Source organism: Cyprinodon tularosa, unplaced genomic scaffold (genome assembly GCF_016077235.1).
Source record: "Cyprinodon tularosa strain WSP-4 unplaced genomic scaffold, ASM1607723v1 ctg71, whole genome shotgun sequence".
NCBI lineage: Eukaryota > Metazoa > Chordata > Actinopteri > Cyprinodontiformes > Cyprinodontidae > Cyprinodon > Cyprinodon tularosa.
Window position 1 is genome coordinate 4,588,455 of NW_024039463.1, and position 130,708 is coordinate 4,719,162.

The window sequence follows — 130,708 nt, forward strand, 5'->3', positions numbered from 1 at the left end:
TACATTTATTGTTTAAAAACTAAAAGGTGAGTTTATCATTTTCTATTCTTTGCTGTTTACCATGCTACTCCACCTTGATGCAACTCACACATGAAGTCTGAGGTTGAATAAAACGCAAATAAGCAGAGGTTTGATATAGTGCCTTCATATGTACAAATTAAATATTCACAGAAACTTGACAGGGTAAATCTACTTTTTAACAAAATTAGTTAAGGTGGTCTCTTTTTCATGTGCAGTGAAAAAAAGTAATAAATTGGAACGTTCACCCATTATTTGTTGCAATCATTGAAACTAATGACCTAGAAAAATATTATTACATAGAGATGAGCCACAGAAAAGTTCCTTGTGCTGCAAGGAAACCTTTCTTTACCATCAACTTAGTTGACTTTAACATTTAAATGTCTACCAGTGTGCTCCATGCTAGATGTTGCCCTGTTATGATACAGTCAATGCAAATGGCTGAATTACCGTATCCACTCACCAGATTATAAAATTCTGCAGAGGCTTAAGGGATTAATTTAATTCAACCATGTTGAACCAAGGAAGCATCTTAAAAATGCCAGACAACCCTGGCCAGTAGAATATTTATGTGCTGGTCGTAAAGTTATGAGCATCTAATGAGTATCCTTGACCATCTACTGTACCAAAATACATTGCTTTCTTATGGTGGGAAATCCATATACATTTATTTTTCTATTTCATTCAATTTAAGTCATTAATAGAAAACGTTTTTAGTTTTGTATGTTATATTTTTCTCATTTGTATTTTATCCATTGGTTTAACCCCAGCGTAATCTTATAGAGATGCTACAAGGTGCTATTCTTTCTTTGTTACTCATTTATCTTTATGTTTATCTATATTGGCGTACTCTTTCTTTCCTTCCCCTCTTATCTGTCCAAAACATGTGCTGGATGGTTTGTGTGTTTAGTTACTGAACATTAAGGTTATATCACATTTAAAATTATTAATTATTCAGAAGTAAAACTAAAAATATGCATATTCTTGTGTTTCATAAATATAAAAATCCCTGACTGCATTTTTTAATTTTAGATTATCAGAATATAGAGGATGAATTTTAATGGAAGATGTTCTTTCATTTTCAGACAGAGTTATTTAAGTTTTCCTTTATTATTGTTATTTTCAATTTGTTTTACTGTTCTAGCCATATTGGATATTTTTAGAAAATTGAGCTTCAAAATCTAGACAAAAAGATAAAGTGATTGTATTTTACTGAAAATTTAAGCACATAAATGTTACCTGATTGTAGATATTATGCTCAGAACCTTAGGACCCACCAGACTGCTTTATTCATGAGTCGGGCCTATCTCAGTTGTGACTACAAATTTTGCAATAATGGTGGAAGCTGCTACAGAGGTGTGAACGGTGCAACTCAATGTTTTATTTATTCTCCACACCATAATGGATTTTCTGGCTGAGTGTCAGAATCCTAATCTGTAACTGGGATGGCCGTGCACGCCCACATCATGTTTTCATTTATGCCCCTGGTGAGCAGGGCAGGCCTTTGCAAACTCATTTCAAATGGGGAGCACTTCTCTATTTGCACAGAAACCATGTTTCCATCACTCAGTTCAATAAAAATGTTAGACTGCTGTGACATTTAAGATACATTGTTTCTTTCCATTCTTTGACTTTTTCTAAGCAAGAAAAAAGGTTTTTTTGGTAATATGTGTTTTAATACCTTAAAGTTGTTTTTGGATTATATTTTTAAAGAATTTCATGTTCAATTCTCCCCATTTCCACAGCGTCCAGACTGTCTGAGCCTGCGTTTTCTACCCCATCCTCCTGCTCCCACATCTCACTGCACAGGACTGACTCCAGGTTTCTCTGTCATGCTCTTTTTGGACCAGTTCAATCAGGTTCCCCCCATAGATACCTCCAGAAAGACAGCCAGGATCATGTTTCCCAGATTCAGAGCTCTGTGTTTCCTCTGAGTAAAGATGGGCAGGGCATGGCTGGGGTCCCAGTTTCATGGCAAGCAGCCTGAGTCTGGAGAAGCGGCATGTCTTCCTCTCGCTCTCAGAGAGCTCTGTTTGTTGCTTGCTTTCACCGTCTGTTACGTCGCAGAGCGCCATGCCCACACAATCTTTTTCAGACATTTTTCTAGACTGACCAACGCTGGACAAGAGTCCCCCAAGCCCTCCACACCTCAAAGGGGAGACATGTCGTCTGTCTCTCCTCACGTAGCGCTAAGAAGGCCTCATGTCTCCTGAGGGATTCCTGCTCTTCCTTTGCTGATTGATCTGCTCACCCCTTGCATTCATTTATCTACCTACCTATCTATCCTTCTCTCCGGACTGCATGCTCGGTCGTTTGTCTTTCCTACTCACTCACTAAGGATGTCTCAATTGCTTTTTCCATAAGATCAATAAGTACTTTAATGCTAAAACATGATGTTGCATTGAATAAGCTTTAATATAAACCTCTCAAATGATGCACATCCTGCCCTCAGTTTGCATTTAGTCCAAATGAGTTGGATTCTCATTCTGTCATGTAAGCTGCCTGCTTAGTTTTTACAGGTTTCTTCCAAATCGTTCTTAGATCTGCTTTTTCCACTGCAACCAACCCCCACGCATCGATCGTTTCAGTGCACTAATTGTTCTGCTTGGCCTTGGATGTCTCTGTGAACCACCACCAGCTTTTGACAGCTCCGTCAGATGCCTTTTTATCAGTTAAAAAAAATGAAGAAACGAATGAAAAAGAACATGCTTTTTAACTTCTTTGTTTGATTTAACATCATGATCTAGCTTTTTGATGCTTCTGAGAGGTCTTGAATCTGTTCACCAGCACGACTGTGTTGATGTATATGCATGCAGGGACTGTTTACACATGCATTCATTAATATATGATTAATATGTATGTGTGCGTGTGCATAGGCATGTGGGCAAAAGTACAAGTTGTTACATCCTGCTCTTTCACCATCTGTGCCCAGGCAGGAACCAAGCTACTAATATAATCCCCTTTGCCTTACAGTCACAACCCTCTGGTTGGCTTTATTTAATCAGGTTTTCTAAAATGTTAATGTGCCCTTATTTAAAGTGCTATGCATAAGCCTTTCTATCTATTTTTTAAACAATTTCCATTTTATAGGCACAGAACTAAAAATATTCTAATGGGAGTTTATGCATTAGACCACTACAAAGGAAGGTGAAGTGATTTTCAAATATATACATATAAATTTGTAATGACACGTGAAAAGGGTAGGTTGCATATGCTTTAAGCCATGAATCAATATTTGGGAGAACTAGATATAGATGCAATTACAGCTGTCACTATAGGGTTAGTGAGATTAGATCTTTGAATATGGTGTTAGCACTGATTTGAAGACTTTCTATCATGCAGGTCTGGTCTCATCTAAACCATTCTGCTGTAGGACTCATCTTTATGGAAGTTGTTTTCTCCCTTTAAAAAATGTGTTTATGTATTTTCCTATATTCAGTTACATTCATCTGCCTATCTCTTTTGACTCATTTCCTGCTCCCTTCTGAAGAAAGCCTTCCCACAGCATGATGCCACTACCATGTATAGCCATCAATAGGAATAGAATAGCTTTAGGATGATGTGATGTGATCATCCACACACATTTGAAGGGAGATTAATTTTTTTATGCTCATTTCATCTGAGTAAAGAACTGTTTTCCAGTAATTTGTTGTGTCCCGTAAATATGTTATAATCTGTATTCAAGATTTTACTTATTTCTTGGACTTTTTGCAAACTTTACTGTAAAGTGCTTTACTTGTGCTGCCTGTCAGTTTAATGTTTTATTTCCACTTCCAAATAGAAAATGCATTAAATCTACACAATAGGTTAAGTGCTTTAAGTAGAACTGCTTTTTTACTCAGCTTAAAACTATACATTGGTTTGACCGTCTGAAGGTGATTTGCATAATTTAATTGTATTAAATTGTATGAGAGTAAAGGTGGGCAAATGCAAATAAATTGAATGGCACCAATGTACAAGTTTGCTTCCACTTCAAACTTATGCTGCATTTAATTTAGCTTGTATAGTTTAATGTTTTGTTTAGTTAGATTTTATACTTAGCTAAGTGGATATGTCTAGTTTCAAGAAGCAGCTCCCATGGTACAAGTTTAAAAGGATGTTTTTTCAGACAGTTAAGCTGTTCGGACAGAAAACCTTTACCAGAGAATTTCAGATAATCAAAAAGTCAGATCAGATCAGTTACACTTTGCGTGTACAAAAGTAAAACCTTTCTTCCTGTTTCAGAAAAAAATCTTAAGCTTATAGGTTGAGCTACACATCTGTTTGTCTTTCATTGTAATTCCAGATGCACTCTTACACATAATGGGTATTCATGATTAAAATCTCAGGTGCGACGATGATTGTCAGGCATAATGGTGCTCAATTGGCAATCAATAAGGAGCTTAGAGGCCAGTGGTTCTGATGACCTTTGTTTGCTCTCAGAGGAGCCTCAGCCAATGACATTTTGAGTTCAAAGGTCCCCATAGATATGAGCTCATCTGACAGAGTGTAAATGACACTCTTGGTAATCTGCATGTGTTTGTTGAATAGCCCTAGGCTGCCAATTGCACCAAAATCCTGATAATGCATAAACCTACCCCAACTATTTTCTCAGAAGATATAAAAACGTACAATTAACTCAACCAATGAAATATCTCCAATAATAATATCAACTTTACCAGACTTATTATCCTGGACCTTTTTACATTTTTCTCAAATTAAATAATATATTTTACCAACTGGTAGAGATTTGGCTGCATGGAACAAACAAGGACTCTATAACAACAAAGATCTAAATGTACCCGATCTAATGTCAGATTAAGGAGATATAAATATTCTATTTTCTGTAGAGTTCAATGGAAGTTCTTTCCATAGATGCCGCAATTTGCAAGCAGTGTGAAAATATTTCACTTAGAGTTGATTTTAAACTTTCAATGGTTAATTTTGAATCCCCTAATGTCGTTGAGTCCCCTCATTTATCAGAACTTTTTAGCGTTTGTGTGAGTGGCAGGTTCTTTAGGTTATCCTGTCAGCTTTTATTCAAAGTTTCAGATGAGGTAGCATCCATTCTTTGCTTGTCCGTTCCATCACTGAATCAGGCCTTTTTACATACAAACTGAGGAAGATTTGTTTAGAGAGGCTTCTAAGGGTCGTTTGTAACTAAATTATTTTGTTTTCTATTGTTTGTTGTGTTTTTTAACAATTTTATTCTATGCTCTTTTATCCTTGCTTCAATGTTTTAGAACATGTTATGAATCATTCATTCATCCATCCATTAATTCATTCATGAATGGATGTTTGACTGTTCTTTTTTTTATTTTAATAAGACGCATGTATGGCACTACATGATGGAGAATTTTTTAACACTGTTGACTTCAACAAGGAGTTTCTGGGTTCGATTGCCAGTCCAGGGTCTTTCAGTATGCCGTTTCCATGTTCTCCCTGGTCTGTTTTTTCTCTGCAGGTACTCTGGCTTCCTCCCACAGTGCAAGACCATGACAGTTAGTAGGTTAATTAGCTTCCCTAAATTGTCCTTAATTGTTGAGTGCCTCTGTTTTGCCCTGCGACAGACTGGTTACCTATCCAGGATACACCCTGCTACACCCAGAGGCCCAGAGGCACCGGCACACAACGACCATGAAGGAATAAGCAGTAGAAGACAAATAAATGGTAAATGTCAAGCTAACAGTTAGAATTATGACGTCTTGTAGAACAGTTTAGTTTTGGATCAATCAATTTAAGCTGTTATTGTGGCAATCATTTTATTTACTTTAAATTCTGAACAAGATGAAGCTCAGCACCCACTTCTTAAAAGTCTAGAATATCCCTTTAATCACCATTGTGAATCATTTGATATTTAACAGGACAATAATGTGGAATGCCTATAAACCACGAAGTCGAAATGTAAATTAGTGAAACAAAATTATGCATCACCCACCCCTGTATATGTTTATATATATATATATATATATATATATATGTATATATATATATATATATATGTATATATATATATGTATATATATATATGTATATATATATATGTATATATATATATGTATATATATATATATGTATATATATATATATGTATATATATATATGTATATATATATGTATATATATATATATATGTATATATATATGTATATATATACATATACATATATATATATATACATATATATATATATATATGTATATATATATATATGTATATGTATATATATACGTATACATATATATATATATATACATATATATATATATATATATATGTATATATATATGTATATATATATGTATATATATATGTATATATATGTATATGTATATATGTATATATATATATATATATATATATATATATATATATATATATATATATATATATATACATATATATAATATGAAGCTATATACTATATATTGTATAGTATATAGTATATTGTATTTTTTGATTGTATATAGCTATAGATTCTGTATTCTACATATATACAGTATATATCTAATTTGTCTGCACCATCAACACAACTCAAATTCCTTGTAAGTGCAAACCTTCTTGGCAATAAACTTGATTTTTATTCTGATATCACAATCTGTCATAGGGTTAACCTAAAGTACAAAATAAAAGCCCTCAGGTTCCAGTTTGAAACATTTAGAGGAGCATCATCGATTTGTATTTATTTGGCTGAAACTGGGTGAAAGAAAAAAAAAATAGAAAAAAAATATATATATATTTAAAAATATGTTTATTATTTTGTAGTAAAACCCCTGACAATTGGGGTGTGGTTGTGGGGAGTGAAAGACTGAAGTGGACAACCAATATATAGAAGCCTTAGTCTTTGTCTTCGACCTCACTGCTTTGCACGCCAGCTGGTTGGCCTTTGCTGCATCCCTGCTCCTCCCTTTTTACTTATAGTAAAAGGTTACATTAACCCTTTTTTTTTTATTTTTTTTTTACATAAAATAATCAAACATGATGCCTGTTTTCCAATTTATTTATGTTTGCTCCATTTTAAATTGGACACATTTAAAGTAAATATGTATGTAGATTTTTTTTATCTCTGCATGTATCACTGCAAAGTAGGGCCAGAAAATAAGGAGGTATCTGCAAATGTAGACATAAATAATTCAGTCATTTAGTAGAGTGTGTAGACCAGCTTGATAAACTCTAATTAGCTAAAACATCTGCCTGCCTGGGGCACATAATGACCCCTATAGTCCCCCTTTGCCCAACCTTTCTGATACTGCCTCCTTTCCTCACCTTCAGGTATCCTCTTTCCATCCCTGCTGTATAAAGCAAGGTTTAAATTTTTTCTCTGTGTGTGTATGAACACCCTGGAGTACACTCCATCTGCTATCCTCCCTCAGGGCAGCAGCCAGAAGCTGGGCAAAATCTCACCCCAGCCATGCAACAACAGAAATGCCTGCTAGGATCAACCTCGCAGTGCCAACTGTTGATCATCACTCTCTTATCTCTTACCATTCACCCCAGGTAAAGTAGTGCAAGTAGAGGTTCACAGAAAAAAAAGTGAACTCAAAGTATGTATTGATGTTACAGAAGGATCCTGAATCTAACCATGTCTGTTTCTACAGTAATCCTCTCCTGTGTTTGCAGCAGGTCTCCATGGCTATTTCCAGGGCCGGCGATTGCTATAGGCGAGCTAGGCAATTGCCTAGGGCGACAAATGTGTTGGGGGCGCCCTCTATACTTGGCGTCGCCCTTAGGCTTACTTCCCATTAATCATAGAATTAGAAAAAAAAGCGAATTAAACCGGTTATGAAGCGTCCGTCAGTTTGACTTAACCTTACGTATATATAAATAGCAAAATATGACCAAATAAATATACCACCGTTTTTTTTTATTTATTTTTTCACATTTAAGAGAAAATCGGAAAAGATTCTGATCACTTTTCAAGCGCCCTCCAACCCGGAAGTCGTGACGTCAATCACTGCAGCATGTACACCAATATTTTGGAATGAAATTGTAAGCAAACAGATATTAAAAGTAAAACTAGTGAAGTCTGGCAGTTAACTTAGCTCGCGACTCGAGGATGGCTGAACGGAAAAGACTCCTCCTCCTCCTCCTGCTGCTGCCGCCGCAGTCGGGCCCATCTTAATCATCCACTCAGAGTACCACTGGTAAGCGCACACAGACTTTGTAGCTTGTCCGGTCAGTTAAAAATATTAATTGTGAAATCCGTGTTGTAATCGGAAGCATACAAGCTATTTAGCTTGAAAAGTAAATTCGTTTCAGACGTGCTGCGTGATGATGTGTTCAGATTAGCTCAGTAAAACGACAATTAGGTTATCATGATGCCTTCAAGTGTAACGTAAAGAAAACGGGAAATTTTGTTTTTGGCGAGAAACATGAGTAATACAGTTGTATATTGCTCTATATATAATTAAACTACTGATGCCAACATTTATTAAAAATTACATTTAATTTAAAATACAATTATTTATTTGTTAAATATTTTCCTAATCACTAAAAACATGATGAAAAGTGACAGTAGACAATACATTAACCAACAATTGTGAAAATATATTCTAGTTAGTTTTATGTCATTTCGAAGTGGCCTATTACATTAGCCATGTTTATTGAAGGCTAGAAACGTTTTTGTTATGCTCACTTGTTAAGCAATAGAAGCAATACCAGTTCTGTTAAAAAAATTTTGTTGCATCGTCTTTCCACCAAATAACAGAAAAGTATCGATAGTGGTATTGATAAAGACTCGGATCGATAAGGAGTATCGATAAAGGTATCGATATCAATAAATATTAACGATCCCCATCCCTAATGTTGACATCATTTTTTTCTCAGTATATATGCAGCAGAATTATGTGCTATATTATTAGCTTGAGAATGGGTAGAAGATACTAATATAAATAAAATATTTTGTAGTGATTATCTGCATTGAGTATTCAAAAGGGATGTACAAATAATCATCAAAATATATGAAGTTATGGCTGTTCATCATAGAATATGTGAACAAAAAAAAAACAACAACTTCAAACTTTTAATTTTGTAATGGTATTCATAAAAGCACTTTTGTTTGTAGAGGGTTAATCCTTTCTTTAATCACTAATCAATGTCAGAAATCAGGGTAAATATAGCTGATATATTTTATTTAGAGGAAAATTTTGTTTATCTCATTTCTATTTATGTTCAAATGATTTAATTGAACTGGAACAGAAATTTTAATTTAATGTTTATCAATTACTTTTTTATGTAGTCCTTGGTTGAAGAATTTCTTAAATTTATTATTTTTTATTGTTATTTGGTAATTTCTGAAATTGATGTATTTAATATTTCTTTAATGTGTGTTAAATTTGTTAATTGTCTGAAATAAATTCATTCAATGATTCAATCCAGTTTTTTAGTTATACTTTACAGTGTCCTTACAGATGGTTAAAAGTGTTTTTGCACAGTCCTAACTTTGAGTGTGTAATAAATTATTTAAAATAATAAAAAAGAAAAGGTACTGAAACCTATTCTGGTATTTGTCTATGCATCACTCCATGCTAAGTTTCTGAATGCTTAATGCAAAACTCAATCTTGCCTAGGGCAACCAAAGGGCTAGAACCGGCCCTGGCTATTTCCCCTAGAGAGGTTGACAAACCAGAGCCAGAGCTGCGGTTTATTAGATACAACATGAGGATTTAACATGCAGGAAGACAAGTGACATACAGCAAATGGTTAAAGACCATTATTTACAAAAAATATATATTTTTTTTTAGAAACGATCAGTGCTGTTGTTTAAATGCTAAAAATCATGAAAGGTCGGGGACCAGTAATTGGTGATAGACCGGTAATTGGTTACTTTAGTCACTCATCCACTGCTACCTGCAGAGCTTTTATATAAAATATCTAAAATCTGTATAAAGAGCTGTTATATAATTTTTTCTTTTTTGGTGTAGGCCACAACTAAAAGTTGTGAGTTCATTGGCTGCCGGTGTGTCTGACATTAGCAGTTCAATCAGTCATTTTTAAAAACTTACATCTGAAGTGTCATTAGTTTGTGTTTGATTTTTGTTTCTGAAGCAAAACCCTCTTTCTAAACACACTCACACACATACTCATTCTGCCGTCAAGATGAAGACCATGTGTTGACTCCCATTGACTTCCATTGATTTTCAGTCATTTTCAACCCTTTCTATGCCCTAACCCTAAACTAACCCCAAACCTAACCATTACAAATGCATAACTCACCCTAACCCTAACCAATTGATACCTTAGCCCTAAACCTAACCATTAAGAAAATAGCATGTGAGGACCGGCAAAATGTCCTCACTTTGCAACAACTGCTCCTCAATTTGATGGTGAAATTGGAAAAAAATGGCTCACTCTGAGGGCTAGACAGGTACACACACACACACAAACATATATGTATTTTTCAGTGCATTTAAGTTCTTGTGGTAAGGCATCATGATGGGAACTCCACAATGTTTTACATTGGTGAGGTACTTTTTCCTGCATTCACACAAAGCTCTACTTTGTTATCTGTAACCCATAGAGCTCAGCCTTTTGAACAACACCTTTTTCAACTATTAGTATTAAAATTTGAGTATTATACTGATGCACTGCCTTATTACGATTTCAGCAGTCCTAGTTGACTTTGTACTAAAATAACGTGTATTAAAAAGATCAACCTAAAGATCTGTGCTGCATTACAAAATGCTAGACAAGATAGGACTAACAAGATCATTATAATTATTATTGCATGCTATTGTTGTTGTACAATTTCAATGCTGTAGTACTTGTTGTATGTACTTGTACTTGAAACTTGAAAAGACCAGCTTCCTCAGGAAAATGAATCTCCATTGGTACATGTTGACATTAAATCTGTGGGGGTTTTATTACATGTTTAGCTCTTAACTAAGTTAATCAGCAGGGATATAGTTAAAATAATAAGAAGCACATTTTATTTACACACATTTCTGAAAACAAATGAAATTCTTTTTTAAAATTGTATATATACTTGTAATTCTGCTATACATTTTGGATCTATTTGATGTATTTCTTTAACTGAATTGGTGTGTGGCTCAGTCTTATTTCAGCTCAGTTACTAAAGAAATATGAGTGTTCCACTTGCCTTGAGAGGGTACTAAACACATTTTATGGCTTTCTAATAATTGCCTTCTCAAAATTGTTATCATAATGTAGCCCCCTTTTATGGGGTTGAGAAAATCCCATTTACAAGCTCTCAGGAGCACAGTTGCAGTCTTGGATGTGATGGGTTTCACCACCTGAGTGCCCTGCCTGGTGCTCTGCTGCTGCATGACTTCTCTATGAGCCCTAATTCACTATTATGTTGCACCCATTTGATTACAGCGCATCCTTGGATCCTCTGTTTGTTTCTTGATTGTTGTTGTTTTTTTTTGTTTATGTCTTTTTTTTGGGGGGGCTACCCCTTATCTGTGTTACGTTCATATTCTATGAGTGTATTCCCCTGATTGAGCAGAGAATCAGTAAAATGTGCTCAAGGTCAGACTGTAGATCTGTGTTAAAGGGAAGTACATACATAATGTATACAAAGTACCATCTTTTTTGCTAATTAGCTCTAACGAGAAAGGATGCCCCCTGATTTCCTCTGACTTTACTCTCATTTGCATGAATATAATAGGGCACTAGAGAGTGTAAAGCCCAACGTCTGTCCTCCCCTAGGAGGGAGGAGGAGAGGTGTTACTGGGATCTTTGTGCTCAAGTGATAATTATTGAAGAGCTGTTATTCTGACTCACTGACCATAGTGTGGACAGCTTATATTGGAAAAAGTATTTTGAATGAACTTGAAAAGAAATGGTCAAAATATCTAGATTTTGTACAAATGTAAGATATTGTTACAGCTTGATAAATGGGGAAGGATGCCTGTTTAAAACATACAATTGTACAAGATTAATAGTATGGCAGATAGGAGGTTTGAATAAAATATAGTTGATATTTTTTTATACTTAAGCAAAGTGGGTTTTAAACATATTACCTCAGAAATGTAATTAATTAAATAAAGGGTTTGAAGCTCGTGCTCATTTAAGGGAGTGTAGCATTATACCTGGGTGTGGTGATACATTATTAACTAAGACAAGGAGGAGGGGCTTTAAGTACCAAATGAATCTGTTTTTGTAATTCCTGTTGGATAGCAAAATGAATGGTTACCATCAGTGGTGCAGTAAAGTGCCATGCATTCATTTAAACAAGTGTTATTTCTGCACTGGAGCAATACAGCTTTGGCAACACAGGCCAGCCTGGTGGGTGTTGAAGCGGCATAATTATCTCTGAATCCTGTGATTGCAATGATTGCTAAAACAGCTGAGTGGTCCCGGATCACAGCAGGTGAAGTTGTCAGATTGCCAGCTGGTGGGCTTGTGTCACTGGATGTGAATGCACACGAGCGCACCAGTGCATATAATCATTTATCATTTATGATGATGGTGATGGTGCCTCACTGGTGGTTACTTGTGCAAATGGAAATAGGTGGAATAAAAGGACACTAGATTGGTGTTGCTGCATAGACTTCCATCTATAATGCCTTATCCAACAAATTTGATCATAAATCAACCAGAAAGTTTAGGTTTTGTTTTGGGATCTTCACCAGAAGCAGTGTAGTGCAACGAAAGTGATACATGACAACCAAATTCTAAAAAGGGTCTTGTGTTCATGCAGTAAGTCACCTGAACAAGGGTCAGTAGAGACAATAATAATAATAAAATAGGTGGTCTGTGTGTCTGATAATTCACACTGTGCATCACTCTGAAAACATGGTGACCAAGAAAAAATGGTGACAGTATCATTGTTTTCTTTTGCAAGCACCTGCAAGCTGGGTCAGTGTTGATGGTAAGATTGATGGAACTAAAACCAGGGCAGTCCTAGCAGAGAACCTGCTAGAAACTACAACAGATTTAAGACTGGGATGAAGGTTGTCGTTATAGCATAAAAAAAAACCCACCCCAAACATACTGACAGGGGAACACTGAAATAGTTAAAATTTGTGTGTTTGAACGATCCTCACTAAAGGCTAAAATCTAATGAAAAATTTGCCTTCCAGCGAAACTTGCAAAGGGGAGGCACATAAAATAATCCCACACTCTTTTAGATTTCTTTGGTAAAGAACCATATGTTATTAACCCTTGACTTCACAAGTATGTACTACTTTGTTTTGGTTAATGTCAAACACCCCGTTATAATGTCGCTTTAATGTGTGGGTATGTATAGTTGTGCACAACATTTTTTTTTTTTTTTTTTTTACACCTATAAGTAGAGTCACTTTTCATTTCTGCTTGATAATCTTCAAACAGATTGGCAATGACTGATATAATGTTTTGAAGATAAAATCAACTCAGGCAAATGTTTGTATTCTATACCCTTTGAAAACCTGTATCCTTTCTTCCAAGCAACTCTGACAGGCTCTAAATGCACTAACAGCACACATCTGTAATGTTTTAAAGGCGTGAAAATGTGCAGAAGGAATACTAATGTGGATGGAATTTATCAGTCTGACATTAGAAGCAAATAAATGCTCTGCTCATTTCCACAGCCACAGAGGGAACTTTGAACAGGCAGGATCTTCAGTGGCATTAGAGAGACATTACTGTGACAGATGTTTGCCCAGAGATATGGCTTTTACTGAAGTTCTAGACTGTGAAAGGATATTGCAAGTAGTTATTGTTCTTTCCAAAATCCCTGTGTCATTTTTTGCCCACCAATAAAGGAATTTTGTGAGTTTTATATATATATATATATATATATATATATATATATATATATATATATATATATATATATATATATATATATATATATATATATATATATAATTTTTTTTTTTTTTTTTACACACACATATATATGTGTGTGTATATCTAAATATACACATATAACTGCTATCTATCTATCTATCTATCTATCTATCTATCTATCTATACATACATACATATGTAAACATATGTATACATAGTGTATATATATATATAGAAAGAGACAAAAACCCTGAATATATTTGGGTTTATTTTTTTCCTCAAAACAAACACATCTAAACAGAGTTTTCATTCCAGTCAGATAGAGTTCGCAAGATATTCCTCTTTCTCATACTTGTAAAGACGCAGTTTGACATGTTCAACACTCAGTCAGCTGACTAATGAGGTGGATTTAGTGCAGGGCAGAGGGTTGTGCTCGACGTCTTTGTTCAACAGGCATGCAGCTCCACTCCTTCCTGGCTCATCCCAGGGGAGGTCTTGCAGACTGCCTAATTGAATCAAGTACACATGGTGCCTCCCTCTTTCCCGATCGTCCCCTCCCCACTCCTCTTGGATGGGGAGGAGTGCTTCAGCTTTGAAGCTTTTGTTCTCCTCAGCACCATGGACAGTTCCTGGGGGGCTATACTTCTGAAACTGGTTGCCTGCTGCTGGAAAAGCAGATGATCACTGCAACATCTACAGGTGCTGGTCATAAAATTAGAATATCATGAAAAAGTAGATTGATTTCAGTAATTCCATTTAAAAAGTGAAACTTGTATATTATATTCATACATTACATACAAACTCATATATTTCAGATGTTTATTTTGTTTAATTTTGATGATTACAAATGACAACAAATGAAAATCTCAAATTCATCATATCAGAAAATTAGAATATTGTGAAAAGGTTCAAAATTGATGGCCCCTGGTGCCACACTCTAATCAGCTAATTAACTCAAACCACCTGCAAAAGCCTTTAAATGGTCTTTCAGTCTAGTTCTATAGGCTACACAATCATGGGGAAGACTGCTGACTTGACAGTTGTCCAAAAGACGACCATCGACACCTTGCACAAGGAGGGCAAGACACAAAAGGTCATCGCTAAAGAGGCTGGCTGTTCACAGAGCTCAGTGTCCAAGCACATTAATAGAGAGGCGAAGGGAAGGAAAAGATGTGGTCGAAAAAAGTGTACAAGCAAGAGAGATAACCGCACCCTGGAGAGGATTGTGAAACAAAACCCCTTCAAAAATGTGGGGGAGATTCACAAAGAGTGGACTGCAGCTGGAGTGAGTGCTTCAAGAACCACCACACACAGACGTATGAAAGACATGGGTTTCTGCTGTCGCATTCCTTGTGTCAAGCCACTCTTGAACCACAGACAGCGTCAGAAGCGTCTAAAGAGAAACAGGACTGGACTGCTGGTGAGTGGTCCAAAGTCATGTTCTCTGATGAAAGTAAATTTAGCATTTCCTTTGGAAATCAAGGTCCCAGAGTCTGGAGGAAAAGAAGAGAGGCACTTCATCCACGTTGCTTGAAGTCCAGTGTAAAGTTTCCACAGTCAGTGATGGTTTGGGGTGCCATGTCATCTGCTGGTGTTGGTCCATTGTGTTTTCTGAGGTCCAGGGTCAACGCAGCCACATACCAGGAAGTTTTAGAGCACTTCATGCTTCCTGCAGCTGACCAACTTTTTGGAGATGCAGATTTCATTTTCCAACAGGACTTGGCACCTGCACACAGTGCCAAAGCTACCAGTACCTGGTTGAAGGACCATGATATCCCTGTTCTTAATTGGCCAGCAAACTCTCCTGACCTTAACCCCATAGAAAATCTATGGGGTATTGTGAAGAAGAAGATGCAATACACCAGACCCAACAATTCAGAAGAGCTAAAAGCCACTATTAGAGCAACCTGGGCTATCATAACACCTGAGCAGTGCCACAGACTGATCGACTCCATGCCACGCCGCATTGCTGCAGTAATACAGGCCAAAGGAGGCCCAACTAAATACTGAGTGCTGTACATGCTCATACTTTTCATGTTCATACTTTTCAGTTGGCCAACATTTCTATAAATCCTTTGTTTTTATTGGTCTTCAGTAATATTCTAATTTTCTGATATGATGAATTTGAGATTTTCATTTGTTGTCATTTGTAATCATCAAAATTAAACAAAATAAACATCTGAAATATATGAGTTTGTATGTAATGTATGAATATAATATACAAGTTTCACTTTTTAAATGGAATTACTGAAATCAATCTACTTTTTCATGATATTCTAATTTTATGACCAGCACCTGTAAGCAGCTATCTTTGCACTCCAGTGGCAAAACAAGGCATATAAATAGAGAAGAACATTAATCAACTGTTTAGTTGTGGTTAGACAAACCTACTTTCATGTTAAATCTTGTAATTATATTTCCTTAGAGTACCAACTAAACACTATTGCTTACATCTCAGAGGCAGTTGGCTAAGACATACAAACATAACAATACTTAAGGGAGAAAAAAAATATATGTGACTGTGTAACATCTTGTTTGTCCTGTGGCTGCATCCCTCCTTCCTCAAACAGGCACATCATAGTTCGGCGCCATCATAATCAGAGTTATGCTTCCAGGAAAAGTCAGCTCATTAGTTGGCCTCCAGATCGAGGTAATGGAGGACAATTTGTAAGCCAACCTTTTAAATTGAAAGAAATGGACCAGAGTCGGCCATGTTTCCTTCTCTGGAAAGCATGCTGCCTCCTCATGTTAGCCCAGCTGATTTCAATAAATGTCATGTAAAATATATCAACATATATATAATGTTGAAGCTGAACTTTCAAACCCGAAACTGACTACATATCCAAGTCGTGGGAAATCCAAAAGCAGGATAGTGTAATATACAGTTTCAGAACTGTTCAGTGTGGATTATATTACAGTAATAAACATCTGATAAAAAATGACAGTAAATGGGATAGATACACTATTTTACATATCTCTAGCATACTTGAATTAACTTTGTCATAGTGATATGTAAAATTCTCTCTTCTTTTTTGTAGCTTTTTTCATAAACCAAAAATGCATTTTTATGATATTTGATTCTGATACCACTACATAACAATAACCCCTCAAACCCCCACAGTGGGCTGTTCTCTCTTCTGCCCTCTGGGAAGAGGCTTCACAGCATTTGATGCAGTCCAGCAGATTCTGCAACAGATTCTTCCCCACTGACATCAGACAGCTGATCCGTTGAGAAACTCTAAATCATGTCACAGACTCTCTATTACACTGATAACGCCAAACCAAAATATTGCATATTTGCACCATATATATTGAATGCTCTGAACTTCCATATCAATACGTTTTTGCACCATGTTTTTTCTCCCACACTGTTTACATTTGATCATTGCTGCACTTTATGGAATGGAAAAAGCTGAAAGCTGTACAAAACGAAATTTCGTTTTGTATACACTCTGTGTATACAAAATGACAATAAAAGTTGTCTAAGTCTATGTATTCTAGTGTTGCTAATTGTTTTCAAGAATCACTACATCACTGCGCAGAACTTACTTAGAATCTACCTAATTTGCTTTCAGTACCAAAACAGCTGCTCTGTAAATGCTCCAAATATTAAAGAACATCAGGCAAGGAGAGTTTATTTTATTACACAGTTCATTACAAGGACAATTCAATGTAATTTACATGAATTGAACAATGAAATTGAAGAAAAATAAGAGCGCTATATATACTGTATATCTTCTGCGTTGTCTATTTTTGCTGTTGTTATTTTCTCTCCCTTCTGCTCTCTTTCCTGTCTCTCTCCCCTCTTTCTCTCTCACCCCCCTGTTCATTGCATCCATTGCAAAGAATTTTACTCCCAAATAATGTTTAATAAAGTTTAATATACAAGTTTTAAGCAGAACCTTATGGCAACATTTATAATTGTCTGCTTCTGAAAGCAAAGCTGTTGGGCTATCAGCTATCTGGGACATACATTTCTAAAGTATATTTGCAAAACAGAACCAAAAAAACAAAGTAGAAATAGCAAAATAAAAGCAAATAAAGATAAAAACATGATAAAGATAGGTAGCAAAGAAAAAAATCAGCTGGACCACAACCTTAAAATAATGTTACCTCAGTTAACAGTTTAACTTCAACAGTCAAAGGCAGTTCTAAACAAATGGCTTTTCACCTTTGACTTAAAGCTACAGTGTGTAATAATTACAGGGATATACAGTCAGAAATGTAATATATTATACATGGCTATGTTATCTATCATCATCTACGAGCTCAGCCTCTTAACCTTAATATTTGCGTTGCCTTAGAATTCGTTATTTATAATTACATAGGAGCGGGTCTCGCAGCCATGGAGGCAGACATCTTTGCGCTACGGCAGCGCAGAGCCACCAAACTAGCGATTGCGAGATCGCCCATTACGCTCAAAAGTAACTACGGCAAGTTGAGAGAGATGAACTGAGACGGTACTGAAATCTATACCCTACACAGACTAATGAAATACTATCTGTAAAATTATCTATGTAAACAAACCTCATCACTTGAGAAGGTAGGTGATGCGGACGTCGTGGAAGATATTTTGTTCCGTAACGCTCGCCGTACTGTTGGGGGGGAGAAGCGGTGGGGGGGAGATGTTCATGTTGCTGCGGTCTGCAGTCTGGACGTTAGATGTCGCTGAAAATTACACACTGTAGCTTTAAAAGAACTCAAGCTTTCAGCACTTTTACAATCTTCTGGGAGTTTGTTCCAGATAAGTGGAGCATAGGAACTAAATGCTGCTGCTCCATGTTTGGTTCTAGTTCTGGGTGTACAGAGTAGGCTGGAACTAGAAGACCTGAGTGGTCTGGGATAATGATACACTGACAACAGATCTGTTATGTATTTAGGTACTGATTCTTTTAAGTGATTCGTAGACTAAGAGAACGATTTTCAAATCTATTCTCAGAGCTACAATGGAGCATGTTTCAGGTCTTTAGAACTGGGCTGATGCGCTCTAGTTTCTTAGCTCTAGTGTGAACACCGACAGCAACACCTTGGGTCAAATGCAACAGTGTCTTCATAGGTTTGCTGTTTTAGGCAAACCTATGAGGCAAACATTATTGCAGTAATTAATTGTACTAAAGTTAAATGCATGAATAAGTTTTTCTATATCCTGCTTGGACATTAGAACTTTAATCCTGGAAATGTTTTTCAGGTGATAAAAGGCTGACCTTGCAACCACTTTTATGTGCCTAATTAGTGGTTTCTAGCTGTAGTACGTGAAGCTGTGAACTCTGGATCTTTCCTCCTTTGGTGTGAAGATTATTACCACAGTTTTGTTTTTATTCAGTTAGAGAAAACTTTGGTGCATCCACATATTGATCTATTCTAAGCATCTAGCACACGCTCTGATGTTAAAGCGCCTTGAGATGACATGTGTTGTGAATTGGTGCTATATAAATAAACTGAATTGATAGCCACCTGGTGACATGTTAAAGCTGTGAGTCTTCTACATAGCTATCATAACTGATGTTGTCTGCTATAGTCTGAGCTAAGGGAGCATGTAGAAATTAAACAAAACGGACCACAGAATGGAGCCTTGAGGAACCACACATGTTAATTTCCTGGTTTCTGATTTAAAGTTCCACTGACACATAGAGGTCCCTGTCGTTCAGGTAGGATTTAAACCAGTCCAGTTCAGTACCAGAAAGGCCGACCCAGTTTTCCAGACACTCTAATAAAATTAAGTGATCAGCAGTATCAAAAGCTGCACTGAGGTCCAATAATACTAGCAATGCGGTTCTATCACACTCTGAATGTATAAGGATGTCATTGAACACCTTAAAGCTACAGTGTGTAATAATTACAGGGACATACAATCAGAAATGTAATATATTATACATAACTATGTTATTTATCATCATCTACGAGCTCAGCCTCTTAACCTTAATATTTGCGTTGCCTTAGAATTTGTTATTTATAATTACATAGGAGCGGGTCTCGCAGCCATGGAGGCAGACATCTTTGCGCTACGACAGCGCAGAGCCAACAAACTAGTGATTGCGAGATCGCCAAAACGTCACAACGATGTAGAAAAAATAACGGGTATATGTATTATCTTAAGTCTACATGAAATCTATACCCTACACAGACTAATGAAATACTCTCTGTAAAATTATCTATGTAAACAAACCTCATCACTTGAGAAGGTAGGTGATGCGGACGTCGTGGAAGACATTTTGTCCCGTAACGCTCGCCGTACTGTTGGGGGGGAGAAGCGGTGGGGGGGGGGGGGGGGGGGGGTGTTCATTTTGCTGCAGTCTGCAGTCTGACCGCTAGATGTCGCTGAAAATTACACACTGTAGCTTTAATCAGAGCAGTCTCGGTATTGTTACTGGATTTGACGTTGAAGCTGCTTTACCTTATAGATTTCATAGTGAAGTTGGAGTCCCTTCTTTTGCCACTTTCGTTTGGCTTTTTGGCACTCCCTCTCTTTCATTTCTCACTGCTCTATCTCCAGGATAGGTCCTGGCTCTAGCCTTTTGCTAGTTTTCCTGGCATAGGCTTGGTCATATTAGATGGAGAGGTTCTGTGAACAGTACTTTTGACAGTACAAATTCTGAAATTATATCAGGCCTTTGACCACGAAATTCTTAATCAATTTGTTTTTGAAGATGAACCCCACCTGGACCTCAAGTCTTTTGAAGTGTATAAATGTTTTATTTTAGAACTGTCTATCTTTACCTCCAACCATCCAACAGTCTAATCTCTTTTCCTGTCACTGTTGAAAGAGTGCTTTCATGTAGCATTCTACTTGACACCAGGACACCCTAGGCCAGGGGTGTCAAACTGGTTCCAGAAAGGGCCGTGTGGCTGCAGGTTTTCTTTCCACCAAGCAATAGCACACCAGACTCCAGTCATCTCATCAAGGGAGTCCAATGTGAACGTGATGACTTGATGATATGAATGGAGTCTGGTGTGCTATTGTTTGGTGGAAAGAAAACCTGCAGCCACACGGCCCTTTCTGGAACCAGTTTGACAGCTGTGCCCTAGGCTGAAGGTCAATGATCGACTTTGAAGTTGTATCTTCTGATTTTGGACACATTTTTTGGACACTAGGGAGAAGTGAGGGGCAGAGCTTTCTGCCAATTGCCACATGGCAATGACTTGGAATCGCTTAAAGAGGAAGAAGCTAGAAGAAGTAATGAATTTTTGCTGGGAATAGCACTTGTCCAAGAGTGCTACCTCTCAGGCAGTCTGGGAGGAGTTTGGTTTGGCCATATAGAAAGACAGTTAGTTGGCTCTAAAGCAAACTGTCCTCTACTTTGAGAGGAGGAAGCAGTGCGTCGCTAGCACTGTATACAGTGGGAGTTGGGAGCTTGTGACCTTGACTCAAGACATTGTCACACAATAGAAGGAATAGTTTGAGGATCTCCTTAATCCAGCTGTCAATGTCTCCTGGCGGAAGCAGAACCTGGGTGCTCCAGTTGGATCTGTCCATTACCTAGACTAAAGTCATTAAGATGACAAAACATTCCATGGTGGTAGAGCTTTTGGGGTGGATGAAATATGTTCTGCATATCTCTGGTTTTTGGATGTTGTTGGGCAGCTGTGATTGGCATGCCTCTTTAGAATCACAAGACAAATAGGAAAAAGGCCCCTGGACTGTCTGGGTGGTGTGTTTCAAGCACTGGGGGGTCACACTTCTAAGCCTTCCTGGGAGAGCCTAAGCCAGGGGGCTGGATAGGAGAGTTTGACTGATTGTTGAACCTTAGCTTCAGGACAAACATAAGGGTTTTTATCTCAACTATAGAACACCTGATATAATCAACCGTGTCCCTCTTGGTGCCCTGTGGGGGTGCTCCGAGGGTATGAGATCAGGGGCCCTTCACTAGGTCCATGTGGTATCTGTATAAGCAGAGCAAGAGTCTTTTCTACATTCCTGATATTAAGTGTGACTGGCAGAGCTGCCCTTTATCACCGGTCCTCTTCTCAGCCCTAATGGGCAGGATTTCTAGGATTTACAGCTCATGGCTTTCAAGCGACTGAAGTGAGTTTTCCTCACCGAATGACCGGGCACTTCCTCCGAGATTGAGGAGCCCAGACATCTGGGAAAGGATTGGAGTAGAGCCACTTCTCTTCCACATTGAGAGGAGTCAGCTGGGATGGCTTGGAAATCTTTTCCAGATGCCCTCTGGAAACCTCCCTGAGGAGGTGTTCCAGACACGTCCCACCTGGACGAAGGCCAGGGATTGGTCTTCAACACATTGGATGGGCTAAAGCTCTAAGCCTGCTCCAGAACACTTTGAGTTTCCCCCAGATAAGCTGAAGAAGGTGTTTCAGGTTGAGTAAAGTGGTTGCTTCTGCTAAGACAACTGAGTCCCAGGATGTGTAAAGCTAATACAGATGTATTCCAAAACAAATCGGTGCTGTGATTGCAACCAAGAGAGTCCTAAAAAGTATCACAGGACCAGTGTTTGTTGCAATTACCAAAAAGGTCCTAAAGTATTCTCTTAGAAAATATAATAATTCTGTATATAATTTTTCCCAATTTGTTTGTATAGACTTTTGAAAACGATCTGTTATTTGCCTTAAACATAACAAACACATGATGTTTAAAGGGAATGGTTATTTTTTTAAGGCCACGTGATATTCTTTAGGTCCTTCACTAATTTTAAAGCCCTGCCAGCAATCCAATACTACAACAGACTACTGAGATAATAAAGAGGCTAGAATGTTATTTCAGGGAACATCTGGATTAGTCCAAGCATCGTATATCATCTGCTAATGAAATTATAGAAAGCAATCTGGAGACTACAACCAAGCACAGTGCTCATGTTTATGAGCCACAGGAACAGCAATGCTTTTAATCTCAGAAGAGGCTGTGTCTGCTGTGGAGTCAGTCTGTATTAGTATTTCATCTGGAGCATAGCATGGTAACACAACTGAAGCAAACTTATATAACATTGCCCTTCCTCCACCAGGTTTAAAAGTGTTATATCTGTTTTGATATCAGGCTAGTGATATGTCTAATTGCAGCGCTGCTGCACAGGCTTTAATAGCGTTAAACAATATAATTGTCTTTCAGCTGTTATACAATCTCAAGCTGATTGCTCCATCTTCTCAAAGAGCAGCACCACGCCCATCTCGGCTTTGCACATGTCTGAATGCATGGGTCTTAATGCTTTGCATGATAAAGCAGCTGCCAAAAGATGACCAGCGCTGTTCATGAAACACTGTGATTAGCCAAGTAACTACTGTTGCAAATCATGATATTTACTGTCATTATACACATTCCATATTGCTGGTAGAGTTATAACAGCTTTTTAACTGTATATTGATTGAAAATCTGCATGTGGTTTCATGGGTCTTTTGACTGAAGGTGATCAATAGCCACTCTCGTTTCAAATTTCAAATTCACCAAGCTTCCATATGCTATTGATTTGTGCAGTGAGTGCTCTGAAACACATTTGATCACTTCTTTTCCCCATCAGATTGAATCAACAGAACCTTGATGTACAGTCAGATTTATCTTACAGGGCTCTAAGTTTTCTAAAAAAGGATCAAGAGTTTATTTAAATTATTCAAACATGAAGGGTTTCTCCCAACACTAACATCACTTTATGTATTTATTTCATCATTAATTGTTTTATTTTGCCTTTATTTTGCTGAATGTGCCACAACAACTCTGAAATGATGTTGTTCCAAATATCTGTAGGATGAAGCATCTGTATTTTATTTGTTTTTTCTTTTTCAGTATCGGGTTGTGAGATTCCCTACAGGCAGGACCCTGGGTTCAGAGACAGAGTAATTTATGCAGTCCCGCTTCAGCAAAGCTGCAGCGTCCAGTAATTTCCAACCGCTCTGCTGCCGGGAACTGTTGCTGTTTGAGTGTTGCAGACAGAAGGATGTGTTGAACTGGTCCTGAATATTAATAGCTCTAACAACACTTTCCATACGTTGAAGCTGTGTGGTTAAGGCTCGGTTCTGAATGAATCCCAATATAGGGATGGACCACATTGTAAGTTCTTATCACACATAGTGGTAAGCATTAGTAAACAGGAAATCTAATAGGACCACAGTGACATCTAGTGGCTTTTGGCCAGTGCTTTGTGGTGAGTGTTGGTCAAGTTCTGTGATTCCTGAAATTCCTAAACTTGAATGCTTTTCCTTTATTAAAAAAAAACTAAATTTTCCTTGACTGAAATAATCATTTATTGTTTGACCTTTCTTAATTGAAGTTTAGACTTTACCATCAGGCTGTTAGGTTTGCAATCATTGTGTTTTGTCTGCAGCAAAAAGCAGCATAAGTCATTTTCTTCTTTTTTTTTCATAAGACAGACAAAATGAGGACATAATGATATCAGCAGGGCCAACAGATGCCGGAAAAAGTAGTCTGTATAATTCTCTAAATGAAATCCAGCAGAAACCGATGTGATGATGGCCTTGAATTACACGAGGGAAGATAGAGTGACTGAGGCGAGTGTTGAAGGCAGATCATGAATGTGGGCGGTTCGGTCTGACTCTTAACACAAGAGCTGAGTGCTTAAAAAGACCTTGAACACTGAGAGTCACTGCAGCCAAGGTTCTTTTATAGGTCTGGTTTAAGCCCATTTTAGCTGTGAGCATTTTAAATCACCTTTCTTAGTAACAGAATATTCCTATTCAGTTTGATGCTACTCAAATGCTTCACCAGATATTAGAGTGCATAAACTCAAATCCAGTGTTAATACAATAAAAGATTATTCTCACCAGTCGTATTTCTTGCTAATTCCCCCATTGTTTACACCTTTTTCCTGTAGTCCTCAGATAAGGGAGGAGAAGAAATTAGGAAGGCTATTCCCCCTCCATTTTCTGTTTTAGGCTGAGCTAGGCTTCTCTATTTGAAGTGCCTGTATCTCCCTACCACAGCTGTGTGGAGCAGATTTAGAGCTGTTCTCATATTCCCACCTCAGCTAAAACGTGTAACCTCACGTTTTGCCTGTGAATACAGATTTACTTTTCCAATGAAGCTGTTCCAGACAGGTTCAGCTATTGTCTGAGCTGCCCTGTATCAGCTCAGCTCCAGTCAACGCTCCATTATGAGTACATCCAAGCAGCGCTGCCTTTCATAGCCTTTCTAAACACCCCAACCCATAGTCATTAAGGCTCAAAGCAATGTCCCACACAAAAAGGGTTGTAAGGTTAATGTCTCTATACTGTCACTTTATCTGATGTTATAAATGTAAATTAGCTTCTTACAGCCGTTGCTTTTACCCTCCTTGTTCAGTAAAGGCTCATGTAAGACTTTAACCCTATGATGGACCCCTGACTAATTGTATAATTTCCTCTCTTTTGATAAATGCTCTTTTAGACAGTAGCATTAAGACACTGGCTAAAGAATGGACATCGACCTATGCTTCAAATGCTGTCCTTCTTTCCAATAATGCACAGCTTGGATATATATATAATTCAGAGAGCCATGGAAAAAAATTAACCTTTTAGATATAGCCACATTGGTCGTTTTTATTTAATTTAGTTTGATTTGTTTTATGTGAATGACCAACATAGTCATATTCATTTAAAATGAATTAGAAAAGCTGGGTCGAGCTAAATGCAGGAGACCTGAAAATGGAAATAGAAAGAAATTGAGACTGAGATAGAGGTTTACCTTAAAAGAAAGCAGAGATAAAATTGAATGACCTTGATCAAGCATGTGTTAGAGTGATCCAGGCTTAATCAGTTGTGTATTTTACTCAGATTATTTAAATGCCAATGGCATTTGTCTCGTCTGATTTTACAAAAAGTATCAAAAACTCATCCTGTACGCATGGTAGTGGCAATCATGTGTGGGTTTGTTAGATAAAAATGCAATAAAAACAAGAGTTTATGATTGGAAAGAGTTAAAAGGTATAAGCATTTTTAATAATTGCGGATGGGATATACAAGTGTGTCTCAACCAATATTCAGAATTCAGTAAATGAAACATGATACATAAGGTTTTAGTTTGTTCATGATTTTAGTTCTTCTAATGATGATCTTCCTTTTACAGCAAACTGAAACCATCCATCTTCTTCTACTTATCCATCAGGGTCAGGGTGGGGATGGTGCCCATCTCCAGCACTTTATGGGAAAAAGGTGGTGTACACCCTGGAGGTTGCCGGTCTATCCCAGGGCAACACAGAGAAATACAGAGAAGTAGAACCATTCAAAAGCACATTCACACCTAAGAGATGCAAAACAGTGATGTTTTTTGGTAGGAAGCCAGGGTACCCAGAGAGAATCCACATGTGCATGGGGAGAACATGCAAACTCCCTGCAGAAATATCCTATGTCAGGAATTAAACCCCATGCCTTCTTGCTACAAGGAACTAGTACTAGAAACTGTGCCATTGTGCAACCAGAAAACTGAAAAGTGATATTTAATATGAAATTATAAACTCAACCATTGAAAAATTGATTTTATTCAGAAATATAGACTTAATACAGCGTATGTCTAATATCTACTGAAAGGTTTTTAAAAGGCCCTTTTATTTTGGACAAACAAGCCTTGTTGGAACACATATTTCCATTTATTGAACTGGTTTCATTTATTATTAAGATCCATTAACCCATTTTTTGTTAAGAATTTCTCTGTCTGACAGTATACTTGTCTTCATTGTGTTGACAAATATCCAAATATTTCTGTCTCAAAGAATCTTCCATGTCATCTGGTTTGGCCGATTTAACCATCTGATCACACTGGTTTGCACGGCCTAACCCTAAGAGGTATTGTGTGGGGTGTTGCCGGCATTGCATCACTTGGCATCTTTGCATTTAAATTCAATCCCAGTGACAGAGCTGCCAAAAGGTGAATGATGGATCACCCTATAAGTTAACCTGCTTCTCTCTCAATCTTCATGCCCTTTTCACAGCATAGGACAGGATGTGGCTTGACTATAATTTAAAACAAAGATACTCAGGTCATTTAGATTATATGTTCTGGTTAAGCATTTTGCTAGATGCCCTTTTTGTCATATTCACTGTAAAATCTTACATAAAGAATTTTTTAATGATACTAATTGAAATCATAGTCATTGTTACTCGTGTTTGGATCTTTTTTGGATGCAGGAACCGTTCAAATTTTCATGTTTCACTAAAGTGTCAAACATGAAGCTGGCTTCGGTAAATGTCACACGCCGTGTAAGTCATTAGCTGTATAGTGCTGCCAGAGCTGAGCTGAAGAGAGGGGTCAAAGAGGCTAAAGCAGACCACAGACAACGGCTGGAGTCCCAACTGTCCAGTAACAATACCCGTAAGGTGTGGCAGGGCATCCAGGAGATCACCAACTTCAGGGGCAGCGTCGTTCAAACTGAACAACAGGGCGCACAGCTGTCAGAGGAGCTAAACAGCTTCTTTGCTCGGTTTGGAGAATCCCAGCGGCCCTCCCCTGTCCCTGCCCTGTCCCCTCCCCCACCCAGCGCTGACACCCCCCCACTCACTGTCCAGGAGCACAACGTCAGGAAGGTGCTACTGGCAGTGAACCCCAGGAAGGCCGCAGGCCCAGACGAAGTCCCTGGCAAGGTGCTAAAGGCATGCGCGGGCGAGCTCGCCCCCACTTTCACCAGGCTCTTCAACCTGTCCTTGGCCCAAGCCACCGTTCCGTCCCGCCTGAAAACCTCCACCATCATCCCAGTGCCGAAGAAGTCTGCCATCACCAGCCTGAATGATTACCGCCCAGTGGCCCTCACTCCGGTAATCATGAAGTGCTTTGAGAAGCTGGTTCTTCAGCACATCAAGGACTGTCTCCCCCCACACCTGGATCCCCAACAGTTTGCATACCGGGCCAACCGATCCACAGAGGACGCCGTTGCCGTGGCTCTCCACTCTGCTGTGAACCACCTGGAGCAGCAGCAGAGCTACGTCCGGATGCTCTTTGTGGATTACAGCTCGGCCTTTAACACCATCCTCCCGGACAGACTCATCATCAAACTGGGCTCCCTTGGACTCCCCCCTCTCACATGTGCCTGGATTAACAACTTCCTGACCGACCGACCCCAGGCTGTGAGAGTTGGCCCCCACCTCTCCTCCACCCGCACGCTGAGCATCGGCTCCCCACAGGGCTGTGTGCTGAGCCCCCTCCTCTTCTGCCTCTACACCCACGATTGCAGACCGATCCACAACCACAACCAGATCATCAAGTACGCCGACGATACCGCTGTGGTCGGTCTCATCTCCAGGGGCGACGAGGCCGCCTACAGAGAGGAGGTCCTGAAGCTGGCTGATTGGTGCTCAGAGAACAATCTGACTCTGAACACCAAGAAAACCAACGAGCTCATCATAGACTTCAGGAGGCACAGCCCTGAGCCAGCTCCCCTCTTCATCAACGGCGAGCAGGTGGAGAGGGTTCACAGCGTCAAATACCTCGGCGTCCACATCTCTGACCGCATCACCTGGTCAGAGAACATCACCACCATCATCAAGAAGGCCCGGCAAAGGTTACACTTCCTGAGAATCCTCAGAAGGTATAACCTCAACTCTGATCTGTTGCTGGCCTTCTACCGCTCCTCCATCGAGAGCTTGCTGACCTACTGCATCATAATATGGTTCGGCAGCTCCACCGCTGCCGACAGGGAGAGGCTGCAGAGGGTGATAAAGGCGGCGCAGAGGATTATCGGTCGCCCTCTCCCCTCCCTGGCAGACATTTACTCCACCCGGTGCCTCAGCAGAGCCAGGGCCATCTCCAAGGACAGCTCCCACCCTGGCTCCACCCTGTTTGACCTGTTGCCCTCTGGAAGGCGCTACAGGCAAATGAGGATCAGGACAAACAGACTCAAGAACAGTTTCTTCCCCCGAGCCATTGCCGCCCTCAACTCCGACCTGCACTGACGGACACTTTTCACCTGGTTTGCATTATTCCCCAAGCCATTGCCCCCCCTCAACTCCGACCTGCACTGTCGGTCACTTTACACCTGTTTTGCACTATCCCCCCCCCCACAATCTGTGCCAGTACTGTTTTACATTTCCTTTTCACTGTTTACATTTCCTTTTCACTGTTTACATTTCCTTTTAATATATTTATATATATTTTTTGTAACTGTTTACATTTCCTTTCCTTTTAATATATCTATATATTTTTTATATATTTTTATTTTATTTTTATTTCACGGTAGCTGTTATGGAAGTCCCAAATCTCATTGTATTTGTCACAGAATATAATGACAATAAAGGCTTTTTGACTTTTGACTTTGACTAGCTGTGGTTGTATAGCATTTTGGAAAGGTCATGTTGAGCCAGCTGGGAAAAGCAGTCACTCACACTTGCTGTGCCATTGCTGACAGCGGTTGGGGTGTGAGCCTGAAGTCTGCAAGGTTCGAGGACCTGAATGGATTGTCTCCTTTTCCCCAAAGTCTTTGAAAAAGTTGCTTGACATGTCATCAATGAGGATGTGTAAGGCCAAGGTAGTAATTCATCGAAAAGGAAACGTTTTGTTTTTAAGACAAACAAAACAAACTTCTTAATTGCCAATGGAAATTAGAATATTTTCTTTTGAAAGAAAGTTTGAGCTGTGTTTTTTTCCACAAACTAACATAACCAACGGATAATGTAATATTTATTGTCCCTTTTTTTTTTTTACTGAATTCACCAAGGACACACCAGTATGCTTAGAGGCAACCTTTCATGCATATGACCTGTTTGTTTATGTCGCACTGCACTTTCAAAGCAACCTTACATAATTGACAGATGTTGATTTATAGTTAATCCCTAGCTTTGCTCTCACTGTGAACACTGGAAGGCATAATGGTGGCTGTCAGCTTCACGTGTCCTTGAGCCAAAGCCTTGCTTCGTCCTTGACATATACCTCTACCCATCGCTCGCTGTCGCTGATGTAGCAGTAATCATCATCTCTGAACAGTCAGTTAACTGAGCCTTAATAAAGTTAAGTGAGTTTGTTATAAAGTCCACTATTTAGTCCCCGCTCTATATAGTGATTGAGGGATTTAGGGGTTAGGGTGGACATTCGGGCACAGTAAGCTTGTATGAGCTATGAGAACAGAGCGTGCACCAGGAGAAATTGGGTCGTACATGCTCTAGCATGCTTTTAATATGCCTTCCCTCTCGGGAGAAGATACAGGGTTGTGCATGTGCTTTTTTTTTTTTTAAGCGGAGACGGTGGGTCTTTTAAAACATTTGTGAAAATCCTCCACAATACCATTAAGGCAGCTATTTTGTTTTCTGTCTTTTATTACTGGATGAACTGAACAATCCAGGTGTGTCTGGTCATGGTTACTGAGTCATTCACACCTGGTTTAATCAGTTTAGCCAGTAGAAAAAGACAGAAAAAAATAAAGAACCGACTGTACTTAAGTTCAGGAACTAGTACATTTGTGCATAGAGCTAATTACACATGGGTCCAAATATGCAGTTATCTCTGGGGAGCTTTGCAAATTAATTTTTCTTGGAGCCACATTTGGCATGGCTGATTTAAACTCTGTCAGTTAATTCAGATTTACAGTTACTTTTTTATTGCAAAGAAAGAAAATAGTGGGATAAATACATATTGATTACTTAATAAAGAATCCTAAGACAGTCAAAGAAATAAAGAACTGGCATTCTGTTTAATAGAAGAAATATATCGAAGGGAAGTTTGGTTCTACAGAAAAGTCATGCTTGTAGTCATTTTCTTTAGGGTAAATGACGAAGCTCTCTTGAAGAAAATAGGCCCATTACTCTAAACAGAGGTAGGGAATTTCAGGGTTCAATATAAAGTAGGGCATCTCAGTTTTTTCTTCACTGTTTCAGCCAATGTCAGGTGCTTTACACCTTTTTCCTCTGTGTCCATTAGCACAGCTAAATTATTTCTGCTTGGCTCGTCATGTGCTGGTGGTGGCAATGGACAGTGCTGGAGCTTGGCAGCTTTGAGAAGTAAATGAGGCCAAAAAAGAAATCAAAGTTTAGTTCAGATGAATGGCTGACAGGAAAGAAAACTAAAACAAGGCACTCAGGAAAGGTGGAGGTGAAGGAGGGAGAGAGCTCCTGGGAATTGTCTTACTCTGGCAGGCTAATTGAAGTGACGTGTAGCAGCAGACTGAGCTGTCCCTCCAACAGTTAACCCATTTGCTACAGTTTGCAGGTTGTGTGTTGCATCCTGATGACGTGACTGAAGAGCCACACTGTGCCTCTGAGACCCCTGTACATGTGAATCACACATCCAAGCCCTTTCTCTACAGTGCTTGAATCTCCAAATCTCCAGAGATATTTTCTGCAAAGGTCCATCTGACAATCAGCATTTGCAGCTGAACACAAGTTATGAATAAACCGTAGTTTGCACAGAGGATTGAATGAATTTGTTGAGCAGTCTCATGCATGACAATGTGATACTAGACTCTGGTGAGAGTGTTTTCACGTGTATGTGTTTCCCTCGTTGGATTATAAGGGATTATGTATTCTAGTAGAGCACATAGCTGAAAGCGTTCTATGAATTATTTATCATGAATTAAGTCATTAGAGTAAAAGGAAATTAAGTGGTATAATTTTAACTTGAATTCATGATTACTATTTGGTGTTTTGTTTCCAATCTCTTTGTTTAAAATAGTTACTTATGCTTTCACCTAAATTTGCATCATTTGCACTGTATGATATTGTTTTTATATGGGAGAGGAACAAATAAAAAATAAACAAAATCTATTTAGGCAATTTTAAACTAGTATATCTTTTTTACTTGTTACTTTTTTCACCTATAATATTTATTTTCACAGTTTAACACCATATAGTGAGAAATGAAAAAAGATTAGAGGAAAAATCAACCTAAAAAATTGTTAGAAATTGTTATACAGACCTAAAAAACAAATAAACACAAAGCTATTATAAATAGGGATTAAAAATATTTGCTTTTGTGGTTAATTTGTCTTTGTTTCATTCACGTTCCCCCTTATTTAAAGCTTTTATCATCAAAAACATAATAATCATCCATTCTGCAGTGCTTGGTATGGGTTATGCTAAATAACAGGTCATACCTCAATGCAGGAAAGCCTCTGTTTTGTAGCCCAGCCCAGTGGAAGCATCAGGCACCAGCTAACGGGACAATAAACCCCAGAGGAACCAAGTATATCCAGGCCAATGTGACACAGTGAAATGCATCTATTATACACTATAACTGAATCCATTTCTGTTGAAAACTTACTCATGCATCCACTATATTTATTGCTGCTGATGACCTTTTTCAAAAAGTGATCACCATTTATTAAAAGCAAGGTGAATGGAGATGACTGATATTCTATCTGTTCAATCAATCAAGGAGGTACTTCCCATGTCAGGTTGAGTTAGTGAGCTCTAACAGGGAAGGTGGATGGTGATAATATTACTGAAGGCTGCTTCTTGGAACGAGAGTGTTTATGCAGATAATGGCATTTTTTCCTTCCACTCTGTTTTAGATATTAATATAAATTTCCATATATAACAGTAGAGTAGCTCACACTTTAAAGTATCGTTTTACTGAAAGAACAAAAATAAAGCACTGCAAAATGCAATAATGATGAGGCTTATTGATCCAGTTTTGTTTTTTGTTTTATGTGAAGATTTTTTTTACTACGCTACCATTTCTGCATGTATGACAGAAAGGGAGCCTAAACATCTTTAAATCATACAAATGGTGGGCAATCCTGAGTTCCCACTAGTATACACTGAGAGTCCCATTCTTATTTGTAACACATAAAAGGACCTTCCAGCTGTCCTTGCCATCTCGCCCGTGGGAGCCCCCCAGTAGAGACACGTTCTCATCTATAGTCATGATTGTCACCCTGTCGCTGCCCTTTCAATTAGATGCTCAATTTCATCTCTGTGTCCCACAGGAGTCACAACAACACCATTTCAGATTGGAATCTCCTCATTGTCACCCCGCTCAAACAGAGAGGTGTTCCCTGTTCTAGCATCTATTATCCAGACGTTTTCAGCATGATAGAGAAACATGTGATAGAGCAGGAGACAATGATAAGATTGATATTGCCAGGAAACATATCTGCTGGGTTGTGTAGAAAAATGATGGATTGAAAGCTTTTACAGCACTGGTTAGATTCTGAACATTTTAGTCTTCCAGCATTCCTGATTCCTGACTGCCAGATTCTGCCCTCTGATTCTCTGAACCTGACCCCAGATTCAGGTCTGAACTCTCACTGGATTTATGATCACCTGGTTCTGATCCTGGATCTGTTCTCGGACCCAGGACTCTGATTGCTGATGAAGGTTCTCAGTCATCCAGGTCATAGTCATTCCGTAAGAATTAAAAAATATCCACTGGACTTGGTTTCCAAGGTTTGAAGACGTTTCGCCACCTCTCCAAGAAGCTTTCTCAATTCAAAAGTCTGTATCCGCAGTGAGTTTGAGTCTTCTATATAAGTCTATATAAGACTCAAACTCACTGCAGATCTAGACTTTTGAATTGAGAAAGCTTCCTGGAGAGGTGGCGAAACGTCTTCAAACCTTGGAAACCAAGTCCAGTGGATATTTTTTAATTTTTACAGCAGGACTCTGATTATTCCTCCTGATCACCCTGCCTGTCTCTGCCATCATGGTTCTGACCCAGTGCCTGTCATTTTACTTTTTATTACCTGCCAATCCTCTGAGTAAACTCCTCCGAACTGCTCCAATTGGATCACATTGTGCTTTACCAGTGACGTAACCTGTAGCCATTACTTCAAGTGTTTCTATGCCAGACATTGGATATTCATCCTCGGCCTGCAGTAGACTACACTGCAATAAACTGTTTTACGTTATCTGACCTTGTCTGGCTGAATTCTGGATCCTCTGTTTCTGTTCTTTACAGATGGTGTTATCTACACAGAAGTTTATGTCATCAGTCACACATAATCACAGGTGTCAAGTAACGAGGTACAAATACTTCGTTACTGTACTTAAGTACACTTTTTAGGTATCTATACTTTACTCCATTACTTATTTTTCCGCCTACTTTTGACTTCTACTCATTACATTTTCACACAAGTATCTTTACTTTCTATTCCTTACATTTTTTAAACAAACGTTACTCGTTACTCTTGGCTTCGGTTTAATGCAGAGGTCACGGATTAGCGGACTGCGATGTTATGAACAACATTAAATCCAAAGATTTTGTCCGAGGTAAAGCTGATTTATTTGTTGTAGTCTCTTGTTATTCACACACAACAATAAACAGTGATTAGCCGACATGGGTTTTAAAACTGCAAAGCTTTGTCTTCAGCTGAAAATCAAACGCGCATCTACACAGACCAGTGTGATGCATTCGCGAGCGTCATGAAGCAATGTTGCATTCAGGAGCATAGGACATTTCATACTCACAAGGAAAGAGACATAAAAGGAACAGAACATAACTCATACAATAATGTATTTATTCAGAAACAGTGTGGGCTTTCTGCTCTATACTGTAATTGTATTTCTGTTATTTTTTGATTATGCACATCTGCTAGCTTTTTATTCTAAAAAATATATAATATTACAGCAGCAAATTATCAAAGTTTTTTAAAAGCCTGTTTAAAAGCTCCAAATGAGGCTTCAGATCGTACAGCAACAATTGCGCTGTCATTGTTTTACAGGGCAGAATTTGCATTTGCTGAATCTTGTGTTTTAACTAGTGATGGATACACAGGAATACAGTCACACAAGTGTCAACTCCTCTCAGATAGCACGGGATGCACTATTTGGCAATTTCTATTTTAATTTTTTTAACATGAATGCATAAATACGTAATTTTATTTCAGTGTTAAATTCTGTTTCAAGTAACAGATCATTAAAAATGTCTCCTGACATTTACTGGTTGATTTTCTTTATTCAGACCCCACTGATTTTTTATTAGTTACCCCTGGTTTAATGTTTATAAATATATATTTCATGCCATGGATGAGTCATATAATGCAAACACTCATTGGTTAGCTAAAGGAAATCATCAGAAGCAAGCAGGTGTTCTTCAAACTGCAAACGTGAATTGTCTATGCCATGCTACAATGTCTGATTCAGAAAAACATGCGTAAATGTCTGAAAGGTCGGAGACAGGCGAGAGCGTATCTAGATATGGAGTCGGAGACCAACAAAACCTCCCTCATCCTTGGCCCTATCTCAAACAATTTTTTGAAATAGTCGAAAAATTGAGCTTTCAATTCATATGGTGGCATCTGGCCTTTTTCTTAAAGGTAACTTTATACTTTTATACTTTAAGTAGTTTTTGTCGCACATACTTTTTCACTTTTACTTGAGTAAAGAGGTCAACTTGATACTTCAACTTTTACCAGAGTGTTTTTATACTGCAGTATCTATACTTCTACTTAAGTAACAAATGTGTGTACTTTTGACACCCCTGCCTATTTGTGAGATAATGTTTTTTTGAGTGTGCTTTTCCTCTGCCTAAATAGAGGTGATTGTTTAGAAGTCTTGTACCAGTCTGTATGCTGGAGTTAAGTTATGGAGTTAAGATTGGGGAAGACAGAAAGCAGTTGCCTCCCTACTATAGAGAAGAGTAAAGGGAGGGTCATGAGAGATTAAATTCAGTTTATTTATATAGCGCCAATTCACAACACATGTAATTTCAAGGCCCTTTACAATTCACCAATGATTCACAGTTTTCTTTCTAAGGCTAACCAGTTGATAGCATTGACTCATTGACTCGAATGCAATCCCTCACACTAAGCATGCTTGTAGCAACAGTGGAGAGGAAAACTCCCCTTTAACAGGAAGAAACCTCCAGCAGAACCAGGCTCTGTGTGAGCGGCCAGAATGAGATCAAATGCCTCCTTCATGCCGTGAACGGCAGACCTGTTCTGAGTGTTTATCTGGCTAAAATGTATGCCCTTGATGAATTGAAGTGTTTTTTCTTGGGAATAATCAAATGTTGAAGAGTCAGAAAACTCTTTATACCGGGGTGGGTTGGTTCTCCTGGGGGGAGTGTGAGTGTGTGATTTTGTAAGGTATAAATATATGTACTGAGCTTGCCGCAGTCAGAGAGCTCTATCTCTCCGTCTGAGGACATTAGATATATTTAAACTTATTTCTTGCAAGAAATGCCTCAGCTTCCTAACTTCACAGCGCAAAAGTAATGGAGCCTTTTGCACATCTTTGAACTCAACAGCCTGGCTGTGCTGCAGGTGGTGGAGGTTGGATGTGTTACTTTGAGTCCAGAGAGTTTTCAGACAATCTTAGCATTTGGTGTTCTGTTGCTCAACATCCATGGTGTAAATTAGGTTTCACCAAACTGAGCGTGCAGTGAGAACAATGTGCATCATTTAAACTTGCACACCCTCACTCAGAAGCGGTATGCCGTGCGTTCCACTCTGAAAACACGTAATATGTAGCCAACATTTGGAAGAAGAATGTTTTCAAGATGACTTGAATAATAGTGTGTTGTTACACACCGATACCGCACCGTGATGTCACAAACCAGTAGGTGGCAGTAGTGTTCTTTGACAAACATGATTGCCTCCAGTAAAGCACATTCAAATGAAAATTACTCTTAATTAAAAACACTTATCATTTATTGAACAGTATATAAGAATTTAATATTTAAAGTACTTTCAGAAGTTTTATTATGACTATGACCGGAATTTTTTCATAACACAAAACATAAGGGGATGGGTTAAAAGCAGAGAGTGAATTTCCCCATGGTGGGACCCTAAAGGGATTTAAATTTTATTTTACATAACCATTTATAATTGATCGCTAACCAAACCTGGATATTGTATTGTGCTAAAATTAAACATGTAGAAATATAATATTCTCATAGTGACTAAAAAAAAAAAGCAATTGAAACAATAATGTGTAATTTTGAGCCCCAACATAGAGGGCACTTTGGTCTACGATTTGGCTCAGGAGAGGGCAAATTAGCACACATTTTGGCTTCATAGAGGGCACTGTAGTGAACATTTTGTCTGGATTTTGGTTTAGGAGAAAAACTGCAAGTGCCAGAATATAAAACCAAAAATAATACAAGTAAGTTAAAGAAAATGTTTGTTAATGTAGGTATTGATAAACTTTTTCACCAAAGTTCAGAAGAGTTAGTTACTCTTCGATTTAGTAGAGTAACAATGATCAAAACTCCATCTTTCCATTAAAAAAGTACATTGTTCTGGTTTTTTCAAACTTGTGTAGTTTTACCACTTAATCATTATTCGTTATATACTGACAGCTTTGCAGAATCGATCACGTGTTGCATACTGGTTAAATCCCAAGCCCCCATATCACAATATTGTATTGTGACCTTTGTTGACTCCCAAAGGGCACTATTGCACATGTTTTAGCTCCAAAGGGTGAGATCATTTTAGCATTCATTTTGGCTCCAGAGAGGGTGCTTTAACATTCATTTCTGCTCTCAATAGGCGCCCTAACACACACTTTGACTCTAAAGAAGGGACTAGCATGTGTTTTAGCTCCCAAGGGGTAGGGCTGTGGGAAAAAATGTTTGGGCGATATTTTGTTATTTAGTTCTGCCCGATATAATATCGATCTTTCAGCTCCTAGTATTGTTTTTTTTAAAACAAGAAATGTTTTACCTAAAACAAAGAGGGAAAATGGACAAACTCTGCACTGCCACTCTGGCAGGTAGTGCTGCGGAGCTTTTTTGCTTTGCAGCGCAGCATCATTTCAGTAGTTCAGGCAGTCCAACTTTAAAACGTTGACTGACCCAAATCCCAACTAACATGAATACCAAAAAAAGTAAATAATCAATGTCTTCTGATGAACACATACAGCGCTCACTTTTTATCTATTAATTTAATTTTGAGAACAGAGAAAAATATCACAACATATAGAGATACTGCAATGTCGTGATAATATCTTATCTTGACCCAAGTATCGTGACACATATCGTATCACAACACCCATGCCAATACTTACCCCTACCAAGGGGGCACATTAGCACGTGTCTTCCCTACAAAGATGGCACTATAGCACAGGTTTTTTTTCCCCCTAGAGGGCGCTGTAGCTGACATTGTTTAACAATTTGCTCACATTTTTGGGATTCTATGTTTATTCCAACAAAGGTTTAAACTGCTCCTTGAAACAGATCCCAGGTTTAGCTTATCTGAAAGCAGCTAGCAGTGTTGCATGGTCCCTAAACAAAACTTGGCAGAACTTAATAAGATGTAAATGTTTTTGCTTTGTCTATTTTTCTATCTAGCTAGCTGATAGCTGAGGTGTGTTCACATAACCCTCTCCTTTTATCTGGGCTTGGGACCAGCACCAGGAGCACATAGTACTGTGATCCTCATGGCAGGATTGTTATGTGTGTGTGTGTGTGTGTGTGTGTGTGTGTGTGTGTGTGTGTGTGTGTGTGTGTGTGTGTGTGTGTGTGTGTGTGTGTGTGTGTGTGTGTGTGTGTGTGTGTGTGTGTGTAAGGTGTGTGTGAGGTGTGTGTGGGTGTTTTGTAGGTGTGTCTGTTCAAATGTGTTGATATTTGTTTGGTTTTTTTGTGCTTTTTTGAAAGAATTTTTATGTTTTTTTTTATCATTTTTTTGTTTGTATTATTCTGCAATGTTTACAGAAAAAGTGAAAAGAGTGGTGGTAAAGTTAGAAAAGGTGGGATAATCCCAGAGATGGGTGTCAAAACAAAGAGCGAGTTGGAGCTTGGAGAAACCGATGGTTTGGTTGGAGGAGGTTTCATGAGGTTTCACCGTTGCTTTTTAGAGCGTTTAAAGAGATTTTTCATTTTTCTCCCAAACGTTTTCTTATCAGGTTTTCCTTGTAAGTTGTTGATCTTTTCTTGCTGATTTTTCAGTTCATCCTCTTTGCTCTCTGTTGACATATTCTCCTCCTGTAACTCTTTCAGAGCGTTTCTGGCTGCTAAAATGGCCTCCTGAAGGCAGGTCTTCTCTGATTGCCACTCCTGCCTTTCATTGAGTAGACCATCTTTCATAGCTGCTTTCTCATTCCTGAGAGTTTCCTGCTGCTCCAGGAGTCTGAGTCTTTCCTGGTCCCAGAGGTTTTTTTGTTTCTCCATATCTTGCTCCATTTCTACTAAAGCAGACTTTAATTTAAAGCTTTCCCGGATTTTCTCGACTACGGATGTCATTGTTTCGATGTGATTAGCCTTCTCAGCACGCAGAGTCATTTGTAGTTCAGTGGCTTTTTTAGCAGCATCTTCATGGCATTGCTTCATTTTCTGCTGTGTCAAATGGAGCGCGGCTTTCTCCACTTCTGCCTCAGCTTTCTGTAACTCCAGCTGCTTTTTTAGCTGCTCCACCTCATCTCTTTGGTGTTGGCTGGTCATGAGATGGGATTTTTCCAGCTCCCACTGTTGTTTCTGGTTTGCTAAAGCTGTCTCTGTTTGGATGAGAGCAGCTTGAAGGGTGGATATTTCCTCTGTTTGCTTGGCTAAGCAGTCCTCTGCCTCTTTTGCTCTATTTTTCACTTCAGCCAGGTTTTTCTCCAGCTCTTCTGCCTTTTTGACGGCAACTTGATGGTCTTTCTTCCTCTTGATCAGCTCGTTGTACAGCGCAGAAACCTCGACCCCATGTGTAACTTTCTGCGACTCCAGCTGAGCTTTCAGCTTTTCTACCTCGGCTGCATCTTGTTTGTTGGTGAGAAGACGGCGTTTTTCCCGCTCCCACTGCTGCTTTTGTTCATCAAAATCTTTCTCCGTTTGGAGCAGAGTAGCTTGTAACACAGACATTTCTTCCATCTGCTTGGCCAAACAGATCTCATTCTCTCCTGCTTTTTTCTTCTCTGAGATCAGATTAACTTTCAGCTGGTCGGCCCGTCTGATTGCATCCCGTTGGCCTTTGCCTGTCCTGATCTGTTTATCATGTAGAAGAGCAAGTTCGCTCTCATGCTCCATTTGCAGATTCTCTATTATCTGCTTCAACTTAATCACTTCATCTGTTGAATCTTTTTGCTCCGGTAAAACATCACCTTCACTAGATCTTAAACAGACCTCAGTTTCCTGCAGCTTTTTCCTTGCAGCTTTTAACTCAGACTCAAGCTGCTGGGCTCTATCCTTTTCTTGCTGATTCAGTGTTTGCATTTTATAAAGCTCATTACCAAGATACTTTGTGTGTCCTGACAAGCTGGCATTTTGTTGTTGGAGTCCTGAGATCACTGTATCTTTAAAGCTTAAGGACTTTTCAGCGTCTTGCAGCTTTTTCCTTTCAGCGGTTAACTCATTCTGAAGCTGCATCGCTCTCTCTTTGATTTGTTGGTTCTCTGTCTGTAATTTATGACAGTTGTTACCAAGATACCCTATGTTTGATGATAGCTTGGCATTATGGCTTTGAAGTCCTGAGATGATATTGTCTTTGGAGCCTAAGATAGCATGAAACTCCAACTCTGGTAAGGTAGAAAGTGGTGTGGTGCTTGTATCAGCAGCCGGTGTCCTAACCACGTCTTTTACAGTAGCGTTTGGCATTATCTGACCAAATCCAGGTAAACCTTTCACACCAGCTAATTGCACCATTGAGTTTGATTGACCAGATATGGCAACATTGGCGGAGGAGTTTGTAAATTTCAGGGTTTTTTGCAGATTCCTGAGTTGGTTCAAGGGTGAACTTCCATTGGTAGATTCCATTCTTCTAAAATTTGCTTGTTAGTTTTAAAAACAAAGCTTTCTCTGATGATAGGACTGATTTTTCTTCACACTAAAACTCACAAAAGAGTAAATCACTTAAGAGCTGTGGAGGCCTGGAAGGGTTCACACAGAATGGAATGGAACATGGAATTTCTAAATATCCAACCCACTATGATGTCACGGAACTCTTGGCCACACCCTCTCAGACAGGGGAGTTCTTAGTGTGGGCGGAGCCTTTTGAAGCCATTGGAAGTAATCAGGCTGTTGATGCAGATAGATCTTAAAGAAATGTAACAATGAATTAATAAATATTGATTTATTCATGTAATGTTTTTTTGTTTTGTGTTCTGAATCAGGCGCTATTTGTTAAGATTATTTGTTAATTCAATATAAACACAATAACCTCAGGGGTCTGGTATACAATGATGCTTTCCTCCCTGCTCCCTCCTTACATCCTCACAAATGCATCAGCACACAAGTCAGGTCTTGGTGTTGGTGATGGTGGGCCTTGTGGGAAAGAAGGAAGCAGTATCCAGTTTTAATACACTTTAGACACAGACATTTGAATCCATTAACACACATTACCCCAGAAACACAGATGCAAACCCCAGGAAGGGGTTGCTGTGGAAGTTAACCAGAAGATTATGAATATATTAAATAGCTAGAACTGAAAGTTACAGTTAATTATTAGGTCATTCAAATCAAGGGTAAAACCAATTGATTATTAGTTTCATGATTATACCTGTAACTTGCTTACTCAGCGGTTCTTAGTCTTTACATAAAGGCTGGAGTCCTGGATTGAATTGAATTAATTTAGAAGCCCATCAGATACCGTTCACCGCATGTTAAGAAAAGGGAACGCATTCTGAAGGGGTTTATAGGCCCATCAGATAGCGTTCCCCCCATGTTAAGAAGAGGGAACGCTATCTGAAGGGGTTCATAGGCCCATCAGATATCGTTCTCCCCATGTAAAGCAGGGGGAATGCTATCTGACAGGGTTTATAGGCCCATCAGATATCGTTCCCCCCATGTAAAGCAGGGGGAACGCTATCTGACAGGGTTTAGTAGTAGCCCATCAGATAGCGTTCCCCCGATGTCATTTAGGTTGAGTTGAAATAAATGCAAAACTCTCTGCAGGTCCTTGTCTTTGTCATCCACTCTATTCAGCTGGCTTTTGAAACACACGGTGCAAAGGTGGGGGCCGGGTGGTTAGGGCTACGGGGGCGAGAAATGCAAAAATAACGCAATAGTTACTTTTACTAGCAACTAGTTACTTTTATTTTGGAGTAACTCAGCTAGTAACTCAGTTACTTTTTGGGAGAAGTAACTAGTAACTATATCTAATTACTTTTTCAGTAACGTGCCAAACACTGTGAGCCACAAGTAGAATGGTTTGCAAGGTTTGAATCCAGCTTCTTTTACTGTAAAACTAACATAGCATTTTTTTTTTTTTTTATTACTGTTGCATCAAGATCTGAACCTGTCGTCAGCCATTAGCTTGTGACCTTTAAGTTAAGTGCATCTGGGTTAAACAGAAGTTCAATCTGAAAAACTCAAAAGAATTTTATTGATACAATTACTTTAGTCTTTGGCACTAAGACCTTGACAGGAAACATTAGCACAGAATTTTGCTTTGATATGCATAAACAGGAGTAAAGAATAGGGATGTTTTCCCCCCAGGTGGAAACTAGTGGTGGAGTGGAGATGGATGAAATTGCTCAGTCCATGAGTGCTGTATGGAGAGATCCAGAGGACTGCGTCAGCTGAAACTAGTGCTTGACTAGGGGACCTGGAAGATGGAAGTCCAGCTTGAATAATACAGGCTGCAAGCACCTGTGCATGATGAGCAAGCATGAAGCAACATTGGAGAGGAAAGACTCCCCTTTGGGATGAAACCTCTGGCAGAACCAGGAGGTCTTCTGCGGGACTGGTTGAGATGAGACGGGGAACGCAGTAAGAGTCCGGGAAGAATGACACTCTGATGAAGCTTAGCTACGATGGTGGAGAAGGGGATGGAGTTGGGTTGAATGTCCTCTCCATGTCACTGACACAGCGCACCCCATTCTGTAGCTTCAAAACAACCTTGCAGGGCTTCCTCAGCTTCCTGTGACCATCTTCTAACAGTTCTTTTAAAAGCAGGTTTTCTCTTATAAAGTGGCTTATACTCTTAGCAGAGAAAAACAAGACTGTGATTTTCCAAGAGAAGATGCAGGAGTTCTTGACATTTGGATAAAACAAGTCCAAATTTTTTTTTCTATCTGGTAGAACAGCGGACCAACTACTGGAACATTGGCAGTGTAGCAGAGATTAAAATGATTCGGCTGTTGTCTGTAGCTTAGCAGCAAAGCTACTGATTAACTCACATGCAGTATCAGCAATGACAGAAGGTGGAATGTAAACAGTTACCAGCAGAAAATTGGTAAACCCTGGAAAATTATAATCCAACTGCCAACTGTTCAGTATCTTGGTTGCAGTGACATATCTTAACATTAACATGTCCTGGATGACACCATCTGTTGTTCACAAGCACCGCCAACCAACATATTCTCATTATCAGTTCATATGAAATCGTACGAAAAGTTATGCACATTATTTCGTACGTTTTGGACGTTTTCCCTCGAAAATACAGATCAGTGCGCATGCACAGCCAGACAGACGAAAAAAGCAGATCCGCGGACGGACGTAAAACTGGGAAAAACAGTTCAATAATCACTTCTTCAGGTCTCTAACTAGGTTGCTTGCTGTTTTGTATCTTAGGGTTAGGGTCAGGGTTAGGGTTAATTGTATGTTAAATTCTATGTTAAGATGCGCATGCGCAAGGATATCTTGTCTCGAGGCAAGACGTAAAAATATGACGAAATGCGACGAAAAAAACGTCTAAAACGTACGAAATTACGGTGCATAACTTTTCGTACGATTTCATACGAACTAATAATGAGAATACGCTGCGCCAACCCACCTCCTTTGTATTTTCCAGTCTTTTTTAAATCTGTCTGCTCATAAGTTCAGAAAGCCTGGCAGAGAGAGACGCTAGAGTCTGAGATATGAATCTACAGCCATGTTTCAGTAAAACACATAATGCTGTATTGCCGATATTCTGGCAGGTTTCTTCTTGGGCTTGGAGTTCTTCTAACTTGTTTCCTTAAAATCTCACATTGCCAATGTGGAAGAGATGGCTTAAATTTCTTCTTCCTCTCTGGTACTTGCAGAAGTATTTGATGTATTATTTTAGCTTTAGAGATGTTAATTAGCTGCTCCAGGGTATAAAAAATACAGCTTTCTATGGTTGCTGTGGTTACCCATCATAACAAGTTTCCAAAAAGTAAAAAATATTAGTCAAAATACCTCTGGTTTTACAACATTCAACAATAGAAGCAAACACCATGAGAAAAAAGAAACCCTGATTCAAAAACAGAGAAACTAAAGTTTTCATAAAATAGAATATCAGAGTCAAGCTAGCAAAGCTACTCCAAAGTGCAGCCACCTTAAGCAGCGCAATTCTACAATGTCAGTTGAAATAAACAATTAAATTTCTGATTAAAACAACCACTTTCGGTAAGGTTTAAACTTCTTAGTTTTACGTACGTCCTACTTGAGAGTAATTATATCTAAGCTTAGACAAATTTACATTAAATATCATTACTGCTTAAGGTTTTCAGTTACAGAGACAGTGGCTCAGACTGGAATTTTGCTACTGCATTGGTTTTCTTAGTGCATTGCCAGAGTAGTCCAATAAAGGATGGGGTTGAGAGACATCCAGTGGGGAATGCAAAGCATTACCTCTAACCAGTTTCCTGCTCAAAGCGGTGTCATACAGGCACATGGGCTGCTGTTAGAAAGTACCACCCATTGTTAACTAGATTTTATTAGGAATGGCGACAAGAGGAAAGTATGTGTGTTTGTGCATCAATATGCAGTGGTGGATATATGAGAAATTTGAGGCCCAAGGCAAAAGCAGGCATGGGGCCCTCTAAAAAGAGAAGGTATCAGAATTCTGCCAAAAATCTACTCTTTAAATCTACTAGCAGTTTTATTTACACATGTCTGAAGACTACAATAAATGCAGATTTTAACTGTTCTAGGAGTGCACATTTAACACTATGAGGCCAAGCATGTATCACAACCATGAATGCATGCTCATTTTTTGCACTTGTAGTTACGGTAGCTTTTTATGTACCTATAGATTCTCTCTAACTCATGTGTAGACCTGTTTTTGTGGGCTGATGTAAACTTTTGTCACATTAAAGGAGTTACCTACTCTTGTATGTGATTGGCTACATTTCAGAAAATCCTGCCTCCTGTGGCTGTACTCTTCATCCTGCTGGCAAAGCAACTTCAGCCTAACTGCTTCTCATCAAGAGTTGAAAGTTGGTCAGCAAAGTCATCATTAAAAATAGGGTAGTCTGGATGAATACTCGATTCAGACTGACTGTAGGTTCTCCATTGAAAGTGTTATAGGACACCTGAAAAGTTTCAGTCAAACAGACCGGCAGAAACGGGAAAGCAGTTTAAGCTGGTTACCTTGACAATAGGCCACAAAACAAGGTGCTGGATTTCATGAAAAGTAGCCAATCACAGGCATGTTGCTTTGTCCAGTGGGCAACGCCTTAAAAGTGACAAAAATTGATGGGTTGAAGCAGAAAGAGATCCACATGCATGCAGAGAAGGGACAAGCTCTCATGTGTGATATATTGGGGCTCCATGGCACTCTATTCGCGCATGTAACACTTTAAGGATGCGCGTGAGGACTGTTTTATGAGCATCTGTATGAAGTAAAGCTAATAATAGCTCATCTATGCCTTCTTCCTTTCTTCTTTTTCTATTCCTGTATTTTTCTTAGTCTTTGTATTTCTTCCCCTTTTGTCCTTGACTTTTTTCCCAGCCTGTCCCTTTCCCTTGTTGTCTTTATCTCAATGTTTTCTCTTCTGTCTAATAACTATAATTAACCATACAACTGTAAGGAGTTACCTGGGGCCCCAAGTTCCTAATAGGCTGCCTAGTTTTGCCTAATGGTAACTCTGCACCTGTTTATATATATATATATATATATATATATATATATATATATATATATATATATATATATATATATATATATATATATATATATAATAATTCTGTAAGTTACAATTAAACTACATTTTTCAATGGCGGCCTGTGTTACGTCATGTCATGTTTCATGGGTCAGTGGTGGCTCAGGAGGTCAGGGTGTGTCCGTAACAGGTAAGTTGCTTGTGTGAGCCCCTGTTCTTTCTGTCTCTTGCTCCTGTCCTTGGACAACATAATTAACTTGCCTTGCCAGCTGACAGGAGCAAACAGGGACCAGTGTCGCTATGGAACGTGTTCTGGCCTCTGTACTCTGGACATAATGCTACAATTATACCCTTATGACGAAATATGATTGCACAGAAACCCTGATTGGTCCCAATTTCATCAGAGCATATTGGCTATGCTCTGATGAATGAACAAATGTCCAGAAAAAAATAATTCAAAATTCCTTCTGAATTCTCTGGATTAAAACAAGTATCTCCTTGTTATAAATAATAATAAAAAAAAAAAATCCAACAATTAAGATGGTACACAGAAGATAAACACACAACTGGTGATGCTTTTTTTCATCATGACTCTTTTCCCCTCGCCAAGGCTGAAGAAAAACCAAGAAAAAGTACAAAAAGTTTATACGTTGGGCTGAAGATTATGACTCAGCAATTTCAATCTTAACCACATACTAAGATGTCAAAGATTTGAGAATATTTCACTGGCAAAAAAGTTCATAGTTGAAAGCATCACATTGAGTGTTTGGAAATCCTTGTGAGTGTCTGGCTGTTCTCAAACAAACTGTGCTGTTTCGTGATAAGGCAGCTCCTTTAGGCCATGGACCCTGATAAACTCTTTAGGCATAACAATTCTTATCTTCTGAAGGCCAGTTTGTGTCCCTCAGTGAAAAGATGCTCCTGAAGGTCTCCATAGTGGCATTAAAAATAAGAGACTGCATTTAAACCCCATTTGACAGGGAATGCCTTCAAGTTTAAGCTCAGTTGATTAAACTTTTGATCATTCAGAGAACTGACATTTTAATCCCTCTAAATTCAAATGCAAGTGATAAAAATATATATTTTTTAAAAGTGCAAATGATGGCTTCAGAATGAGGGACTCCAATTGGATAAAAAAACATATTACTAACAAGAGCAGAGTAAATAAATTCATCAGTCATTTGGCAAAAACACAAAAATTACAGTGAACATAAAAAGATCAAAATCTCCAGTCACTTTCTGATACTGAATTAGATAAAACTTCATGCAAACGACTGCTTTTAAAAATGTTTCAATAATAATTTATACAGTTGTGATGTCACAATTTGAGGTTTGCAGCATGACAATGTCGGGAGGTATTTAAAAAGTTTTTCTTCTTTTCCTATTAAAGAGTAACTGGTAACAGAGAGCCTGCAGCTTTCATGACTGATGCATGTTATTAATAGATCAACCCGACCAATATTTTAAAAAGGCTTCCATGTGTTCTATATAAGCAATGAATCAAGATCAGTGTGGGAAACCAAAATGAAGTATGGTATAATAAAAATAAAAAATCTTTCAAACATCTTATATTATAAAAGCACATTTATAATGGAAATGTGATGGAAATGGTTCATGCACTTGCACCATAACAAACTACTATCCTTTTATTTGATATAATAATGCAAAACAATAAGCTAATTTAAAGTGGAAGAGAGATAACATGGTTTTAAAAAGTTTTTCAAAAAGCTAAAAGGTGTGACGATGCCTCCAAACAATTTATACGTAACCAGTACATGAGCTTATATTACAGATGTTATAGTGTTTAAAAAAAACAAAAACGTATCCGTGTTTGTGTTTTATTCTTCATTGGCTTTTAAAGATACACATAATAGTAATAGATGACTGAGAAAGACTTCAGTATTTGCTATTAGATTAACATTCCATTGTTAAATCAAATGACTCACTAAGCTACAGTATGTACAGAAATTATGGTTACTGAATTTCTGAGGTAACATGTTTTAGCTTTTTTTTAACAAAGAACTTAATGTTTATATTGCAGTACTTTTAGAAAAGAGCACATGCACCTGAAATGTCCTAAATTCTGTCACTGACTGACATGCAGAGGTTTCAGAGTTAATATTATAGGTTTATCTGGCAAGAGAATCAACTCAAACGTACTCTGCACTTCCACATTGCGCTGCTTCTCAATTCGGAAGTTTTCCAGCATCTGCAAGTGAGAAAGACAAAACAAAGCACCTCATTAAACCTGTGTTGCACAATGTATCAAATCTATTTTGTTGTTATTTTTTTGCTTAATGCCTCACATGGATAAGGAAGATCTGCATCTCTGTCTCAGCTATCCTGCGTCCCAGACACTGACGAGGGCCGAAACCAAATCCCAGGCTTTTAAAGTACTGCGTCTCCGTCCTCAGCCAGCGGGACGGCTGGTACTGCTCCGGACGGAAGAAAACCTTGGGGTCTCGGCCCATTGCATAAAGTCCTAACTGGACCAAAGTCTAAACACAACAACTCATTAATAAAACTGAACTGGTGCAATGAAAATTCTGAGATACTATGAGTGTATAAGAGCCTCTTACCCCAGCTGGGATGTGGTAGTTTTGAATAATAATGTCTTCAGCGATATATCTTTGCAAGCTCACTGCAACTGGATGCAACCTGAAAATTTATTGTAAAATCCTTGTTGACAGAGGATCATTATATTTTTTGTTGATTCAAAAATAAAGGTTGAAACATTTCAGTGTTTTGGTTCTATGGTTAAAAATAAAGTCATTTTATGTTAAATGCTGATACAGTAAAACAAAAGAAAAGCTTCCCATTTTTAAAACAGTATTTGTTTTGCAAAAGGGTTAAAATAAAGTGGAAAACCTTGACTTTTTAGTAATTTTACCTCAGTGTTTCTTTAAGAGCACCTTTGACCAAAGGAATCCTCTTCAGCATGTCCAACATGTCCCCCTGGCTCTCAGCCCGAGCTGCAGCAACCTCTGCCCTCAGCTCCTCCTGGAGATTCGGGTGTCTGGCTAATTCATACAGCGTCCACAGGAGCGTTATAGAAGTCTGAAAACAATTAAAAAAAATCTTTAATTGTGAGAAGAGAACCAGAAAGATATTCTCTGACTTATTTTTTCTTCTTACAGTGTCTACTCCTCCGGCCATTAGCTCTGTCACACTGGCCTTAATGTCTTCAATGGACAGTTTGTCCAACAGGAGCAAGCTGGCTAAGACTCCTGGGTATTCCTTGGATTCACCCGTTTCCTGACGTAGCTGCCTGTAGATGTTCTGGATGCAGCGATCAGCTGATGTGTCAAAATTACATAAATATATATAAGACGTTACAAAAAAAAGCTTCAAATGAAATTTCTTTGGAAATGATAATATGTCACCTTGGTTAAATATCCCATCCCAGGCCTCCACATGGTCACGCCACACCTTTGCTCCGATGTTCCTCAGCAGAGCAGGAGGTATGTACAGCATGGGAGAAGTGGTCTTGAACATGAGTGTGATGCAGTCTATAAAGCGCTGAGCTTCGGGGTCGATGTAATCCAGCATCAGGCCCAGACGCTCTCCGTACAGAACAGAGCTTACCGCTGTGAAAGACGGGATAGTGAGCATGAAATGAAAACATTCTGATGGAAAACAATCACCAAATTAAGAAGTCTTACACTCCAGAGCGTATTTAAAAAGTTCCTGAGACAGGTCGGTGGTCCATTTGTTCTGCCCGCTTCGATGGATTTTTTTGTGAACTCTGGCCACAAAATCCTGGCCCACCTCATCCAGCAGTGGGACAAAGTTTTCCAGCATCTTCAGGGAAATCACCTCCTTGTTAAGAATAACACGGTTGGATCTCCAGTCTTCTCCATTCCTATCAAATTAAGATGTTGAATTGATTTCAGACCATTTTGAAAAACAACAAATGACCTTTCTAGTATAGGAGTAGGGGTACCTACTTTAGGAGAACCCCATATTTGCGGTTCCTATAGTCTCTGTATGACGTCCACGCTTCCACCTTAAGCCGTTTAGGATAATGTCCCTCAGCTTTGAAGAGAATGGCAGCATCCTCTGGTTTGATGATATTAACACTTTCATAATAGCCTATTTTCTCTCTGTAACAGAAAAAAACAAGAAAATACAGCAATGAAAATGCAACAGGTCCTTGGTTTCAAATTTGCTAAATCTGAAACACTTTTAATCTTCAGTACCTCTGATGATAGATTGATTTCCCCTTAATGAAAAGACTGTAATATGCTTGTCATAGTTCACCTGTAAATGGGTCCGTATGTGTTGAAGTTTTGCAGCATGATGCGATGAAGGTTTTTAAAGCCATCCAGTTTCCAGAAGTTGTACAGGTTGACCACCCCGTTCTTCCAGAGCCCAGGAATCTCATTGAAAGGCCGGACGATACAGCTGCTCTCCGGATAAGCCTGCCGGATCACAGGCATGCTGCTGCTGCAGCGCATGCCGGAGGCAAACTGCTCTTCCATGCAGAACAGGGGCAGCGTCACAGGGCTACGACACATACTCAACCGGGCCATCGCAGCAACAAAAAAAAAAACTCCCACTTGGTTTACTCTCAACAGCTACTTTGGCTCTTTTCCTGCTCCCTCTCAAAAGAAGGCTGCAGGAGGCTGGTCTACAAAGTCAGCCCCCTTTTTGTACTGATCAAGGCTCTCCTTCACTGAATAACAGACTGCAAAGAATGACACTGAGCAGCTGCATCAAAATATTTTATCTGTACTTGTTCAACTTAAATTGGAATTCTATAATATGTTGTCTTACATTGGAAAATCAATCACTTATCCATTTTGAAGAAATAAAATAAATTCAGAAACACTATTCTTGTTTTTTAATATTTTAATCACAACACACATTAAAAAGCATAACTTAACCAACATTGAGAGCTAATTTTTAAGTTGCTTAATGATTTCTTCCAGCTTCATGGCCGTCCTGATGTCTCCCTGCACCTTGAGCCTGCCGCTGGCGTACGCGGTGTATGGCTGCAGCCTCCCCTGGAACATGTCCACGAGGTCGCAGTCGTTCATGCTCATAGTCACATCGGGCTGTCGACACAAGGACCCTGATCCAGCTGCCCCGCTACCTGCAACACACACAGAAACACACTCGCTAGACTAGAGCCTTTACTTAGAAACACAATGAACTCAAACTTGACTGGATTGTATTTAAACTAGGATCTAATTAGAAAGAACTGACGTTAAATGTATCTATTCAGCTGGGTACATATGTATGTGTATAAACTGGGAGTGTTTTTCTCTTGAAGAAGTGCCTTCAGATAGTATTTTCTTTGTTAATAAGCTCTATATAATTGTACCACATTAAACTAAGTCACGTAACCAACAGCCTTTGATTTCATTGTGTCCCTTTTATTCTCTTGTGTTGCCTTTATGCCCCTGCAATTTACATTTTTTCTTGTGTTCCTCTTGAGAACTTTGAATTTTCTTGTCACTGAAATGCACTATATAAAAAACTTTCCCTTATCTAGAGTAGTATCTGCACAAACATTTTTTTCTTCATGAAGAAATGTGGGATATATTTGGTCTCCTTGCACACAAACACTTTATCAACAGCTTTCATTCTGCATTCTGCAAAGTAATTTCCCTCTGGGATTATTTCTCATTCTGATTCTGAGAACCAGATATCTGGGGTAAAACATGACAAATAGCTCAAAAACAGCCTTAAATCAGAGGCCACTGGACTTCTTTTTTAGTTTTTCTGAAAATGTTTCGACGCCCATCCAAGCACATTGATAAATTCCATCGGCTCACGCTAGAATGTCCTGTAGTTGGAGCTTTAAAGGCCCAAATCTGAAATGTATTAATTTAATCAGAATATAGTAGTGTAGCAACACTACCTGAATTTTATAATTAATAATTGAACTTTATTAATTTCACAGTGGAAAAATTTACCTCAGACCCAGAGTAAAGGCTATGGAGATCGAACCGGGTACTTGCAACCTTCTCAGAATGCAAGTGCAGTGCTTAAACCACTAGGCCAACACTCCCCAATTAGTTCTAAGATGTAACCACCATTCCTCACCGTGACTTAAATCCAGGTAGTACTGCTGTTGCTGTCCGTCTGCAGTGCTGATCTCAAACTGGAAACAAGCTCCGACCTGTTGGACCAAAGTTTCAGAGAGGAGCGTTTCGACCCCAGTGAGCAACTCCTCAACAGAACCTGCTGTGGCCATGGCAGCCTCTGGTTTAACGCTGAGCTCATTTGTGAGAGTTACTCTGTCTTCTGCAAAGAAGGAGCTTGCCATTATTTCATCTACAATGTTTCTTGTTACATATGCAACACAAAAAATGTGTCTGAATGTTTCATCTTACGTTGTTGTGGCTGTGAATTACCACTGTGGCTAAGAAAGTGCATGGCCAGCTGCTGAAGCGGGCCAGTAAGGCCTTCAAGTCCTGGTGCAGAAGGTGCGGGAGGAAGCGGGGAGAGGTGTGCAGTCTGGCCTTCCTCTGGGGCTTTCAGTAGAGAACCGAAGGTTAGCTCTACCCTATCCACCTCCAGCCCCCAGGGATGAGTCAGCTCATTTATGTCCATCTATTTAAAAGAGAGAAACATTTTAGAGCAGATTCAGCTGATCCCATGAGGATCAAATTCAAGACGAAATAAATAGAACATGTCACACTTCCACACAAAGCTTGCTTTATGAATTTGTATTGTTTGTTAAAACGATATCTGCCTCCTTAAAAATTTTAAGTTTTTACTTTTTTTTTTTACAACAACCAAGCTATATTTTGAAAATGAGTCATCCCTTTTCTTTCCAATCATAAATTAATAGATTAGTCTATTTAAATGAAGAGCTGGTTTAAATTTTCCTTGAAATACCCAGGCCTGATTACTGCTTGATCAGCAGAAGAAGGTAATTAGTTAAATAGAAATGCTTGTGCAACATCAAGGAGGGTAAAATTTTCTCCAAAATACATGATTGGATCTAAAGAAATACATCAGAAAATAAGAAAAGCACTCACTGGTCTTTGTTAGGGTCTCATGTTATTGAAACCAAAATAATAATATTTGGTGTCTTCTGCTTTTCTGTGTACGCTATCAACTTATTCATCAATAAAATGTTACAATAAAAAGGTAATAAACCAGAAAAGCATAAAAAAACAGCACCAGTTTGAACTTACCCCAAGATATTCCTCTAGTTTCAGTCTCTCAGTCTGAATTTCTCTAGCAGTCTTTTTGGAAAGACTGTGAGTCACAACATTCTGCGCAGTCATCCTGGTGGAGGTATTCAGGTCCTGGACCGACACCACTGACATAACTGGGTTCCAGATCCTGAACTGGATGTCTGCTCCGACCAACAGTATGCTACCGTCCCGAGTAACCACCTATGGGGGCAAAGTAACATCGTATATCAGTAAGTGGCAGCTGAATTTATTTTAAATAGGCTGTGGTAGCTGAACCTTTTTTCTCTAATCATACATAACATTTTACACTAATAAAGCAAAATGATCTGCAGGATCAGTTTTGTGTATTTTTATTCTTATCCTTATGATGAGACAGAGTTATAAATTATCTAAGCTTTTAGTAAAGTGCTTGGACCTGCTTTTTTGGATGATTTTTAATTAAAAAGCGTATCTTTTACTGAATCCTTTTTGTAATCGACTTAACACCCATATTTCATATGCTTGAATGTTTTTTTCCTACATAGAACCACATGTGACACTAGTTTACAGTTACCGTATTTTCACGACTATAAGGCGCACTTAAACGTCTTTTTTTCCCCTCAAAATGTGCGGTGCGCCCTTTGGTGCAGTGCGCCCTATGTGTGTTATAACTGCGACTTTTGAGACCACCTCATTGAGGAGATGTTGAAAGAGTGGCTGAATGTAAGGAGACCAGGTGTTTTTTTTTCCACCCCTCACCATCGCTGTTAATATGTAACTCCATGCGTGCCCATCTCACAGCTGATGTGAAAAACATGGGGAAACAAATTAACGCTGTGCTCGCTGTTCAACCGCTCGACATCGGTGTGAACCGGACCCAGCAGGTGCAGCAGAAGCAGCGAGTTCACATGCAAAGTCAATGGTTGACGCGCGTATAGATGCAGCAAAAGGTCCCGCAGCCTTTAAGCATCTGACGCACCGCCAACGCGCTGCTGCTGCTCGAGATGGAAAAATTGAAGTTTTGCTGCTGGACGCGCCGCATCAACCAATCAGAGAAGCTGATCTGGGAGCTGACAGCGAGACAGACACATCGCTCTGATGACATATGATATTAACGCAAAGAAAAGGGCTGGATGGATGAGGAGATGATGAAAGCGTGGCTGAGGCAGGTGTATGTGAGGAGAACAGGTGTTTTTTTCCACGCATCACCATCGCAGTTAATCTGTGACTCCATGCGTGCCCATCTCACAGCTGATGAGAAAAACATGGTGAATCAAATGAACGCTGTGCTCGCCGTTATCTCGGGGGTCTGACAAAGGAACTTCAACCGCTCGACATCGGTGTCTAGCGGCCGTTCAAAGTAAGGCTGCGAGCGGCGTGGGAGCGATGGATGACAGACGGAGACCACAGTTTAACAAAAAGTGGAAGGCAGCGCCGGGCAAGTTACGCCACCGTTTGCGGATGGATTGTTGATGCTTGGACTAACGTGTCTGCTGGCTCTGTTGTTCAAGCTTTCGCAAAAGCCGGCATTATTTCTGAGGAGCCGCACGGCACGGAAAGTGACTCTGACAGCGAAGATGGGAAACTGGCATGTCTGATTCAGCGCAGCTGTTTAATTCAGAAACAGAGGATGATGACTTTGATGGGTTTGATTACTACTCTGTAATAAATACATGAATAAAGCACAATCATACTCAGTTATGCTCCCGCTCTATTTTTCTACCTGAAAACTTAATTCAACAGCAGCCTCTGGGCGGGTCTCCTCCTCTTCACCGCGGCGGCTGGCAGGTGTTTTTTTCATCTAAATAATCTAAATCTTGCAGCTATATTTGCTGCTATCAGTGGGAATAAAGTAGTTTTAATATGTTTTTAAGTGAGAAAGTCCACCTGGAAACTTCATAATTGCAGTCAGTTCATCCAGATTATCTATTTCTGTCGGAGGCGTTCAGACCCCCACATACCAGCGGTGCACCGACAGTAGAAATCCCTTCATCAGCAGCCTCTAGGCTGGGGAGCCTCCGGGTTCACCGCGGCTGCTGGCAGGTGTTTTTCATCTAAATAATTTTAGCTGCAGGCACCAGGATACCGGTAATAAAAGCGAACAAATTCCGTTGGCAGGTTTCAGGATTTTAAGTTAATTTAGGAGTAATCACAGCGCTGTGTCATCTGCGATGTGTCTGTCTCATGGCCAGCACCCAGGTTTGATTAATAGTTTGTAATAAATACATGAATAAAGCACAGTCATACTCAGTTTTGCCCCCGCTGTATTTTTAAATACGCAGTAGAGGTATTTAAAGGTAGTAGAGGACATGTACCTGTATATAAAAAACGCGCCCTATAGTCCGGTGTGCCTTATGTGTGTGTTAAATACAGAAATGGGACACATAACTGAGAGTGCGCCTTTTAGTACGGTGCGCCTTATGGTCGTGAAAATACGGTACCTTCTCTAATAAGGAAAGTATCTATAGATCAGTGCTTCTATGTTCCTTTTGTATGTGAATTCTCCACAATTTTCCCATTGTGGGAAAATAAAGGGATTTTCTATTTTCTATTCTATGTCTGCTTCTCTTTCCTTGGGGGAGTGTTGACCTAGTGGTTAGAGCAATGCTTTTACTTGTGCTCTGAGAAGGTTGCAAGTACCTGGTTTGATTCCCACGCCCTCTACTCCATATCTCTGAGTAAGACTCTTAACCCCCACACTGCTCCACGGGCGCCACACAATGGCAGTCCACTGCTCCCCAAGGGGGTGGGTTCAATGCAGAGTTACATTTCTCAAATGTGAGATCAATAACGTTCAATTATTTCTATTTTGAACCTCAGGTGGCCTCGGCAGATGGCCGCTCAATTTGAGCCTGGTTCTGCTGGAGGTTTATACCTCTGAAAAGGGAGTTTTTCTTCTCCACTGTTGCTACATGCATGCTTAGTGTGAGGGATTGCTGTAGAGTCAACAAAAAAATCCAAGCGAATTAAGTCCCCACAAGCTCATCCATGAGGGCTGCATCCTGCAAGTCAAGGACTCAATATATGTTGGTTTTTCTCAGATACAAAATGTTTACCAATGACTGTATGACGTGGTTGAATTGTCTGTGTAGTGTGTTAAGGTTTCATATGTTGTGAATTATGACAAAATAAATACAGTGAATTGAATTCAATCCAATGCATCTGTGATGACTTTCTGATTAGTTGCACCTGGCATGGAGGGATGTTAAAGGCTCGAGTTCTCAGGTCCACTCTCTGCCACTGATCAACGAGGGGCAGCACCAGCACTATCCCGGGGCCTTTTGGAGGACAAACCCGACCCAGACGAAACACAACTATCCTCTGGTAGTTTGGAACAGTCTGTAAAAAGTATTAAACAGATTTAACTGATATCAAGTGGGTTAAGATGTTTGTTGATCAGTGTTAAAGGGAAACCCTACCTTTAGGACAAACCATCCTGTTACTGGGAAGGTTATGAAGGTAAATATGTAAACAAGGAAAATCACAATCAGGTTGCAGAGCCAAGACAGCCATCCCTGAGAGGCATCTAAAACACAAACATCATCAGAAACTCTTTACACTGTAATAACAACTGAATACTGCACCTTCACTGTTATCATACTCTAAAAATATATATATATACACATATGGCGGCTAATATTAGCTGATAACTAACCAGTAAAGTTGTTTGCAGATATATTTGGGATATAATCAAACGAAAGTCCTTTGTGGAAGCTTGGCTTTGAAAAGCTGTGAAAGTCACCAAACAAACCAGGGGTCTTCTGGGAACCTGAGTCCCTCTGAGGAAGCGGCTGATACGACCTACCGAACATCCTTCCGGTTTATACAGCTTAATTTACCTTTAAAGTGGCATATAATACCAGATGTTTTAGCTGCTAAGCAGCTAATTGTTTGGGGAGGATCAGCAGGCTTTAGTAGAATTAGCTTAGCACTTTAAAATGGCTAGCTTCATATCAGCTTCTCTTCCTGGAGTTAACGGTGGTACTGATCGGGATACGCTGCTCACCACCGCCCCCTACTGTTCATGTTGATGAATTGAACTTTTTCCACCGAGGGGGAAAAAAAGGGATTATTTGTTTGCTGCACCAATTGATTCTGTAGCATTTTTAAGTTTTTCAGTTTAGTTCCAGAAAAATAATTTAATAATTGAATTTAGTTTCAAAGAAAAATCATTTTAAGACCAATAAAATACCCTGATTACATTAAAGACACTTGTTTTCTTGAATTACATTCATTTATCCCAGAAGTTGCTTCTTTTTTGTGACTGCTGGTAAAGTATTTTTCATCCCTTTTGACCTTTTCCACATTTATTCTTGTGAAACAGATGTGAGAAACTAATGTAAGATAACGCATACATATGGAGTGGAAGAAAAATTATTCACATTTGATCTTCAAATAGAAATTAAAAAACATTTAGCCCAGGTATGTTCTAAATCGATCCTCAAGGGCTGCTGTCCAGCAGGTTTTAGAGGTGTATCTGCTTCAGCACTGCTGATCTGCATTGGTAGCTGATTAAAAGGCTTATGTTAAACTGTAATCATCAGAATCTGCGGAGCATTTTGCTGCAACTCTAGTGCGTCTGTCTTCCAGTGTTGTATATTTACAAATAAAATAGTCTTTTAATTCCTTTTTGTGAACATATTCGGCCTGGATTAAGAAAATTTGTGAGCCTCAGATTTTTAGTATGACCTAATCTACTAGGGCTGTAGCTGTGGGCTATATTCAGGGCTGTTGTTGTGCTTAATGTTAATCCTCCAATCTGGTCTCAAAACATTGCAGCGACTACCAACTTTTCCCCCATTATTAGCCTGTATTAGCTCAATCCATCATCTCCCCCATTCCTGCTGAGAAAATAATACCACCATACCAACATTTTACACCAGTGACATGGTGTATTCAAGGGGATGTGTAGTTTTAACTTTCCTTCACCCACAGACTTTTGAGCATTAGCTGGAAATCTCAACTTATACAAATATTTCCTTCTTCTACATGTTTTCTTTCTTTTGGCTTGTGTCACACTAAAAACAAAATGTATTTTATCTTCATTTAAGTGTTATTCCTCTATCCAGACTGTAATAAAAGCCCATATTTTTGGAGTACATAAGTTATTTACACTGTTCAAATGCAAACATTCAGGGCTTAGACTAAAATGTGAAATCATCTGCGATGGATAGAGTATTTGTCCACCAAAGTGGTCTAAGAAATAAAATCTATCAAAATTACCAGCACTATATTTGGAAATATATGGGCCCTTATACACAAAAAAAACCACAGTAGATTGCAAGTGTATTACATATCAAGTTTTTTACACCTTGTCCATTTGAAAAATGACCAATTGTACAGATTTTTATTTTCTTCGTCATTGAACTACACAAACAAATAGAACCCAAAGAGCTTTTTATAGTTACTTTATATCAAAAAGGAAGTTATAGGTGGACTATGACATCATGTTTTCAAATTGTTCTATATTGGCCAAATTTGTATGGACTTAAAAAATTAGCTAGCTTAATGTTGTTTCATTAAAAGCAAAACAAAAAGATCCTTTATGCCTCAGACCCTCCCCTATAGTCTTATGTTTTGATCGAGGTTGCCCTTTTTGTAAAATTGCAAGGTTATAATTCCTTTGTGTTCAATAAAACACAAAAAACTCTCCTTATGTTTGGAGAATTAAGGAAAATAAACACCACATTTTACATTTTATTGAAGGAAAAGTTATTCACAAATACATGCTATGAAAAAAAGACATTCTTTTGCCACGGAAAGCTTGAGTTAGTCTGAAGTATCCTGAAGTTAAACTGATAGTAGAGTATAAAGTGGTATTTATGTGCATGATGGAACAAATCAGGATATTTACAAAACATTTTAAAATTTTACTGTCACAAAAATAAACAAGAGCCTTTCTGAAAGATTCCTGAAATAAGTTACTAAAAGAGCTAGATACTCATGTTGAAAATTATCTAGATGACATAAAATTTTACTGCTAAGACATAGAAGGATTCCACAGGAATGTGAATAAAATGAGTGTTAGAGAATCTTCTGTTGATGCTTGCTCAGTTTTTGAACATATCACACAGCAGCTTCTCCATGGGTGTGTTGCCTATTGTGCTGTGGAAGAACAGCCGCTCGACTTTACTTGGACTCACAAAACGAAGAGACGGCAACAGAAGTAAGAGCCTCCCAAACCTTGTAGAGCAAGAAAAAAGATGGGTTATTTAATCATTTATCTTTGAAGAAAAAAAAAATAATAATAAATATATATATATATATATATATATATATATATATATATATATATATATATATATATATATATATATATATATATATATATATATATATATATATATATATTTATATATTTATATATTTATATATTTAAATATATATAACTTTTTAAAATATAAAAAAGCTGCTGTGGCACCTTGCAGCCTGACTGGGATACACCGACTGAATGTGCTGACCCAATAACAAGTGAGACTGGTCCTGTAGATCTTCAACCTGTCCAGAGTCTTTGAGGCTGCGTGTCTCTATGGCAGGGAGACAAGAAGGAAACATCAGTTAAATAATCGTGCAACTGTAATACAAGGTTTATATTATTTTTTTTGTTTCAGTTTTTTTGTACCTGGCTTGAACAAAACTATTGCTTTCAGACATGCAAATTCCGTAGGATCGACAACCAAAGTCTTGAAACGATTGAATACATCTTCAAGAATCTGCAGCTCAGACGAAGCAATTTTGGTCTTTGCTTCATTAGAGGGAGAAAGTTCTGGAGACATAATTAAACATCTGTCCATTGGAAGTGACATCTGGATGGCACACAGAAGGAACATCTCACTCCAAGCTTCCTCCAGAAGAATAACCTTAAGATGTTGAATATATATATGATATTAGAATAGGACAATACTTTGCCAAAACCTACAGTTTGTTAGTCAGCCTTACCTGGTCCCGAAATGGCAATTGAGCAAACACTGCCAAATTCTTTGCCCACTTCACAGACATGAAAAGGAGTCGAGCTGATGTCTCATAGAAGCTCTCTGAAGGGCCGGAGGTGTATGTGAGCCTGCTGCAGTCTGATGAAGAGCTGTCATTCTCTGCATCGTTTGTCGTTACATCAATATTTTCCTCATCTATACATTGTAAAGAAAAATCAATGAAAAATTAATCTGCTAATTGCTAAGATTGGGACACTTAAAAATCCCTCTCATAAGTAAGAACTTACCGTCCTCTGGATCTAGCTTGGTACAAGTCTCTGCAGTCAGTAGGCGGACCATAAAGCGGTGGGTATTTTGGTTGCTGTGGGGCCGTATAGATGCAGAACCGGTTGCAGACAATGTTACTGGAGGCCTAAACCTAACAGATGAGTAGCAGTCAGAAGTGATGAGCCCCTGTGTGGTAGCTAGATCTTCTTTCTTTGCCTCCATATTTATGGAGTCAAAACTAATATGTGCTGTGCTTCGAGGCTGAAGCTCATTCTGCACCGCTGCCAATGGAAAAATGCAAAATATATTGCTTTAACAGAAGTAAAAAAAAAAAAAAGTACCATCAACTAAATCAAGTTATTCACACCATCTTTGTTCATTCCAGCTTGGAGACACTTTTTTAGTCGGCAAGCCTGGCACTGGTTCCGGTGAGCTTTGTCAACGGGACATCTGCCTGTCCCAGCCTGACACCTGTGATGTTAAACACACACACACACAAAAAAGCTCACTATGAAACTGGTTGATTTACAGCAGATTTTATACTGGGTGTATTTGAACTTATTTAGGAGCAATTCTGAAATGTATTCCAGGTTCCCTTGCCTACCTGTAGATGAGTCTTCGTCGAACGCTACGTTTAAAGAAGCCGCTGCAGCCATTGCAAGCATAAATGCCATAGTGTTTGCCAATGCTTGAATCAGAGCACACTTTGCAAAGCAAGACCTGACCAAAAGCTTTTAGAGGACTTTTATCTGTGCAGAATTAAAGACAAAAAGGAAGAGACTTTAAACAAATGCTCAAACTACCAAAACTTTACATTTTATAACATTTTCTTAAAAATAGTTATGAACTGCTGTGGCAACCACTAATTATAACAATGGGCAATTATATAATAGCTGATATCATGTGCTAATAATCCAGCATCTAAATTGATAAAGCAGATCGCCTACAGCCAACAACCAAATAACATTTTTGCAGAGTCTAATAAGTTATTTTGTTATTTGTAACACATCATAAAATCCTTTGCAACAGATTCTTATACATTAGATACATTTTAAGTTAATCTTTGATGAAGGAAGCAAGTGTTGTATAGTATCCATCCTTTAGGGATAAGTATGAGCATTAGGTCAATTAAAATACCTGTTTTGGATAAGCACATAAGATACAATTCTTTTTTATATATTTTATTTCCAAGAAAGGCTCTCATTTTTTTGTATAATACAATTATTTCTGAATTTTATTTTTTATTCAAACTCAATAAGCATTATTGTAATTTTTGACTTAACAACCTTAATGCATTATGGCAAGCCACTGTTTTATTGACATTATCAAATTAAGATTGAAAAATCACATTTTCTTAAATAAAACTAGATAATCCCTTTATTTTTAGGTCAATAAGGAACGACTAAAAATATATATACCTATTACTGTAGCTAAATATTAGAATAATGAGTGCTCATAGAAACACTTGTATTAAATTCTTCATACAACAGTTTATATCATAACATCAATTTGGCTTTAAACAATTTGGGAAGGCCAGACGATGTCCTGTTTATGCAAGCTTATAAAAAATCCCTTTGTTGTGCCATGATGGAGAAATTCTGGTGTTTACAGCAGCATAAGATTATAGAAAAAAAATGGTCATACTAATGTGTTTCAGAAAAGTGTATAAGAATAACATAAAAGTGTATTAGAATAACATAATGATGAAGAGTTAAAAATAAATAAAATACAAAGAAAAGCAGAAGAAATGTGTGTAAGCAGAGCGACCTATACTCCTCATTCAGTAAAACCATTTCTGCTGTGAGGAATGGGGCAAATTTTGTGAGAAGGATCACCCAAAAAATTGACCCCAGTTCTTCAGTTTAAAAAGACAGTTTTTAAACTGTCTTTTTTTTTTAAACTGTCTTTTTTGCATACAGTTTCACCAACTGTATGGAAACTTAAAAATTTTAAGTATATTTTAAAACATAATCTTTCTGGGAATTTAGTGAATACACTGTATTATCTATTTTGTAGGGAAACTTCTTAAAAGAATGTAATGAATTGTTTGGCCTTTGGGTATTCAGGACATATGTTGTATTTTTATCAGCTAAGAAAAACATCAGACTTCAGCTACAACTCATAAACTGCTTCATGTATGCTGGACGTTATTCTCAACATTATGCATTTTGCATCTTAATTTGATTGCATTTTATGAAGCAGAATTAAAACAACGCTTACTTACCTTCTTGAATTACATCCAGTTTTTGTTGCGTCACATTGCTGGAGCCAGTTGGTGAAAAATAGTCAATTTTAATCGCCTGGTCTTCCATTAATATTAAAACTAAATGTTTTCCAGGAAGAATACGCAAATAAAAAAAAATGTATTTACAAAAGGCCTGAATATGTTATATAGCAAAACTGCATCCAAGAAATACAGCTTGACGTGTCTGATGTAATGTATGGTCAATGAATTATCTCTCAGAGTGACTTAGAGCTTGAGTAGTCGGATGGCTTTCATGAGGAAGACAAGAAGATTAACACCAGTTGCTGTGTAAGCAAATAGCAATGCTTTATCCTCTTAATCTTTACTGTGCTAAAGATTGGTGTGGCCTTCACAAGGTATTCAATAGTGGTGACCCCACATCAGTGGGTAGTACAACAAGTTACTGAAGAAACACTGAAAAATCTTCTCTTGAGGCACAGCTTACTACTGTATCTTTTTTTGGAAACCAGGAAATTTTTCTGATATTGAACATAGATGGAAAATCTAATATTTCCAAAGCTTTTTTGTCAAAAGTTTGTCAAGGCAGGATCTAACTATTAAATGTGAGTGAACATTAAATAAAACACAGAATTTAACATTAAACTGAAAGACAGACAAAAAAAATAAGAGCTTGATAACATTATATAGATGACTTAACTAACACTGCTGTAAAAACATGAAAGTTGTAGTCCTTAACACTTAGATTTTGGAAAGAGAGGTTCATTTTCCTATCAGGATGATTATCCTGTCATTTTCAGCTACTAATGGGTTTTCTTATAAGTTTTCCCTGCATTTAGTTCCCTCCATCTTCTATTAAACAATAACTTTTCCTATCCTTGCTAAAGATAATCATTCAAACAACATGATGCTGCCTCCACTGTGCTCCATCCTGAGGATGAATTATTCAGTGTTGTGAAGAGTGTTAGCTTTCTGCCACATGGGTTTTGCATGTCGAGCAAAACGTTTGGTCATTTGGTCTCATCTGACCTGAGAAGAAATGTCTTCAGCTTACATGAAATATGTATTAGTTACATAATAACTAATATTAGACTACACCTAATATTTCATTATACAGTAAATCTTAAAGTCTCTTGTTAATAAAAAGGTTTATACAACCAAAGAGTCAATCAGACGTATTATTCTGCAATTAAATTAAGAACTTATAAACTAAAGTGTCAGGATTGCCATTTATGACAAATAGGTGTATGTGGGTGTGTGTTTCAGAATAACAGTGTGGTTGTAACCATGCAGCTTTGCAAATTCCTTTTTGTTATGAGGGTGGTTAGTTGAAAAAAATCCTCTCTATGCACAGTCAATGTCTGGGTACATCTGAATAGTGCAAAGCTATAAGAAGACTTAACCAAAAGCAAAAGTGTGTCAGTGGTCTCCATGATAAGTGCTGACCATTAGAAACTGCACTAAGAAAGGAGGTAGGAAGAGAAAGTAGTATGCTGCTTTTTGATAATTTACCATAAGGATCTCCAGATATTCCTATCTGCCACATAGGATACATATATGGTTTCCCACAATCCTTTGCATGACAGGATGTATGTGCAAAGCCCACTTAATTGATTTTTAACACAAAAATCATTCAGAAAATAGTTCATTTTAGTTCCAGGTTAAGAGATGTTTCCTTCACATATTTTTTTCCCCCATAAAACAAGGTAAACTTTATTACAATCCTGCAGCTCTGACTATACAGTAATAGAATCTCTAGCCTGTACTTCCCTAATTTTCTAACCAATCCAGCTGCTGGCAGAAGAAAGATGCTGCAACCATCAGCAAAGATCTGCTTTGAGGTTTAACTGCCAAGGATAGCTGTCACGTTCCTACACACCTGAGCCTTGTGACTCTTATCTAGATACGTGTCAATCATCTTTAGCAGCGTGCCACCACGAGCCAAGCGATTATGTATTTAGTGGAAACTTTTATCACAACAAATTACTGCAGGTGATTCAACACACGTCACTGGAAAAAAATAAATTGCTCAATCACTTGTTCATCATTTGTTACTCCCTGTATTAAAATGCAAACAATTCTTTATAGGGTTTTAAAAAGTTAAGGCTTCCTAAACATTGTAAGCCTAAAGCAAAACCCTTCATATTAGTATAGCATAGCAGAAATGATATGCAAGACATAACTGTATCGTCCTTCAGAAGGAGTCCTTGAATGGCAGTTTGCATCAATAAGAAGCTTTTCAATATAATCTCTTTCCAACTTTTGTTAAAGAGTGATCCTTACTTTTTACCTTTCTCTTTATAAACACAGTGCAGATGTATTTCAGGCTGCATAGGTATGATACACATTTTTAACTGAATGTTATGTGAAACTTTAGAAAATTTAAAAATCCAAGGTAATTGTTTTTCTGTACGAAATAAGATGATACATTTGTGCTCAGGGTATTCTGATTTCCACCCAAACATCATCAACAAACCTCATCCCTTCTCCAAAACAGATAAAAGAGAAGGGCTGAGAAGTCAGCATTCTGGCTTATAGGGATTGCCTTCCCTTGTAATCTGCTGCCATTTATTGTAATCCACATGACAACTAAATCAATGAACAGTCACTACAAAACCTTATCACTGCAGCTGAAAGTTTAAAAAGAAAAAGAATTCTCCACCTTGCTTAAATCTGTTTCTGGTGCTTCCTCTCTTATAAACACTTGCATTACCCCAGATTTCCCCTTTATTTAGTCGTCTAATATAATTCTCATCTAATCCACTTATTTACATGCTTATCCTGTGAATCATTTTTTGTTACAGTTGTATGAAAAATGCTCTATAAAAGAGCTCTGATAAATAGAAGGTTTCTTTTTTTTAAAGTTTAGCTAATTCTTTGACAAATAATTTGAAAAAAGTTGGACTTAAATGTTTAATGTATTACATATACTATTTATTCCATCATCTAAACTTTCCCGTTTTATCCTTTAAAAACAGATATTTTAAATAAGCTAAAACATAATTGAATTTAAATTGAAACAACACAATGGAGAAAACAAATACTACATGCTTTGCACACAAATTATTTTATTATAGCTTAAGACAAAAACTTAGCATATTTCACAGCAAAGTAAAATTAAAGCTAAAAGATTCCTGAGAACAGATGAATATTTGCAATTTTGAATCTCTGCGTGTTAAAAGATGTTTCAAATCATCCTCAAACACTTTGATACTCATGTTTGCAGTAGCCCACATATAGAGGCTCAACTTGGATCCCACGCCTAAAGAGGAAGCAAGGCAGAAACAAGAGAATGTAATATGCAGGTTTTATAAAATTCACAACCATGACTTGTTAAGGGGAGCCAATATTAAGTGGTATAAAAGCTGAAGAGATGATGAAATACCTCAGCAGCTTGCATCGAAATTCCTGCAGTCGTGGAAACGCTCTGTCCACACTGAAGGTCTGCTTCTCGTTGCTCCACAGTCTCTCAGCAGCAGCACTTGCTCTTGGCCTGTTCATTTCAATGTTTTAAAACAGAGTTAAAGAAGCAAGCCAGCAAGAAAAAATGTATATTATTTTAACTTTAGGAGATATTGGGTGTTAGATACCAAAGACGTGGGGAAAGGTTGGTTGCATCTACATATTCCCCCCACAAGCAGACCTCTCCTCCGATCACCAGCTGCTTCTGCTTTTCAGAACCTGTCCAGACACAAAAAGGCTAAATACATCATTAAGGTTAATGTACTGGTATCATATAAAGCTAAGCTTTAATGCCAAAGAAATACTGCATTAATCTTTTTATTATGCTATTTGAATTAGTTTCTATTTGAAGGCCCTACATCTGAACTAGAATGGACAGAAAAAATATAAATATTAAGTGTTTTATCTGTCAATATGGCTCCTTGTGTTAATAGAATAACCCTCCATTGTCCCACTCTGAGGAAATTCAATGAGAGATTTTAGTGAGACAATAACAAAGTTAGTAACCTTTATAAAAAAAAAAAAGTATATTTAAATATACATATGTGACCTGAACTATATATGTCAGGAATGATACCTAATTGGTAAAATGGGCAATTCAGGTCTAGAATTTAGAGTTCAGATCCCATCATCATACCATAGGGTACAATGCAAGAATTTTCTTTACCATTCATTTTTAATATTTGTCACATTATAATCAAACTTTTTTTATTTGGGTTGTATGTGATAGAAGAAAACAAAGGAGTGTATAGTGGCAAAGTGAAATTTAAATGTTTTTTGCAATATTTTTTCTAAAGAACCCAATCATAAAACTCTTAACAAGTTTCCTACACATTTGTGTTTAACCCCTTTTACTATCAAACCCCTAAATTAAGTCCAGTCCAACCATTTGACTTTAGAAGTCAACTAAGTTGTTTTTAAGTCTCTGCTGAATGTAATCGCAGTACAAATACAATTGTTCTGTGAAGGTTTCAGAGATTTGTTAGAGAAAACATACAGAACCACGCAGCACAGAAGACAGGCCAGCTGTGTCTAGATTTTAAAGTAGGGCTAGATCATAGAAAATAATCCAAGCATTGAAAATCTTATCCAGCATTGTTCAAGCTATTAACCAAAATTAAAAAGTAGAACATCAGGTGGTAGAACATGGCCATCCATCCAAATTAAGAGGGGGGGCAAGGGGATCATTAGATAGAGTAGCAGCCAAGAGGACCATGGTAGCTCTGGGTGAGCTGCAGAGGCTCTGGTAGAAATATCTATTGACTTATGCACTCCTGAAAAAACAGACTATTGGTGAGTGGCAAATAGATAGCCACTGGTAAAATAAAACCCTGTTATTAATAACCACCCAGAGGTAATGAATCAAATATAGGTAGGAGCTTTAGTTAAATTGAACAGATACTGCTGTCTTTGGTCCACATTGAAATGAAACAATTGTGAAACATCATCTGAACTCAACATCTCTATGGTAAAACATAGCAGCAGCATCATGCAAAAAAGTGGCTAAACAGAAATGCATGTTTCACTTTTAACATTTATAGATGTTAAAACAACAAAGCATCTAAACCAAATGAAGAGAAAACATAGGTCTTCCAAGGAGTCATTAAAATCCCTCATACGTTTATATGTATATATTGTACGAACAATTGTAGGAAGAATAAAAACAATAAAATTAGTAAATAGATTTATAATTATCCACTTTGAAAACTTAAAACTGCTGGATAGATCCCCACAGGTGAAAAGAGGACAAAACAAACAACCATGCAGCCCCAAACTTTCCATTCTTCTTCTCTGAGTTTCACTTAAAAGTACTAAGAATCCCTGATCATCTTTTTATTGATAAGAAAACAAAACAAAACACAGGAAAACCCCTAAAGACAAAGAAACTGCTGAAAGGCCTGAAAACCTGAAACCATCAGGCATCCCATCCAAGACCATGACATTTACCACAAAAACCTGAACAAATAAAGCTATGACATCACATTTTGGTGCCATTATGCAGATTCAGAATCAATATCTGTTTGAATGTACAGTAGACAATGTGTCTTGCTTTTTTTTTAAGGATGGTTCAGACTGATTGTGTAAAACTCCTTCCCTCATAACAGCAAACCCAACACATAAACAGATTACTGAAGTTAATTTATTCTTTATATCTGAGATTTACTGCCATCTGGTGGTTTAAAACAAAACTGAACATAAAGTAGAGAAAATTGTTGTCTGGGATGTAACAATGCTCAATTCACAGCAGACAAGATCCTTTCACTGACCCTTGAAGGCGAGAGGCCACACATTGTAGTAGCGGGCCCAGTTGTGTGTGGGTCCTGGCTGGTCCAGGTACCATGGAGAGGCCAGAATCACCCGCAGCCCTGCTTTAACAACCCTGCGTACTTCACAAAGGTAGCAACCCTGTTTCCACACTTCCACCACTGACAAAGACTTGCGCTGCAAATCAAAGAAATCCATCATTAGACATACATATATCACTTAGTGATATAATACCCATCACATCATCTACAGTGTATGCTTTAAGTCCTTAATCCATTTACATGAAAACCCCATGGCAATTGTTGTTTGAATCACATTATTGTAGACCAATTCAATTCTTTCTTCTTCTTTTTTTTTTTTTTTAGCAGAAAGGCATTCTATTTTTAATGTTGTAAGAATTTTAATAATAGATTTAAACCATTCTGTTTCAAGGTTGAATGATCATACACGAATGTGCTGCACTGGTTTAATGTTATTCTTCTTATTCTTTGATACTCACAATCTGAAAATCATAAACTGACTCAGATATACAGACAGCCCACAGTGAGCTTTTAATAAATGCTCTTTGAGTTTCATCTTTACCACAAGCTTCAGGAAGCCCATAATAAGCCTCTTTCATATTCTAGCTGTCACTTGAAATGGCAGAATTTTAATTGTTATTTGCTGGCATTTACCTGAATTTTAAGCATAGTTGATACATTTCCGTTATAACTGAGAACAAAATCAATCCAGAAGCCAAAGATATGCTGCTTTCACTGCTTCAAGGCCAATTTTGACATCTGCAATATTTTTCTTGTCTTCTTGTCTTCTTCCTCTATCAAGCAAATCACTGTGTGCAATACACAAGTTCCTATGCCAGCAAAACAGTCACACAGGCATCATGCTGTCACTACCTTGCTTGACAGTTTTTAGTGTTGTTATTAAGTATAACAGTCTCACCTTGACTCATTTTTTGTATAGTCATTGGGACCAAAATGCTCGATAAATAGACTCATCTAACCATGAAACCTTTAGTCAAAACATTTTTTTGATTTGACTATGCTTTCCTACAAACTTCATTTGTGTTCAGATGTGAAATTTTGTAGGAGGCTATTCTATCTTGACCATTAGGTCATTAGTCAAGTAAATCTTAAATCATTGCTATATCATTGCTATATCAACAGCAACAAGGGGTTTCAGTTCATGGAAATCTTCAAACCTGCCAGTAATCATGTTGTTCCATTACAATTTCTTGTATTTAGAAGTTGCTTCACATGGTTAGTGTGGAAAGGAATACAGTATGATCCCAAACTAACTTTCAAACTAGTCTTGAAATTGATAAAGCAGACAAAAAGTGTGCATAACAACTGGTCTGACTGCAACCATACTGAAAGTTCATAGAGTGTTTTTATAAGTGGCAGTGGAGTCGGATGTAGGAGCTTGCCCTGAAATCGAAGGGATGATGTTCCGGCTCCAGGTTTCAGTGTCATTGTGTCCTCGGGCAAGACACTTCACCTTCATCATCTACTGATGGGGGTCAGTCAGAGGGCAAGGTGGCGCCAGTGTTCAGCAGCCTCGCTTCTGTCAGTGAGCACCAGGGCAGCCGTGGCTACAATGTAATTTGCCACTATCAGTGTGTGTGTAAATGGTTGAATGAATGAATGTAGTGTAAAGCGCTTTGGTCAAGTCTCCTGATTTAAAAAAAGCGCTATATAAGTATAAGAACAGGCCATTTAAGCATTTTTTGAGCCAACCTACTACTTAAAATAGGCTTTATGCATCTTTAAAAAGTGGCCAAATGATGTTCCAGAATTATGCCAGATATTTTTAGGATAAAAAAAAGTGCATGTTTTCTCTGCCAAGGGTTGTAAATATATATTAGATACCAGACCAATTAGTTAACAAGTTATTTGTTGGTGTTTTCACTGGTATTCACTGTTCACTGATATTACGTCTGACTAACAATTTCCTGCAATAGGTCAGTTAGGATTACTAGAAATAATGCTTCTAAGAAAATATGTTTAACCTAAGTACTTCGTAGAAATGCCTTTGAAACTTAATCAAATATTTTGGATATCAACCCATAAGCTTTGCAAACTGTAATCTGACTTATTATATTTCTTTCAGTAATGAGTAATGACTTCATCTTTGCTGAGTGGCATACTAATACCTCTTCTCTCTGAATGTTATGTTGGATTGACATTCCCATAGTGTTTATATTACCTGAGCTTTAGGTCTCTACAGTTGTCTGCGTGTGGTGGTTTTTTTAAATTATTTTATATTTAATCATGCAAGGAAGCAGTTTATACTAGATATTTTTTACCCTAAAATATATCCTTACCGAAGATGTATTTACTTGCTAAGGATGTATTTTAGGTCTAAAAGTAGATGCCTAAGGATTCCTTAGGCCTTCCTCAGCTTAACTAAAATATCATAATTAACCTATAAGCAGCTTACAAAGCCATACATTGTTTTCTGTGATTTCTAAATTAGTTGTAAAGCATAATAGTGTTAGGGCCTGGTCTACTATAGAAAACATTTGCAATATGGACCCACAGAGCTCATCTACACACCAGGGGCACGTGTTTGCATGTTTAAAATAAGCACAACCGCAGGTGTACAAATGTTGTCTTTGTCCTCATGAATATACAGGACAAATGTTCTGCATATTCATCAGAAAAATACAAAATACTGGGAGGAGCACATTAAGCAAATGTATTTACTTAACAGCTTTTGTGAGATTTATTTATCCTGAAATAGTTTAACTTTGAGTGCAGCCTGTCATGCAAAAATGTCTGCAGACGTTTTTATGAGAAAGAAACATAGCTACAATTAGAGAGGAAATAACAATATTAGAGACATACGGTCTATCCGTTAATGTCATTTTGGAGCTGCAAGGTCATGATTCCAATTTTTATAGTTGTTCTATTACCATTTACCTGTTGTTAAATGTTTTTTTATGGTTGTTTTGTAGCAGTTTGAGATAATTAAATGAAAAGACTACCATTATTACCACCAATATAGCCTTCAAGCTTTCCCTGCTTTTACATCCATTCCACTCTCCCAAACAGCCAATAGCTCATGCTATATCCTCATTTAAAAAACCTTTACGCGTTCCCAGTCTTAGCCAATCAGCTTCAAGATGCCTGCTAAATGTTTGTCATTTTTGTTTTGTTTTTTAGATCAGGTCCATAGTGTATGACAACATTGAAAAATATCACATAAATCTCATTAAACGTCTGTTCTTAAAAGAAATAATACATCTCTTGGTGCAAACTTACGCGTTCATGATAGTCAAAAACATCCTGCCACACAATAGATGTCTTCCTGAGGGCTAATGTGATGTTCAGAATCCTGTTGATGAAGGCAGTCATATTTATTACTCTAGGTTTTTCAAAGAGACCTTTATACAAATTCTCCCCTCTACCGCCTTACTTTTCAATGTAGAAGGCTTCAAGTTTAGAAAAGTCCAGTCCAAAACCCATCTTCTGCATGAATGCACGAACATAAGGATTTGATCTCCTAAGAAAAACAAGCACACTCAGTCATAAATTTAAGCTTTTTAAAGACTTTTTCAGTTGAATATTAGGGTTCTTTGTTTTTATATGCAGTGGTTTGTTTTTATTTTCGCACATACCAGCAGGAAAAGTCGACTTCATCCCCTCCTAAGTGGATATATGAGTCAGGAAACACTGTGGCCACTTCCTTAAAAAGTGCTGCCATAAACTGATAGGTGGAGGATAATGTTGGATTAACAGGTCCAAAAGCCCCAGAAGGATTGCCCCCTCTGTAGCAGGGAGTTAACAACACAGGCTGACCTAAGACATAAGTCAGAAAGTAAATACATACATGTATATGTTTTATGAAATATACATATATTGATACGAAAGTGCGACTAATGCTGATATCTTAAAAGAATGGCATTTCAGCAGGTTTGAGGTATTTATTATGAGGTAATAATAAAAAGTGAGTCTCTTAATATATAGAAAACTGTACCATAACATTCACACACAAAAAAAAGGTACTCTGGTTCACAGAGGCATTTTTGTTAGATGTTACTAGTTTTCCTTCAAAATTCTACCTTTTCCCCAAGATTTAGTGTGTCCTGGTGAATCAAACTCTGGAAGAACTCTTATTCCTCGCATCCTGGCATGTGAGATCACCCTTCTCACATCTGACTGTGTGTAGATGTGAGTCACTGGGTGGAAAGCACCCTGAATCAGAGCCAGACGTTTTGGTTATAGGGGGGAGAGAAGTTCCCAGCTCGTGGCTTAAGAGAGAGTGGGGTAAAAAAATAATAGATCTGCCATAAAATGTAATCTAATAGCTTTCCTAATCCACATACCTTACTGGAAAGTTCTGGAAATGTGTGGCTTTGATAAGGGAAGGAGGGATCATCAACTATGTGCCAATGAAACACATTAAACTTGCTGTAGGCCATTGCATCCTAAAAAAGAAAAGCTGAAGATATTAAGTACAAAAAAGCAACAACAAAAAACCCAAAGAGATCTTATGATCAAGTTATGTGAACTTTACCAGAGTTTTTAAAATGGCAGGCACCGGCAAATAGTGTCGTGAAGTATCCAGTAAAATTCCTCTGTACTTAAATTGTGGGAAATCCTCAATATAGGTCTTGTTAATATAATACTGAAAGAAAAAACAAATATTATAAATGTAATTATATTATGATAGATATTATATATAAACCTAAAAATTAGCATTAACTTTGACTTACTGAGCCAACGTCATCTTGATATACCAACTGACTGAAGGATTCTAGACCTGTGCTTAATCAGAAAACATGCATGTCAACAACTCCTTTTTGAACAAGCATACATATTAGAAAGTATGTATATATTTTTTTTTCTTTAATTCTTGAAAATATCCGAATTTGAAACATTTTGTATAACCTCACCTCTTCTAAATATGAAATCAAATGCTGTTATAAAACAAAAACATTTTGAGTAATTTACTGGATGACAACTTTATACCCCTATGTGAGTAAGTAATACATTTTTGAATACTATAGCCACCTCTGTTTTAAAGTAAAATGAAGCTGTAGGTACAGGTTTTATCTAATAAAAGTTCACATTGATAACAATGGAAAGAATATGAGTATTTTCTGAGGGTATGTCCAGACCTTTTCTCTGTTCAATTAGTCTCCCCAGACCCAATTACAGCAGAGGTAGCTGTAAATATTTAAAAAGTAAATAGAGAAAATGTGTGAAAATGGACATAGAGAAGTGAGAAGCCATTTTGCATCTGATGTCAAAACAATGGACTTCCTAATTTTGCAGCCATTTAACCCACTGATGGGTGATGGTCTGTTAAAAGTTCATTTAGCAAGTCTAAATAACCCTTAGGTGTACATGTGTGTACTTTTGTTTGTTCTATATATTTCTATGTTGTTTGGTGATCGACCCACCAAGTAAAGTCATAGCCTATGTATTTCTAAGCCTATTATTAAATGACAAAAGTTGATCACAGTAAAAAATTAAACCATATTATGTAAAAAACAAATATGAGAATGCAATAAACACATTACAGGTTAAGAATATTAAGCATGACACAATTTGTTTTGAACTATAGAAATAGTCAGGCTCTATGGTGCCTTTCACAGTTCCTGTGGAGCAAGATTGAGTGGTAAAATGTAAAAAAAAAAGATGATAGTATTATACTACAATAGTATTTTTACTTTTGTAATCTTACTTGTTCAGCAAATCAGGCAATCCATTTAACTTGATTTAAATAGCTTTAACACAATTTCCTACTCACAGCTGAGCCTCAACTGGCTTAGCAAGATAATCCAAATTGGGTTGTTTACCACCAAACAGTTGTTACCGTGTAAGCAAGATAACAATCCTTTCTGACTTATTTTTATTATGTCAATTTCAGTAGGGCATTTTCAAATTCTTTGAAAATGTAGTGGCAATAATTACCTATTAGAGCACCCCACACTGTTTCAGCGTTTAGAGATGCTCGCCCAGCAAAGACATTCAGTTTGTCTAAAACATAGATGAAAGGAAGTTGTTAGTGAGTGCTTTTACAATTCTAACATATTTCCATGCATTACATTGTGTAAAGTGTATTTTTATACTCACATCTCTCAGAAGAATCTTGATTTGGGTAACCCTCACAGTCATGATGATCAAGACTGATTGTGAGAGTAAATACCTCATTCTCAGTAAATTGTAGAGTATCATTTCCTGTCAAAAATGAATGTAAATATCAGGATTTTACCATCACAAGTTTTACATTGTATTTTATAATTGATATTTCAAATCTTTAACCATTTTTAAATGTTTTAAGTATTGTATAATTAGAAAACACACGAGAGTGAAGCGGCATTGTCCATTTTCATTGAATGTGTTGAAACTAAAAGGCTTTAGTTTGGCCTACAGTTGAACAGCTGTTTTTACAAAGCCCATTCATCCACACTGAAAGGCACAATGACCGACAGAGCATTCACAACAAAGCTAGCAAGATTCCTAACTGTAATTCAGTTTTAAATGTGTTATAACATGAACATTTCCTCTTAAATGTCATAATGATACATAGAATTTACCAACAATTGTCTGTTTATACAGTTTTGTAACTACATTAGTTAACTAAAATAGTCTAAACCAACTAACGTACTCACCAGAAGGGTAGTCTGGAAATAAAATGGAAAAGTATCTTTTGAATGCAGCATCCAGAACAGAACAGCTGTGTTGTTCAGTCAGTTGTCCTCTGTATCCAAAGCTGAAAGTTTGGGGTTTTAGTTGGTATCTCTCTGTTGAGGTGATACAAGTTTGTGGTAATGGCCACACACTCTGTACTTTGACTAAGCCAATCTGTTGTATTATAAATAGTAGGAAAGTATAGTTTAATAGAGTGCTGTATCCAGGATTTTCTGAGCACATGACTTTCATATTCAACATTTCGCCTTCCTGGCCAACTAAGCCAGTCAGGTGCATAGGTACATGTAGTCACACGAGGTAAACAACAGGCAGCCTACCACTATCTCCCCAATGATATACATAATAATAGTGGACATACTGCTACTAGGGCAGCCTCCAGAAGGTTTTCAAAGGGGAGGCCAGATGGGGGCCATCAGAACATAAAAGCCATAGAATAACAAGTTAGAAGTATGGCATAGTAATCATATGCATCCACACCCCACACATATATATCCTTCTTTCTCATAACAAAGTCTGCAGACATTTTTCATCAGTTTTATTTATTGCACCAATGATCTGCATTGGATGGCGCACATGACGTGAAATAAATATTTATAAACTTAAAACCGAAGCCAAGAGTAACGAGTAACGTTTGTTTTAAAAATGTAAGGAATAGAAAGTACAGATACTTGTGTGAAAATGTAATGAGTAGAAGTCAGGAGTAGGGAGAAAAATAAGCAATGGAGTAAAGTATAGATACCTAAAAAGTGTACTTAAGTACAGTAACAAAGTATTTGTACTTCCTTACTTGACACCGCTGATTTTTATACATGCAAACTTTTAGCTGATAAGGCCCTAACACTATTATACCTTACAACTAATTTAGAAACCCTCAAAAAACAATGTCTGGCTTTGTAAGTTGCTTATAGGTTAATTATAATAATTTAGTTAACTTTAGGTATGCCTCAGGAATCCTTTGGCATCTATTTTTAGGCCTAAAATACATCCTTAGCAAGTAAATACCTCTTTAGTAAGGATGTATTTTAGGGGGAAAAAATTATAATAAACTGCTTGTATGATTAAATATAAAATTTTAATAATAACTAACATCACACACAGACAACTGTAGATACCCAAAGGTAATATAAACACTATGGGAATGTCAAGCCAACATACCATTCAGAGAAAAGAAGTATTAGTATGCCACTCAGCAAAGATGAAGTCAATACTCTGAAAGAAATATAAAAAGTCAGATTGCAGTTTGCAAAGCTTACGGGTTGATATCCAAAATATCTGATTAAGTTTGAAGTTTCAAAGGCATTTCTAAGAAGTAAATAGGTTGAAAATTATCTCAGAAGCATTTTTTCATCTTTTAATTTTGGTACAAAAAAATAAAAAATAAATAATGATAATAATAATAATAACAATAATAATACTGTATATTATATATATATATATATATATAAATATGATAATATATAATAATTATACATATATTATTATATATGTAATAATATATATAACATATTGTGTGTATATATATATATATATATATATATATTCATAAAGTAATCTTTGGTTGGAGGAACGTTGGTCGTTTGGTGCATGGCGCGTGTTTTGAAGCTGCTCTGCTTGTGGAGAAATGTCCTGGGCCGTGAGTAGTGAGGAAACAGGAAGCGATTCTTGTGGGATGGAAGAGGGAAATAGTGACAATGAAGGTTGGAAGATAGCAGCATCAAAAAATGAGAAAAAGCGGAAAAAACAGAGATCAGTTCAAGGGGAATCTAGTTCAGAACAATCCAGTGATGATCATTCCATACATTCCACAGCACAACAAAATGAATTCAAAGTCATATTCAAAGTCGTTAATCAGGCAGACTCTTTTACAAACTGGAATCCGGTTCACTTAACAAAAACCATCAATAAACTTGTTGGAGAAGTCAGAGGTGCCAGAATTCTGTACAGTGGAGACCTGCTAATTAACTGCAGAGACAGCGCCCAGCAAGGCAAAGCAATACGTATTAACAAAATTGACGGGATAAGAGTTCAGTGCAGCCTAATGGAGAACAAAAAGATCAGCAGGGGAGTCATTGGAGGAGTTCCTCTGAAAATTTCTGAAAAAGAGATTCTGGAAAACATAAGCGGTGCAAAAGTAAAAGAAGTAAAACGGTTAAAAACAACAAGAAACGGAGAAAGATCTGACAGTTTATCTGTACTAATTAAATTCGAGGAAGAGCAATTACCAAGCAAAGTATTCATCGGTTACATCAGTTACAATGTCAAAATCTACAATCCACCACCATTGAGATGTTTCAAATGTCAAAAATTCGGACACATTGCAGCAGTTTGTAAAGGGAAACAGAGGTGTGGAAGGTGTGCAGGAGAACATGAATATGGTAAATGTGGAAAAGAAGCTAAAATAAAATGCTGTAATTGTGGTGGAGAACATACTGCTGCTTATCGCGGCTGTGAAGCAAGCAAAAGGTCTGAAGAAATAAAAAAAATGAAATTTGAGCTTGGAATAACTTATGCTGAAGCTGCAAAAAGGATCCCATCTCAGTCAGAAAAACCCAAACCTACAGTTCAACACACGGCAAATTTCAAACCTCTAGAGAAATCTCCAAAAATTGATGAAGACTCACTAATTGTTAAAAAGACAAATTTTGTTCTTTTCATGGTGGAAGTGATTAATTGTACTGCTCAGACGACAAAAAAAACAGAAAAAATCAAAATAATAGTGAAGGCTGCAGAAAAATATCTGGATGTTAAAGATATGAACTGGGAGATGGTTGGAAGCATGATGGAAAGACCAATGGGACCATCAGAAACTGGCAGAGGTACGATGACCTAGAGTAAATTAAAATTATACGGGCAAATGTAATTTAGTATAATTTAGTATTATGTGGTTTTAAGTTACACAGGTTATTTTATTGTATTTTTTTTTTTTTTTTTTTTTTGGGGGGGGTGAATCGTTTCCTGTTTCCTTGCTTTACTCCATATCAGTTGGTGGCGGTAATGCACATTTCACAAGTTTGCCAACCGCCATAAAATCTCATAAGAAGAAGAAGAAGTAATCTTTGGTTCAGATCAAAATACTGCATATCTCTTCACATTTAATTTTCTAGTTTGTCTGACGTAAGGCCGTCGTCAGTTGGTGACGCTGCTCCTCTTTGTTGGCTTAGCAGCTGCGACGTTTTGTTGTCATTTTCGCTGCAGCTGAAAAACAGGCTCGGATAATTTTGGTTTTCGTATTGTTCCGCCATCGATATCTGGTGTTTTCAACCTCGAGGTGTACTCGTCGTAAGACGGTAAACACCCTAGGGATGGACTCAGACGAGGGCTATAACTATGAATACGACGACGAAGACGAATGTAGCGAGGACAGCGGCGAAGTGGAGCCCGACGACGACACCCTGGAGCTCGGGGATGTGGAGTTGGTTGATCCGGTGGTAGCCGGTGGGGAGCGAGATGAGGGCGGCGAAACTGGTGTAGGTGGCCACGGTCCTGGGGAGGAAGAGGAGGAGGACTACCGTTTCGAGGTTTTAACTGCCGAACAGATCCTCCAGCATATGGTGGAGTGTATCAGGGAGGTCAACGAGGTCATCCAGGTAGGTATTGTGGAGCACCGTCGTCAGGAAAGACCGGGGTTCATGATTTTGTGAAGCATTAACAGGCCACGGACGATAGCCGTTAGCAGCTAGCCTTGTAGTGGTTAACTTAGTAAAAGGTAACAGATTCAGAAGATTAATACATGTTAAAAATATTTTTCAATTATTATAAGTTTCTGCTTCTTTTTACTATTTTAGTTTGATGGAGAATTTTATAAATGGCTTTAAATCTATAAATTAAAATAGAAGTTTGGTTACAGGAAGTAGTCTAATCCCCATTGAGAAGTTGGCAGCTACGACTGCTAAGCTAATGTTAGCCTACTTGCTACTTAGCCATCTTCTAAAGCTATGCTAGCTGAAGAAGCACATCGTTTTGAATTGCAGATTTAGTTAACATTATGTGTGAGCTTCTTCGAGGCAAAGATTGAGATTAACTAATCAATTGAAATGTGACCCTTTTTTATGTAGTGCACATTAACTACCGCCATAGTATTTTGATGTTTGTCCAAGAGGTAGTTGGACATTGTGTAAGTTAGCAAGTTATCAGCTATATTTGTTAAATAATGGTGAACGAGCATTTCCAATGTGATTAAATGCTCATTAAATACCAGTATTTATCAAAGTTGTTTGTGAAATAACCGTCTCCAACCGTCTCGCATTAGCTTGGCAGAGATCAACGTTGTAGCACGGAGCCAACTGAGGCCTCCATTTCCTCTCTTAGGTTCATTTAAGTTTATAGAGGGAAAAAATATCGTAATTAATTAATCATTCAGTTTTCTATTACCGTAAACTGGCGTTTTAATTCGTGGTTCATAACATAGGTCACACGTAGCTTGACATATGTTAAAGGTGACAATGCATGCCTTCTTTCCATTCAGCACTGGCCCTTTTGACATTTTCATGCTGTAGAAATGTAAGTGCTTTCTTTTGGATAGTATTAATATTCAAACGTAATGATTCAAGTACTGACAGTGTATTGCTTGGAATTATTAAAAATAGTTGGAACAAAATGTCGGACTAACTTGGCTAGACATGAATAAAGAATATACACATGGAGAGGCCACCTGGAAAGGCTGCAAATTTCACACTTGTCACTGTAGGTCCTTAAACAAGACCATTAATCCTAGATTGCTCCCCATGTTCTACATAGTGGGGCAGCACTTCACATCCCTTAGGGATGAGTTAACTCATCAGACCAATTTCCCCACTGTGGGGATATAAAGGGATCTTTCCTTTCCCTTCCGAATGACATCTTATCCTTTCCGGACATGGCTATTAAAAAGCTGTGGATTATTCATTACAATCTTTTTTTATGGGCTCAATATCATTTTCTGACAAAAAGATAACTATTCTTTGATACAGTTTCAGTTAATAACATTAAAGCAGTAATTTACATTATGTTACATACGATATTGTGCAGAATAACCTATGTTAATGTTATTTTTCTTATGAAATACAAATTCAAACCAAAAAAAGCCAGTGATGTTCATTGTTGTTCATTGCTGCTTTTCATAATGCTAGTTCTGCTCTGGTTCTGCATTTTTGTTTAAAGTCCTTGTAATATTAATCAGAAGTTAAAAACTTTCACAGGAGTTAATTTTATCACCTAGTGGAAATGGATTTTACCGTGTTACAGAGGTTTGTAGACAAACATGTATATTTTATATTGTGACTATTGATCTACATGAGTCTTGTAAATGCTTATCTGCAAAACAAGATATACTAAGAGCTATGCAAAATAGTTTAGTGGATGATATGGCAAATCTTAGATCACAATATGTTTCTTAATTTTAGTCGACAAAATATATTTTTTTGATAGTTGTATAAAAGATAAAGGACTCGGGAAGACTGCCATGTATGCCCACAGTATAATCCTGTACAAACTTTGGACAATTATTTCACTATTTTTATAAAGCTTATCCAGTATTACATCTTAGAAATATTTGTTTTAAAAACACATAAAACTACATAAAACCTGGAACCTCAGTCCGTTAATAAAATATGGTAATCATAGACTGTAATGCATCTTGAAATATCAGAAGTGCCATATCCTCATTACTTAATATGATTATATTGTGATGTATGTATTGTTTTTGAATTATTGTCCACCCCTTCTATAAAGGTATATAATGGCTTGTTTATATGTTTGGGTTAACAGGATGAAATGGCAATATGTGCGAACAGTTGCGCTGGGAATTGGTAAAGGGGAAATTTTAAACTACAGAATCAAACATTGTACATTTTCTTCTTTTTCATCAATTACTATATTATTTTCCTAGTCCTTTGCTGATTTCAAATAGCATTTAAGAACACGTGTATTTCACCAGTGATGAAAATATTCCAAAATAAAGAATAAGTGAATAAAGAAATATTAATTTTATACTTAAATTGATGTTAAAAATGCCTGCGGAATGTAATATTTTTTTACATTTTATTATAAATTTAAAGAAAAAAAAATAAAGCCTATTTTCAGGGTCTTTATACAGTTCAATTTACTCAAACAATTCATTCAGTTTCCTAAACTTATGTGAGTTTAGGAAAGTTTGAAGAGCCAGAGTGCTCTCATTGTACTGATTGATCAAATCAGAGGGCATTCCCATACCATGCTTTCATGTTAACAATTATCAGAAGATGAATTGCAAATATAAATAGCAGCCCAGTATGGCAATAGTTTTGAATAATGGAATTTCTCCTTTAATATAAAAGTACATAGTGGAAACTACATTTATTAGGATATCTGACATTTAACTATTTTAAAACCTGGAAATGTGGAGATGGAGAGAAAAGCAGTTCAACAGTAAAATGAGCAGACACTTTTTGCTGTTTGAAATTTTCTTTCTTGTTTTTTCAGAGACATCGCGTTTGATGAAATACAGCATCTATTTGAAAAATATTAATGACATACAGATTGTAGGTGATTCATAGAATGTCTCAGGCTGCTTAAGAATGTCCGCTCTAACCCCTAAATTCCTCAATAACTATATAAAGCAGGGACTATGTAGTGGACCCTATAGTGAAATCAGTTAACTGACCGTTCCAACAGATGATCACCACTTTCCGCCCCTTGTTGATCATGTAACTCCGCCTTCCCACACGGTGCATGAGCCCTTCTTTGTTATTTTTTGCCAGTCTTGCAAGGAGAGCCCTCCGAGGTATATCTGATCGTCTAATGACCATGGATTCTCACTATTTTTCAAGGTGCATTGTGGGAAATATAGAGTCCACTACATTTTGATCTACTCGATGTTTGAACACTCATTTAAAATGGCCTAACCACTATATAGTGCCCTACACAGGGATTTGTGCGGACAATTGGACACGGCTTCAAGCTTTAAGGTTTCCTACTGGATTAAGGTGATGCTCCCTAATCATACATTTTAGTCTTTTATAGGGGAAAAAGGGCTTGTGGTCTTGTTTTTAGGGTTTTTAGAAGGTATTATATGGAAAATCTGAGAAATGCGAGAGCCACTGAGTAAATTAGCAGAAATCAACCTTGAACAAAGTTTTTGTTGTCCCTACGTGGCATACAGAGACAGGAGACCCATAATATATCTTCAGATCAACATAAAACTCAATCCCTGATAAATTACTGATCCCCACTCTCTAATTTGCATCCAAAAATGGTCACATTCGACAAGGCATCTAACATTTGGATTGTAACAAATAATATTTTGATAAATATCAGGACAGAAAACTGCAGTGCTGAACAATTATAGTTTTTTTGTTGCCGCCGCAGGTGGCCCAGCTTTGACAACTTTAATGTTTATATGTTGTGATACTTTTGAGAGAAGTGTTTAATGTCTGCCATCTTCATCTTGGATGTTTTCAGATTAATGTGTGTGAAAGGCAACATTACAAGTGTCAGTATGTCAAATGATTACAGTATCAGTTTTGCTTCAACAGGACAGCTGTATTTGTGTCATCATGCCGGTTGAATATTCTGGTGAAAAATAATTTAGTTAATTTTTGGGCAATGCTGCTAAATGTAAGTAATCTTTGTCTTGAGAAGTAATACCATACACTTGACTAAAGTAATGCCTTGTGATTTCCCTATTATGGGACAATAAAGGGATTTTCTATTATAATCAACAAAGCCCCACGTCTGTTATAACTAGTAGTTTATACTGGGTGTCAAGAAACAACTAATGGTTAATGTTGCATTAGTTGCACTGGTTCTAGTCTAAAAAGTATTGTTTATATAAACAATATGATAGAAATTCTCTAAATGTGTTCGAACTGCTGACTGCCCAAGGTGGTGTTCTTCACAGTTTGGAGTTGTGTTTTTATCAGCACATATTTTTTAAAGACACTTAAGATAAACAACATTAGTACTGTTTATCTTTAATATTGCGAAATCGAATCCCTGCAAATGTTTTTTGGCCTTTTTTTAATGAAGCTTGCTTTATTATAAACATTTTGATTAACAGAAAAACCAAAATGTAAAAACACTTTTTTTCTCTCCTTTAGAATCCTGCAACAATAACGCGCATTCTTCTCAGCCACTTCAACTGGGATAAAGAAAAGCTTATGGAAAGGTAGGAATCTGTGATTTACTCTGACCATTTGCTGCTGTGGTGTTACTTGGTGCCAAGAAATAAAGAATGACAGAGGCACTCCTTGAACATGAATGTTTACATGTTTTGTAACTCTGTCTTTTGTTTGAATATCACAGATACTTTGATGGTAATCTGGACAAGCTTTTCTCGGAGTGTCATGTGATCAACCCCAGCAAGAAGCCTCGGATCCGTGCTCCAATGAACACTAGATCAGCGGCACAAGACATGCCTTGTCAGATCTGCTACCTAAATTTCCCCAACTCGGTGAGTTGCATAGCTGAATCAGCACTGTGCTGAATTCCACCTTTTTAGATGTGGAATATTTTGAGTGAAGTATTAAATAATATTTCCTAACCTAATATTTTTTTTTGTTTAAGATGCATTTATCTTGCTTTATTTATTTTTTTAGAATCACCATATAAAAGATTAGAAGCATTTGTTGGATAAAATAAAAACATCCAAAAAAATATCCGAACTTTGTTCCAGTAACGGTTAAAACAAAATGGTAGAAAGCCATTTTATTATTCAAATACACTTTGTTTGGCTGTTAAGGCAGGCAATTGTTCACGATTTGAAAGCATTTGTTGATTTTGAAATTATTTTGTTTCTAACACATTTATGCAAATATGAAGCAGTTTATTTTCAATGTCGGTTGATGTACTTCAAAATCCTAGTATTAGGTGCTTATTTTATTTTAAATTGAGGACAAAACCAAGTATGTCAGAAAGGTATCATGTTTTATATTAATAAATTAAGAGGACCTGTATCTAAATCACTACAGACAAATATAACAGAGACAAGATTAGGTATTTGTACAAAGGTGATTTTAGGCTGTGCATCCAAACGAGTCTGTCTTTTTGGGTGACCATCAATTTTAGAAACCAGATCTCAGAGCGGAAAACTTTGAAATGACCGGTTTTATGTTTCAGTGCGTACATCCGTTTTCCAAAAGGCAGATTAGACTTCTGCAACCGCACACATCAAATGTCGCTTGGGTCTGGTCGCACACCAGTTTTGCTGCTTCTGCACCGTTGGTCTGGAATTTCTAGGGACGCACAGCAGTTTCCCGTCTAAGCGCAAGAGGGAAACTATTCGAGAAATCGCGAATGTCTGAGGCATCATACAAGTGGTTGTACTTCCGAACCTCGACAATTAACCTTTTGTCGTAGTTGTCCATTATAGTTGTTCCTCGGTTTTTTTAAAATGGTGCGTCCCGGCACCGAATTGAGAAGGATGACCACACAGACAGCCGGAAAGGTGAACCAAGGACCAATCACAACTGCTTTTTGTCTGCACACTTCTGCTTGAGGTCTGTGTGGGTTTGCGACCGTCCGACGCATAGTCAGGATTTTTTTTAGGTGTGCGACGACGGTTGCAGAACCTCTGCTGGGGTGCGTGGTCGCGCACAGAGGCAGATTTTACGGTTGCAGAGGTTATGCGTCACAAGCATAAATTGGCCTTAACAGTTACGTCATAGCTTTAGCCCCTTTTGTAACACATGTCTCTTTGTCGTCATTTTGTTGTGTTTGCCTCGCATGAGATGTCTGCACATGCGTAGTGGTTTGTCAGTGATTTTGTGGGGGTGACTAATGGCCTCTAAAGGGCCAAGCATATGTACAGTTGGGTCATTATTGGTGCTGTGTACACCTGTGTGGGCACGTCGTTTTTCCAAGCCTTTTATGAAAATGTACCATGTTCGGTTTTGTGTGGACTTGGCCTTAATTAGCTATAAGCACCATGTCTGTAAACCAGCCAAATGGCTTCCTCTACCCAAGCAGTTTGCTTCACTAATAACCTGCAAAATCAGCTTGAAAAACTGTGGTTATCTCTAAAAAGCAAAAATGAGTGGTATTTGGGTCAAGTGGAAAGTTTTAAGTAAGATGGCTACTGTATTTAATCAGTGTTTATGAACCAGCTACTCAACTAAGGACAATCTTAAGCTTCTGTTTCATCTGAGAAGATGAGAGGAAACCAAGCTTAAGATTTATTTAACTCTAAATCCTCCAAAGAACATCTGCTCCAGCACTAAAGTCTACCACAAACTTTAAAGTAGCATTATGACCAATCCAATTGTAATAATGTTGTTTATAAATTTATTATCCCAAATAAGAGCTGGAAATATGTTTTGTTTTAATGTGAATACTTGAATTGGTCAAGAAATGGGTGCATTTTCTAAATCAATACTAGTCATCCTTACACCAATTTGTCAGTGGAGGTGATGTTCTCTAATTTAAAACAGTAAAAAGAAAAATCTTAAGATTTAGGGAGGATTCTGACATAATGCATAATTTCTTCTCATTGCTAGCCCTTCTTTGTAGTGGAATACATGAAAAACTTTGTTCCTGTGTTTGAGTATATGCACAGGTACCAAAATATGAAAACATTTAGTTTGTCAGAGATATGAACTGCCAGGTTCCTCATACAAGCGACTGAAAGGAGTTTACTCCATAGTGTGTCTGGGCTCTCCCTTAGAGATAGGGGGAGGAGTTCAGTCATCTGGGGAGGACTCTGAGTAGAGCTGCTGCTCCTCCACATTAAGAGGAGCCAGTTGCAGTGGCTCGGGCATCTGATTAGGATGCATCCTGGACTTCTCCCTGGTGAGGTTTTCCTGGCATGTCCCACTGGGGGTAAGCCCAGGGGGAGATCCAGGGCACGCTGAAGGAACTATGTTTCTCGGCTGGCCTGGGAGCACCTTGGGATTTTCCCCAGAGGAGCTGGCCCAAGAGGTTGGGCCTCCCTACTGAAGCTGCTACCCCCGCGACCCGACCCCGGCTAAGTGGAAGAAGATGGATGGATGGGTGGATGGATAACATGAACTGACTGTCCTAATAATGTTAACGGAACCTCTGAAACCCTAAAAGGCAATGAATATATTTAGGATTTCACTCCTATTTACCTCAGTGTGGTTTGCTAGCTTAATAAAGGAGTAAATACAAATGAGAATTTTTCTGCCAAAGCCAAGCTTTTATGGAAATTGAATCAATATTAAGTGCTAGTAGTGTGAGTTACAAACAACCTTTTTCTTAAAAAGATTCATTTTGTCATTTGTTTTAAGATGTTAACAAATAATTTCCACTTCCACTCCGTTTTGATCTAAATTATTATAAATGTTATTTATTTTGGCATAACTTTACATTTTGAAGAACAGTTTTTTTCTGAACAGTTTGCCTCTTGTTAATGACTTAAGCTTGATTTATGCTGAAATCGTTCACGAGGTTTGCGCGGCCATATTACATAATTTTGGGCCCCATACCCCTCCGCGTGAAATCTGTGCGGACAGAATTTCCACCTGGAGCACCTAGGAAAACTTGTAACTACGCGGACAGAGCCGTACAGAAAACCGTACAGCAGGAGCGTGCGCTGGCAAGGGTTCGTAAATGTAATCATCTACAGATGTCCCATGATTTTGCTGTTAAATATCACCACTATTAACACATTGAGGGGAAAAAACTTCAGGAAATAAATGACCGTCCCTCTCAAATAGGATGATGAGGCTTTGGTAAAGTTGTATACGGCTGTGTTTTGTACTTCCTCGTGTAGTGTGGTGGTGTCAGCTTACATCTTGTGAAAAAGCATAGTATAAATGCTGCAGACGCGTTGACGGGCGGGCAGCTCATTTTCCTCACAAAACTTCAAGCATAATGAGCCTCTCAGGCCACTCTCATATAGAAGGCATATGCGGTCATATCAGACATAATACAATTTGATAGTATTTAAAATGTAATCCCAATTTTAGAGAACAACATTTTCAAACTGCAGATGCATTCAATTTTGTCAAGTTACATTTAAGATGAGTAAGGCACTAACTTTCTCACTCCAGCCCTTGTAGCGGGCGCTAAGTCAAGGGAAGAGAGTAGCAGCTAGCACACAGATTCATGTCAATAAGTAAGACCATTTCTACTCAGCAGTAACGGTAAAGTCCTGCAACAATTCACTCTAAATAAGCAAGCTTTCAAGGTCATGAAAATAATGAAAGCCCAGTGTAAAACCTCTTCATGCTTTTGGTTAGTTCAAAGGAGAATCAGAATATAATTTCAATCACAATTTAGGCTACAAAAAAAGCCCAATTTTGATATATTGTTTGGAAAACCATTCAGCTCTAAGTAGCAGAAACTGCTATAATAAAGGCTGTTGTTCATTGTTGGATGTTAATTTTCCTCTTCTTTCATATCACTATGATGTGGTCATGATAATGATAAAGTTCTGTTTGCCCAAAAGTCCAGTAAAAGCACAGACACTGGCACCATATGTATTTTTATTGGTTTGTGGCTTTATTGACAGTTAGCTGCTGTGTGGTACCTACATTCTTCTGCACACATTGGTCCCTTAGATTTCTTGAACAGTTTAGGCAGAAGTCTGATGGCAGATGCATTTACGTGCAAGTGAAGCAGAAATAGAAAAATTAAAAAAGATTGCAGCAAAAAAAAATCAGAACTGAGCATCAAGAGTTGCTGTGTGAAGGTAGCCTAATGTTGCATGTTTTAACTGTTGAATTTCTTTTATTTTTTTCTCAGTACTTTACAGGCCTGGAGTGTGGACACAAGTTCTGCATGCAGTGCTGGGGGGATTATCTGACTACCAAAATCATAGAAGAAGGAATGGGACAGGTACCATTTTAAAATGCATTTTTTTGTGATTGACTGATCAAGTCTTTCTTAACAGAGATTAGTATACCAATTTCTTTAGCTAATACTACTTTCTCTTTTTTGATTAGAGATGCTGAATTTAATTATTACATTTTTAGTACAATTGAGCAGAAATAAAAGAACATTGATTTTACCACAGTTTCTTTGATGGATATACTTAAAAGAAAATAAAATACTTTCAAGATGCCCTGTTTTTATGCAACTAATTTTATTTTTGTTGTTTTTTTAATGTTTTATGCATCAAGGATGCATATTTAAAGACTGTTGTTTAATAGAATTAAAGTATCTCTACTCTGTTAGATAAAACAATACATCTAATAAAGTTGATATCGCTCTTGATCGTTAAAATGATCTTTATGGTTTTTGATGCCTACTAATGATTTTCCTCCTATGCTTCCTTCTCAGACCATTTCTTGTCCTGCTCATAGTTGTGACATTTTGGTTGATGACAACACAGTCATGTGAGTATTTTGGTCATTTTAATTATTGATTGTTATTCAGTAGTGGTCATTACATGTAGCTTATGACTTCATGATGTAGCTAATAAACTACATCACCACAGACTTAATAGTTTGATGTACTTGATGTTTCCTAAGTAAAATTAATATCAATTTTAAAATCAGGCAAAGTAGCTGGTAATATTAAGATACGACATGTGCAAAGTTTTGCCTTTTTATTGAAGTTGTAGATAGATTTTCTTTAGAACATTATGATTAGAGAAATTATAATCCACAGCTCTTTGTGTTAGCTTTTTATTTAACAAGTGTTTCCTAAGCAATAGAATAAGCCTAAAATAAATCTGATGTAATAGGAAATAGTAACTGGCACAAAAGTGTTTGATAACTGTCTTTGCACCTTTGCACTAGTTCTGAAATGACAAAATCAAACTCTGATTTTGACATGTCTGTGGGTGCAGACAGATCTTTACAGCACTATAAGGAACTGTCATTGTGTTTATGCACATCTCTGTTTACTGTGGATCAGGGAGAGGTCTCAAATTGCCACCCCAATTTGAGGACAATCATAAGGATGTTTGTCAAAAGATAAAATCATATCTAGCCTGTTCTTCAAGCCTCTTCTAAACAGAATCTTTCCTCTGTGTTTTTTTGCTTTCCCCCTTTTGCTTATTTTGTCTTTGTCTGATGAAATCATTTCTATTCAATTTCAAGTGGTTCACTCAGCACTTGCAATTTTTTAGTCTACCTTAAATATAAACCTTCCAGCATTATAAGTATCAAAAGATGCATATAAGATCAAAAGATGAATGAAACTTCTTCATACCCCTTCCTCCAGTAACTCTTTGTTCGCTTTATTTTGATTTCCATAAACATAAGCTGTGTCTGAATGTCTGCCCTACCCTCTATGCAGAGTGGGGACTGTATAGTGGACTTTATATTGCACTCGGTTAACTGACCTGTCGGACAGATGATCACTGCTTTTTGCTCTGGCACGGATATAGTCTTATGATTGTGTCCGTCTTTTCTCTGTTTCCATGTATTTAAATTTTTCTTTTTTATTAATAAGGATCACTGAAGTGTGATAAAGCCACTGTGTTGGCTCTTATGGCGTCCTTGATTTTATCACAAGTTTTTTGGACTTTGCTTGAAAAGAATCCAGCAGTGTTTAACTACTACTGTGCAGCCAAGCACGCTAATGTGTCCGAATATTTCACAGCTTAAATCTTAATTTGCTAATAAACTTTGCAATCACTTCTTCAAAAATATATATGTGTGTATGTTGGTGTATTCAATGTACAACCTTTTTATTGTTTTAATGTAAAATATTTTATTATTCTATATTTCCACAGGCGCCTCATAACGGATTCAAAAGTCAAGTTGAAGTACCAGCATTTAATCACAAATAGTTTTGTAGAGGTAAGCTTTCTTGTTTGATATAAAATGGAAAGAATGTTTTTGACAGGAAAAAATAAAATGACTAAAAAGAAGAGAAAAATTAAAGGAAATGAAGAAGGGGGAAAAATTTAAATCAAAAAGCATCAACAACACAATTAGACCCTCTTGAATCTTGTTCACGTGAAGAATAGCTGCCACATGTAGTGCAACAAGTGATGCCAAGCAGTGAGCGTATGCAGATGTTAAAGGATTTGGTTAGCCTAAAAATATCAAGAATTGATTAATGCAAAAAAAATGCATAAGGTATTATATTTGTTAGTCCTTATTGGTTGATACTGTGGTTTGGTATGTCCTCTAGCATTTACCTTTCCCTGAGTTTAAAAGCCTGATAACTTCTTTTTGAATCTTTTTTTCCCCCTTTCAATAAATGTATTCTGAATGGCCTTTATACTAAATAACCACATCACTACGTTTGTACCAAGCTTTATGCAACTTGACTCAGATTTTATCCTTTGTAGCGTGATTTGGCTAAAGTTTAAAGTCATCGTTTAAGTGACTATTTATAAGACAAACTTTAAAAAAAATCTTATTCTAACTTCACTTTAAAGTGCAATCGACTGTTAAAGTGGTGCCCTGCACCGGACTGCCATCATGTTGTCAAAGTCCAATATCCAGATGCCAAGCCAGTGAGATGCAAGTGTGGCCGCCAGTTCTGGTTGGTACACTGTCACAGATTTGCCGCTTGTTATGTTTTTGAAATTTGGGTTGATAGACATGTTGTTTTCGCAGTTTCAATTGTGGAGAGAACTGGCATGACCCTGTGAAGTGTAAGGTATGGTGAATGACAATGCAACAATAAATTCATAAAAGATTATCTTGTGCAAGATTCCAGCGCTTAATCAAAACTGCATTTTCTTATTTGTGCTTTTATATGTTTAATTTTCAGTGGCTGAGAAAATGGATTAAGAAATGCGATGATGACAGTGAAACCTCCAACTGGATTGCAGCAAACACCAAGGTATACAGCCAGTAAGAAGTACTTTTCTGATTAAATACCTGTTCTCCAGCCGAAGTACAACACAGTGTTCACCTTACCTTTACAGGAGTGCCCCAAATGTCATGTGACCATTGAGAAGGATGGCGGCTGCAACCACATGGTTTGCCGCAATCAGAACTGCAAAGCTGAGTTCTGTTGGGTCTGCTTGGGCCCATGGGAACCTCACGGCTCTGCCTGGTAAGAACTTAAATCATAGTTTTTTTACATTATTAAATATGCATAATATGTTTGTCTAAATGTGATTCCTGGTATAACGGTAGAAAATTAATAAATCAGAAAGTTTCCATTCTCTAAAGGCTGATTTATACTTCGAAACTAGGTCATCTGCGTAGGTGTCGCAGTGAACAAAAAGACGTCTCTGCCCCCTTCGCAGACACGCTGCTGCACCTCTCCCAAATTGTAGTTGACCGCAGACAGGAGGCTGGCCTGTTTTGTTTTTATGACTGAAATTGTGGAAAACGACTCGTGAAGATGGACCAGCTAGAAGATCGAGGCACGCGAGAACCCCGGGACCCCTTTTCAACCTGGATCCCTGCTATGCCCCTTCATGTCCCTTCGTTGTCGGACAAAACTTGGCCCCACTTACTCTCCGCCTCGGCTGTATCTAGACCCAGAGCGTATAGCCCAGACCATGCTCTAAATTGAACATAAATCAAAAATGTCTGCGTCAAGCTCACTGCGACACACTGCTGCGGGGAGTCTAACCAGCCCATAGCCCCATATGAAACAACAGTTTAGCCCATTTGATCATGTCATTATGCAAGGAGTGCAGACACTGGACTACCCTCCATTTGAGTTAATTTAAAACTTTGATAGAAATGTCCAGGTAAATATCCTATAACTACTGATGCTTTCAGGTACAACTGCAACCGCTACAATGAAGATGACGCCAAGGCAGCCAGGGATGCCCAAGAGGTAACAAAGTCCACATTTCCCTCAGTCATTTTAATGCTGTTTTTGATACAGTAGGGATGCAAATTTATAAATAAATCTAAAATTGACTTATATTATCGATCAAACTAACGATTCATAAGCAGCCATGTGCTTAAGTACCGGAGTTTGCTGAAGATATTTTCATAGCATGAAGGGTTAAATAGATATTTATTACAATATGCCAAGTTAAAAAAGTGATACATAATTATATGTTTAGCTAAACTGATAAAATAAACAAAATCTTATACATTATTAAATGGGAACCAATTGAGTTACTAAAAAAAAAAGATCAATGATTTACACTAATAAAAGATATTAGTGCAAAATACTAATATTTTTAATTGTATAGAAATGTGAAGCTATGTGAAGGACAGGAATGTCACTCTGGTATGCTTCGTTTCAATAAAGTGGATGGTAACGATCAGCGGTGGGAGAGCGAGCCGTTAGTGGTGCTTTTAAACAGGGGCTTCAGGTTACTCTCAGAGGAATGTTAAAGCTTGGCTCTATGAAAGGCATTAACACACAAAGGCACTCTAGCCTGATTATTGTTAACTTGTCTTGCAATGCTTTGTGTAATGCTCTCCACTTTTCTCATCTTCCACATCTTTTGCTGCTCCACCTTGCAGCACGGCTAAATATATTGGTGATAACTTAAAAAGCTTTTCAAGTGTTTTATATTTCTAAATAGAGTGACATCAAATGCATTCTACATCCTTGTCGCCTTGAAGTTTAAAAAGTCCCTGACCAAACTTGACCCCTTGATCAATTCAAGTTTCTGTTCAAGCATGCCCCTCTACTCCATTGATCTCTATTCACTGGATTGCTGACAGCCCGTTGGTAGTACGTGGTGGAGTGAAGCCACAGGCCGACATATTGGTACTCCCTAGTTAGACCGGTCACAATGCAAACAATATGTGCGCTACAGCATCGAACAACGATGATATCATTTTCAGGGGCGCTTAAGACTTTTAAAATAAAGATAGATTCATCACTTGGACGCACACTGGCTGCTTCATAGCATAAGTAGATTACTGTAACTAAGAAGACTATAAATCATATAATATAACATTATACAAATCCATCACAATAAAATTTATGTTTATGGAGCACAATAATACAGATGTCCCAAAAGTGTTAAATTGATGTACATGTAATGTACATGTATTGTTGAAATTGTTGTAATAATTACGTATTACATCGAATTTCAAGATTTCACATAAAGATTGAATTACAAGTACACGTCTGTTAATGCTATATTATTTTTCCCATTTTCAAGTTCTGCATGCATGATGCCTAAAAATGTTTGATTTGCTTTTTTTCCGTCAATATAACATGCAATATATTTCAGCACAACTTTTCAAATGAGAAATACAACAGATACTACAAAAATGACAGGTCAATCACATAAAGAAGTATTACATTACAAAGAAGTATTATTGACTTTTCACAGTATTATCACAAAATTCACAATATTACTTAATATTTACTCTGCTTTCTATTTTCTAACGTTAGATACAATATCCATGGTTAACTCAGTCAATATCTTCGAGTCAGTCTGAGATAGCCAGACTAATGTTACGCTACATACTATACGTATAGGATACATCAGCGTATGTATGGATTTTCACGGACTGTGAAATTGCCTGTGAAACGTCTTCCCTCAGCCGGCAAACTGCTTGGTTTTGCATGCACATTAGATGGCGCATCTTCAGGGGAGTGAGGAATACCAATATGGCGGCCAGTGGGTTCACTTTTTTCTGGACTATCAGCAATCCAGTGAATAGAGATTAGTGCTCTACTCAGGCATTACTTCTCTTGCAAATACCAGTAAGGCTCTGCTTATGAATCAGCAGTGGCTCCCTATATTGGATGATGGCAACACTGAAATTCCCTCTAAAGCTTGTTTTATACATGGAGCATGTGTGCTCATAGCTTTTATACTCCTTGCAGCTTTTCCAAAAAACACAAAAAAAAAAATAATTTTAAAAACCACATTGAATAAGGAAGTAGAAATAACTTTTCTCTGCTTTTCCAAAGCCTCTTCATGTCATCAAACAGTGACAGTAATTTTATCCTAAGAGTTTTTCACAATCTGTTGATGATGGTGCTATTTATGGACTCAATCACAAGATCTTTCTCGAGTTTTATATTTGTGAACTTTTAACGATGGAGCTGTCACACTTCCAGGTCTTTCCACACAGCTGTTCACAGCTTACTAAATGTTTCAGTTTCTGAGAGTTTCTGTTTTTTTAAGCTCCTTCCTTCCTTCCTTCCTTCCTTCCTTCCTTCCTTCCTTCCTTCCTTCCTTCCTTCCTTCCTTCCTTCCTTCCTTCCTTCCTTCCTTCCTTCCTTCCTTCCTTCCTTCCTTCCTTCCTTCCTTCCTTCCTTCCTTCCTTCCTTCCTTCCTTCCATTATTAACTGTAATTTTCTGTGGTATAGACTTATTTGTTGTATGAACTTTAAAAGTCAGTGTCCCAAACTCTTTCCCCAGCGCTCCAGGGCAGCCTTGCAGAGGTACCTGTTCTACTGCAACCGCTACATGAACCACATGCAGAGTCTGCGCTTTGAGCACAAGCTCTACGCTCAGGTTAAGCAGAAGATGGAGGAGATGCAGCAGCACAACATGTCTTGGATTGAAGTGCAGTTCCTGAAGAAGGCTGTCGATGTGCTTTGCCAATGCCGCTCCACACTCATGTTCACTTACGTCTTTGCCTTCTACCTCAAGAAGAACAACCAGTCCATTATTTTTGAGGTAAGTGTTGCTCAGTATTAATTATGTCAACCAGCAAAGTTTAAAGTCATATAAGTCCAAAGCATGATTTAAAATCTGTCTTTATTGATATGAAGTAGATGTATCTTTTTCCTAAAAAGTGCTATTCAGCATTTTGAGTGTAACTTCTGTTCCCCAGAACAACCAGGCAGATCTGGAAAACGCCACCGAGGTGCTTTCTGGCTACTTAGAGCGAGATATCTCCCAGGATTCCTTGCAGGACATCAAGCAGAAAGTACAAGATAAGTACAGGTATGCAAAATGCTTTTCCAATCAGAATCTTGCACCCATTATGGCCATGGATATCATAATCTTTTGATTTAAATAACAATTAAATTTTTCTTTTTTTCGGGTAGATTAATTATATGAAGAATGGATTTTAAATTATTTGTAAAAAGATTTCGGTAACCAAGTCTAAGCTAATATTTATGCATCTACAAATGCCTCTTTGACTCTTCTTAGCATATTTTTTGTTTGTTTGTTTGCCATCACCATGATTCTGGCATCATTCAGCATTTTACCATTCTTCTTTACAGAATTTGCATTGTCTAAGTTGCTTAATTTAATGATCCTATTAAGTACCTTTAATGCAAGCCTCCTGAAAGCAGGAGGATTGTAGGTCTGGGATCAATAATCTGGTTCAATAACCGCCGTCCAAGTGTTATGGTCCATCTGATGCAATTTGTTCGATCAGTTGAAAGGAAAGTAGTTGGAAACTTCATGAATAATCTAGAAACCAGTAAGGCTCAATGATCGTAAACTGGATGCAGGCAGAACGCCAGTGTAACTGTTTGTAGCAAAGAATTCAGCATCAGCAGGTGGAAAAATGTTAAAATCAAATGAGACAAAGACTTTGCTATTTAACCACAATAAGAGGACGTATATTTTGTGTAGCTTTAAAATATTAAGTTATTAAGTAATATTAAGTGTAGCTTTCAAACTTGTGGATACACTTCACTCATTATATCAAGGGGTTTGTTGCTCAAAGTGAATGGAATGAAGAATACCGTAAAACCTCTAATATTGGCCTGTATTCCATTAGCAGCTGGGTCTATAATAATGGCCTGTCTGGCTGTCGGCGGAGGTAAATACTGGCCGGACTCCTATACAGGCCGGGGCTACAATTAGAACCAACAATGTTCCTGGGCAGTCCTCAACAACTTGTGATAGTAACATACAAGTACCACAGGGGGGCAAAGTTTACAAAAAAAATCCAAGCCATTAGCATTGGAAGTCCCATCCTTAGCGCAGACAGGAGGTCGGCTTGTTTTGGTCGACCGAAATTGTGGAAAACAACTCATGAAGTTGGACCAGTTAGAAGAGCCAGGTGCGTGAGAACGCTGGGACCCTTTTTCCACCTGGATCGCGCTTTTTTGGCCCTCATGTCCCACCGTTGTCAACTACTTGCCCCCACTTCCTCATCGCCTCGGACGTATCTAGACCGACAGTGTATACCGCAGACCACGCTTCAATGTTAAGCATAAATCAAAAATGTTTGCCTCAAGCTCACTAATACACACTGCTATAGGAGTATAACCAGCCACACAATCGTTCTGATCTGAAAGACAAATGTGATTACCGGTAGCTCTGGTGGTAACCAGGCAGCGTTAAAATGACAGAGTTTCGTTGGCCTTCATTGTTCTGAATTTCCCTTGAAATGTATGATACTAGTAGCCTACTTCCACTTAGCCTGCCTCAAATAAAAATTTGCTGTGATGGCAGAACAGTTTCCATTAATTTGTTTTTTAAACTTTGTTTCGCAAGTCAGTTTGGCCAAGATTCCATTGTGTCTTTTTTTTTTTTTTTTGTATTGCCATGCAGAAAAATTGCAGCTCCTGGAAGATGTCTGAATAACGTTCTGTATACCGTTATGGTAACTGTACTTTTTCAATAAATGAACCTAGTATTTTATAGGTTTAAAGAGACACAAAATCTCATTTTTGTTAATTCCACTGGTAGTCTGTTTTGATCAAATAGAAACAGAGGCCTGCCTCTAATTCTGGCCTCCTTCCAATAATGACCTGGACCAAGATGTACCTGAGTGAAATAAAGGCCCTGGCCTATATTAGAGGATTTACGTTTACCTTACAGGATTTACCTGACATTCAATCATTATCGGTCTGCTTGACACTGAGCAATGACTCCAAACACACACAAAAGGAATGAAAATGATCAATGTTGAGCTACTGTTTCGACTCTTGCCTTAAGCCATTTAAAAATGTGCAGATTTCACCTAAAAGATAAGTTCATGCATGGATAACAACAAATAAAGACAAATCTGCCATTTCTGGTAAGAAGAGTGGTAAAATATGGAGCCACTTTTTATGCTGAGACTTTGATGGCTACAAAAAGCAGGGGGGTTCTCTGCATCTTTCATAAAGCGAGAACACATGCATGTGTCTGAATGAGCATCTAAAGTTTTGACGTGCAAAGCTATTGTAGATATCTTTGTTAAACTTCTATCATTGTTTCAAAAACAATGGTTCATTTTGAATGTTAAAGCTTAACATAATTAACGTATATTCCTCTGAACAGAATTATGATTATTTCCCACTTGCTGTAAATGTGGTCTGCATTAAAATTTCTCCTGTGTCCATAGATACTGTGAGAGCAGACGAAGAGTGCTGCTACAGCACGTACATGAAGGCTATGAGAAGGACCTGTGGGAGTACATCGAGGATTGAGGACACGTCCCAGAGCAACGGACTATTGAGTATCTTGACAAACTAGAGCGCTGATGCAATTAAACAGGGCAGCAAGGGCCTTCTGCCGCCTCTCCTTTGGCAACCAACCACTTTTGCATCTTTTTTTTTTTCTGTATTTCTTTAACAAATAAATCTTAAAATAAATTATATTTAAAGAAAGTGTAGAGTAATACAAAGAAAGTGTACTACAGTATTGTTAGCAACAGAAGGGAGTCTTCAGAAAGCAGAAAAAATCCATTGTAAACAAATACATCCTTCTGGCCTGTATTTTAACCCTCCTCTAAACTTCTTTTTTTTGTGAATCTGTTCTGTTTTGATTTTTCTTTTGTCTTTTTTTGGCTTTTGTTTTTAGTTTTTTTTTTTTCCTTTGTTACAGGTGTGAAAAAAAATGTCAACAGCTTTAATTGTCCCGATCGTGTCTGCAATATTTAGTGAACTCCTGGCCTGGATGGCTGAATATTGATGAACTGATTGCAAATGGGGCAAAGACATTTCAGGGGGAAAAAAAGAAGAAAATAAAAAGAACAAAAACAGCAAGTCTGTATTTTTTCAATCTGTAAATAGTCCATATGCATGGAAGTTAAAGAGCAAGAGTGGCACGTGTTTGCATAATTTTGAAATATTTATTCTTTACCAATCTTGAAAAAGATGTACTTTTGCCCTTTAGGTTGAGTCTGTTTACTCCTCCCAGAAGCAGCGGGAGTTTGGAAGCATTGGAAATAACACGTTCATCCCATCGTCATCAATCTGCTCAGATCTCCAGAGAAAAGTTCCTCCTTATCAGTTTAGTCTGGAAGGGAACTAGAGAAGGGTGCTCAGGTGATGAGATAAATGAGTCGCTGAAAGTATATGGTCTAGGTTTTAAAAAAAGACACACAAAAAAACAGTGGAAAAGATTTTACAAGTCAAAAGTAGGAACATACCAGTGCTATTTCCCTCCACGCTCATCTTTTGCTGCTCCATCATCCTTTTAGAGACGCAACCAATTCTTTTCAAGAGCCAAACTGAGTGACATTCACTCTTTTTTTTTTTTTCCTCTCATTTTCTCCTGATGTGGCTTGAGTTAGTCCTGTTAAAGCTCAGCTTGTACCTTGAGGATTAAGAGAGGGTTAGTAGAATGTACTGACAGCACAGCATCGTAGTGCTTCTAATTGGGCTTGATAGCTCTCAAAGTATGCTTGGCGTTAACTTCACTCATGCAGGCAACTCCTTAATGACACATGGTTGTTTGTTGCCCCCTGCGCTTTGAAGAGATCTCTTGCCCTGCAGTATGACTGAACATTGCTTTAAACCAAGCTGCAGCAGATGGGCTTGAGTAATCTGAACAGATGAGGATTTTGGGACAAATCTGAAGGTTTAGGGTTGTTTTTTTTTTTTTGTTTTTTTTTTTTTTTGTATTGCTGATATACTTTTACATAAGAAGTTGTTTGTTTCTGGTTTTCTTTCTTTTTACATGGATTGAGGTTTCAATAGTGAAATATCAGAGCCCCTCCAGGCGCATTGCATTGCTCTGTATGGCAGCTGCCCTGATTGTCAAGCTCTCTGTTTTGTAGATGCTCGTTTATGTCTCTGCGATGTGGCAGTCTTCACAAGGTTTACTGGAGGGGACGCGATCGTTCCAGGCACGTTGCAAGTTGGAAGATGACACCAAAGTGTCAGCCATCGTTTAACTACATCCTTCGCCCTAGTTTCAGATCTTTGGGGAATTGTCTCCCAAATGCTTGTGTTTCAAGTTATTTTATCCTAGCAAAGTATAAACTGTACTGTTTATTTGAATAAATGTCATGAGAAATCTCATTATTGGGAGTGCTGTGGTGTCATTAGAGTAGCTTTGACCTCAAGCAGATTAATTAGCCAGATATCAGGAGATGTGCACTGATGAGTCTCTTCCTGGCTGATACCAATTTTTGGCTTTTTCTTTTAGGTCTGACAATTTTTTTATGATTATTATTACAACACATAAAGGGGGAGAAATGGGCTCCAGGTTCTGTGAAAGATAGTTTTGAATTAAACTAAAAAAGTATGGGATTTCTCATGTTGAGGCATCAACACTTCATTTTAATTGAACTAAAATTATTTACACACATTCTGTTATTGGTGGATTTAAAGGCAAAATATGTTTGGACCACTTGGTTTGATGCTTTTAAAAAAAACTGTAAAATTGTCCGATTTTCGCACTTCTAATCAATCAAAGATTTCTCCTTTATGTATTTAGCACAGGTATACTACAAACCTTCAGAGCTATGTCTTCCTGAAAGGAATCCGTTCGGAAGATTTCTAATATCTTTTTTTTTTTTATTACTTGCCTTCTTTTTTTTTTTTTTTTTTTTTACTTTTTAAGTTTCTACAAATGTTTGCATAAGATGACAAAATATGAATGGATTAAAGTTGCTTAATTATTATTTTTTTTTTGGGATATTGTCTTGCATTAACTTCAGCTACAGCTGTAATCATCACCCTAATCTGCTCTCCAGGACACTCTCTGTTTTCACTGTCTGCTACAAGTTTGTGACCATTTCAGGCTTTTTTAAATTTGTTTTTGGTTTTAAGTTTTGGTGTAACCGAAGCAGCTACTTGCATTAAACCAAGACATCCAAAAACTTTTAATACTTTTCTACATACCTTTCCTTTATGCTATTACAGGTGTTTTATTTCCTTATAGTGTAAAATGTGAGGGGGGAATTAGATGTTTGTTTTTGAGTAAAATATTAAAGTGCAAAATGTTGCAAACACTCTTCTTGCATGGATTGTTAATTATGGACTACTGTTTCAGCATCCACTAGCACAGTCGCGTTTCAGTAAATTGCAATATCATTAAAAGGCTTACTCTTTTCAGTAAGTCGGCGTAAGAGTGAAACTCATTTTCAATACGCACAGTGAGATATTTCAAGAGTTTATTTTAGCTTGTTTAGAGGATTGTGGCTTATAGGTCAAAGAAACAAATTTTGTCTTTTATAATGGAAAATATTGCAGGAAACTGGATTAAAAAATATGAAAATGTTATAAAATAGAGAACTCCTGACTCAAGTAATCCAGCAGCTAGATATTTGCCTTAACAATGAGGGTTGGTCCAGACACTCGATGCTACAAGCTAGCTGTTAGTTGGATCCAGGAATATAAATCAGGGGTCTGCAACCTTTGAAATCCAGTTATTTGAACCTGGATTGAGCCAAATAAATGCACATTTTAATGAAACAAAAGCTGTTTTTTTATTTTTATAAATATCTGCTATAGAAATCTGTTGCAATTTTTTTTTTCTGTTTTGAAATGGAAACATAAAATTCTTGGATTTTCTTTAATACCATGTAAATATTTGTGGGGGGAAAAAAGTTCCTAAGACAATTACAAAAAAAAAAAAAAACGAGGTTATTCAGTTGTTTTAATCAAAAATGCTTTTTAAAAATTTTTTTTAAATCTGCTAAAGTTTCCAAGATGGGCATATGTTATTACATTATACATTTAAACTTTTAGGATCCATTATAGATGGTCCAAAAAAACCTTTGTTGCCCCCCAGCTGCATATTCTAGATCTTTGATATAAATGGAAAACTTAGGAGGAAAGATTTGCTAGAAATATTTTTCAAATAAACCCAGGTTTAAATATGATTGTGAAAGTTGATTCAAGTGTTTCAAAATAACCTACTTTCTGTTCAGACAATCCCAAAACTGTGACATCAGAGGTCTGCAATCTGGGAGGGAAAACAGATCCTACTGTTGCTTAGTAACCCAGAGATTCAGTTTAAAGTGAAGTTTGAACTTCATCTTAAAGTGAAGAACCCAGAGCGGCTGAAAAAACTGGATCCAGAGAATCCAACTTACTTTAGGTCTAAGGGGTGATGTTTCGAGGCTTGGTTCCACAAAGTCTAAGATTAGCATCTGTAAGGAAATTCCACAACAATTTGCTGTCTATTGAAAAGCTTTGAATTACTAATTCCTGATTTGACAATGATTTGCTATCCGATCAGCCAGCAAACCTATGCTGGAATAGAGAATCTTTGTATAAAGGAAGTTGATCTAAAGACAAATCAACCTGGGATTCCTTCACAGCTTAGCAGACATAGTATCTACAGCTCACTACACTGATTTTATAACTGAGGCTAAAAAAAGGCCCAAACCAGGCAAGTACAAAGTGCATATACTGTATCATACTATAGTATGGATTAATCTTAGTTTAAAGCTAAAATCAAAAATAATTTTAACCTTTTAATTTGAAATGCACACATACAGGTGCTGGTCATAAAATTAGAATATCATGAAAAAGTAGATTGATTTCAGTAATTCCATTTAAAAAGTGAAACTTGTATATTATATTCATACATTACATACAAACTCATATATTTCAGATGTTTATTTTGTTTAATTTTGATGATTACAAATGACAACAAATGAAAATCTCAAATTCATCATATCAGAAAATTAGAATATTACTGAAGACCAATAAAAACAAAGGATTTATAGAAATGTTGGCCAACTGAAAAGTATGAACATGAAAAGTATGAGCATGTACAGCACTCAGTATTTAGTTGGGCCTCCTTTGGCCTGTATTACTGCAGCAATGCGGCGTGGCATGGAGTCGATCAGTCTGTGGCACTGCTCAGGTGTTATGATAGCCCAGGTTGCTCTAATAGTGGCTTTTAGCTCTTCTGAACTGTTGGGTCTGGTGTATTGCATCTTCTTCTTCACAATACCCCATAGATTTTCTATGGGGTTAAGGTCAGGAGAGTTTGCTGGCCAATTAAGAACAGGGATACCATGGTCCTTCAACCAGGTACTGGTAGCTTTGGCACTGTGTGCAGGTGCCAAGTCCTGTTGGAAAATGAAATCTGCATCTCCAAAAAGTTGGTCAGCTGCAGGAAGCATGAAGTGCTCTAAAACTTCCTGGTATGTGGCTGCGTTGACCCTGGACCTCAGAAAACACAATGGACCAACACCAGCAGATGACATGGCACCCCAAACCATCACTGACTGTGGAAACTTTACACTGGACTTCAAGCAACGTGGATGAAGTGCCTCTCTTCTTTTCCTCCAGACTCTGGGACCTTGATTTCCAAAGGAAATGCAAAATTTACTTTCATCAGAGAACATGACTTTGGACCACTCACCAGCAGTCCAGTCCTGTTTTTCTTTAGCCCAGGCAAGACGCTTCTGACGCTGTCTGTGGTTCAAGAGTGGCTTGACACAAGGAATGCGACAGCAGAAACCCATGTCTTTCATACGTCTGTGTGTGGTGGTTCTTGAAGCACTCACTCCAGCTGCAGTCCACTCTTTGTGAGTCTCCCCCACATTTTTTAATGGGTTTTGTTTCACAATCCTCTCCAGGGTGCGGTTATCTCTCTTGCTTGTACACTTTTTTCGACCACATCTTTTCCTTCCCTTCGCCTCTCTATTAATGTGCTTGGACACTGAGCTCTGTGAACAGCCAGCCTCTTTAGCGATGACCTTTTGTGTCTTGCCCTCCTTGTGCAAGGTGTCGATGGTCGTCTTTTGGACAACTGTCAAGTCAGCAGTCTTCCCCATGATTGTGTAGCCTATAGAACTAGACTGAAAGACCATTTAAAGGCTTTTGCAGGTGGTTTGAGTTAATTAGCTGATTAGAGTGTGGCACCAGGGGCCATCAATTTTGAACCTTTTCACAATATTCTAATTTTCTGATATGATGAATTTGAGATTTTCATTTGTTGTCATTTGTAATCATCAAAATTAAACAAAATAAACATCTGAAATATATGAGTTTGTATGTAATGTATGAATATAATATACAAGTTTCACTTTTTAAATGGAATTACTGAAATCAATCTACTTTTTCATGATATTCTAATTTTATGACCAGCACCTGTACAATGAACAGGCCCAGAGGATAAGTATTCACGTAGAGGAGAAAAGTTGCAATAGTATTTACTTCCACAGGATGGAGACAAACTCATTTCTGCATTTCTAGGCGTTCTCTCACATTTCCAGTCACACCAATGCACTGTTGGTCAGCTGGGTGGTAGTTCTGCCTTTTCTAATTAGGAATAAATTCCCATAAACAGATTTTCTCTTTCATGTTCTGAACAGATGAGGTAGCTGTTGATTAAGGAAAGATTCGGCAACATGGGGAAGTTTGGTTTGAATAAATGATGCAACCACCTTTCAGTATAAAAACATTTATTTTAAAGACCATAAAGATCAAAACCGTTCACTCTCAAAGAATTTTAAGACCAGTCACACAAAATGTAAAAACAAATGAGGTTAAGTCATGATGGAATGTCAGAATAACACACTTCCATTCCAAAATCTCAGATGGTTATAAAAAAAAAAAAAAAAAAAAAAAACAGCCAAGCAGCTTTATATAAAGTACCTTAATGCCTGCTGAGCTTAATTTGCTCCAGGAACAAACAAGCAGAATATCTCTAAAAACAAATGACTTCAAATTAAGTACTGTAAACATACACATATCTCTAAAAACAAATGACTTCAAATTAAGTACTGTAAACATACACATGCATACATGTGGCACTGTTTGAAATTTGTTTACTTTTTTGTATGAAATGAGAAGTTAAAATATACATCGTGGTCAAACATATTTCAAATTGTATTTTCAGAGTAAAACTCAAAGCCACTGCATGTCAAAGACAAAGTCTTGTCATTTACATCTGAGGTTCAATAAAGAAAATAATAAAACATCCACATCAGCTTCATTGTTGATCTCTTCTGACAACAACCTGTCAAAAGTAAAACCTGAGGAACGTCTAGTCTTCTATTTTAAGCCAGCCCTTCTTGTAGTCCATCATCAGTTCCAGGTAGTATTTCCACTCTGGCTCGCTGTCATACTTCACCTCAAATATGGTTTTCAGAGGGTTGGTATGAGCTTCATGGATGCGAAGCACCTCTCCTCTGTACCACACCTCTGATTTATCATCTTCCTCATAAAGGTGTCGGATTCTTTTCCCCACCAAATCAGGATAGTAGAACCTCATGGCCCTCCTAGCAGTCTGGACAGCTGAGCGCAGGACCCAGCGCCTTCTATGCTCCGTGCTGTGGCAAGCGGACAAGTAGGGGCAGTATTTGATCTTTAGCAGAGACCTTTGTTTAGTTTTAGAGGAGCTGCTGGGGGGCCTACCAGGATGACGGAAGCGTTCTTTTCCCTTCCACCTGCGTAGCGCTTTAGGCATCCTTTGTTGGTCTCTCTCACTGCTTGCGCCCTCTCCAACCTCAGGTTGTGATGGCGAAGACTCGCCACCCATCTCTGACTGTGACACGGCTTCATAGCAAGCCCTTTTTCTCTTCAGGCCCACACTGAGCATCTTCCTCAGCTTAAGAATCATGCCTGAGCAGTTCTTGGATTGGACCAGGCGCTCTGAAGGTGGATTGTCGGGCAGCAGACTTGAGGATCCCTCAGTTTCAGCATCGCTTTGAGACAGCTCTTCCGATGTTAACGGACATGTCCAAGAGTCCTCACCCGATATGCTTTGTGCTGCCTCAGAAGAATCCTCCTCTGCAGCATTGTTATCCGATTCTGTATTCTTTGTCTGATTGACTTCAGGAGTTTTATTTATAGGTGATTTTAGATCACCTTCAACAACCGCCTGCTCTGCATCATTTGCCTGGTTTATATCGGACAAGCTTTTGTCCAGAAACGTATCCTTCAAACCACTCTTTAATGAGCTTTTGGTTTTATTCTTGCAAGGAGGTGGTTCGTTTTCCTCTTCCTTCATGCATCTCTTATGGTGTGGCTCTGACAGAGAGGCTGGGGAGGCAGGGCCGTCATTAGGATCAGGAGTGTCGCTGTTTGACACTTGATGTCCCGCATCTTGTTCTTTATAAAAAGGGTCCACATTTAGTCCTGCAACACAAAGATCATTGCATTTAGAAGACTAAAACACTGGTGGCATCTGCAGAAATACACAGTGCAGAGGTATGGTATACCAGTGAATTACAATATCATCAAAAGGTTAATTTATTTAAAAAAAGAATACAATATTAGATTTTTTTGTCTTAGATTTATTAGTGATACTTTTTTATTTTTTTTTATTTTGATAATGGCCCACAGTTTATTAAAAAAAAGAAAATTTTGTTTCTCAAATGTCTTTATATTATATTAGAGCAGTAAAAAAAAAAAAAAAAAAACTTTTTTTATACAGAAATGTCTTATGGGCTGCATAATTATAGAGGAGTCTGCTGACTCAACAGTCCAGCAGACAAGTAGACACCCCGACTAAGGAGAGATAAATCCTTAAAAAAGAAGCTGGTTTCCCTCACCTAATGTATCCTGTTATTGCAATGGGACATGGAGTAGAAGAAAAACATAAAAAAAGCAATGCTTCATTAACACTGATCAGTGCAAAAGGATGGGTGGTCAATCTCAGACCTACATATATCATACATTTTGGAACTACACTTCTAGACTGTGTCGTTAACATCTACATTAAATCAGCATGAAAAATTACTCTGTTGCTTCTGCAGCAATGATTCTATCTACAATCTGCAACTCAGCTAAGCTCTGAAGGGGCTTTGCTTCATATTCATCAAGACTGTTCCTGCGTACTTTCTTCTACACAACTTTTTCCTCCCCTAAATTATCTATCTCTATATATCTATCTGCTCTGTGAACAATTTGCTTCTTTAGAAGTGCCATTTTTGGCTTGGCCTCCCTTTTGAGGGCATCCATTGATGTCCTGGACAAGTCAGCAGTTTCCTCTATGATTGTCTTGACTTAAATACATTTCTGAAATAAAAGTGCTTTTATTGCTCTTTATGATAATATACCACTTAAATTACAACTTAGTTGTTTTTTTAGCTGTAAGCCATGATGAACAGACAGAGTTTAAATGAATGAAGGTAATAAGTGTAAGAGTTTGGGAGTTAAATTTTTTTAAATCAATTTTTTAATTGGTTTATTAAATAAACTTCTGATGATATTCTAATCGATATGTAATTCTGGGTGGAAAAAAAAAATCAGGTATCTTACAAATCAAAAGGGAAAATGACAGTTAAAGCAGATGGTAGCATTTATTTAGTGCTCAGGAAACATACTGAACAGCAATTTAGAAAGGGAACTTAGAAAGGATCTAAAGATAAACAGATAAATGAGATACAGTCATAGTGAGATTTCCTTCAAGCAAACATTATCCTGTCAACCTCCACCATCTATTAGCCGGGGGTAACACAGTAAACGTGAAGGCTGGGAACACAGTCAGCTGCTACAATGGGTGTCATCAAAGCACCAGTGAGGACAAGAGCAGAAAAGGAGCAAAGGTCCGTTACCAGAGTCAAGTGCCTTAAAAAGCAATGTAAAGCCATGTGCACTAGGAAAAAGGTGGTCATCAGTTCAGGAAAGATTAAGGAGAAACATAACATCCCTAATGATTACTACATGTGTGGCTAAAACTGAACGAATGCAACTTAAGTGAGTCAGAATCGAAGCATGTGAAATTTACTTTAAGCCATCTCACCCTTCCTAAAACCTTCAGCTCCACCATCTTATGTGACAAACACAAAGCAGCGCCTTATTTTGCAGTGTAGGGAAAAATTACAGATGGTCCTAATGAATGTGATCTTTTCAGTTTAGCTTATTTTACGGATAAAAATAAAAAAAATGTGGCGTACATTTGTATTCAGTTTTCTTTACTCCAATTTAAATAACAGCGATTGCAACCAACTGCCTTTAAAAGTCACCTACAGAGTCCATCTGTGTGGGATTTCATATGAGTTCTAAATAAATGAAAAGCTTCAAGTGTTTTTCAGTGAAGAAGAGTGCACAAATACTTAATATATGTTGGTTGAACTCCAACAAGTTAAGAGCTCAATACATGTTTGGCCTTCATAGATGAGAGGTGTGGGCTGCACGGTGCCACAGCTCGAATCGACAGGTTTCCCCCTTTAGTCCAAAAACATTTGCGTTTGGTAAATTGGTCTCTGTAAATGGCCTTTAGGTACGTGTGTTCTTGTCTTGCCTAATGCGCTTTGGTTACGTCATAAACCAGCCCGCCTCACTATTTATGAGGCCAGGTAACTATAACATTTCCAAATGATTCCACTTTTTTCATAGATCAGTTGAGCTGGCCAGCCTTTCCCCTATAGGCAGGAAAATCAAGTAAAATTACAGAAACTGATATAAGAGAAAGATTTCCTGCTATTTAATCATGGAAAAGCAAAGAGATGTTAATTAAAGGTCAGACTTATAAAACAAAAGTACACATATATACCTGGACTCTCTTTTGGACATCAGGTGAGGGTGATTCTGTAAAAAAATAAATGAATTTTATGTTGCATAATTGTTCTTCATTGTGCTTTATTCGTTACCAAAAAAAAGGGCCATCGCAGCAGAAAACTTGGATTAGACCAATTAAAAATAATTAATCAAAAAATGGGAAGTTTTGGAATGGGACAGAGAGCACTAAAAACAGAAGTGCAGTTCAGAGCCATTAAAAGGGGATGTCCTAAAAATAAGCAAGCTTGCGTTGAGTTTACTTCCAACAAACGTCTTGCAGAAAATGCAAAACCAAAACAAAAAAGAAACCCTGCAGAATATAAATGAAGCAGAATGTGCAGATTTCATCTCATCAAATCATTAGATCTTCTATCTGCTTTTTTGTGTATTTTTAGCTTGCTAACATATTCTTAATATCTCAACCTTAACTGTGGACACAGAAACTTTTCACTGACTGGATTCTTAGAAGTTTGTTTCAGCTAAAAGCGCCGTTTTGTTAATGAGTGATTTAATGCCATATTAAAAGGTTCAAAGATTATTCTGGTTTTCTGTCCTGTATTCCCTATTCACCAATTTCCCATGGTTATCTGAACCCTGCTTTTATTATAGACATGTTTTACAATTATAACACCATTAATTTTAAAGTAAAATTATGGCATTAGAGGCACCTAAAAATGAATTACAAAAAACTCATTTGTAGGAACATGTGAAGAGTAAAAATAAGATCACATTTGAAGTGATATATATACACACATATACATATATATATAGATATATATATACATACACCTTTTTAGTCATGTCTTGTAAAGAAGTGCTCATTTCCTGTTAAAAAGCACTTTATCTTTTTACCAAAGTCCCTGTTCTGAGCAGCAGATTTTTCGTGGCTTTCTTTCTATTTATCAGCAATCGCTCTCGGATTTGTTGCATTCAGGAATAACATTTGTGCTTAGATTCACCCACCTGAGCTGAGGCTCCTCTAGAGTTACTTTGGACCAGTTGGCTGATTTCTCTTGTTTTCTCTTGGTTTTTATCAGCCTGCCAGTTTATCTGGGTGGTAATGTCCTTATTGCTTTGTACCCGAGACATGCTCTGTTCATTTTCTGTTGACCCATTGAGCGCAGCTCCTCGAGATGTTTCGGTTTTTATTTTATCCTCAGCCCTCACGGTACCGCTGGATTTGTATTAAGATTACCGTAGATTATAAAAAAAGAGGTGAAATTAAACTACATTTACTTAGATTTCTAAAGGCGATTTGATGCACGGAATTTTATTTTAGGCTAAATGCATGTCACATATTTTCTGTTGAAAACCATTCCTCAGTATCATTTAAAATTGCATTTATGCACTTATTTTATCATATAAGATCCCTATTAATTGGTATACGTTTCTGATTATAACATAAAAAGTTTAAAGCTACAGTGTGTAATAATTACAGGGATATACAGTCAGAAATGTAATATATTATACATAACTATGTTATTTATCAACATCTACGAGCTCAGCCTCTTAACCTTAATATTTGCGTTGCCTTAGAAATCCTTATTTATAATTACATAGGAGCGGGTCTCGCAGCCATGGAGGCAGACATCTTTGCGCTACGGCAGCGCAGAGCCAACAAACTAGCGATTGCGAGATCGCCAAAACGTCACGACGATGTAGAAAAAATAACGGGTATATTTATTATCTTAAGTCTACATGAAATCTATACCCTGCACAGACTAATGAAATACTATCTGTAAAATTATCTATGTAAACAAACCTCATCACTTGAGAAGGTAGGTGATGCGGACGTCGTGGAAGACATTTTGTCCCGTAACGCTCGCCGTACTGTTGGGGGGAGAAGCGGTGGGGGGGAGATGTTCATCTTGCTGCAGTCTGCAGTCTGACCGCTAGATGTCGCTAAAAGTTACACACTGTAGCTTTAAGGTATATGAAAACTTTTTCAAGACCCTGTTCATCTGTTGGTTTATTCTTTCTCCAATTTTATTCATTTTGATGCAACAAAGCTGTTTTTCCTTTGACTACCGCCCTCTAAATAAGTTTTGCTATAGCTGTAAAATTTGATGGAAAACTTTATTTTTAAAACATTCAGCGAAATCACTTGTCTAGTTCCTAATCATTTAAATGCTGTATGTCTAGCAGGAAACATTTGCCAACCAAAGCAGCTGTTATTAGTTTCAGAAAGGAAGAACTGAGAAATATTAATCACACCTAATCCCAAACGTGGAACGAGAGTTAAGTGTTGGACCAATCTGGACAGACAACACGCAGCAAGAAGGACCTACTCACCCAGATGTTTGCACACATATGTGTAGTAGAGCAGGTTGACGGCCTCGGTGTAAATGTCCGGCAGGTGTTTTATTGACATCAGCCTTCTGAGCTTGGAAGAGCAGGCTCGCTTATGAAGCTGGATCAGGATCTTCTCTTCAGACAGCGTGGTGGGCCGCAGCTCCACCTTGTGCTCCTGCAGCACTTTGTCAACGAAGCTGCCTTGGACTGTGGGAAACAGCAGCTCCTTGACCACCAGCATCGGGAGAAACACGGCGCCTGTCCGCATTACGTACGGAAAGGGACAGTGTTTCTGAACCGTGTATTCCCTCAGCCTCTCCAGGACCTCTTTGAGTGCTGTTCTGATCTCCTCATTGATCCAGGCCTCTCTTGGTTTCGCGCCCAACAGACACGGCACTATTTGGTCCTTGCATGACTGAGATAAAGGCTCAGATATTTCCAGCTGAGACAGCCATTTTTTAAGGTCTTGCTCTGAAAAGGCAGACACTGATTTAGATATTAAGTTGCAGAGGGACTGGTGCAGCTCTAAGAAGTGCTTTCGTACTGGAGTTTGGAGCTTCTGTTTGGTTGTGAGTGCGGCTGTGGGCTGCGGGAGTGGATTCTGCTCTGCATGTTGGGCAGTCTTGCAGTGCTTACCATCAGGAAGAATGATATTGTAGGTGGAAAGTTTAAGACAATGAGGAGGAATGCTTTTAAAGCTGACTTTCCCTGGAGGCGGCACAGGACTGGGATTTGGTTGAAATGTAACCAGGCGGTTTCTTAATGTCTCATCCTGATGATTTTGGTTTATTTGTTCAGTCACCTCAACAGGTTTCAATTTATCTGATGATATATTTTCACTTGCAAATGAATTTTGTTTTTCCACTTCATTAGATTCGCATTTCTCTTTCAAAGCCACAGGCAATCTGTCGGGTGACTGAGTCACCTTCGGCTCTTTCTTCATTGCTTCTCTTTGGTTTTCTGTAGAGTTATTTACACCAGGAGAATCGACTTTTTCCACTTTAATCTGTGGAGCTTCTACAGAAGATGCATTGGCTGAGGTTTTCATGGAGCTTTTAGATTTGAGGCGGATAACAGATTCCTGATCATTTTGATCCAACCTCTTCTCTTTGGTGTTTGGCTTGAGTTTGTCGTTGTGTTTCTCAGAAGTCTGGTTGGGTTTCTGCTGCTCCCTTCCTGGAAACAAAACTCCTGATTGCTGCAGGTGCAGCTGGTAAGGTGCCAAGCTGAACACAGTGTCAATAACTGGCATAGGAGGCGAATCAGTTTTACCATTTGCCGTGGCTTTCTCCGTTTCCACCTTTTGTCGTTTGTTGTTGGTACATTCCACCTCATACACATCCTCATCTTCTACTTTGGAAGGAAGAGATGAGTGAGAAACACTCCTCTTTAGGCACTTTTTATTGTCACTGCTTCCTGCATCAGACACTGGCCCATTGTGCCTGCTTCCTGTTGCGACGGTGGGGGAGTAGATAATTTTTCTGACATTATTAGGCACAGCTGCATGGTTTCTGACAGAGCAGTGGTTGGGTGATGGGGTCGGCCATGCTGGGGAGACGGGAAGACTTTTTTGCTGTTTCTCTGGGGCTTCAATAGGGGAATGGTCCCAGTTTCTGTCCATGTTAACTGCAGGTCGCGTTTGAGCTGGTGGTTCTATGTAAAGGCTGGTAAATGGTTGGAAAAACCGGCCAATTTGAACGCTGGATGGCGAGACGGGAGCCGGGTTCATGTGTCTGGCAGGACTGCTTTTGTTCACCTGTATGAATGATGAACAGTGTAGCTGGTCAATCTGTTCGGTGGTTTTGGGTTTCTCTTTGAGTGTAGGGTGATCAATGTGTTGGCTGGACGAGGACGCATTTATACGACTCGGGTGATATGAAGATAAGGAGTTTTGCCTTTTTGAAGGGGCTCTGATTTGGCTTGGATTAAAGTGAAATCTTGGAACTGTGTAACACGGATATTCATAACCCTGCAAAAAAGTATGATTTGGCAACCTTTCAGGGCAAGACAGAGGAATATCAGAGCGATGTGGCCGAGACACTACGTAATGCTCTCGGGGGGTTGAGATCGAATGCTTATAAAGGAGAGGTCCATCTTCTGCCTGTTTACTACCACTCTCTTTCCTCTGCGTCCTGTTTTCCACCTCCCCGTTAGTCTGGGAGTAGTAAAACCCAGGGTGCTGTGTTAGCTGGCCATATTTGGACAAGGGAGAGCATTCCTGATAAACCTCTGAGGTCATATTCTCATATGTGGGACGGGGGGCGTATAGGCTGGGGTAGCCTGTGGGGGAGGTCTGCAAGGGCTGACTACCAGGCTGTCTGAAAGAACCAAACAGTGCACGGCTTGAGGGGCAGGGATAACTACTGTAGCTTGGCTCTATCACAGAGGGCAGAGTTCTGACCCTGCTTGGACTGTATCCCTCCATTGTCACCTTCTTCAGCTGTTCTGTACTGCACTCGAACTGCAAGTCTTTCTGCTGAAGCAGTGCCTGTTTTCTCTGAATAGGTAGCTTTTCAAGGTAATGTCCATTGGCTTGCATCCAATCATGTTCATGAACAGTGTTTGGTATCCTAGGAGAGATGTGCTCTATACCATATCTGTGTCCTATAACACAGCCCAGTTCATTACAGCAGGGGCCGAGTCCATAAACTGGCTTAGGAATCGCCAGGTAAACAGAGCTTTGCGATGGTGAGAGGGGGTTCTCGCCTCCTGATTTGGTTTTTCTAAAACCCACAGAAGAAACAGCTTTTGGACTGTTCGTCTCAGGACTTTTGGTGTAGACTGTAAAACCCTTCTTTACAGGGCTGTGATGATCTCCCTCTGAAGAAATGCTGTCCTTCCTGTGTGCCATGTGGTTTTGTAGCATTCCTGATAGGTGACTCAGGTGACTCACGGGACTTCTGTCATCTATTGGAGACGTCTTCGGGTGGCTCCAAGGAGGGGTGAATCCATCCCTTCCTTTAATTCTGGGTTCATAAGTAAAATAGGCTCCATTGTACTGCAGACTCTGCCTACCCAGGAGACCGGGCATGGCTTGCGGTTTTGACAGTCCGCTGGATGCTACTGTTCCATCAAATAAGGGCATCTTGCTTCGAAATCCCGGGTCTGCGAGGGTCTGTATCGATTCGCGGCTCATCCTCTGGCGATGCTAAGAAGCACTGATATGGCTCCAAACCTGGCAAAATATATAAAGAAAAAAAGAAATGTAAGATTTAGATATTTAAAACAAATGGGCATTTTAATAGATTACAAAAGAACCGAAAAGTTTAACAATTATTTGAGTAATTGCATACAAACGGTTAGACTTTTAAAATAGTCTTTAAACACAGAGTTTCATTTTAAAGTTACATTTTTTTTTATGTTTATGATCATGGCCTACAGCTAATGAACAAGTGAACAACATATTTCACCCAATTCTAAAAAGAACAGGAGTAGTAAAAAGGTTAAATGAAGACATGTTTAACCACGGTCCTGTTACGGTTTGGACGATCATGGGAAAGACGGCTGACATGACAGCTGTCCAGCAGACAGGTTGTAAATGACCCGATTTCCAATTTAGTTACAAGACATATTACAACGTGAAGTTATTATTTATTTATTTATTTTTGCTTCCATTAATTTTGTGAATATACAATGCTTTACATTTTACCTTGTTTTAAGAGGCTTTATTTTGAAAGTACGCGACGTTTCTAGTTAGTGGCTACAGCGAGATACGGAGAAGAAGAGTCTGAAATTGAAACGTAGAAAAAGAAGGAAAGAACGTTAAAATATTACTTCTTATTTTAAGGACTCGCACCCTGCGAAGTGGCACAAGGTTAGTCCTTATTTGATAAGACATGTTTAATATGTGTTCATGTGTTTAGAAATGCTTGTGAAAAACTTTTTTTTTGTTCGTTATTAAGTCTCTGTAGCTTATGTATAACGGGCGGATTTTACATAGTAACGGCCAGTACCGTAATACATTTTTTCTTCTGTGCTTTGCCTAGCTCTTACGTTGGTCGGTTAAAAGGATTATTGTGGACAACGATGATACACTAATAAACAATAAAACCATCAGTCAAGTGCTGACCATCATTCGGGGGAGATGCGACAGTAAGAGCTTCACCTGCACCTGCTTCAAAGAGCTGCTTACGCAATCTACGGACAGCACGGAGCAAGCAGCAGTGAATCGTAGCAGGTGTAACGGTCAAGAGAGACGGTAAGGACGAAACTACATGCAAAATGGATGATGTGAAGGAAGAAATAAAGAAGCTACAAACGGAAATAGAAGAAAGTAGAGGCTTACTTCATCAAGGAGAATGCGAAGGCATATCAAGGCAGGAATTAAAGAAGTTAATTGAAAGCAAAGAAAAACGAATAGCCGAACTTAAACATGAAATGAGTGAGAAGGAGGAGGAGCTTTTTTCACCGCGACGTACACAACGTCTTCATAAACCTACTGAAAGAATGCAGGAATATCAAATGGATGAATTAACTAAAAAGGAAAAACGTTTGCTCAGCCTGTATGAACAATGGAAAATTCTAATTAGAGCTTCCAGAGAGAATTTAAAGAGAGACATATCAGAGTCTGAACTGGCCACTATGGCAGATGATGTGGAGAAAGGAATGAATGAAATAATGAAACTTTATGGAGAAATAAGAGAAAAAGTTACACCAAGCACTGAACTTAGAAGAAAAATTGATGCATGTGAGGCTGTAACAAAAGACATTGTAAAAATAATTTTAGAGCGTTTAGCAGCAATAAGTGGAGATTTTGATGAAGAAAATGAAAGGCGCCGTCTCCACCAGCTACTAGCCAATGACTATGCTCACTCAATATATGGAACTGCCTCTCAGTCACGAGCTAGTCATTCCGACTTGATAAGCATAGCTGCTAAAAGAGCCGAAGCAGCCGCTGAATTTGCTGCTAAGGAAGCGCAATGCAGGGTAATGCAAGAAGAAATAAAGCAAAAGGAGAAAATAAGGTTAATGGAAGAGCAGCACAAAAGGGAATTGGACATACAGAGGGCTCACTTAGAACGCCTACAAGCAGAAAGAGACAGAGATGTGGCTCGTGCCAGACTTGAGATTTATGATCGAGAAATCGAACAGGAAAGTATGTATCAGCCTATACAGCCAGACACCAGACAGCTTACTTTCCACACACATGCAGATCCTCAATCCCTTCACACAGTTAAGCCAGCACCCCTAACTGATGCCTCCTATCTGGCTCAAGCAATTCAAGATAGCATAGCCACACACAGACTCCCAATTCCAACACCTACAGTGTTCAGTGGTGATCCAATCCACTACATTGAATGGCGAGCCTCATTCCAGTCGCTCATTGACCGAAAGAATATTTCCTCTGCTGATAAACTCTATTACTTAAAAAAATATATCAGCGGCGCAGCTCAAAAATGTCTTGAAGGCACGTTTTACAGAAGTGATGAGGAAGCATACAGAGATGCTTGGAATAAGCTTGACCAACGTTATGGGCAGCCATTCTTAATTCAACGAGCTTTTAGAGACAAGCTGTCAAAATGGCCAAAAATTCAACCTAAAGATGCTGAGGGGCTAAGGACATTTTCTGATTTTCTGAACGCATGCTTACAAGCAATGCCCCATGTGAGAAGCCTAGAAATATTAAACGACTGTGAAGAGAATCAAAAGCTGATGCTTAAAATACCAGATTGGCTGTCGGCTCGTTGGAACCGTCAAGTCACTAAGATCCTCATGGATGGTAGAGAATTCCCTTCCTTTAAGGAGTTTGCCAACTTCCTGTCTCTGGAAGCAGAGATCGCGTGTAATGCTGTCACTTCACTTCATGCTCTCTACTCATCTAACGAAAAAAAAGGGGCAAAGGAGTTAAAGGGAAACAAAGCTAACGTTCTCAGCACACAAGTGGCTACAAATGATAATTCGTCAGTTAGCAATATAAAGTCAAAACACCCCTGCATGTGGTGCAAAAATGACAAACATCAACTACATAAATGTCCAGACTTCATTGAACAGTCTTTAAATGATAAACGGAAATATGTGAAGGAAAAAAGGTTATGTTACGGTTGTCTCAAGCCAGGTCACAATGCCAAGGAATGCCGTTACCGTCTTACCTGTGACGTATGTAAGGGGAGACACCCCACCTGTCTCCATGATGACAACTACAAGGCATGTGAAAGGCGAACTGAGCTACATTCTACGTTGAAAACAGATTCTAACGCCACAGAAACTACAGAAGCCAAAGCCCTCAATGTCACTGCAGGAGGACAATCATGCAACACCTCCATGATTGTTCCTGTTTGGGTGTCTCTGGCCACCAATCCTTTAAAGGAGAAGCTCGTCTACGCATTGCTGGACAGCGACAGCACAGCGACAGCGACAGCACATTCATCAACAACGAGGTGAGCAATGAGCTGCAAGCAAGCATGCAACCTGTTAAGCTAAAGCTTACCACTATGCTAGGAGAGAACATGATCGTGAAATGTGAGTGAGTAATTGGACTCAGAGTGAGAGGCTACCATTCAGGCATCCACATCGACCTTCCTCCTGCATACACAAAAGACTGTATTCCAGGCAACCGCAATCATATACCCACTCATGAAACTGCACATCGATGGCCTCACTTAAGTTCCATTGCTGACAAGGTTCCACCTCTTCTCCCCTGTGACGTTGGACTTCTGATCGGGTACAATTGTCCTAGAGCTTTAACACCTAGACAGGTATTAACAGGAAACGACAGTGAGCTGTATGCAGTTTGTACGGATTTAGGTTGGAGCATTGTGGGCAAATCAATGCCAAACTCAGATGGAGCAGAGACTAGCCTGTGTCATAAAGTCTCTGTAAAGGAACTTCCTCCAATAACACCAATGGATGTGATTAGCGCACTAGAGTCAGACTTTAAGGACATGAAAGGGGATGACAAAACAGTATCACAAGAAGACCTTGGTTTCGTGGAAAAACTGAAAGAAGGCATAAGACAAAATGAACAGGGACACTACGAAATGCCATTGCCTTTCAGGCACCGACCACACTTACCTGACAATAGGAAACTCGCAGAAATCAGACTTAGTCACCTGCGAAAGAAGTTTTACAGAGATGAGAAATATAAAAGAGACTACACATTGTACATAAAAGAAAGCATAGAAAGAGGTGAGGTAGAAGAGGTGCAAACTGATGGAATCCCAGGGGAGCGATGGTACATCCCCCATCATGGCATATACCACCCAAAAAAGCCTGACAAGCTTCGCGTTGTATTCGACTGCTCTGCGAAGTATTGTGGCACAAGCCTCAACGAACATCTTCTCCCAGGGCCCGATATGATCAATAACCTCACTGGTGTGCTCCTACGGTTCAGACAGCATCCAATTGCACTTATGTGTGACATAGAAAAAATGTTTCATCAATTCCATGTGCCTGAACAGGATCGTGACTACCTGCGGTTCCTATGGTGGAAAGACGGAGATGCCAGCACAGAGCCTCAAGACTACCGAATGAAGGTCCATCTATTTGGCGCAGTGTCATCCCCTGGTTGCGCAAATTATGGGTTGAAGAACCTTGCTAATGAGAACAGACGCTCACACCCAGTTGGGTCACAGTTTGTAGCAAGGGACTTTTATGTAGACGATGGCGTCACAAGTGCAGATACGGTTGAAAAGGCCATTCGATTGGCGCAAGAGGCAAGAGAGATATGTGGCAAAGGGGGGCTCCGTCTCCATAAATTCATCTCAAATAGTGAAGCTGTTCTACAGAGTATACCCTCATCAGAACGGGCCATGGAAACAAGGACAAAAAAATTGACTTTCTCAGACACCCAGCTAGAGCGAGCTCTTGGGATTCACTGGAGCATTGAAGATGATAGTTTTAGATTCAGCAACACTCTGGCAAACCAGCCTGGGACACGTAGAGGCATATTGGCTACAGTCGCCTCCATATACGACCCTCTAGGATTCCTGTCGCCGTACGTCCTTACTGGAAATAAGATTTTGCAGGAAATATGCCAACAAGGTGTCAGCTGGGACGAACCCCTGCCTGAAGCACTGAAGCCACGGTGGGAGAGTTGGCAACATGACTTTGCAAACCTAGAAAAGATCCATATAGCTCGATGTTACGTACCTGTTGATTTCGGAGACGTCATAGAAAAGGAATTGCATCACTTTTCTGATGCAAGCACAAACGGATATGGACAATGCTCTTATTTAAGAGTTAAAAATAGCAAAGGAGAGATTCACTGCTCTTTGGTGATGGGGAAAGCTAGAGTTTCTCCAACAAAGTTAACAACAATACCAAGGCTTGAATTAACAGCAGCCGTAGTCTCAGTTACTGTCAGCAACTTGCTCAGAGAACAGCTTAGCTGTGCTAATACAAAAGAATACTTCTGGACTGACTCCAAAGTAGTGTTAAGCTACATTAACAACGACTCAAGGCGTTTTCATACGTTCGTCGCCAACAGGGTCCAGAGGATCCGCAATAGCACTACCCCCCAGCAGTGGCATTACGTGCCAACAGATAGGAATCCAGCTGATGGAGCTTCACGAGGAAGAACAGTGAATGAACTGATCAAATCAGAATGGTTTTTCCGGTCCCAGGTTCTTGTGGGAAAGTGACATACCTACACCAGAAGATGTGACACCAGATTTGGAGATAGGAGATCCAGAGATCCGAAAGACTCAAACACTGCAGACATCTGCGTTACTGACATCAGAACCAGTAAGCATTACAGATCGTCTGTCAAAGTTTTCATCATGGTCCCGGGGCATCAAAGCAGTGGCCCGTCTGATTAGGAGGGCTAAGCAGATAAAGTCAAATGCGCCCTCTACAGTGAGTGAACAAAAAGGCTCAGAATGTGTCATAATTAGAGACCTGCAGAGACAAACATATGAAAATGAAATTGGACAATTAAAGAAAGGAAATCAGTTGACAAAAGGCAACAAACTACATAACCTGGATGTCTTTATTGACACAGACGGCATTGTGAAGGTGGGAGGAAGACTTCGGCTCTCATCTCTCTCAGATTCATTTAAACACCCCATTGTCATTCCTAAAGACCACCATGTTACTAAACTAATAATAGCACACAGCCATGAAATAACCAAGCATCAAGGCAAAGGCTTCACTGCAAATGAAATCAGATCCAGTGGATATTGGATTCCAGGTATGAGCAGAGCAGTTTCTTCATTTATTCGTCAGTGTGTCATATGTCGCAGACTTAGGAGACCAGCAGAGAGCCAGCGAATGAGTGATCTGCCGGAGGAACGTATGGAGCCTTCCCCTCCTTTCACTTATTGTGGCATGGACTGTTTTGGACCCTTCGTCACGACAGAAGGAAGAAAGCAGCAAAAACGGTATGGGCTTCTCCTCACCTGCTTTTGTTCACGAGCTATCCATTTAGAAATGCTGGAAGACATGTCCACCGATGCTTTCATTAATGGATTACAATGCTTCATCGCCATCAGAGGTGCTGTCCGTCAGATCCAGTGTGATCAGGGCACCAATTTTGTTGGAGCCAAGAATGAGTTCAAAGCAGCCCTCCAAGAGCTTGACACCAACAGATTAAACACGTTTCTATCACAAAGGCAATGTGACTTTGTAATGAATGCGCCCCATTCTAGTCACGCAGGTGGAGTATGGGAGCGCCAGATCAAAACGCTCAGAAGTGTCCTCAACTCTACTCTGGCACTTTCCTGCAACAGACTCAACGACTCTACACTTTGAACTCTGCTGTATGAAGTCATGGCTATAGTTAACAGTAGACCCCTCACCGTTGAAAATCTACTCAGTCCAGACAGTCCAGAGCCTTTGACTCCCAATCACCTCATACAAATGAAGACCAGCCCAGCACTGCCTCCACCAGGCATGTTCCCAAAAGAGGACCTGTACGGCACAAAAAGATGGAGACGCGTGCAGTATCTAGCGGAACAATTCTGGAGCCGCTGGAAACGAGAATATCTTCACAGCATTATGACAAGACAGAAATGGTATGCACCGAAAAGAAATCTGAAAGAAGGTGATGTTGTGATGGACATTGATGAACTATCACCTAGAGGTGAGTGGAGGCTTACAAGGATCACTGAAGCTATGAAAGGTAAAGATGGACTTGTAAGAAAGGTGAAAATCTCTGTTGGAGATAAGAGACTGAACAAAAAGGGTGAGCGCTTAGGTAAGCCCTCCACACTGGAACGTCCAGTACAGAAGTTGGTACTGTTGTTATAAGCTCCTTAAGCCGATGTTATGTTTAAGCTGAAAATGAGCAGAAGTTACTGTTAAGATCATTTCAAATGTGAAAATTATTTGTAGTTCATTTAAGTAATGAAATAATTATAATTTTGGTGGGAGTGTAAATGACCCGATTTCCAATTTAGTTACAAGACATATTACAACGTGAAGTTATTATTTATTTATTTATTTTTGCTTCCATTAATTTTGTGAATATACAATGCTTTACATTTTACCTTGTTTTAAGAGGCTTTATTTTGAAAGTACGTGACGTTTCTAGTTAGTGGCTACAGCGAGATACGGAGAAGAAGAGTCTGAAATTGAAACGTAGAAAAAGAAGGAAAGAACGTTAAAATATTACTTCTTATTTTAAGGACTCGCACCCTGCGAAGTGGCACAAGGTTAGTCCTTATTTGATAAGACATGTTTAATATGTGTTCATGTGTTTAGAAATGCTTGTGAAAAACTTTTTTTTTGTTCGTTATTAAGTCTCTGTAGCTTATGTATAACGGGCGGATTTTACATAGTAACGGCCAGTACCGTAATACATTTTTTCTTCTGTGCTTTGCCTAGCTCTTACGTTGGTCGGTTAAAAGGATTATTGTGGACAACGATGATACACTAATAAACAATAAAACCATCAGTCAAGTGCTGACCATCATTCGGGGGAGATGCGACACAGGTAATGCCTACTGATGCATTGATAAGCTCTATCTAAGATTCAAATAAATTTTACATTTTACACTACATAAAGTGTGGAGGTAAAACAGAGGCACCGAAGATTTACACGATCCAGAGTGAAGCGTGCAATCATCGATCATTGGAGAAGCCATGTCATCTGCTGGTGTTGGTCCACTTATCAAGTCCAAAGTCACGGAGCAATCTACATTTTTAAACACATCATGCTTCTCCTTGTTAACAAGCTTTATAGAGATGCAGATATGATTCTTCAGCAGGACTTGGCACCTAACCTTGTGCCAGAAAGTTCCAGCTCTTTCTTTGATGACTAACCAAACGAAGCAGGCAAGCTAATCAAAAAAAAACAGCAAAAGCCACATGGGCTTTCGTAAACTTTGCTTTGGGACTAAATAATACTTGTGTCTTTAAAAGGCACTACAGAAAGACAAATGTTTACCTACTTACCTGAGAAGAGCAACAGCCTGATATATAGCTGCATTTATAGCTGCACTGAGGAAGTAATTCATGCTAAATGCTTCTGAATTATTAAGTTCGAGAACCACATAATATGAACATATCTTTTATTGGAAAAAAAAAACGTTTTTTGAAGTTGTTCGTATTTTATGAAAACTTGATTAATTTTCCAATAAGCTGTAAACTGTCTTTAATAAATTAACACCTGAACCGCATCTTAATCCTTATTTTAATGAATTGCGGAAATAAAACCAACTTTCCCTCATGTACTGGACCTATATTTAAATCTGATTTAGATGTCATCTTGAATAATCTCTCGCTTTGGAAATATGGACACTCCTAGCAGAAATATGACCATTTTGTGCACATAGCAGAGCCATCATTAGATAAGAAACAGCTTGAGGCAATTTCGCAACCTTGACAAATCTCGTGGTTTATCACACAGGTCACACTCAGTGTTATCAGCTGATTCACAGAAATGGTGAAAACGCTGTTCAACAACTAGCAGTAAAGTTACAATCTGAAAAATGCTTGAGGATGATTTATCATTTACTGCTTCAGGAAGAACTCCACAGACTGAGCAATGCGGAGAATAAGGGGTTTTTCCTCAACAGCCGGTTGGTTTAGTTAGATGACATAATTCCCGTATGTAGCTGGTGCCAGTTATCACTTTAAGGGTGAGAACTACAACTCAACAAGGCGTGAAATGGCTTTAGACACACTTGATCCATTGTTAGTTTGCTTTGGTTTGTTCCAGATGCTAGGATCACTGGTCTCCGTCAGATGGGAACATTCAGCCAAAACAGAATGGGTTGCTGCATCTGGCATGCATGCCTTCTCTTGTGTTTACATCCTGGGACAGAAAAACAGCAGACTGGACTTTGTGTTTCAATTCTGCATTTTTCTCACCACAAAACTTTAGCAAGATGTGATAGTTCCTTTTTTTTTATGTACTTCTTTAATGTTGCTGTGGGACTGAGTCATATCCTTTTTATATTAATCTGATTACCGTTTTCTTTTTTGTTGGATTTTTTTAAAGTCAGTTGAAAATTGCCATTAGTTTGATGAAAAGTTTAAAGTGCTAAACAATTAAAATATCTTTTTTTTTTTTTATCCAAATAAAAGGATTCGCAGCAGATTATCAGCAGTTGATAAAGTTAATGATGAATAATTGGTGATGTTTGCATTTTTTTAACCCTCATGCTAGGCAGATTTATAAACTCCCCTGTTTTAGTAGTGTGTTCTTTTCCATTTCACCAAACAAATCATTTACAGCCCATATAAATCATTACCCCAAAAAAATAAATATCTACGGTAGCTCTAAGGTGCCAAGTAACACTCAATACTTAAAAAAAAACAACTAAAGGCACCTAAAAATTAAACGCAAGTGTGCATTTTTTAAAAACATCCCTGCAATCTCCAAGTTGAACCACGGATTCTTCACCCCACTGCTTCGGCACACTTCTGTGTAGAAAGTTAGAAATACAGAAGTGACTCTTCTCCCCTTTCTTATTTCCGTTTCAGCCCTGCAGAAGGAAATGTGAGTCACAAAGTGCTGCAATTACCATAAGGGGGGAGCATGGTGATCTCTAAAATCACATTAAAGAGAATAAACCTGCAGTTCATATAAAGGTTGGTTCAAATTATTTCTACCATGTGATTCTTATATACATGTACCTGTATCTAATGGGAGTTACTAGGTATTGGTATCACAAACTGTTGGGATATTTCCAGGCCACACATTCGCAGGACACTCAGGTCCAATGGGGGGTGGTAATGTCAGTGCAGGAGTTCTCGGTTTTTATTATTTTAAAGAAATGGGGAACCTGCCAATCTCCACAGAAAGGTTATGTATAGTTTCAATTCTCACAAATTCATCTAATCAAAAAGCTTAAAAACTGATAATTCAGGTCACAGGTTCACAACTTATCATAAGTTCAGAAATGTTATTAGGAGTTGCTTGTTCAGGGCGACAGTGCTGTTGGGTGCAGGAGTTGCCCTGGTTCAAGCCCCGGCTCTGGCTTTCAGTGTTGTGTCCTTGGGCAACTGCAACATCTATTGATTGTGGTCAGAGGGCCGGTGGCGCCAGTGTACGGCACTTGCCTCTGTTAGTGAGCCCCACTATCAGTGTGAGTGTGTGTGTGAATGTAGTTTAAAGCACTTTGGTCAAGTCTCCTGACTTAAACGTTTAAATAATGTAAGTTTAGTAACTTTTTAGCTTGAAACGTACTGCATTAGGCGATCAGTATTTTGCCACTTTTCCACTGCCAACACTTCGGTCAGCTCTAACCGGCTCAGACCGCTTCGCCGGATTTTCCTTCACATGTTTTTTTCCAGTCCTGCATTTTGGGACCTGCTCTGCAGTAGGGCTGACAGGGCTGCGATGTGATGCAAGAAGACTACTGCTCACGGACCGACCATGAGTACGGTTAGCTACAGGCTATAGCTATGGGGAGAAATTAAAGAATTTCATAAAGGTAGCATATGGAACAATAATCCATGGATTTAACCACAAAATTCTGCGAAGATCTTAAAAAATGTGTGACAATAAAGATATTTAGGACCAATAACGCCAGATTTATCCAAACTGAAAGCAGCGTACAACAGCTAAAGTTTATTTTGCTTTGCCTGTTCGTACTTGAAACTTCGTTTTTCTTTCATACGCCCACCTTAACACCCGACCTTTTACTTTCAGTGGGGACATTTCAGGCTTCTGGGTTTCATTTTCACAAATCAGAAAACTACACCTGAAGAAGACTGACAGAACAAGAACACAACAGCTTTCTGGATTACATACAAACAAGAGCACCAGATTAAATAACAACCTTTCCCAACTGATCACACAAAAACCCAGCTGTGAAGATGCACAGTCATTTCCCCAGGAACGCTCATAACAAAACCATTAGAAAACATAAACAACTCATGTAATACTGCATGTAGAAAATAGAAGATGCCATCTGAAATTAATCCTCCTGCAATTCCGGGCTTAGATGGGGCTAAAGGTGGGGCTTTTACCCATACCTCCAGCCATCAGTGAGTGTAAAAGGAAAATAATTGAACGGCTTAGGATAAAGAAATGAGAGGAGTGATCATCCAGTAGACAGCACTTTATTGCTTTTTGCAGAGTCACAGCATAAGAAGTGCCCAATCGTGTGATCGGTCCCTTTCTAACTAAGCAGAGTTAGATACCTTTTATTGCTTGTTGTCCTGTAGGGAGGGTATGATACAAATAGTAAAAAAAAAATTAGAGTAGAAATTCTTCCAAGCAGATAAAAATAATTTGAACTGACACGGAAAACCAAATACTCACCTCTGAACCTGTGAGAGTTTACTCCCTCCCAAGGAGGGATCAATCTTAGGAGATAGGGATACAATGGTCTCAGTCATCGTTTGACCTTGTAGGTGTAAATCTGCCTGAGCGAACGGTTTGGGAGTAACCATAGAAAGACGGATACACATGAAGAAAACAGGTGATCACTGACCTTTTCCCACTACACCACACAGGTTCCCGGGCGGACTAAGCACGGTCAATAAGGTGGGGAACTATGAAGTTATTCTTTAAACTTTGTCACATTGGTGGGTTAAAAAAAAAAAAAAAGTTCAGTTTAAGGTTAGGTATCAATTCAAGATGATTAGAATCAGGTTCATGTCCAAGCTTTAACCAGGCCACACAAAAGACTTTATCAATGCATGTTTTTATTCTTTTACTATTCAGAAGTGGACTTACGTACGTGTTTTAGATTGTTGTCCTGCTGAATAACTCAAGTGTGATTTGGCTTAAGGTCACAAACTGATAGAAAGAAAATCTATTTCAGAATTTTTTGAATAGAATTGAACTCATTGTTCATTTAGCCTGTGAAACAGTAAAATAGTCCCAGAGGATCACACTTCCAACATAATTTTGGACTATTGGTTTGATGAAACATTTTGTTTGCTCTGACATTTTCCATGAATTTTCAATTCTGTTCCTTCAGTCCATGTATTTGTTTACCAAAAGTCTGGATGATGGTCAGAAAATGTGAGAGGGGCCAATGTATTGTTCTCTTCAAAAGTGGTTTTCTCTAATAGATGCCTTTTTTCAGCGGTCTTGGGTTTGGATCAGCCTAAGTAAGCTCATCAGCGGTTTATATGTTGGTTTTTTCCTTTTTTTAGGAGGAATCATCAATACACTTTTTGATTAATTATGGTTGGTTTAACAGTCTTGAAGGCTCTTTTTTCTCACTTTGTGGATAATGGCTTTCATTGTACTTTGCTAGAGTCCCACATCCTTAAAACTGGCTTTCTAACTTTTTCAGCCTGACGAACTGGTGATAGATGTCTAGGTTAACCTCCTAGAGCAGGGGTCTTCGACATTTTCCAAGCCAAGGCGATATATTGTATATATAGTGTATAAAATTGTGTAATATCAAACTGGTCCTATAGTCACTCTATTACAGATGGAGTCATGTAACAAAAGTAATTCCTCCCTGGGATTATTAAAGTATTTCAGATTCTGATTCCTGGTTGATGGGACAGGTGTTGTGAATGAAACAGTGCCGAGCTTGAAAGAGCTCCTGTGTGCCGCTGAATGTGTGCACTGACGACTGAAAGACATCTTCTGCCTCCATTTATCTGTTTACTGCAGTGTGTTGAATGAATGTTAATGTGGATTTAAAGACATTTCAATTAGTGGAAAAAATTGCTATATAAAAAAAATCTAATCAACCAAAACTTTTGCAACCCCCATGCAATCCCTCCATGGACCCCATAGGGGTCGCGGACCCCCTGTTGAAGACCTCTGTGCTAGAGCAATATCCCCATGACACGATCATGAATATGAGAGGCGATGAAAGGATATGTTATGCATGTTTTATGCTTTTTAAATTTAACCCATTCTTGTTAGGTGTGAAAGAGAAGCAAAAACAAACGAAATAGAAATATGTGAGGGGTTGGAGGTTGCCACCTCACACCAGTAACAAATATGTCGAGGTCATGCTAAACTTTTCCTTTTTTTTAACTAAGCACTTATTCCCCTCTTATTCGCATCACTGCAAATATCCCTGATGTGTTTTATCAGCTGACAAACTCGAAGTTACCTAAAATATCTCAGAACATGGGTTGCAGCAGCTTTATCAAATCCCGTGACCACACATGCATCCGGAGAATAAAAGCATAGCCTATAAAACTGAGATGCAGATGTACAGAAATATATAAAACATGGGCCCATCCAGCCTTTTGTCACCCAGAAGATGAGCATGGGCCTGCTGCCTTTACAGATATTATCAGTCCATTCTGTTGACACTTTTAAGGTGAAAGAGAGAAAAAAAGTATGTATCTATATAAATATATACCCACATACATGGGGTGATGTCTTATCTGCAAAGAGAGGAGAAGTGTGGTTTCTGTGCATGGAGGAGGAAGCAGCAGCAGAGCTGTTTTCGGCGGACGGAAGGCGCGGTCTGTCAAGGGTGCGCGTGCTCGCGTGGCGAGCAGCGTGTATGTGTGCGCGTGAGCGGCACCCCACTCTAAACTCCCATGATCTATAGGGCAAAGGGTGATGGAGTGCGACTTCCGAAAGCAAACCGTCCAAACTGACAGGCCACAAACCACGCGAGACCTCGAGGACGCGCAGAAAAGTTCACATCACTGCAGGCGTGTTTTTATGCCGCCGCATACAGAAGTTTGCGACAGGAGAAATAGCCTAATTATTTCCGCCCTCTAATAAAAAGTGGCGCAGAGAGAGAGAGAGGGGGGAAAAGTTGCCTCTCAGCTTCTCCTGGTATCCGGATGATTTGCATGTTTTGAGGAATGAGTAAACACAGCCTCGTTGTCCCCGCCTGCACGAACAGCCCGGCTTCAATTGATATAAGAAGGACGCAAATAACATGGAAATAGTTGAATATTAACTTGCGATCACAGTGCGACTCATTTCCATACAGGCTGCGCACAGAGAACCACGATTAAATTATATCAATAAAAAAAATTATATACCTATTGTGGCAAAAAATGCAAAAAACATTGTAAGCTGTCAGGAGGTGAGAACTTTAAACTGTGTTTTTGTCAGATTGTTTTTAAAAATGGATTTCGTTTTATGCTTTGCAATCCTCCTGCTATTACTCAGATTTTGTAGTTTTATATGTAAAAGGAGGGGAAAAAACTTACCTTTCTGTTTTGGTAAATAATCTCCACATATAATCCATGAAAGTCCAATTATATTGATAATAAAGAGGGGGTCAAATATCTCCAATCGGCTTTTTGTTGCGGTTCAGCTCTAGTGCGTAAAAATCCCACCAAATGGAAAACGGAGGCATGCTTAAAAGATTTGGCCCAGCTGGCCCTGAATCCTCGAGGCTTTTAGTGAAGTTAACAAAGTGGAGAAAAGACAAAAGGGTGGAGGATGGTCTTTGATCAATAGGCGGAGTTATACCCCGAGTCAAACCAGGGCTTGTTTTCCTCACATGGGATGTTTTCCCGCTGGTGACTCCCTCGTTTTTTATTGGCCTTATATCCTGAATGCCCGGCGGCCAGCTGGCAAATAAACCGAAGTTAAGACTTGTGGATGTTTTTTCTCTGACGGATCGCGCTCTGCTGCTGCTGTCACGCCTCCCTTCGCTTTCCCCAAATTCGACTTTCTCTATCCTTCAGAGAATCGCGGTCACTTCCAGGGGCGGCGCTAGAGATGGGGGGCCGGGGTTGGTCATGGCCACCCTTAGCCAATCATTGGCCACCCCTGTGGCCACCCCTACCATTTCCCCCTCTAATACAGACTGTGGCAGCAGTAATACTCTGAAGGGGAATGTTCAAACTTATTAAAAATTACAATTTGTCATATATTAACAATTACTTGACAACAGAAACACTGTGGTTAATTATGCACATTAATATACAAACATTAAAGATGATAGATACAGAATTCATGCTCTTTTCAGAACAAAATTTTGAATTATTTGGGCTAAAGATAAAATGATGTGCCTCTTCAAGTCATCTAGGAGTCTTCAGTTAAATTATAGATAAATAACTACTTTAATAATAACATAAAAATTCATTAAATGTAGATATTAGTAGGTAATGACAATTGAAATACGAGATGTTCGCCCCAGAACTCAAACCTGAAAGAATTTTGTCCACTATAAAATTCTTAGTAACCTTACCTACTTAGTAACCTTTTATTTACACAACATTGATTTTTAAATATATGCGTCTATGTGTTAGCAAAGGCTTCAGGAAAGTAAGAGTTTGTCTTTATTTAGACAATATGGATGTTGTGCGTGTTCCTGTTGGAACAGTGTAGATTGACCCTGAGGTTCTGGTGCCTTTCGGCCATCCCTCAATGTTCATTGGTTATTGACTGGCCACCCCTATTAGGTTTTCGGGCTACGTCTCTGCACTTGACGGAAGCGCATATTTTTCTATCCCCCCTCCGACATTAGCCTAATATAAACGCCTAATGAGGGCTTCTGTGGGTTCTCTGAAAACGCTTCACAGTTCAGTGACTTTAAAGTTCTCACACTTCACTTTATGATCAAATAAAGCATATAGCTCCTTGATAAGATAAGTAAAAGCACACAGATGGGACGCATTTCCTCACACGATTACTGAAACCTTCACAACAGACAAAAGTTAATGAGTAATTTTAAGAGATAAGGGACCAACTATAACATTTCTTACTATTTATACTAGAGATATGCAATAGTCAGTATTGGATATTAGAAATTCAGGAATGTCATCATAAGAATTAGATACTATATAGGCTTTTGGTTAAATTGAAATAACCAGAGAATTTCAGTTGGAAAGAAAAGAAAGTGAGCATCAATGTGCAATGTAAAAAAAAATAAATGAAACACAAGCAATATTCACGGATATAAAGAAAATGTGTGGCAAACGTTTCTATTCACTCCTTTAAATTTAAAATTTTGTCCAACATCCCTTCATTTGCTGCTACAAGTTTCTGCGGCTTCTTTACCAGGTTTAAAGATTTTGTAATAACATAAATAATAACATTAGGTATTTACAAAAAAAAGGCCTAAGATCAATCAGATTCTATGTAGAGCATTTGTGAACATTTTTAAAATCTGGCCACAGAGGACTGAGTCATTCCAAGATATGAATAAACTTTGATCAACTGTGGTAGATTTCTAAGGTAGTTTTCTTACTTAAAGATGATTTCTGCCAGGATTATCCTGTATTTAGGTTCATACGTCATTCAGTTAACTATGATCAGTTTCCGCATTTCATGTTAAACATAGTATCCCTTGAGGCAGCCACCATAATTCACAGTAAGAATGGTGTTGTTTGGGGTGTGTAGTTTGAAGCACTCATAGCATGAGAGCCAATGAAGTTTTGATTGGCAGGTAATCATTGTTTGCAAACATAAGGTTGGTTCCTTCTGTTTCATCTGTTGAAATTTTATATTTTATAACATAACCATGATTTTCCTTTCTATACAGCTTTATCTCCGAGCTGGCTGCTGTGTCCTTGGTCTTCTTCATGCAGTTTGTTCATTAATGTTCTTCCACTAATCTCTGAACCCTACAGTCCAGCTGTCCGTCTCTCTCTTTTCCCAAGAGTATTACAATGGAATTTTATTTACTTACTGCTGTTAATGATTTCTGAAGCAAATTGGCTTCACAGGATCTTAATTAGGGTTATGATAATCAACTGGGCTCTGTACAAATGCATAACTCAAACCTGGAAGCAATAATATAATCTTATCTGTTCAAATTATGTTTATATCAATTTCAAAGCAAAGCAAAAGTCTCTACCTCTGCTTACATTAATAATAGCAGCACAGACTAAAAGTCCACTCTTTTGAAAGCTGTTTGCCCATTTGTTGAGCTCATCTTAATGTAGTTAATGGTTGACTTTGGCTGAGCAAAGTTAAAATCAGGTCCACCATCTCTGCAAACAGACAGTGTTTCCCCCATTGTCAAATGTCTATGCCCTCTTCTCTATTAAATGGCCTGTGAGACATTTTAACAAGAGCGCAAAGTATTTCACCGCTCACTTTTTTTAACCTGTAAATGAGTCCATTTATTGTTGCGTTTGCATCATGTCTTTCCCTTTTTCACCCGTGAGCCATAGTCTCATTTATGTGTCCCTCAGGGGCTGTCACAGCTTACTCTAGACAAGTCGGTGGTTCCATCAGTCCCAGTGGCCCTGCGGGTAACGTTTCCCACCTGCAGGTTGGGGGGTTTGATTGGGATGGCAGGGGTTTCGTTTACCCAGATGAGACTTTTTTCCATCTCCCTTATTTCCAGTTACCATAGCATTAGAGCCGAAGGCTTACCAACACAAGGTGTCTAGAGGCAAGTCTTCAAACATGTTTTTTTTTCTTTTCACTTTTTGACCTTTTCAATTCTAACATAACCAATATTTGATTTCTTTGTAAGTTAAACAAAAGATAAAACGAAAATGTTTATCAGTCTCCCAGTTCTCTGCCAAATGTTGTCTTCTTTAATATCAATATATATTCTGGTTGATACAGGTAAACCAAATCAAAAAGTTTAATATTGCTGCTTATTTTACCTACAGTGTAAATGTTGGTTCTTTTATTGTTCCAGAAACATTTAATAGGCATTGTACCATTTTTTCCGTATTCATCTAATCATATTTCTAAATTAAACATAGAAAAAGTGCTAATAAACCACAGCGGTTGTTTACTTTCTACTGTGCAAATCCAGGACATGTTTACCTTATTACCTTACCTTATCTTTCCAAAGACAGTAAAGTGAGTTGTGTTAACTCAGGGAGCAACGCAGGTGATCTCTCAGGATGCAGTTGCTGATGAAACCTTCCTTTACATTCCCAGAGGCACAAAACAGCATGATGAGCATGGAGACTGTTTGAGTTGCATCAGACTCACAGGCTGCACGTGATCCAGAACGTGCGTGCACATTGACATTTGCACTACCTACGTTGTCATCATGTACTGATTAAGTAGATTTCATCATAGTTTCTTAGTAGAATGTGGCTTTAAATGATAAAGATCCCAATTTCCTGCTACTTGTAGATGTTTGGAAGCAGATTCTCTCCAAGTACTGGCAGTGAAAATATGATATTATGATAAAAACAAGAGTTTTGTGGTTTATTCTTAGACCTTCAAAATAACTGCCAATGATGTCACTAAGAAGAGGCTGATGTTAGGGGACTTTGGTCAGGGGGATAAGTAGGGCAATAACCAGCTCTATAACTTAGTTGGGAATAATGTGATTAATTAATGTACATTTTATTAGAATACATCCTTCAGTATGAAACTTTTAAATTGCCTATCTTTAACATGTTCAGAAAGCCTCTTTCAAAACTTCCTGGAGCTGCAAAAAGAATGCTCTTTGAATATGAAATCATTCTTATTTTCCAGAACTTTTTGATTTCAGGCCAAGCCATAGTCAGTTGAATTAAGGTTTGACTCTGGAGTGACTTAACCTAATAAAGGTTCTTATCTAAAGAATCCCTTTGTAGCTTCAACTGAATATCAAGTGTTGCTGTGCTGCTGCAAGGGGAACCTCCAACCTCGTCTCAAGTCTTTTGCAGCCTCTGGCTGATTCAGTTCCCTGTTCTCAAAAAAAAAATAAATAAATAAAAATAAATTTACATATATATATATACCGGTATATATATATATATATATATATATATATATATAT

General features: G+C 38.3%; 7 protein-coding genes across 8 annotated transcripts; 1 reads left to right on the forward strand and 6 right to left on the reverse strand.

The window, feature by feature from the left end:
- Positions 1 to 38,059: 38,059 nt before the first annotated feature.
- LOC119772494 (myosin-11-like) lies at positions 38,060 to 40,648 on the reverse strand. The gene has a single exon (XM_038268935.1). The coding sequence runs from the start codon at positions 40,200 to 40,202 to the stop codon at positions 38,310 to 38,312; it is 1,893 nt and encodes a 630-aa protein (XP_038124863.1). The 5' UTR covers positions 40,203 to 40,648; the 3' UTR covers positions 38,060 to 38,309.
- Positions 40,649 to 46,743: 6,095 nt separating this feature from the next.
- LOC119772345 (cholesterol side-chain cleavage enzyme, mitochondrial) lies at positions 46,744 to 49,946 on the reverse strand. The gene is made up of 9 exons (XM_038268704.1): positions 49,496 to 49,946; positions 49,183 to 49,338; positions 48,898 to 49,097; positions 48,619 to 48,822; positions 48,371 to 48,531; positions 48,126 to 48,292; positions 47,815 to 47,893; positions 47,542 to 47,733; positions 46,744 to 47,444 (listed from the first exon to the last, which is right to left on the reverse strand). Exons 1-9 carry the CDS (start codon positions 49,765 to 49,767, stop codon positions 47,322 to 47,324), a joined length of 1,554 nt encoding a protein of 517 aa, XP_038124632.1. The 5' UTR covers positions 49,768 to 49,946; the 3' UTR covers positions 46,744 to 47,321.
- Positions 49,947 to 50,068: 122 nt separating this feature from the next.
- On the reverse strand, positions 50,069 to 56,364 carry stoml1 (stomatin (EPB72)-like 1). The gene is made up of 7 exons (XM_038268705.1): positions 56,024 to 56,364; positions 55,788 to 55,894; positions 55,558 to 55,707; positions 52,387 to 52,590; positions 51,577 to 51,796; positions 51,287 to 51,487; positions 50,069 to 50,330 (listed from the first exon to the last, which is right to left on the reverse strand). The coding sequence occupies exons 1-7, from the start codon at positions 56,178 to 56,180 to the stop codon at positions 50,134 to 50,136; spliced, it is 1,236 nt and encodes a 411-aa protein (XP_038124633.1). The 5' UTR covers positions 56,181 to 56,364; the 3' UTR covers positions 50,069 to 50,133.
- A 1,331-nt stretch (positions 56,365 to 57,695) lies between these two features.
- Positions 57,696 to 62,025, reverse strand: LOC119772466 (photoreceptor-specific nuclear receptor-like). The gene is made up of 8 exons (XM_038268900.1): positions 61,792 to 62,025; positions 60,172 to 60,316; positions 59,935 to 60,038; positions 59,588 to 59,848; positions 59,308 to 59,495; positions 58,991 to 59,228; positions 58,790 to 58,895; positions 57,696 to 58,551 (listed from the first exon to the last, which is right to left on the reverse strand). The coding sequence occupies exons 1-8, from the start codon at positions 61,877 to 61,879 to the stop codon at positions 58,419 to 58,421; spliced, it is 1,263 nt and encodes a 420-aa protein (XP_038124828.1). The 5' UTR covers positions 61,880 to 62,025; the 3' UTR covers positions 57,696 to 58,418.
- Positions 62,026 to 64,829: 2,804 nt separating this feature from the next.
- Positions 64,830 to 74,449, reverse strand: hexa (hexosaminidase A (alpha polypeptide)). Of its 2 annotated transcripts, XM_038268895.1 has the most exons (14): positions 74,117 to 74,449; positions 73,578 to 73,682; positions 73,416 to 73,481; positions 72,212 to 72,258; positions 72,013 to 72,123; positions 71,822 to 71,923; positions 71,558 to 71,690; positions 71,114 to 71,294; positions 70,912 to 70,998; positions 70,758 to 70,830; positions 67,500 to 67,674; positions 65,361 to 65,451; positions 65,156 to 65,263; positions 64,830 to 65,032 (listed from the first exon to the last, which is right to left on the reverse strand). In XM_038268895.1, the coding sequence occupies exons 1-14, from the start codon at positions 74,430 to 74,432 to the stop codon at positions 64,969 to 64,971; spliced, it is 1,659 nt and encodes a 552-aa protein (XP_038124823.1). In that variant the 5' UTR covers positions 74,433 to 74,449; the 3' UTR covers positions 64,830 to 64,968. The 2 variants fall into 2 exon arrangements, with proteins under 2 accessions (XP_038124823.1, XP_038124824.1); XM_038268896.1 differs by lacking the exon at positions 74,117 to 74,449 and having other exon boundaries at positions 72,212 to 72,263; positions 73,578 to 73,836.
- Positions 74,450 to 77,300: 2,851 nt separating this feature from the next.
- Positions 77,301 to 97,186, forward strand: arih1 (ariadne ubiquitin-conjugating enzyme E2 binding protein homolog 1 (Drosophila)). The gene is made up of 14 exons (XM_038268866.1): positions 77,301 to 77,743; positions 82,211 to 82,278; positions 82,416 to 82,563; positions 86,814 to 86,906; positions 87,351 to 87,406; positions 88,753 to 88,819; positions 89,407 to 89,513; positions 89,588 to 89,630; positions 89,745 to 89,816; positions 89,902 to 90,032; positions 90,713 to 90,770; positions 93,280 to 93,540; positions 93,698 to 93,810; positions 96,158 to 97,186. Exons 1-14 carry the CDS (start codon positions 77,459 to 77,461, stop codon positions 96,240 to 96,242), a joined length of 1,587 nt encoding a protein of 528 aa, XP_038124794.1. The 5' UTR covers positions 77,301 to 77,458; the 3' UTR covers positions 96,243 to 97,186.
- A 5,516-nt stretch (positions 97,187 to 102,702) lies between these two features.
- Positions 102,703 to 126,672, reverse strand: cunh15orf39 (chromosome unknown C15orf39 homolog). The gene is made up of 3 exons (XM_038268791.1): positions 126,228 to 126,672; positions 108,747 to 111,921; positions 102,703 to 104,087 (listed from the first exon to the last, which is right to left on the reverse strand). Exons 2-3 carry the CDS (start codon positions 111,880 to 111,882, stop codon positions 102,994 to 102,996), a joined length of 4,230 nt encoding a protein of 1,409 aa, XP_038124719.1. The 5' UTR covers positions 111,883 to 111,921; positions 126,228 to 126,672; the 3' UTR covers positions 102,703 to 102,993.
- Positions 126,673 to 130,708: the final 4,036 nt, after the last annotated feature.

Bases quoted from the DNA above. Each gene is read 5' to 3' on its own strand.
- LOC119772494 (XM_038268935.1), bottom strand. From the start codon at position 40,202: ATGGAATCTACCAATGGAAGTTCACCCTTGAACCAACTCAGGAATCTG.
- cunh15orf39 (XM_038268791.1), bottom strand. From the start codon at position 111,882: ATGAGCCGCGAATCGATACAGACCCTCGCAGACCCGGGATTTCGAAGC. The intron at 104,088-108,746 runs GTGAGTAGGTCC...TTTGTGTTGCAG, and splicing joins ATATGTGTGCAAACATCTGG to GACTAAATGTGGACCCTTTT.
- LOC119772345 (XM_038268704.1), bottom strand. From the start codon at position 49,767: ATGGCCCGGTTGAGTATGTGTCGTAGCCCTGTGACGCTGCCCCTGTTC. The intron at 48,532-48,618 runs GTGACATATTAT...TTGACACATCAG, and splicing joins GGATGGGATATTTAACCAAG to CTGATCGCTGCATCCAGAAC. The intron at 47,734-47,814 runs GTAAGAGGCTCT...TGTTGTGTTTAG, and splicing joins ACTACCACATCCCAGCTGGG to ACTTTGGTCCAGTTAGGACT.
- arih1 (XM_038268866.1), top strand. From the start codon at position 77,459: ATGGACTCAGACGAGGGCTATAACTATGAATACGACGACGAAGACGAA. The intron at 86,907-87,350 runs GTACCATTTTAA...CTTCCTTCTCAG, and splicing joins TAGAAGAAGGAATGGGACAG to ACCATTTCTTGTCCTGCTCA. The intron at 90,033-90,712 runs GTAAGAACTTAA...TGATGCTTTCAG, and splicing joins GAACCTCACGGCTCTGCCTG to GTACAACTGCAACCGCTACA.
- LOC119772466 (XM_038268900.1), bottom strand. From the start codon at position 61,879: ATGGAAGACCAGGCGATTAAAATTGACTATTTTTCACCAACTGGCTCC. The intron at 59,496-59,587 runs GTAAGTTCTTAC...TACAATGTATAG, and splicing joins CAAGCTAGATCCAGAGGACG to ATGAGGAAAATATTGATGTA. The intron at 59,229-59,307 runs GTAAGGCTGACT...CAACATCTTAAG, and splicing joins AATTGCCATTTCGGGACCAG to GTTATTCTTCTGGAGGAAGC.
- stoml1 (XM_038268705.1), bottom strand. From the start codon at position 56,180: ATGTTCGGTAGGTCGTATCAGCCGCTTCCTCAGAGGGACTCAGGTTCC. The intron at 55,895-56,023 runs GTTAGTTATCAG...TTTGTGTTTTAG, and splicing joins ATCTGCAAACAACTTTACTG to ATGCCTCTCAGGGATGGCTG. The intron at 50,331-51,286 runs GTGAGGAATGGT...TGTGTGTTGCAG, and splicing joins CTACCTGGATTTAAGTCACG to GTAGCGGGGCAGCTGGATCA.
- hexa (XM_038268895.1), bottom strand. From the start codon at position 74,432: ATGCACCTGACTGGCTTAGTTGGCCAGGAAGGCGAAATGTTGAATATG. The intron at 71,924-72,012 runs GTAAAGTTCACA...TTTCTTTTTTAG, and splicing joins CTGCCATTTTAAAAACTCTG to GATGCAATGGCCTACAGCAA. The intron at 71,295-71,557 runs GTAGAATTTTGA...CTTATGTCTTAG, and splicing joins CACTAAATCTTGGGGAAAAG to GTCAGCCTGTGTTGTTAACT.